General features: G+C 45.7%; 1 protein-coding gene across 1 annotated transcript; it reads right to left on the minus strand.

The window, feature by feature from the left end:
• Positions 1-19,255: 19,255 nt before the first annotated feature.
• Positions 19,256-91,915, minus strand: ZMYM2 (zinc finger MYM-type containing 2). The gene is made up of 23 exons (XM_073662406.1): positions 91,770-91,915; positions 68,106-68,938; positions 62,518-62,797; positions 59,632-59,794; positions 56,828-57,040; positions 45,242-45,437; positions 44,609-44,721; positions 40,945-41,055; positions 40,324-40,474; positions 38,884-39,056; positions 38,580-38,745; positions 36,302-36,336; positions 36,078-36,207; positions 35,548-35,669; positions 31,698-32,193; positions 31,498-31,611; positions 29,435-29,529; positions 28,517-28,655; positions 27,769-27,920; positions 22,702-22,816; positions 22,363-22,614; positions 20,673-20,793; positions 19,256-20,140 (listed from the first exon to the last, which is right to left on the minus strand). Exons 2-23 carry the CDS (start codon positions 68,860-68,862, stop codon positions 19,951-19,953), a joined length of 4,284 nt encoding a protein of 1,427 aa, XP_073518507.1. The 5' UTR covers positions 68,863-68,938; positions 91,770-91,915; the 3' UTR covers positions 19,256-19,950.
• Positions 91,916-144,179: the final 52,264 nt, after the last annotated feature.

Genomic DNA, 144,179 nt, shown 5'->3' on the forward strand with positions numbered 1-144,179 from the left:
GAGTGAAAACAGACAGGAACATTGTTTACTGTGACTGAGTATCCAGTTACCTTCAGTTCCCTTCAGGTTCAATTCAGGTCTAATTCAGAACTGTATACTTCTGCAATACACTTCTATGCTATGCTGGCAGATGACGTCTTGCAGATGTCCAGCTCACAAATATATTTGCTACAAAGTGCATGCAGCTGTTAAACAGCGCGGAGTTGCCTCTGCCCATCTTTATCAGATAATTAACACTGGGTCAGATGCAGGATATTTAAGCCAGAGTAAACAAGGAGGTCGTAAATAAGGGTGGGGGTAGAACAGTTGACGCGCCCCCTGGGCCGCACGTGTGTGGGGATACCCGGAACCGGACCTGTTGCGGATGCTGGGGGTTGTAGTCCTCGTGTGGCGGGGACCCGGTCCCGTGGCTCAGGGTGGTCAACTCAAATGGTGGTCTATATGCTGAATGTCCGACTATGCCACCCGTGGATTGCGGTCAGAATGAACCGCCGCTGCAGGGCAGACCGCTGAGGCTGGTGAAGGGAGTGCAGCAGGGGATAGTATAACTCCCCACGGGAGGAGAGTAGCCTCAGGGCAGCAAGTGTGGATGTTGGGGGTGATGGTGCGCGGGAGCAGCAGTAACGACACAGAGTCCTGTAATGCAGTCCAGGGTATTTACTCACAGTTCTTTATCCACGTTACTACAGTTGATCATAACGTCCTACGTCGCACTGTGCTCACCAGGTGAGGGGCTCGGCCTACTCCCAGATAACTTTGGAGCGTTTCACAGGACCCCCGTTGTGTGTCTTTTCTCTGGCCTGTCTTACCCCACCGCTTCTGTCCGACTGCCTTGGGCCTTCTCTGGTAAACCTTGGCGCCAGTTTCCCTGACCCTATATGGTGCCTTCCTAGTGGGTGTAGCGAGGGGCTGCGCCACGTGAAATGTCACAGCCTCCGGTTTCTAGCTGAGGGTAGTTCCCCGCCTCCACTAGTTTCGGGGACCGGTCTCCCCCTTTGGCCTGACCCTTCTACGCAGGTAGATTCGGGCGTGCGGTGGCGACTCGCCGGTCCACACCCCTGGGGTCCCTTCGTTCCTTGTTCCTGGAGCCTCCTCCGCTCCTCTTCCTTCCTTCTTCCTCCTTCTTCCAGGCTCTGGCCGCCCTCTCGGCCTGCCTGCGGAGCAGAGCTCGTGCAGAGCCTCTGCTCCCAGCTACTGAGCTGACTGACTTCCCACTGACTTCTCTCCGAACTAAGATGGTGCCCACCTTTTATACCTCCCTCTAGGTGCACCCAAGAACTGCCCTCTCCCTCCTATGCACTACAGGGTTCCCCCTTCCTCGGTGTTCCCTCCCCCCACTCTAGCCAGGGACAGGGACTGTCGTGCTCTGCTTGGAGCATATCGGTCGCCCTGTCCCCCGGAAATGTGGTGTACTGCATGCAGGTGTCGGGGTCCTGATCCACACTCCATCCTTACCTGGAAGTGAGATATCGCACGTCTGGCTGAGATGCAATACCTCTGTTGCAACCGAGGCCTCGGGGTGCTACACAGTGAGTAGGTGAAATGCATACCAGAGACTAATGCCAGCAAACTAAGGGAGAATTCACAGCATAGGAAAAGTTGGGTTGCATACCAGAGACTAATGGCAGCAAACTAAGAGAGAAATCACAGCATAGGAAAAGTTGGGTTGCATACCAGAGACTAATGCCAGCAAACTAATGGAGAAATCACAGCATATGAAAAGTTGGGTTGCATACCAGAGACTAATGCCAGCAAACTAAGGGGGAAATCACAGCATATGAAAAGTTGGGTTGCATACCAGAGACTAATGCCAGCAAACTAAGGGGGAACTCACAGCATATGAAAAGTTGGGTTGCATACCAGAGACTAATGCCAGCAAACTAAGGGAGAAATCACAGCATAGGAAAAGTTGGGTTGCATACCAGAGACTAATGCCAGCAAACTAAGGGAGAAATCACAGCATAGGAAAAGTTGGGTTGCATACCAGAGACTAATTCCAGCAAACTAAGGGAGAAATCACAGCATAGGAAAAGTTGAGGAAAAGTTGGGTTGCATACCTATTGGAGAAATAGTTGGTTCCATAGGTTTCTAACCTTTGTACAGCTCCAAAAAATATGGAGCAGGGTGCCCGGTTGACCACAGTTTCTCCAACACATAGGAGAGCAGTTGTTACCAAAGTGAGTAAGTCTAGATGGCTAGCCGTGATTTTGAAGAAGGACTCATGTAGTAGCATGGAAATGTTAGAGGAGTAGGTGGACTCCAGGGAGTTCTCCCATTATTCCGGGGTAAATTATAGTTTTAACTCTGTTTCCCATTTGAACATATTGGGAGTCTTGGAGAAAGTGGTGTCGTTATTGAAGGTGTTATAATGATATCTCATGCTCCAAAAAATTTTGTGGTTAGTGTTGTTGATTAGAGTGCATACTTCTTCAGAAAATAGAGCTTTGTAGGGAAGGATATGTTTGACGGTATCCTTTAGTGTAATATAGTGCAAAAAGTCTGTAGCTGAGAGGCAATATTTAATTTTTAAGTCTTTAACCCCTTTACCCCCGAGGGTGGTTTGCACGTTAATGACCAGGCCAATTTTTACAATTCTGACCACTGTCACTTTATGAGGTAATTACTCTGGAACGCTTCAACGGATCCCCCTGATTCTGAGATTGTTTTTTCGTGACATATTGTACTTCATGATAGTGGTAAAATTTCTTCAATATCACTTGTGTTTATTTGTGAAAAAATGGAAATTTGACGAAAATTTTTAAAATTTTGCAATTTTCAAAATTTGAATTTTTATGCCCTTAAATCAGAGAGATATGTCACACAAAATAGTTAATAAATAACATTTCCCACATGTTTACTTTACATCAGCACAATTTTGGAACCAAAATTTTTTTTGTTAGGGAGCTATAAGGGTTAAAATTGACCAGCGATTTCTCATTTTTCCAACAAAATTTACAAAACCATTTTTTTAGGGACCACATCACATTTGAAGTCATTTTGAGAGGTCTTTATGACAGAAAATACCCAAAAGTGACACCATTCTAAAAACCCCTCAAGGTGCTCAAAACCACATTCAAGAACTTTATTAACCCTTCAGGTGCTTCACAGGAATTTTTGGAATGTGGAAGAAAAAAATGAACATTTAACTTTTTTCACAAAAATGTTACTTTAGACCCAATTTTTTTTATTTTCGCAGGGGTAACAAGAAAAAATGGACACCAAAATTTGTTGTGCTATTTCCCCTGGGCACGCAGATACCCCATATGTGGGGAAAAAACACTGTTTGGGCGCATGGCAGGGCTCGGAAGTGAAGGAGCGCCATTTAACTTTTTGATTGTAAAATTTGCTTGAATAATTAGTGGACGCCATGTCGCGTTTGGAGAGCCTCTGTGTGCCTAAACATTGGAGCTCCCCCACAAGTGACCCCATTTTGGAAACTAGACCCCCCAAGGCACCTATCTAGATGCATAGTGAGCACTTGGAACCCCCAGGTGCTTCACAAATTGATTCGTAAAAATGAAAAAGTGGAAAAAAAAACACTGTGTAGTGTTTGTCAGGTTGTCATACGTCAGAAATTAATTCAATAGTCCATGGAAGTATGGTACCTTTTGAAGCAGTCTTTCATGCAGAGGCCAGGTTTGTCGGGGCAGGTGTCACATTGGTAAATGGTGTCCTTGCGTATTCCCCTTCGGTAACACACTCGGCACTTCTTTTGTGACTTACCTTTTTTTCCGCTGTGAGGGATCTGCCCCGGGAAATGCTGGCCCGGTACAATTCGAGGTCCTTCAGTTCCAGAAGTAGTGGGGCCCGCTCTGCCACCACTGCCAAATATCAGGACCTTGATAACTGTCTCCTGGAAGTGAAGGTACAACGTAGAAGTCTGGCCTGCACATTTTGACAGAAGGAAAGCGTTGTGCATTGCCATTTGAACAATGAGCACGGCCAGCTTCTTATACCATACCTTGGCCTTTCTCAAAGCACTGTATGGCTGGAGGACTTGATAGGAGAGATCAACTCCCCCCATGTACTTGTTGTACCCCACTACACAGTCTGGTTTGGCGACCTGTGTAGTGGAACCTCTTACAGTGCTGAGGGTGCTGCCATGTATGGTGGTCAAGAGAAGGACATCCCTCTTGTCCTTGTACTTGACCACCAACAGGTGGTCGCTACATTGTGCTCTGCTCTCACCCCTTCTGAGCAGCTGCCCAATTAGCATCTTTGGGAGGCCTTTCTGATTTTTGCGGACAGTACCGCAAGCTGCGGTATGTCGAGCAGAGAGGGACTTGAAGAGCGGGATACTTGTATAAAAGTTATCCACGTACAGGTGATAACCTTTATCCAGCAGTGGGTGCACCAAGTCCCACACAATTTTCCCACTCACTCCCAGAACAGGGGGGCATTCAGGGGGTTCAATCCGGGAGTCCTTCCCTTCATAAACCCTAAACTTGTGAGTGTACCCTGAGGTACTCTCACAAAGTTTATATAGCTTGATCCCATACCTGGACCTTTTACTGGGCAGGTACTGCCGGAATCCAAGCCGCCCCTTAAAAGAAATTAAGGACTCATCCACGCAGATGTTCCTTTGGGGCACGTACACTTCACCAAACTTGTTGTTGAAGTGCTCGATGACTGGCCGAACTTTGAAAAGACGATCAAAGTTCGGGTCATTGCGTGCAGGACACCTTGCATTATCTTGGTAATGCAAGAACTTGCGGATGGCCTCAAAACGTCTCCGGGTCATGACCATTCGGAACACTGGAGTGTTATACAAAATGTCAACACTCCAGTATTGCCGAACCTCTGGTTTTTTCAGGATCCCCATATGAAGGACCAGGCCCCAAAACTTCATCATTTCTTCTGCGTCTACAGGAGACCAGTTAGAAAATGATGAAGAGGGGTTTTGTTCCAAAAATTGATGAGCATACAAATTAGTTTGGCCCACCATGAGGTTTACAAAATCCTCAGAGAAAAAGACTTTGAAAAAGTCTATTTCTGTGAGGCCGGTGGTGTCAAACTTGATTCCTGATTCCGCCACGAAATCAGGAATCAGTGGCTCAAAATTTTCGGGGGGCGAGGTCCATATGGGGTCAGTAGTGGGGGGCGCTGGAACATCTTCTCTCCTGCGACGACTGCGGGGCGGTCCAGCAGCAACTGAGGAGGAAGAGGAGGACGATGAGGCGTCGGAAAAGTAAAGAAATGTGGGATCCTTGCCCTCGCTGTCAGTCTCCGTGTCAGAGGCAACAATAGCGTATGCCTCCTCCGCTGAATAGCGAGTTTGGGATGAGCCGGACATTTTTTTTTTCTCGTACATGTGGTGCGTGTGTGTCAGTACTTTATTTAGAGTGTGTGTGTGTCAGTGTGCTTGGTGTGAACTTTTTTTTCTGAAAAAAAAAAGAGAAAACAAGGAACTACCGTAGGTGGTGCAAACAGCGAGCACGAGTGCGGATCGGTGAACTATGTCACCAATCAACTCTCGGCAGCTGCTGGGTGTGTGCGCGGATGTGGTGCAAAGGTGGGGGGGGGAGAATTGACAGGGACAAGAAAAAGTCCTGTAAAGCAGCGAGCACGGACGTTGATCAGTGACGTAGACACGCATGTAGGACGCACAAAAAAAAAAAAAAAACTGGGGGGGGGAGGATTGGGGGTAAAAGGAGGGGGGGAGAGGAGGAGGGGGGAGAGGGGTGGATGAGGGGAGAACAGAGATGGACTTACCAAAGTCTTCTCTGTTCTTCTTTCAGCAGGATCAGCAGCAGGTTCTGGAAGAGGCTCTGGAGCAGGATCCGCAGCAGCAGGATAAGGAGCTGGAGACCCAGGACCCTGGAGACAGCAGCAGGACGCCGAAGCTGGAGACCCAGCAACCTGGAGACAGCAGCAGGATGCCGGAGCAGGAGATCCAGGACCCTGGAGACTGCAGAAGGATGCCGGAGCAGCAGCAGCCACTGGAGCAGGTAGGAGAAAGGTCTGTTACGTCTGTCACATGTGCTCAGTGTGAACTTGCTTTCATCTGTGAAGAGCACAGGGCACCAGTGGCAATTTTGCCAATCCTGATGTTCTGTGGCAAATGCCAAGCGTCCTGCTCAGTGTTGGGCTGTGAGCACAACCCCCATCTGTGGACGTCGGGCCCTCATACCATCCTCATTGAGTCGGTTTCTAACCGTTTGTGCATTTGTGGCCTGTTGGAAGTCATTTTGCAGGGCTCTGGCAGTACTCCTCCTGTTCCTCCTTGCACAAAGTTGGAGGTAGTGGTCCTGCTGCTGGGTTGTTGCTGTAACATACCTGGTGACGGGCTTGCATGGTGCACCATCTCTCACTATGCAAGATCGCAAACTTGATCTTCAGTCCAGTCTGCTAGCCTGGCTTCTATTCATGCTGTCTGTTTGTCTCTGTTCTGACTGCTTAAGGCGGCGGCCCGGTTGCTTCCTGTTTTTTGTAGCTGCTGTGGGCACACCCCTAATGCGTCCTCAGCCTATTGCTGTCTGTCACTGGATATTTAAACCAGCTCCACCTTGAAGCTGTTGCCTGAGCAACTCTTATCCTCAGAGGGCTTCTTGCCTCTGATGTGCCAGGTCCTGTTCTGTTTTTCCTGCCTTTCCTCCTTCCTGGAGGCTGTATTCCCAGGCCTGTCTGAACACGCTCCTAGCCTGTTCGTCCCGCCTTCTGGGGGCCGCATACCCAGACCTGTTATCTGTGTCTTCTAGCCTGTTTGTCCGCCATTCTGAGGGCCACATACAGAGACTCGCTCCTGTATCTCGCTGCAGTGTCAGTTCCTGTCTGAACACTCAGTTCCTGTCTGAACACTCTCCTAGCCTGTTACCTGTTTTTCTCTATGTCAGTACCTTCCCTTTTTCCGCAGAGTCTGAACCTGCACCTAACTCCTACTCGTTGTCGCTGTACTTCCGTTTGTGAGTTTAGAGTCCTCTCGCTACTTCATTGCAAGTACCTCGAGTGTATCTGGTTCTGCTTTTCCCTTCCAGTCTGTTCAGTGTGAACAGAGCCCTGTCCTCTCTGCCTTGTTCACCGCTACGGCGTTTCCTGCCTGCTCTGCCTTGCTCGCCGCTATGGCGTTTCCTGCCTGCTCTGCCTTGCTCGCCGCTCCGGCGGTTCCTGCCTGCTCTGCCTTGCTTGCAGCTCCGGCGGTTCCTGCCTGCTCTGCCTTGCTCACCGCTCCGGCGGTTCCTCTCTGCTCTGCCTTGCTCTCCGCTCCGGCGGTTCCTGCCTACTCTGACTTGCTCACCGCTCCGGCGGTTCCTGCCTGCTCTGCCTTGCTCACCGCTTCGGTGGTTCCTCTCTGCTCTGCCTTGCTCTCCGCTCCGGCGGTTCCTGCCTGCTCTGCCTTGCTCGCCGCTCCGGCGGTTCCTGCCTGCTCTGCCTTGCTTGCCGCTCCGGCGGTTCCTGCCTGCTCTGCCTTGCTCACCGCTCCGGCGGTTCCTCTCTGCTCTGCCTTGCTCTCCGCTCCGGCGGTTCCTGCCTGCTCTGCCTTGCTCACCGCTCCGGCGGTTCCTGCCTGCTCTGCCTTGCTCACCGCTCCGGCGGTTCCTGCCTGCTCTGCCTTGCTCACCACTCCGGTGGTTCCTGCCTGCTCTGCCTTGCTCACCGCTCCGGCGGTTCCTGCCTGCACTGCCTTGCTCACCGCTCTGGCGGTTCCTGCCTGCTCTGCCTTGCTCGCCGCTCCGGCGGTTCCTGCCTGCACTGCCTTGCTCACCGCTCCGGCGGTTCCTGCCTGCTCTGCCTTGCTCACCGCTCCGGCGGTTCCTCTCTGCTCTGCTTGCTCTCCGCTCCGGCAGTTCCTGCCTGCTCTGCCTTGCTTACCGCTCCGGCGATTCCTGCCTGCTCTGCCTTGCTCACCGCTCTGGCGGTTCCTGCCTGCTCTGCCTTGTTCACCGCTCCGGCGGTTCCTGCCTGCACTGCCTTGCTCACCACTCCGGCGGTTCCTGCCTGCTCTGCCTTGCTCACCGCTCCAGCGGTTCCTGCCTGCTCTGCGTTGCTCACCGCTCCGGCAGTTTTTCCCTGCTCTGCTTGCTCACCGCTCCGGCGGCACCTCTCTGCTCTGCTTGTCTACCGCATCTGCGGTTCTGTTCCTGAATCCCAGTCTGTACTGGACCCTATCCAGCCTGTGCTCCAACCTGCTAGTACCTTCCCGTCTGCACGCCAGCCGTACTTGTCAGTACCTTCCTGTCTGCATACCAGCCATGCCTGCCAGTATCCTCCTGTCTGCACTCCAGCCGTGCCTGCCAGTGCCCACCAGTCTGCATGCCAGCCGTGCCTGCCAATACCCACCTGTCTGTGTGCCAGCCTAACCTGCCTGTTCCTGTATTCCCCGGTGTGGGTCAACAGCCGTGTCCGGGGTCTGGAGTAGCACCTGGTCCCTCTGCTCGGTTCCTCCCTGGTGCACAGCGTCGTTAGCCGTCGTGCGACCTTGGTCGGATCGGGTTCATACTTAGTTACGCCCCTCCAGGCACTCTCCAGTTCATGGCACAGTGGAATCACTAAATCACGCACACGCCAGTCAGCCCGGGAGTGTGCATAACAGTTGACCTCCTACGGCCCCCTCCACATCTGGTGTACTGACCTGTCTCCTGGTAGCGCCTTCAGCCTCTGGACACTACGCTGACAGACACAGCAAACCTTCTTGTCTCAGCTCGCATTGATGTGCCATCCTGGATGAGCTGCACTACCTGAGCAACTTCTGTGGGTTGTAGAGTCCGTCTCATGCTACCACGAGTGTGAAAGCACAACCAACATTCAAAAGTGACCAAAACATCAGCCAGAAAGCAATGGTACTGAGATGTGGTCTGTGGTCCCCACCTGCAGAACCACTCCTTTATTGAGGGTGTCTTGATAATTGCCAATAATTTCCATCTATTGTCTATTCCATTTGCACAACAGCATGTGAAATTGATTGTCAATCAGTGTTGCTTCCTAAGTGGACAGTTTGATTTCACAGAAGTTTGATTCACTTGGAGTTATATTCTGTTGTTTAAGTGTTCCCTTTATTTTTTTGAGCAGTGTATGTTTAAGAGTTCCTTAAAGTCAGTTTACACAGACCAGCAGCACGATACGCCGCCGATCAGTAAACTTTTACCAATCAACGGTCGTTAAATGTCAGTTTACAAAGGCAGACCAAAGTGAACGACGTGCACTGAGTGTTCTTCACTAGATTGTTCGGTTCGCATAGGCTGCCATGGTTCTTGGCAGTGCGAGTCCTGTTTACACAAGATTATGGACCGTCGAGAACGATTACCATTTGTGCTGCACGAGTAAAACACTTGTTCATCGGGTGATCGGCAGCCTATTTATACGACACGATAATAATGAAACGAGAATTTTTAACACCACTTGTTCATGATTATCTTGTAGAGCAAATGCCCAGTTAAATCAGTCTACTGTGGAGTTCTATCACCTGTGCAATACTAGAGAAATCCTTAAAACATGATCTGTTGGTGGTTCTTGAGGACTGGAGTTGTAGAACACTGTCAGAGAACACAGGAGCACATGGCCAAACAAGTGCTCCTGTGTATGGGAGAGATGGCAGAGATGGTTGTCGGAAGAACTATTGTTCGACGGACAGCGATCTGTGTATCTTTATGCTGCCATGACGGAACATAAAATAGTCAAACAACCTATATGTAGAAGGAACACTAAACCTTGATAAGTGATGAAAATAGAATAGTTGATCCTCCCTATAGTTTTCTAGAAATCCAGAGAACACAGGGGTTAATCTCTTGTTAATCTGTTCCATGTTCACCAGTCTCTTCTACTGCAGACAGGACAGAGGGGGGAGGCTCCTGCTGCAGTCAGTCGCCTAATAGCCAAATATAGTATTATGAGGAAGAGTAACAGCTATTTCTTTAAATATATATTATTTATTGGTATTAATAGTAATAAGACAAAATAAGAGCAAAGGAGACAATCTGCTATTTTTAGTTTTTTTGGGTCTATCTTCAATACAAATGCACAAAACACCTAAACATTTCCCATCACTTCCAGTTATAATCTCATCATTTTCTTGAAACCTGTTTTGTTTTAATGCAATTCTAACTGCGAAATTAACAAATCGACTCTATAAACCCTATCAGAGCAGTCAGGACAAAACCTCCCTTCCTCCTTATTGCACTGTATCTAGCTGTAAAACACCTGACTGCAGCAGGAGCCTCCTCCTCTTCTGTCCTAGCTGCAGTAGGACAAAGTTTTGGTCAAGTCCCAGCCCCTGGATAAGCTTCACCCATCAGTTGTTTCCTAGTAGTAAAGATAACAGAGCAGCATCACAACAGAATTTCTTTCAAGGCTTCTAATAGACTGCATGCACATATCCATTCACTTGGACACATAGAGTTGAATGGATCTATTCACACATCCATGAAATTCATGGATCAGAGTGTGAAAGTTTTCTTCTCTCTTGCAAAAGAACGAATCCTTTGTGGAATTGAGAGCATCTTATTTTCTGGGAGATAAGACATTCGCATTCGGGAGTCGAGATGGACTCCCAGGAAGATGTGTGAAGTACTTGGGACAAGATTGGATTTTTCTTTGTTTACAATCAAACCCAAGCTGGTTAATGTCTGTAGGACAAATTCCAGATGTTGCATCATACCTAGAGGAGATCCTGCCACCAACAGGAAGTCGTCCAAATACGGAATGATGGCAATATCCCTGAGTTGGATATAGGCCACCACCTCTGCCATGATCTTCGTAAAGATTCTGGGAGCAGATGACAGGCCAAAGGGAAGACATCGGAACTGGTAGTGTAGAATCTAACTGCCTGATGGTAGTGCAAACCTCAGATATTGCTGACTTGAGGAATGTATTGGCAGGTGGTAGTATGCATCCCTGAGGTCCAGAGTGCACAATACCGTATTTGCATCTAATAGAGGAATGGCTGATCTTACTGATTCCATGCGGAATTTTTTGTAGCGGACCCATCGGTTTAGGAATTTCAGGTTGATAATTGTACGGAACTCCCCTGACGGTTTCTTTATTGAAAATAGAGAGGAGTAATGGCCCCGATGTTGTTCGTGTTCTGGAGCTGGCACAAAAACCCTCTGATGTAGCAGCTTCTCTATGCCTGCCCTTAGACGGGAAAGAGAGGTAGGGGAACCCTTTGTCAGGCGGAATTTTTGAGGGGGATTTTGAGAAAACTCTATCCTGTAACCCTGCGCTATAGTTGTTAGTATCCAGGGATTTTGAGTGACCCAATGTCAACTGTTTTTGTAAAACTTTAATCACCCCCCTACTCTGACATAGTCATTGTCGTTTTGGACGGGAGCTAGTACTGGGCTGGTATTTCTTATCTTTGTTACCCTTATTAAAACTCCAGCTTGTGGACCCCCCCCTTTTTTCTGAGTGTTATATTTAGGGGAGGGGAAAAATTTGCGAAAGGGCTGCTCCTTCTTTTTCTCCTCAGGGAAGCCCTTCTTTTTATCAGACGCTTTTTCTAGAATATCATCTAATACTGGTTCGAATACTCTTAGAGCCCTGAAAATGGAATGGAGAACAGTTTGTTCTTAGAAGCTGTATCTCCAGACCATGTTTTTAACCAAACAGCTCTACTGGCTGAGTTGGAAAGTGCATTATTTCAGGCCGCAAATCTGACCGATTCCGCCGAAGCGTCGGCCATAAAATTCGTTGCCATTTTTAATAGGGGCAATGATTGAAGGAGAGATTCCCTCGGGGTGCCATCCCGTAGGTGACCCCTCTAGCTCTTCTAGCCAGACTCTTATGGATCTGGCAACAGATGTAGCAGCGACATTAGATTTAATAACTGCCACCGAAGCTTCCCAGGCTTTTTTCAAAAGTTCATCCGCCTTTCTATCCATAGGATTTTTAAGTCCTGACGAGTCCTCAAAGGGGATAGAGGTTTTCTTGACCACCTTAGCCACTGGGACGTTAATTTTAGGAATAGTGTCCTACACATTGGTGTCCTCTGGGTCAAAAGATAGTCGGGCGTGGAAGTCTGGTGGTATAGAGAGTCTCTTCTCCGCATCCTCCCATTCCTCTAGTATCATGTCCTTCACATGAGCATTAACAGGGAAAACCATGGATCTCTGGGTTCTAAGACCACCAAACATCTCATCCCGAATGTTACTGCTCTTCTCCGTTTCCTCTACTTGCATCGTGTTTCAGACTGCTCGTAAGAAGAATATCCATACCATCTGAGTGGAACATATATTTTTTTCATTCCCCGCCCTGAGGTGGACTAATGGTCTCACTGTTGCCAGATGGGTCGATTTCACCCTCAGAAGATGGTGCTATATCTTCTCTGGGTGTTTTGGGTCCCTGGACATCCTGGACTCCTGAACCTGGGGGCTGCAGAGACGTAATAGAAGCCTGAAATTCTTCTTTGATTATACTACGCATATCATTTAATAAAGCTCCGTGCGCCTCCTTTAGCATGGAGGCTCTACATTCAGCACATAGACGTTTTGTATATGAGTCGGGAAGTCTGATGTTACAATCCAGGCACTTCTTGGATTTTACTGTGGCATTTTTCCCTGTATCCTTCTTTTTCTCAGAAGGAGGTGGTAATTGCCCAGAGATATCCTATAAAAAATATGGAGGGCCTGATAAGAGCAAGCTCCATTAACCATATAAAAAAGGTAATGGTACACGTACATGACTGTGGGGCCATCCAGGGAGGGTATCACAGTGAGACATATCTGCCATTTTACTGTCAGGGGTGTCCAAGCTGTAAGCCTGCCTTTGATGCTCCCCAGCCCCCCTTCTTATACCTTACCTGGTCATCCTGTCATTTGCTCCTGCTCCCTGGCGTCTGGTCGAACCGCGATTTGAATTTCCCACGCGACCTCCACCGGAAGTCATCTCTGAACTTCTGGCTTTGACGCTGGGCGGTCTCGAAGCCGGACCCGCCCAGAGCAGAACGCCGAGAACCCCGGCGATGGGGAAGCGGCACCCGGGGGCTCCAGCACACTAGAAGGCGGAGGGACTCCCGACAGGGAGTGTCGGCCCTGGACCCGCTTGGCGGCGGGAAGGAGAGCCGCAGCCCCCCCGATCCCTTGAGGTACATCTAACTTCGCACCAGTGCTCCTGCACCAGCGCTCCTCCTGTACTCCCTGTCCTGTGTAGGGACACGAAAAACACTGAGGAGGTTGGGGGTGGGAGGGCTTTTAACCCCTTGTGCTTCCTGCCCCTACACAGGATATGGGATTACTCCTCCTATGGTGCAGTCATGGGGACATACTGGAAAAAAAATAATCACACCACTCAGATGACATCCAACTGCGGCCCAATTTTTACAGACTGTCAAAAAGAAAAAGGTGAAGAAACGAAGTCACAAGTACCGGAGACACGTACATGTGAAGGGGGCCTAAGGGCAACATTAACTTCCACCAGTGTCACATACCCCAAGCCGTACCAAGTATAGAAGTTCGGCAGCATCAGATTTGAGTAGCAATGGTAAAGAAAGATGGATTTTTGGTACTCACCGTAAAATCTTCCTAAAAATCCATCTTTCTTTATCGCCTCATTGGGGGACACAGGTAACCATGGGACGTCCTAAAGCAGTCCCTAGGGAGGGAACACCGTAATTAGAAACATACTAGGCTGGACAGCAGGCTACTGCCGCTTGTAGAACCTTCCGTCCTAGACTGTCATCGGCTGAGGCATAAGTTTGAACTCTGTAAAACCCTATGAAGGTGTGAAGAGAGGACCAGGTCGCGTTCCTGAAGATTTGGGGTGCAGAGGCCTGGTGCCGAACAGTCCAGGAAGCCCCCATCGCCTGGGTAGAGTGAGCCCTTACTCATGGCGGAGGAGGCTTATCTCTGGCACGAAATGCCTCCAGTATAGCAGAACGGACCCAATGGGCGATGGTAGATTTGGAAGCAGGGAGCCCCTTGCGACGACCCTCAGGGGTGACAAATAAGGAGTCCGAACGCCGAAAAGCGGTCCTTGGAAGGTAGAGTGCAAGGCTGACAAGGTCCAGCTTGTGAAGCTACCTCTCAAGGGGATGAACTGGAACTGGAACTGGGCAGAAAGAGGGTAAGGCGATGTCCTCATTGATTTGGAATGAGGAAACCACCTTAGGTAAGACAGAAGGTACAGGTCTGAGGACCACCTTGTCCTGATGGAGAATGAGAAAAGGAGAACAAAAAGAGAGCCACCAGCTTAGAAACTCTTCTGATAGAAGCAACGGCAACCAGGAAAGCAACCTTCCAGGAAAGTATCGACGACGTGATGTCATGAATCGGTTCGAACGGAGATTGCTGGAGAACGCCTAAGACCAAGTTAAGGTCTCACAGATCCACAGTAGGCGAATAAGGCGGTGCCAGGTGGGCAACTCCTTGGATGAAGGTCTTGACCTGTGGCCAAGAGGCCACGTTTCTCTGAAAAAGAACTGAAAGTGCGGAAATCTGGTCTTAAAGCGTACTAAGAGAATGGCCGGCACCAAGGCCTGACTGCAAAAAAAGCTAGAATGGAAGGAAGCGAGAAGGACGTGGGAGCCCGCTGCTTTTCCTGGCACCAGGGCCGATGATAAATATGAGAACTGGCGGGCTTTCTCGCACTAATCATGGTGTGGTTAACCCGTGGTGAGAAACCTGCTTCCTTCAAAACTGCGGCTTCAACGGCCATGTCATTAAACTCCGAGACCGAAAATTCTGATGGAAGAGAGGCCCCTGTGAGAGTAGATCTGGCTCGTCTGGGAGTCTCCAGGGAGAGTCGGGCGAGTAGGTTGACTAACTCTGCGTACCATGGCCGTCTGGGGCCACTAGAATTATGGGTTCTCTCTGCCTTGATCTTCTTGACGACTCGATGGAAGAGGTGGAAAAGGGTAAGGTAGTTGAAACTGAGACCATGACATGACCAGAGTGTCCTGCTCGATCGCTAGAGGATCGCGGGACATGGCTACAAAGTCGGGAACTTTGTGATTCAGTCGAGACGCCATCAGGCGGACGTTGAGAGTGCCCCATCTCTGACAGATCTGATGGAACACCGAGGTTGAGGGACCATTCTCCCGAGGCGAGGCCCTGGCGACTGAGAAAGTTGGCGGCCCAGTTGTCCACCTCGGGGAATGTGTACCGCTGAGATAGCTGGAACACTCCTCTCGGCCCACACTAGGAGTCTTGAAATCTCCTACATGACAGACTTGCTGCGCGTACTGTCTTGGTGGTTTATATACGCCACGGCCGTGGCATTTTCAGATTGGATGCAAACTGGAGACCCCATGAGGAGGTCCTACCAGTGAGTCAAAGAGAGGTAGATTGCCCTGATCTCCAGGAGATCGATCGGTAGGGAGGCTTCCCTAGAGTTCCAGCGACCCTGTACCGTGTGAAGGAAGACAGCCCCCCAGCCGAAAAGGCTGGCATCAGTTGTGACTACCAGCCACTGGAGAGGAAGGATCTCACGTGGCAAATTGTGGATGACAGAATCCACCATGCCAGAGACTGCCTCACGCGGGGTGGGGGGTGGAATGATGAGTTGATCCAGAAACTAGATCCCCTTGTCCCAAGCAGACAGGAGGGTCAAGCTGGAGAGGACAGGTATGGAACTGGGCAAAAGGCACTGCTTCCATGGCGGCGATCATCTTCTCCAAGACGCTCATGGAGAGGCGAAGGGAGTGAGAAGAATTCCTTAGAAGGAGAATCCGACGGAGAGAGGAAATCTTTTCGTCCAGGAGGAAGACCTTGGCGTGGGCTGTGTCGAACAACATGCTCAGGAAGGTCAGACGTTGAGATGGAATTCGTGAAGACTTGGCTACATTGACAATCCAGCCCAGCTGGGCAAGAATGTCCAGAGTGATCTGAAGGTTTTGGCGACAGTCCCTGAGAGAGGAGCCCTTGATCAGCAGATCGTCCAGATAGGGGATAACTACAATCCCCCTAGAGCGCAAGATGGCCATGAAAGTGGCCATCACCTTCGTGAAGACCCTTGGCTCTGAAGCAAGGCCGAACGGAAGGGCTGTGAATTGGTAATGGTTCCCCTGAACTGAAAAAAAAAATGAACCTCTGATGTGACACGCAAATCGGAATGTGTAGGTATGTATCCTGAATGTCCACCGAGCAGAGGAACTCCTCGGCTTCCATTGCGGCAATCACTGAGCGGAGGGACTCCTTTCTGAAGTGACGGATGCGCACCTGACGGTTCAAGAGTTTGAGGTCCAAGATGGGACGGATAGAGCCGTCCTTTTTTGAAAAGATGAAAAGCTTGGAATAGAAACCAGAAAAGCGTTCGTGAGAGGGAACAGGTATTATAACTCCTGACTGAAGAAGAGAGGAAATGGCCTGAAAGAAACAGGGGATGTGGTCTGGGAGCTTTGGGAGGTGGGACATGAAAAAACATCTTTCTAGGGGAGAAGAAAATTCGATCTTGTAGCCGGAAGTCACCATCTCTGACCCAGGAGTTGGCGACCACTGGTAGTCATGCGTCCCGGAAGAGAAGACGTCCGCCCACCCTGGGAGCGGTCCCAGGTGTGGGTGGTCCGTCATGCTGAAGAGAATCTGTTGGAACGATAATGTGATCTGGAAGAGCGACTCTTTGCACGCCAGTTATGGGTGGGCTTGAATGATGGTTTACGCCTGTCGCGCTGCGATCCTGTTGGAGAGAGGAGCCCGGGGAAGTGAATTGGCAAAAGGGACGAAATTGAAGCGAGCATCTCCTTGTAAAGGGTCACTTAGGATTGGTAAGGGAGGTGCTTTTGCCCCCTCTGGCATCAGAAATGATTTGGTCTAGTTTAGAGTCAAAGAGTCTAGAGGATGTTGATGAGGGACTTCTTGGAGGCGTTCCAAGCCTTAAGCCAGAGAGGATTCTGCGTATAGTAATAATGTTGCTCGTGACGCGGCCTGAGCAGACGGCAGCGTCTAGGGACGAGGTTAGTAAGTATTTTCCTGCATGGGCAATCTGATCTGCCAGGTCAGCAAGTTCCTCCGGGGGAGCAGAGGATAAGATGCCCTGCCGGAGGAGCTTAATCCAGGCGGAAACAGACTTTGCCACCCACATGGAAGCAAATGCTGGACAGAAGGAGGCGCCGGCGGCCTCAAAAGCTGATTTAGGAAGAGCCTCAACCTGCCTATCAGTAGTACCTTTGAGGGAGGAGCCGTCAGGGAGAGACAAGACCATCTTTGCAGAAAGACGAGAAACGGGAGGATCCATGGCTGGGGATTCCGTCCACTTACTCACCAGATCCTGGTTAAATGGGATACAGAATATCCAACTGCTTCTTCCCCAAAAAGCGTTTTTTTCCAGATGCTCCCAGTGCTTCAAAAAAATACCATCAAATTCTTTATGATTTGAAAACGTCCGAGCAGGACGTTTAATCCTCCTAAAGGAGACAGAGTGATCCTGGGAAGGGCCCTCGTTGTCCTTGATGTTAAGGGTTTGATTGACGACCAAAATGAGGTTGTCAACCATGTCCTGGATCTTTGAAGTCTGATCCGTATCCAAGTCCGACTCCGAATCTGACCTGGACCCCAGGGCCACCTCGGGAGAGGAGGCGTGGGATACGGAGGGCATACTGGAGGATGTTGACTGTACCGGAGAGATGGACGAGGAGCTTGCGTGAGCCCGCTTCTTGAAACGAACTCTAGATCTGCCCTTCTGAGGTGCCTGCGAATCATCCAGAGGAACGTTCGGAGCACTGGTGGCGGTATATAAGTTAGGCAAGCGTTCCAGGACCTGAGATACCTTGGTGAGGTCGGATACTGAGACATGGCAACAGCCCACTCTGGGGGGAGTGCTCTCATCCTGGGCGGCGGGGATCTCCTGTGATGCCAGCATGGTAGGAGGGCTGCAAGTAGGGCAGAAGGCCAACGATTGACCTGTGGGCCACTTCGTTTTGCAGAGGGCACAGGCGTAGTGAATGATGGAGGGGGAGGGACGTGAGTTTTTTCCCCTGGTTTTTGGCATATATAAAAGCCTGGGGCTACTGCTGAGAAGGGTGCCTAGGCCTGGAGAATACTGCTGATGAGAGAGCCTAGGGAAGTGCTTATGGTAGAGAAGGAGGGAGAGCGCAGCATGGACAGAGCCGGTCGTGGATGTCAGCTTGGAGAAGGAGGTGCTGGTCCTTGAGGAGCAGTGCAGAGCCGCACAGAGCTGTGTTAGGTGTTTTTCCTGGGGAGCGGTGCAGAGCTGAGACACATGCAGGCTGACAGGGAGATGCATAGAGATCAGGCACGTTGAGGAGAGGGCGTGCATAGCTGATGTGAAACAAGGCTTCCGATAGGATATGAGGGAAAAGGGGGCGTGTCACACACCACACGCTGATTGGCCAGTTAGTTGGTGGGGGTGTGGTTAGCGCGGCCAGTAAGATACACGCACACTGATTGGACGCTGTGGGCCGGCGGGAGGCGAAGCAAACCGCAGCAGAAGCAGTTTGCTGCACCCTAGCACAGGGGGGGCTGAGCTGAGCCAGAGGAGGAAGAATGAGCTGAAATGGCATCCTGTTTACCGGCGTCGAGACTGCCGCCGCGACCCCACTGCCGGAAGCTGTGGAGAAGAGAGGGACAGTACCTTGTTGTAAGTCCCAACAGCTTCTTCTCCACTTCCTGAGGGTGACAGGAAGGGGGGATCCTGGTGAACTCCTCCTTCCCGCACCGTCAGGTCCTAAACGGTGCAGAAGACCGTGTCACCCCTGAAAGAAGGGGGAAGGTCAGTTCAGAAGTGACCACCATCTTCCTCCCAGGAAGCTCCGATGGGGAATTGGACAGGGTACCTGAAAAGAAAAAAGAACTGATTTGGGATCAGATCCATGTCCGCCTCCTACAGACACTAAGCTTAAACTGATGAGCTTTGGGCCTGTTGGTGGGTGTATACTGCGGAGGAGGAGCCAATTCTTTTTTTTGCCTAGTGTCAGCCTCCTAGCGACAGCAGCATAGACCCATGGTTACCTGCCCCCCCCAATGAAGCGACAAAAACATCCGCTTTCCAATGAGAAAGACATGCGATTGCCTCAACAAAGCAGTCATAAAACAAATGTGAAGCTTAACTAGCTTCAACTCTTGAAAGGCACCGAATCCGCACAAGATTATTGCCCTGACACCTTCACTTTCAGATTCAGTCTACCCTATGGTTTTCAACACAACTCTAGTAACTGACAAAGCTTCAATGATGCATCAATAATTTTTGTTTTAAGTAGGTATTTCCAGAAGGTCACTTTAATGTTTTAATGATAATGAAATAAAAAAAAAAAAAACTCAAAAAGAACACAAAATAAATTCGTCCCCCAGAGAGTAATTTTACTTTTTCAGCTACTCAAATCTAGACAGTAATTTTTTTATGTGGCAATATAAGAGTCACAAAAAGAAAAAAAAACAAGGATATATTTTAATTGGAAGGGACTAAAATAATAATAAAAAAATAGGAAGAAATGAACCAAAATTAACCAAAAAGGTTCACTTTACAGTACACAAATATTGACATTTTCAAAATGGTCTAATTTTTGGTACAGACAAAAAATTATTTTTTTCTACATAAGCCAATAGGATTCTTATTATTATCTCCCAACTCAAAATAAAAACAGTTCCTATTACTTTACAGTTGCATTTTAAAATCTGAGAAGGCATGATCTAAATCTCGGTAATTCCTACTGATATTCGCAAACTTAAGAATTTGGGTAAAACCTTCTCTTTACAGAAAGGTTTTCAAAAACCACAGAATTGTGCAATATGGAGATAAAGCAAATACACATGGCACATTCTCATCCAGATTTTCATGTAAAAAGTTACAAACATCCCTAATTCAAATAAATAATAAAAAAAAAAATATGAGTTGAATGTGTTGTGTTTTAGGCTTCCTAAAATTCACTACAAGGAAAAAAAATGGCAAAATGTCACACAAAATATTTACACTGTAATACCCGGGCTGGGTACAACGCTACAAAACTCATAAAATACATGTGGAGTAAACGTGAAATGTTTTTGTTTTTTTTCTTTTTACTCTTCGTTCTGCTAGTCACGCCAGCAGCTCGACTGTGTAACGTGACTTCCATTCCGCATCTTGCAAGATTTAGTCTGTGTCTTCATCCAGTTCATAACTGTTTTTGTCATAAATATCCTTTACTAGTAAAACCCGTATTAGCATGTTTTCCAAAGTGTTGCGATCCAGGGAATTTGATGTGAACCATAGAAAGGAATCAGAAGAGGAGCTTTCAGGAGTCAAATAAAACACATCCATTCTCTGGCTGAGATTTTCTGGGCTGGAAAAGAGGCAGAAACAAGGATCTTTAAATAATTAAAGGTAGAGAGAAAGAAAAAAAAAACACATAAAACTGATAAATGTGAAACTAATGAAAATATTCAGGGCAACATAAAATTGGACCATCGAAGGACCATCTAAGGGCCATCTATCGACCAACTAAGGGACATCTAACGACCATCTAAGGCCAGCCATCAACCACATAATTCTTTAGATATTTTTGAAAAAAGTTTTGATTAAGGGGATGCTCTAGCCTAAATTATTCGCTGGAGAGGTGATGCCAAGTCTGTGGGGTTTTGATTGCAGGGACCTTCAATGCTTGCTAGAATGGGAGTCTGTCAAAGCCATGTGAGTGAAGCTAGTACAAGTTTGAGTGGAGCAGCAGGGAGCTTGCTCAACCATCACTCCTTGAAGACAAATGTTTTTAGTCTGGAATACCCCTATCAGCAGTTTTAATAAATATATTGCTTTGTACAACAGCTTATTTAGCACAGCTGCAGAATGTTCAAACAAACAGAGTATTCCTGCCTTGCCTTTTAGATAGATAGTATTCAAAAATTTTCACTGGGCAACGCGATGGGTCAGCTGTGTTTTCAATCTGTTCCAAAATAGTCTCATCATCCTCATGTTTTCTTTTCCCAGGTACAACTTTATCTATAAGAGAAGCAGAATATGCTGAATAATAGGCACAAGAGGAGGACATTAAAGAGGAACGACCTGTCACCTGGTCAAAAGTGGACAGATTTTGCTTTTATCTTCATAGTTGCTACAGTTTTTTTGTTAGTTTTTTACTCAACCATGCAGTTCTATAGATGTACGACATTTTATTAAGTGCTAATTTTTATGGTCTTCATCAAGGGGGCAATGTTGATTTCTCGAGGTAAATATGCATTTTATTGTCCTTTAACTTGAATAAGATTAAGAAAATATGAAGTTAAAAAAAAAAAAAGGCATGTGCGTTTTTAGCGCACTTTCGTAGCGGAACCGCACTAAAACACATGCAGTTCACACCTGATTTCATCAATAAAGTTTTACGAAAACCAAATTGATCAGACATTTCCAAAACAGATGTAAAACATGACATACCCAAGAGAGAAAAACCGCAGCTGAAAAACACAAAAACGCATGAAAAAAGCAAAAACAATGAAAAAGCGCAACTAACTTAATTTAGTCAATTGGTGCAGAAATGTTGCAGACTATGCATCAAATACCCATTGTGGGGACTTATCCTTTACCAAAGGGGCATGGCTTACAGGTTAATACCATAAAAATAAGCACTGAATAAATATTATCATATCTCTGGAACCGTATGGTGAATTTAACAAAAAAAATAACAAAACACTGCATACTCAGATGAGCAGTGGGAATAAAAGAAGAGCAAAAACTGCCCACTTATGAACTGCGACAGATCCACTTTTTGTGGCGGTTGCTTAAACTACATGGATGCATTTTGCCTGACATTTCTTGTTATTACTGCCTCCTCAGCTAAGATGCATCAACAACTCACTGGTAAGGCCAGCCTCACAGTTTGGGAAGCCGAAGCAGTGGTGTGTGTGTGTGTGTATGGGGTGAGGTATAAAAAGGAGCCTGAATAAGGGGCAAAAAAGGAGCCTAGAAAAATGATGGGTTGCGGGAGACGCTGAAAAATTAGTCTTGAAGGGTGAGAAAGTGGTAAAAAAAGACAGAAGCCTGGAAAGATGGGGGAAGGGTCGAACAAGGAGCCGGAAAGGGACACGGGGGGACAGCCTTGAAAAGTGTGTGTGTTGTTGGGGGGGGGGGGGGGAGAGAAGAGTTGAAAAGAAGACTGGAAGAGTATAGGAGTCGAAAAGAAGACTGGAAGGGTATGGAGGGGTCAAAAAGGAGCTTTGAAGGGTTTGAGAGGTCAAAAAGGAGCCAGGAAGGGTGAGAGGGGGTGTCGAGAAAGCGGCCTAAACTTTTACATCCTTTTTCATGCAAACCTAATATGTGAAATTAAAGTCCACATTACGCCCGGACCTCTTGCATTTCTACAGAACTGGACTTCATTATTAGTCCTATTTGGTTGAACCAAAGAAAAAGCAGGTATTAAAGCCTTTAATACAGAGAACAAAATGTGACTGTATTACTGCTGCGTGGATGAGGTTTTGCAATTTGTAGTACTACATGGCTATTAAATTAATTGGAAAACAGGTGGTGGACAGCAGGTAATTTTACTAATCAGTTTCATCAAACCCACCCGCTTACCTTCACTGTCGCTCTCAAATAATGAGGATTCCTGATACTGGAGACAAGCCTTCTTCTCTTGCGTAAGGGGATTTCCTTTCCACTGTTTTAAGACGCTACCAAAAGAAAGTCTTAAATGCTGATCAACTGTCCTCAAATTAAAATATTTAGTATTAAAGTAGAATAAGGTAAAAAGCAGGGACATGGGAGATTGGGTTCCCAGCTGATTTGCTTGCCACAAGTAAAGTTCCTCAACGCGTGAAAATATGGAACCTGCGGAAAAGTAGTAACACATCAGGATACGCATCAAAACCCCGATACTGCCTGGCATAGTTATGTCGCACTCGCTGAATCGCTTACCATCTGGTAAAATACTGGGTTGCCAACTTCTAAGAATATCATTGAGCCCCTGTCCAAACGGCTCGTAATCTTGATCGTGAAATATATTTTCCGTCTTCTGGCTAACAGACAAGAACTGAGGAAAAAACAACCTATTACATCCTTATTCCACTCACCAGTGACTAACCAGAGCTTTACAAATTATGCTGCATGCCAAACTTTTACTAAATTCCTCCATATTTTCCATAGGAGCGTGTGCACACAAGTGTGTGTGTGTGTGTGTGTGTGTGTGTGTGTGTGTGTGTGTGTGTGTGTGTGTGTGTGTGTAGAGCAGCCCTAACAGGCCAATGCTTCATACTAGTCCTAGTATTCAGCTGGAAAGGACACGGGAAGGAGGAGCTTAGTGAGCAGCAATCAGCGGCTTCAACCCCTTGGCAACCATATAATGGAAATATACATTATACAGGCACAGTATTTGTATGGAGTGGGTACAGGACCAGAATACGCACCATGACTGAAAGGTGTTGGCTGTGTTGTACAGCCCGCATGTATCAGTGACAGCAGCGACCAGCTTTGATTGATTATGTTTAACCATTTAGATACTGCTATCGATCACTTAAATGGCTGGGTTGCCTTGTGCTTGGCTCCCATTGCACCACCCATAATGATAGCAGGGGGCCAGTGGGTTTCCATAGCAGAAATCTTTGGTATTTTGTCTCCACTATAGTACCTTGTTGTTGCCTGAGGCTGGGCTTCACAGAAAGTCAATTTCACTGTATACAGCAATGCAATATTACTGACGTACATGGAGCAAAATTAATACTATACAGGGTGGTCCAAAAGTAGGTGGCCAGAAAATAATAACATTTACTTTGATTGATATATAAAATTATATTTACTAACAGAAGCATAACAGTGACAAATTTTATTATGAACAATAATACAAAAGCCCTTAAATTTTATCAACGCAGGTGCTCAAACTGTTTTCCATTACAATTTGCACAGCTTTGAAGTCGCCTCTTACGCTTCGACAAACTTTTTTGCACAAGTCTCTTTGGGTATTAATTTCTTGAAATGCATCTCTTATGTAATTTTTCAAATCACTGACACTTTTTGGTTTTCGACTATAAACTTTGTCCTTGAGTACTCCCCAAAAGAAAAAACCCATTGGGGTCAAGTCTGGTGAACGTGCCAGCCAATCAAGTGGGCCTCTTCGGCCAATCCATTTATTAGGAAATGTTTCATCAAGATACTGGCGGACTACTCTTGAATAATGTGGAGGGGCGCCATCTTTTTGGAAATAAAGGTCATTTGAATTAGGCTGTAACTGGGGAACAACTTGATTCATTAGAATTTCGAGATACTTATCTCCTGTGACTGTTCCATCAAAAACTATTGGTCCTAAAACACCAAAACTTGAAATTCCACCCCAAACATTGACACCAGGCTCATTTAGTTGTTGCTCTAATGTTAAATGCATGTTCTCATTATACCAGTAAATACAATTATGTCTGTTAATATGGCCGGATAATGTGAAAGAAGCTTCATCACTCCACATAATGTTATCTAAAATTACTGGATTTTCTTCAATTTCGTTAAGCATAATTTCACTAAATTGCAGCCGCCTGTCTGGATCATCCTCCAATAAACCATGAATTAGACGTGGACGATAAGCTTTCCACCCAATAGATTTCAGGATTCGCATGATAGAAGCTCGTGAAATTCCCAATTCCAAAGAGGCTCTTCTGGTGACTTTTTTGGACTCTGAACAAATGTTTCAGCAACAAGTTGTTTATTATCTTCTGTACAGACTGTTTTGCGTCGACCAGTTTTTGGAGCATTAAGGATGGAGCCAGTGGCATTGAATTTGTCATGAATGCGGTAAATGGTTTGTCTCTTTGGGGCTTGAGTACCAAATGTTTCAACCCAATTTGCTCTAATGGTTTCAGCATTTTGAGATTTCCAATACTCTGATAAAATCCATTTTCTTTGATCTGTATTTAAATTATTTGCCATTATGTGTTATCTGAATTATCTGAAAAGAAAACAGATTTGGGGGAGATCTATCTGTGAAAACTAGATCTGTGAAACTGGCTCAGTTGCCCTTAGCAACCAATCAGATTCCACCTTTCATTTTCCAAAGAGTCTGTGAGGAATGAAAAGTGGACTCTGATTGGATTGGTTGCTAAGGGCAACTGAGCCAGTTTCACTTTACACCATGTTTGATAAATCTCCCCCTTCATAACTTTATTGCACTTTCTGTCCACCTACTTTTGAACCACCCTGTATAAAGTTTAAATTGCCCTTTCCCCAGTTATAGAATTTTTTTTTTAAAAAAAAGCAAAAAAAAAACCCACTGAATTGCCGTCTTCAGTTGATGCTATTCCCCCAAAAACGCAATAAAAAGGGAATAGAAATGTTGCATTTATCCCCAAAATCGTATGAATAAATACACTAGCACGGACCGCCAAAGTACACTGCTCAAAAAAATAAAGGGAACACTTAAACTGAATATAACTCCAAGTAAATCAAACTTCTGTGAAATCAAACTGTCCACTTAGGAAGCAACACTGATTGACAATCAATTTCACATGCTGTTGTGCAAATGGAGTAGACAATAGATGGAAATTATTGGCAAGACACCCTCAATAAAGGAGTGGTTTTGCAGGTGGGGACCACAGACCACATCTCAGTACCAATGCTTTCTGGCTGATGTTTTGGTCACTTTTGAATGTTGGTTGTGCTTTCACACTCGTGGTAGCATGAGACGGACTCTACAACCGACAGAAGTTGCTCAGGTAGCGCAGCTCATCCAGGATGGCTCATCAATGCGAGCTGTGGCAAGAAGGTTTGCTGTGTCTGTCAGCGTAGTGTCCAGAGGCTGGAGGCGCTACCAGGAGACAGGCCAGTACACCAGGAGACGTGGAGGAGGCCGTAGGAGGGCAATAACCCAGCAGCAGGACCACTACCTCCACCTTTGTGCAAGGAGGAACAGGAGGAGAACTGCCAGAGCCCTGCAAAATGACCTCCAGCAGGCCACAAATGTGCATGTGTCTGCACAAACGGTTAGAAACCGACTCCATGAGGGTGGTATGAGGGCCCGACGTCCACAGATGGGGGTTGGCCTCACAGCCCAACACCATGCAGGACACTTTGCATTTGCCACAGAACACAAGGATTGGCAAAGTCGCCACTGGTGCCCTGTGCTCTTCACAGATGAAAGCAGGTTCACACTGAGCACATGTGACAGACATGACAGAGTCTGGAGACGCCGTGGAGAGCGATCTGCTGCCTGCAACATCCTTCAGCATGACCGGTTTGGCAGTGGGTCAGTAATGGTGTGGGGTGGCATTTCTTTGGAGGGCCACACAGCACTCCATGTGCTCGCCAGAGGTAGCCTGGCTGCCATTAGGAACAGAGATGAGATCCTCCGATCCCTTGTGAGACCATATGCTGGTGCGGTTGGCCCTGGGTTCCTACTAATGCAGGACAATGCCAGACCTCATGTGGCTGGAGTGTGTCAGCAGTTCCTGCAAGATGAAGGCATTGAAGCTATGGACTGGCTCGCCCGTTCCTCAGACCTGAATCCGATTGAGCACATCTGGGACATCATGTCTCGCTCCATCCACCAACGTCACGTTGCACCACAGACTGTCCAGGAGTTGGTGGATGCTTTAGTCCAGGTCTGGGAGGAGATCCCACAGGAGACCATCCGCAGCCTCATCAGGATCATGTCCAGGCGTTGTAGGGAGGTCATACAGGCACGTGGAGGCCACACACAATACTGAGCCTCATTTTGACTTGTTTTAAGGACATTACATCAAAGTTGGATCAGCCTGTAGTGTGTTTTTCCACTTTAATTTTGGGGGTGACTCCAAATCCAGGCCTCCATTGGTTAATAAATTTGATTTCCATTGATGATTTTTGTGTGATTTTGTTGTCAGCACATTCAACTTTGTACAGAACAAAGTATTCAATGAGAATATTTCATTCATTCAGATCTAGGGTGTGTTATTTGAGTGTTCCCTTTATTTTTTTGAGCAGTGTATTGAGTGTCTCAGGAAGTGTAAGCAGAACAATTAATTTTTATTTTAAACAAAGCTTTGAATTTTTTTAACCACTAAAATATATGTATTAAACATACGATAAATAAACCCAACTTATAAGATGTAATTGCATTGACGAAAAGAATCATAGAAACAGGTCATTTTTACCACACAGTAAACACAAAACTCGACAAACAATGGCGGAACTGTGGGTTTTTAATGTTTTACTTTTTACCTCACTTAGATATAGTTTTTTTCTCCATTATTTAGTATATTGTATAGCTAAATGAATGGTATCCATCAAAACTACTAACCCGCAAAACACAACTTCTCATAAGGTTATGTCAGCAGAAATATAAAAGTTATCGCTCTTAAAAGAGGGAAGGAAAAAAACAAAAAGCACAAGAACAGAAGTGTTGCCTAATTATAGAGGGGCTTAAGCAATTCTAGATCAATGCGTGGCTGAGAGCTACGGACATATAAGCCAATCCTTATAATGTCCCCTGAATAGGTCCTTTTCAGCTGGATGACAGACTCCGACAGTACTTCTCGGACCTGAATAACCTGAGCTTTTAGGATCCACCGAACGAGTGCGACGAGAGCTGGAATTTGGCCGCAGATAATCTGATCTTTCTCTGCTCATGCTGCCAATACACAGTAGATAACAGATGACCAAATTCACCATTTTCAGGGGGACTGGCAACCATCGAGAGTTAATGATGGGGTCTCAACTCTTCGTAATGGCAAATGTGAGAGGAAAAAAAGGGTCTAACATGTGCGAGTTCAACATGCCTTATCCTTTTGTTCTGTCAGCGGCAATTGGCAGTGTCTTTCTCTTTAGCGAGACACAAGCACACTTGACAGCTTAGCCATGTGTATATGAGGAGGTGAGGAGGAAAAATTGTTCATCCAATCTTTTTATTTTAAAGGGTATGGACCTGCTTAAAACAGGAACTACTGATAACTCTGTGGCAAATATTTATATTTAAGAGTCAGACTAAAACCTCAGTGTGCAAATATATCTTATGGTTACCCTACTGACCTCCTGGATGCCAAGACACAGATAATAAATGCTGTCTGGGGCATAGCCATCTCCATTTGGTCTTCGCACTTCCTTAATAAAACATGAAAGCCAATAACTGAGCGCACTTGGCGGGTGCAATAGTAGGTCTTCTTTTAACCTCACGGATTTATCTGGTAGGAAAGAAACAAAGACAAGGATTGGTTACTGACAAAATGAAAGTTTGAAATTGAAAGTCACAGTGTTTCTGCATATGAAATTACTACAGACGAGAGAATAAATTCGGAGGACCTTGTGTCCAGCAGCCATGGCAGCACTATATGGCCCCTGGGCGGGAAGCCCTGAGGGTTACCTCCTACATAGCCAGAATCCAAGGCTCCTCTCTTGACTAGCCGGGTCTGACGCGGCGTCATGTTTGCACCACTCCAGGCCTACCAATCAATAGAGGAGGCCGTCTGGGAAGTAGAGGGTTTGCAGGGCTCCCTTCCCGACTAAAGTGCTATAGTTTCGACCATAATAGAAAATATGGAGTGGGAGGCAATGTTCATGGAGCTTTAAAGGACAATGTCACAACAGTTAGACAGCTAAAGTACAATATTGTTCCCCTGTGGCTCTTTTCATCCATTTGGATCATCCTATAGTCCAATGGTAATTAATGCCCCGAGCTGTAGACCTGCAAGAAGTTGGGAGGTCCAACCACAGTAATGAGGATGTTAACATTTTATGACTTTCTGTGCTAAACTAGTGGGGAGGATGAGGGTGTACTTACATTCTGTGAGCTCATCTGCAGCTATCCGTGCTTTTACCCAATGCTTCCAAGCATTGATGGCATAGGAATACTTCAGTGGAAATAAAGACTCTGAGTTTTCACTATCTGACTGGTCAGAAACTGCTTTCCTCTTTGCCCCCTTTAATGAGAAGTGTGATTTTGTATTATTTTAAATAAGAAAAAAAAAAAAGGTCATAGAAGAGAAATTAATACTCATGTTAAAAAGTTTTCTTGCTCTTAACAGACTAAGCGAGTTGGTAAAAAGGAGGAAATGTTATCCAATTTATGGAAAATGAAAGCGAATGAGTGACCTGAAAATGGCTTATTGTTCACATCAGGTTTTCATAGAAAAATGTATTTAAAAAAAAAAAAAATTGTTTGATTTTTTTTAATGGAAAAAATACACTTATCTGAAATCTTGCAATTTTCCCTCTGATCACTAAGCCAAATCCCCTGTCCAGTAGACTATTTAGAAGTCTCATTATCATCACAGACAGGATTACAATGACAGGTAACAAATTTACTGTATACATCATGGGATCCACAATTCATAATAGGCGATATCACAGCTCTCCTTCTCCCTCTTCCTTCACAATAACATTTTACTTAGTCAATTAAGCTTGATACACAATTCAATGCAAGTAATAAGGATTTGAGTCAGTCCACAGCATCTTATGTCCCCGAGGCTGTACTGAAACTGGACATACAAGTCCAGATTAAAGCCTAATAACCCATGCGGAAAATTGCAAGATTTAACTTTTTTATTTGGTCCTTTATTTTTCTTAATACTTTGTAATATGAGAAAAACATAAAAGTAAAAAATATACATTTTGGATAAAAGCAACAGTTCAACAATTTCTTTAAGAGAAATATAAATATCAAACTTTTAGGTCATCACCTCATTTTGTATGACATTACCTTTTTCAATGGTTTAGGTTTGGGCTGATCGTCATACTCCTCTTCAAATACAGGAGGCAAAAGAAACTCGCTTTCTGTATCAAATTCCTCAGCAGCTTAAAAAAGATAGAAATAATTTAGAGATACACCTAATGTAGAAGTTGTGATTAAAAATGAAATTTCGATACTGTCTTTTTATATTTACAGCTATATAGCTGCAAAAAATTCCTATCCATTAAGTTAGACTGAGGGACAGATGGGATAGAAAAAAGGATGTGGGGTAAAGGAACAGCTGCCCTATAAGACCAAATCTTTCCTTCCTGACCCCAAGTGTCGATCGGCAGGATCAACGTTCAGAACTCGTGTAGATAAATATTTATTTTCTTCCAGAAAAGCATTGGTACCTTTTCCTAAACCATTAACGGTTCCCACTGTGACCGGCTCCTGAGGCAGACTATTCCACAGATTAACAGTTCTCATCGTTAAGAAGGCCTGTCTCCTCTGGAAATTCAAAGGGGTATTCCCAACCCCAATATGTAGTAGGTGTAATAATAGTAATATTGGAAATGTAGTATATCCATGGTAAGGACCACTTACAACTAACTGTCACCATAAGAGTGGTCGTAACCATGGAACCATAGGCTACTGCAATGCCCTGCACATGGGGTAAGTGGCATAGCGAATCAGAAGAACTATACTACATTTCTAACTGGAGGCATTTGCTAATATTATCATTATTACACTTGCTACATATTGGGATAGGATTTTGGAGGTGGGAATACCCCCTTAATGTTTTTTTTTCCTTCAAATGAGGAAGTGCCCCCGGTGTTATAGGAAAAAGCTTAACTATACTTTTTGTTTGGGCCGCTTATGTACTTGTACAAGTTTATCATATCCTCTGTTTCTTCTCAAAACTGAAGAAATATAATTAAGATGCTCCATGTCCCTTATCAGCTTTGTGGTTCTTTGTACCTTTTTTATCTCTATGCCAGTGTTCCCCAACAGGTCAAGTTTTCAGGATTTTCTTAGTATTGTACAGGTAATGCAATTATCACCTGGGCAATACTAAAGTAATCCAGAAAACATGACCTGTTGGTGGCTCTTGAGGACCAGAATTGAAGAACACTGCTCTAGGGCCTCTTTACTATGAACTTGTGCCTAGAACTGAACTGTATATTACAGATGAGGTGGCACCATGCTCTTAAAGTGGTAGTATTACGTCACTGTCCCGTGAGTCTATGCCTCTTTTCCTACATGACAATATCCTGCTAGCCTTATAAGCCGCTGATATGGCCCTACTTGCTGTTGGTCTATCATCTACAAGTACACCCAGATCCTTTTCTACAAGTGACTCTCCTAGTTTTACTCCCCCTGGAATATGCAATACTGTCCAGAAGTTTTTGGCTGGTACAGAAAAAAAAAATGCTGCCTTGTAAGAATGCTTCCAAAAATGTGTTAACAGTTCATTTTTATTCTGCTTTATTAATGTAAAAATCTATATAATATATTTCAGTTGAATATGCATTATTCTCAATGTAAAATGTATATTTCTTAATAAACTAATTAAAAAAAAAATGTGTTAACAGTTCACTTTTATTAATGAACCTAATGCAAAGTGGATGAAAAAAAAAAATACAAAAGTCAAAATCAAAGTATCAATGCAGAGGTGAAAGCATCTTAACCGGAATCGGACGGTCTCTTCTAACTTTTTTTGCTGATTTTTCAATAAAAGATTAAAATTGACCTTTCCAGGTGCTGCAGACATTCATCACGTTGCATCCATGCTGCATCTGGGCACAGGGTCCAGTGTGCACCAACAGAGCAGACAACGCACCAACAGAGCAGACAGGTGGATAAATGGATAAATGTAAAGTTATCTACCAGGTGGATGCCCAAACACTCACTCAGTCTGTCTGTCAGCCTGTAACTTATGAACATCATCTGTAGAGCGCACTATACCATGTAGCTTTGTGTAGGAAAACACAAAACATTTCAAACAGTTCAACAGACATGGATATTAGGACTGAGTACACTGAAATCATTACGACCTGTAGTATATAAGTAAAGATCAAATTGCACCTTACCCCTTGGAAAGTCTATTTCAAGATCAAGTTCTGGCTCATATGGAAAATCTGACAGGCCCGCTGGACTCTCTGCGGTGCAGTTTGTAGAAACATTTGTATTGAGGCTATCTTCATCTAAATAATAAAAAAAATTATGAATAAATTAAAAAATATACTACATAAAAATTCACTATTCATGCAAAAAATGGTCCACATCGTACCTGTGCCACATTCTAGCTTATCTTCACCAATTGTTGTTTCCAGCACATCAGATTCAATAGACAGTAATGGGCTGTCAATCAATAGAAAATCCTCTTTATCGATCTCCTCTTTCCCATCTTCCTTTACTACTGCTATTTCTTCTTCTTTTACTTCATCGTCTTCTATTAATTCTTTTTCTTCATCCTCTTCTATTAATTCTTCTTTTTCTTCGTCTTCTTCTTTCAATGAATCCGTCTCCAGTTTTTCTTCATCTTCAATTAGATTGTGCCGGACTTCTTCTTTTAATACTTCACAGTCCAGTCGGTGTTCATCCTTCATCTTCTTGTCCTCGGAAACATCTTCTATCAGTGATATGGAGTCATCTGTTTCTTCCCCTTTAATGTCTTCTGACTTTAAATCATCTTCTACCTTTAACTTTACGTCTTCACAGCAAAGCTCTTCATGTAGTTCCTTTATTTTGTCCAAATCAGCTGGCACCAGAACTGGGACTGGGACCTGTCAAACAGTAGTAGTTTTTTTTTAATAAATCAGAAGAGACTTTTTTGATATGCGAGATAGGCCTCATCCACATTCATATAAAAATTATATATATATATATATATATATATATATATACATATACAGTACAGACCAGAAGCTTGGCACACATTCTCATTTAAAGATTTTTCAGTATTTTCATGACTTTGAAAATTGTACATTCACACTGAAGGCATCAAAACTATGAATTAACACATGTGGAATTATATACTTAACAAAAAAGTGTGAAACAACTGAAAATATGTCTTATATTCTAGGTTCTTCATAGTAGCCACCTTTTGCTTTGATGACTGCTTTGCACACTCTTGGCATTCTCTTGATGAGCTTCAAGAGGTAGTCACCGGAAATGGTTTTCACTTCACAGGTGTGCCCTGTCAGGTTTAATAAGTGGGATTTCTTGCCTTATAAAAGGGGTTGGGACCATCAATTGTGCTGTGCAGAAGTCTGGTGGATACACAGCTGATAGTCCTACTGAATAGACTGTTAGAATTTGTATTATGGCAAGAAAAAAGCAGCTAAGTAAAGAAAAACGAGTGGCCATCATTACTTTAAGAAATGAAGGTCAGTCAGTCCGAAAAATTGGGAAAACTTTGAAAGTGTCCCCAAGTGCAGTTGCAAAAACCATCAAGCGCTACAAAGAAACTGGCTCACATGAGGACCGCCCCAGGAAAGGAAGACCAAGAGTCACCTCTGCTTCTGAGGATAAGTTTATCCGAGTCAGCAGCCTCAGAAATCGCAGGTTAACAGCAGGTAAGATTAGAGACCAAGTCAATGCCACACAGAGTTCTAGCAGCAGACACATCTCTACAACAACTGTTAAGAGGAGACTTTGTGCAGCAGGCCTTCATGGTAAAATAGCTGCTAGGAAACCACTGCTAAGGACAGGCAACAAGCAGAAGAGACTTGTTTGGGCTAAAGAACACAAGGAATGGACATTAGATCAGTGGATATCTGTGCTTTGGTCTGAGGAGTCCAAATTTGAGATCTTTGGTTCCAACCACTGTGTCTTTGTGCGACGCAGAAAAGGTGAACGGGTGGACTATACATGCCTGGTTCCCACCGTGAAGCATGGAGGAGGAGGTGTGATGGTGTGGGGGTGCTTTGCTGGTGACACTGTTGGGGATTTATTAAAAATTGAAGGCATACTGAACCAGTATGGCTACCACAGCATCTTGCAGCGGCATGCTATTCCATCTGGTTTGCGTTTAGTTGGACCATCATTTATTTTTCAACAGGACAATGACCCCAAACACATCTCCAGGCTGTGTAAGGGCTATTTGACCAAGAAGGAGAGTGATGGGGTGCTACGCCAGATGACCTGGCCTCCACAGTCACCAGACCTGAACCCAATCGAGATGGTTTGGTGTGAGCTGGACTGCAGAGTGAAGGCAAGAGGGCCAACAAGTGCTAAGCATCTCTGGGAACTCCTTCAAGATTGTTGGAAGACCATTTCCGGTGGCAACTTTGAAGAACCTAGAATATAAGACATATTTTCAGTTATTTCACACTTTTTTGTTAAGTATATAATTCCACATGTGTTAATTCATAGTTTTGATGCCTTCAGTATGAATGTACAATTTTCATAGTCAAGAAAATACAGCAAAATCTTTAAATGAGGTGTGTCCAAACTTTTGGTCTGTACTGTATATATATATTTGATTTATGAATTATTTGATATATGAATATAGAGATGTGTGTGTGTGTATCATAATATATATATATATATATATATATATTTATTGTACACTGCTCAAAAAAATAAGGGGAACACTTAAACAACAGAATATAACTCCAAGTAAATAAACTTCTGTGAAATCAAACTGTCCACTTAGGAAGCAACACTGATTGACAATCAATTTCACATGCTGTTGTGCAAATGGTATAGACAATAGATGGAAATTATTGGCAATTATCAAGACACCCTCAATAAAGGAGTTGTTCTGCAGGTGGGGACCACAGACCATATCTCAGTACCAATGCTTTCTGGCTGATGTTTTGGTCGTGCTTTCACACTCGTGGTAGCATGAGACGGACTCTACAACCCACAGAAGTTGCTCAGGTAGCGCAGCTCATCCAGGATGGCACATCAATGTGAGCTGTGGCAAGAAGGTTTGCTGTGTCTGTCAGCGTAGTGTCCAGAGGCTGGAAGCGCTACCAGGAGACAGGCCAGTACACCAGGAGAAGTGGAGGGGGCCGTAGGAGGGCAACAACCCAGCAGCAGGACCGCTACCTCCGCCTTTGTTCAAGGAGGAACAGGAGGAGCACTGCCAGAGCCCTGCAAAATGACCTCCAGCAAATGTGCATGTGTCTGCACAAATTGTTAGAAACTGACTCCATGAGGGTGGTAGGAGGGCCTGACGTCCACAGATGGGGGTTGTGCTCACAGCCCAACACCGTGCAGGACGCTTGGCATTTGCCACAGAACACCAGGATTGGCAAAGTCGCCACCGGTGCCCTGTGCTCTTCACAGTTGAAAGCAGGTTCACACTGAGCACATGTGACAGACGTGACAGAGTCTGGAGACGCCGTGGAGAGCGATCTGCTGTCTGCAACATCCTTCAGCATGACCGGTTTGGCAGTGGGTCAGTAATGGTGTGGGGTGGCATTTCTTTGGAGGGCCGCACAGCCCTCCATGGGCTCGACAGAGGTAGCCCGACTGCCATTAGGTATCGAGATGAGATCCTCAGACCCCTTGTAAGACCATATTCTGGTGCGGTTGGCCCTGGGTTCCTCCTAATGCAGGACAATGCCAGACCTCATGTGACTGGAGTGTGTCAGCCGTTCCTGCAAGATTGAGCACATCTGGGACATCATGTCTCGCTCCATCCACCAACGTCACGTTGCACCACAGACTGTCCAGGAGTTGGCGGATGCTTTAGTCCAGGTCTGGGAGGAGATCCCACAGGAGACCATCCGCAACCTCATCAGGAGCATGCCCAGGCGTTGTAGGGAGGTCATACAGGCACGTGGAGGCCACACACAATACTGAGCCTCATTTTGACTTGTTTTAAAGACATTACATCAAAGTTGGATCAGCCTGTAGTGTTTTTTTCCACTTTAATTTTGGGGGTGATTCCAAATCCAGGCCTCCATTGGTTAATAAATTTGATTTCCATTGATGATTTTTTGATTTTTGTGTGATTTTGTTGTCAGCACATTCAACTTTGTACAGAACAAAGTATTCAATGAGAATATTTCATTCATTCAGATCTAGGATGTGTTATTTGAGCGTTCCCTTTATTTTTTTGAGAGGTGTGTATAATATATATATATATATGCCATTTGTGAACTATTCTGAATCCTTTAACTTACTGGAAAAGGTAATGGAGCTGGGGCCGGTACTTTTTGACTGTAGAGATTCATAGGCACCGGGATATATACAGGGACAGGAATAGGCACTGGAACATACTTAGTATTTGAATCTAATTCTTCCTCTAAAAAAAAAAAAAAAAAGGAACAAAAGAAATACCTTTAATATGTTCTTCACGCTACACAAGAAGTCTTCAAAAAGAAGTACTAAACACGGGGAAAATATAAACTTCAAGGAAGAAACGTCGCTAGTGTGCAGCAAGCATGGCATAGAGCATGCAAGAAGATGTGTGCCCTAGGCACACTTAGCTAGAAATACAGTACCTCACAAAGCCACCAAACAGCAGCACACTATGCCAACCAGCGTCTTAAGGGTCTGCACACACAGTAGAGGCAAGTGCATGGCCAACACTAGCCAGGTATTATCCCTAACTGCGGTTAGCGAAATTATATAACATGTTGAAACGCTATCTACTTAGCTGTAAAGTGATCACCTTGTGTATACAACCATCCTTATTATGTAATTACAATACCTGTCTGGCAAGACTTGGCCTGCATATGAGGCTTACAGTAGGTGGCCTTCGTCATGGACAATGGCTTGCACAGCACAGCCTTGTTCTTCATGTCTTTAGGTGCTGCAGGCGAGCAGGAAGAATTTGGACCCTGAAACAGAAAAATAGTTTTGATTATACTATAAAATGTAATATGTGGACCAAGGGCCTCCTACAAAATCTACACACAAAAAAGTTGGGTATACCGTAGCTCTTGGTCGTGAAGCTTGTGAACCTTGATCTGTAAAGAAACATAAAATAGTCAGAAATACCAGAAAGTTAGATATATCTAGATCTCTTTCTCAATGTATATATCTAGATTGTTCTCTCTCAATACATATATCTAGATCTCGCTCTCTATACATTATATATAGATATATCTAAATTAGAAAAACCAAAAAACAAAAAGCAGCACCAGCATAATAACAGGGTGCCAAACCTCCTCAAGTATATACCAATCTTTCAATATAATCCAAAAAATAATGGAGGCAGCACACCATATAAGGTTAAAAAATAAGTGCTATTTAATAGCCCATATGGCGACGTTTCCGTTCAAAAGTGTGAACCTTTTTCAGCTCACATACCCCAGTTCTTAATACCGTGTATTGTCCCTCTCTAACATCAATGACAGCTTGAAGTCTTTTGTGGTAGTTGTGGATGAGGTTCTTTATTTCCTCAGATGGTAAAGCTGCCTATTCATTCTTCTTGGCAAAAAGCCTCCAGTTCCTGTAAATTCCTGGGCTGTCTAGCATGAACTGCGCACTTGAGATCTCCTCAGAGTGGCTCAATGATATTGAGGTCAGGAGACTGAGATGGCCACTCCAGAACCTTCACTTTGTTCTGCTGTAGCCAATGACAGATCGACTTGGCCTTGTGTTTTGGATCGTTGTCATGATGGAACGTCCAAGTACGTCCCATGCGCAGCTTCCAGGCTGATGAGTGCAAATTTGCCTCCGGTGTTTGCTGATAATGTGCGGCATTCATCTTTCCTTCAACTTTTACCAACCTTCCTGTGCCTTTGTAGCTCACACATCCCCAAAACATCAGTGATCCACCTCCGTGCTTTACTTTAGGAATGGTGTTCCTTTCATCATAGGCCTCGTTGACCTCTCTCCAAATGTAACGTTTATGGTTGTGGAGAAAGTTCAGTTTTGGTCTCGTCACTCCAAATGACCTTGTTCCAGAAGTTTTGAGGCTTGTCTCTGTGCTGTTTGGCGTATTGTAGGCGAGATACTTTGTGGCATTTGCACAGTAATGGCTTTCTTCTGGCGACTCGACCATACAGCCCATTTTTCTTCAAGTGCCTCCTTATTGTGCATCTTGAATCAGCCACACCGCTAGTTTTCAGAGAGTCCTGAATTTCAGCTGATGTTATTTGTGGGTTTTTCTTTGCATCCCGAACAATTTTACTGGCAGTTGTGGCCGAAATCTTTGTTGGTCTACCTGACCGTGTTTTTGGTTTTTACACAGCCCCTGATTTTCCATTTGTTAATCACAGTTTGAACGCTGCTGACTGGCATTATCAATTCCTTCCGTTGACAATTCTTTTGCTTTCCCCATGACTCACAATCCAGAAACGTTAGTGGCTGGATGAAGGATGCAAGAGTCTGTCTGGATTCCAGAAACTCACTCAGCTTTTATGCACACACACTGATTACAAGCAAACAGGTCACAGGTGAGGATGCTACCTTTAGTAGCCATTCAAACCCATTTGTGTCAAATTCTGTGCATGTTATCAGGCCAAAATCACCAGGGTATGTGAACTTTTGATCAGCGTCATTTGGATGTTTTTTGGTTGTCATTAAGATTTAAAAAGAGAAAACACAGTAGTTTGACAATAAATGGCTTCACCCAACCAATAACCATGCGTGGAGAAAAAGTTTTTTTGTTATCATTCATATTCTCTGAAACAAAGCCAAGAAAGGAAACATTCTGTCGGGGTATGTAAACTTTTGAGCACAACTGTACATTTACAACATTTATGCAGACTAGTATATATAATTACAGCATTTATGCAGACTAGTCTCACCAAGCTTCTCTCAAAAGAGAATGGAGTCTAGTTGACATGTGACCACGAATATGCAAATTGCATACATGCTGCATATGACTGCTCACCTGCAACTGCACATTGTCGTGACTCGACTGTCTGCAGTCACAAAGTGACGCCAGACTTTCCTTCTAAATCCGGACAACTCGTTAAATTTTACAGGAGATGCCTCAGGAAACGAATGAACGCCCTCCAGTGAAAGCACGCCACATTGAAGTACTGGATCAGTTTTAGATGATGTGAAACCAGCAATTACCTTTACGGCATTCATTCGATCACAATTTTCAGCAATATTAGAAGTTGACCAAATCACTATTGAGACAAATTGTAGCAATGTACCTAAGAGAAATCTGTCATCTACAAGACAGTTTATCTACCTGACCACCAATGTCACAACTGTAGACCTGGACCAAGCCATATATAAGGCAGAAACCTACCAAGATACATGTTCTCCGGGCCCTTCTGAGTGGTCATGTTGGGCTCGTTCTGCTGGCTGTAGAAGCGCAGTAAGCAGTGCTGGTCACAGAAGTTCTTTATGGTTCCTCGCCACTGGACTTTCTCCTTGAGTGTCCCTTGAGTTCTACAGCAGTCACATCTCGCTGCCTGAAATATAGAAACAGATCATTTCATTCATCTGCTGGAAATCCAGGAAAAAAAAAATTGTGAAAAATATTTGCAGTTATTTTTATTACATTAGGTAAGCTTCCCCCATTAGGGATCACCCCACTTAGCTCCTGTTACCTTGTAATACCAATCTTGAAACTTTTTACTGCAATCCTCAGTGCAGAAATCTCGTATTTTGCCATCAAACTCTTTTGTTGCTCCTCTTCTGCACATCTGAAAGCAGTAGTTGCAGGTGACGCATTTTAGCCCCAGACGCTTTGCAAAATCCTGTTTGTATAGTAGCTTACAACCTGCGAAGGAGCGACATCTTAATACACACGATTACACTCACCACTGCTCTTAAAAACCAATCATCTTACAAAAAGACAAAAAGAGCTTATTGGAATTTAAATTTTACTTTGAACAGCACAGAAGAAAAGGGGAAGAGAGAACTATTTGGGATAGAAGAAGCTGCAACTTGTTTGTATAGAAATGCACCGAAGTCTCTAAGCCAGGGATGTCAAACTCAATCACACAGAGGGCCAGAATGAAAAACTGGGACAAAGTCGTGGGCCAACCAGTATATAGTATTATGGGCCCCACATAGTCCTGAGTACAGTATTATGGGCCCCACATAGACCTCCGTACAGTATTATGAGCCCCACATAGACCTCCGTACAGAATAATGGGCCCCACATAGTCCTCCATACAGAATAATGGGCCCCACATAGTCCTCCATACAGAATAATGGGCCCCACATAGTCCTCCATACAGAATAATGGGCCCCACATAGTCCTCCATACAGAATAATGGGCCCCACATAGTCCTCCATACAGAATAATGGGCCCCACATAGTCCTCCATACAGAATAATGGGCCCCACATAGTCCTCCATACAGAATAATGGGCCCCACATAGTCCTCCATACAGAATAATGGGCCCCACATAGTCCTCCATACAGAATAATGGGCCCCACATAGTCCTCCATACAGAATAATGGGCCCCACATAGTCCTCCATACAGAATAATGGGCCCCACATAGTCCTCCATACAGAATAATGGCCCCCACATAGTCCTCCGTACAGAATAATGGCCCCCCATAGTCCTCCAAACAGAATAATGGTCTCACATAGGGGTGGTGGTTCTAGTGTCGTGGGCCAAATAAACCACCCAGAGGGCCAGATTTCAGGGCTGTGGCGTCGGTAAGCCAAACCTCGGACTCCCTCATACATGGCTCATGTTTAAGTGATAAATTTACTGTAGCACAGATTCATCTCAGCTAAAAGTCTAGACCCTTAGATCAGGAATAGGACAGACATTTATAGGACATTTCATAACTTTCCCAAATTCTTAGGAAAAAATATTCCCCACAAACTGCATTGAACTACTGTACCCAATTTATTATATATTTTAGGAGTTGGAGTCGGTCCATTTTATACCGACTCCACCAAAATTGACACCGACTCCACAACTCCGACTTCCTGACAGATTTGACGCATGAGTTTGAAATGGAAGCTCTAAACAAAAGTACAGAATCCGATTGTCATTTTCTCATTACAACTTAATAGCAGAAACAAACCTTCACTGCAGAACGGCTTCTTCACGCCGGAGAATTTCATGGTGTCGTGCAAGGTTTTCTCTTCCTGACAGTATTCACAGAAGGTAACGATGCAGTGCAGCTTTTTATAGTCCTCACAGCAGATCGTACTGCAGAACTGGTTAACTTTTTTCTGCAAAAAAAATACAACACATTTGACAACACTGTAACATGTAGACAAAATACAATCAACTACTACTACCTGCCAACAACACTGAAGAATCCTGACAGTGTGTGGTGCACGCACTGAGAATTCAGAAGTCTGCAGTCATAGAGGGCCTTCAGACTTGGCACCAGACCGTGCATGATGAGGGGGCCTTGTGCAAGAATCATATATGGGTCCTTTGCAGACATATAGATTATCACAATATACCCGTTTGTGTATCTGTGACAGCAGCTATGTGTTGCTTCGGAGTCAGCCGTGGCCCAGTGTGGCTGCACAGGTTGCACCAATGTTATGTCCGCTGTTGCATTCAGCAGAACTAAATAAGCCAGATAAAATAAGGAGAACTTTATATATCTTCTAAGAACAAAATCCTGTTACTACATTGCACACAAGGAACAGCTTGTGACTAAATGATCTACATGCTATGGGTTACTTACCTCCCAATCCAGTGTTACTGGTTTAGAGGAAAACACATTTTTACAGTAATTGCATTTCAACTGAATGTCACTGACATGCTGGCCATTAGTAGAAGACTGCATGGTGAGAGTCTAAAAAATATAAAGTTAAAAAATATGTATTAGTTTTACACAAAATGTGGTTTCTCTTAGAGGAGTAATCTGGTCTCCCAATGATTATACAGAACGCAACGCCAGCATGTGCTCATAAGACACTGCTGCAAAGGTGGCGCATGTCTGCGGAAGTCTGCTCTGGCAAAAGGAACAAGAAGATCCAAAGATGTGTTTATTCCAGTGCTCAGGATTTATGCCGGCTGCTCGTCATTACTGTGCTGTCACCTATTAGGCTTGTAGGTAATTTCCCCTATAACAGCGCACTCTGCTGGTGAATATGTAGATTGCAATATAGCGAGTCTTGGCCCACGCGTGTATACACACATGCTCAACGCGGCCCAAGTGTCTACACATACGCTCGTCACGGCCCACGTGCACACACATACGCTTATTATCACAGCCCACGTGCATATACCTATGCTAATCACAACCCATATGCACACACAAGCTTGTCACGGCCCACGTGCATATACGTATGCTCATCATGACCCATGTGCACACACATACGCTTGTCATGGCCCACGTGCATATACGTATGCTCATCACGACCCATGTGCACACACATACAGTACAGACCAAAAGTTTGGACACACCTCATTTAAAGATTTTTCTTTATTTTCTTGACTATGAAAATTGTACATTCACACTGAAGGCATCAAAAGTATGAATTAACACATGTGGAATTATATAGTTAACAAAAAAGTGTGAAACAACTGAAAATATGTCTTATATTCTAGGTTCTTCAAAGTAGCCACCTTTTGCTTTGATGACTGCTTTGCACACTCTTGGCATTCTCTTGATGAGCTACAAGAGGTAGTCACCGGAAATGGTTTTCACTTCACAGGTGTGCCCTGTCAGGTTTAATAAGTGGGATTTCTTGCCTTATAAATGGAGTTGGGACCATCAGTTGTGTAGTGCAGAAGTCTGGTGGATACACAGCTGATAGTCCTACTGAATAGACTGTTAGAATTTGTATTATGGTAAGAAAAAAGCAGCTAAGTAAAGAAAAACGAGTGGCCATCATTACTTTAAGAAATGAAGATCAGTCAGTCTGAAAAATTGGGCAAACTTTGAAAGTATCCTCAAGTGCAGTTGCAAAAACCATCAAGAGCTACAAATAAACTGGCTCACATGAGAACTGCCCAGGAAAGGAAGACCAAGAGTCACCTATGCTTCTAAGGATAAGTTTATCCGAGTCACCAGCCTCAGAAATCGCAGGTTAACAGCAGCTCAGATTAGAGACCAGGTCAATGCCACACAGAGTTCTAGCAGCAGACACATCTCTTCAACAACTGTTAAGAGGAGACTTTGTGCAGCAGGCCTTCATGGTAAAATAGCTGCTAGGAAACCACTGCTAAGGACAGGCAACAAGCAGAAGAGACTTGTTTGGGCTAAAGAATACAAGGAATGGACATTAGACCAGTGGAAATCTGTGCTTTGGTCTGATGAGTCCAAATTTGAGATCTTTGCTTCCAACCACCGTGTCTTTGTGCGACGCAGAAAAGGTGAACGGGTGGACTATACATGCCTGGTTCCCACCGTGAAGCATGGAGGAGGAGGTGTGATGGTGTGGGGGTGCTTTGCTGGTGACACTGTTGGGGATTTATTAAAAATTGAAGGCATACTGAACCAGCATGGCTACCACAGCATCTTGCAGCGACATGATATTCCATCCGGTTTGCGTTTAGTTGGACCATCATTTATTTTTCAACAGGACAATGACCCCAAACACACCTCCAGGCTGTGTAAGGGCTATTTGACCAAGAGGGGGAGTGATGGGGTGCTACGCCAGATGACCTGGCCTCCACAGTCACCAGACCTGAACCCAATCGAGATGGTTTGGGGTGAGCTGGACCGCAGAGTGAAGGCAAAAGGGCCAACAAGTGCTAAGCATCTCTGGGAACTCCTTCAAGATTGTTGGAAGACCATTTCCGGTGACTACCTCTTGAAGCTTATCAAGAGAATGCCAAGAGTGTGCAAAGCAGTCATCAAAGCAAAAGGTGGCTACTTTGAAGAACCTAGAATATAAGACATATTTTCAGTTGTTTCACACTTTTTTGTTAAGTATATAATTCCACATGTGTTAATTCATAGTTTTGATGCCTTCAGTGTGAATGTACAATTTTCATAATCAAGAAAATACAGAAAAATCTTTAAATGAGGTGTGTCCAAACTTTTGGTCTGTACTGTATGTTTGTCACGGCCCACGTGCATATACCTATGCTCGTCACTACCCATGTGCACACACATACGCTCGTCACGGCCCAAGTGTATACACATGCTTGTCACAACCCACGTGCATATAACTACGCTCATCACGACCCATAGATATGTGCTTTAACTAATTACTTCAATGTGTAGTATATTATAATATTAATAGAACTGCTTTAAGGCAGCAGTGCCATCATACAGATCTGAAGCACTAACAGAAGAAATAGTGATGTGCTGGAAATTTTTATCAGTGGGGGTATGTGGGACGGGACCCAGAGTGAACGCAGATATAAAGGGCAGAAGCACAAGGCTGAGAGCGGAGCCCCTTCAGTTATTAGCTCTCCTTAAAGACATAAGTAAAGCAGTGTGTGATCTACAGAGATTACATGAGTCTGCACCGCACTCTGCTCCAAGTGACACAGAACAAGCGGATGACAGCGAAGGATCATGGTGCTCAGCTGAGTGTCTGCCCTTCGTTTCATCAAACTGCCGGGGGTTTCAGGACCCAAACCTGCACCAGCCAAAGCTTCAAAGATAGTGGTCTACCCATATCCTTGGGTCTGAAAAGAGTGGTTTTATTTTTGTGTTCTTTAAAGAGAACATGTCAGCTGATTCCTGTTCCCCCAAACCAGGGGCAGCATGAATCCGAGCCTGGCTGCGTGTTTACAATCGGGCGCATTTTTCTGTGAAACGCTCTGGTGTTTCAGAGGATGTGTAGAAAGGAGATCTGGCAGGGAATTATAGCTGTAGACAAGTTTAGTCTGGTGTCGTCCCAGGCCGGCTTCTTCCAGAGCTGCTCCAGGTGATTGACAGGGCTTTTGCTACGGGAAGAGACCTTTCAATCACAATCACCTACAATGGTGCTGGGAGAACCCAGCCGGGGGCAGCGGCAGACTGGTCAGCTTTCTCCCTATAGTCCCCAGCTGGATCTTCAAACTATATTTTCTCTGAAATGCTAGAGTGTTTCAGTGCAAAATAGCCGGTCACAAATTCATGTTGGCCGTGGTTTTGGGGAGGGGGGGGCCATGTATTAGCAGACAGCTTCCCTTTAGTCTGCTGCTCATTTTGCCACGTTTGTTTTATTTATATATATATAAAAAAAAAAAAAAACACACCTCAAACATATGAATAAAGAACTAAATAATAGAATTACCAACATAATTTTTTCATGTCTTGCCCATAAAAGTGGTCACAAGATGGTTTCAAACTTATTACCAGTCTGTTCTAATATTGTATTGAAGCCGACTGCAAATAGGTCCATGCCGCAAACATGAAAACACTAAATCACAAACTATGTAAAAAAGAAAATACGTAGACAAACCTGGAACTTAGCTACACATCCAGAGCTACAGAAGTTGTACAGTTTTCCATCAGGCATTGTGGCTTGATACTGAGGTAAGGAGTTTCTTTTACAAAAATGACAGATTATTCCGGCTAAAAATTGACAAAAACAAAAATGCACAAATTAAATTTTTCTTTTTAATAACTTTAGGTTTCAAATACAAAAAAACAGGGTCATTGCATTAAAATATATGGGTATGTGCACATGCTCAGTATTTGCAGCAGAAAAATATTCTGCAAACAATGGAGTGTTTGCAGGAAAAAACACTAAAATAGGAGTGCTTTTAAGAAGGTTTTCCCCATTCATCTGGGTGAAAAAAGCTGAAACAATCGACATGCTGTAGATATGAAAAAGCTTCCAATCTGCAAGGAAAAAATAAGTGGCGTATGTATGATGAGAGTTCAGAAATCTCATTCACTTTGATGGTACTGTAAAACGTTGAGTTTTTATTCTCAGAGAAAACGAGGCTAAAAAGCAATGTGTGAACAAACCCTAAAGAAGGAAAAAACACTAATATAAGTGCGGCATGGCCAGCTAAACACGAACATAGAAAAAAAACTGATGGAAAGCGACTTTATTCCCTCTTGCATCAGTTCAGTATCACAAACTTACTGTGAGTAGGAATGATGCTCTGAACCGGTGGGGGCGGCGGAGGAGGCGGGGGCTTTGCATATTTTGCTTTGTGGGAATTCATACACGTTGTTGAGCAGTACGGCTCCATGTGTCCGTTCGATCCGATGCACTGAGTCATGTCGAAAATTCTGCATTGAGCTTTGCACCCGGTGCAGCTGGTTAGTTTTCCATGTTTCTAAATAATAATAAAAAAAAAAAAAAAAAAAAAAGACAAAGTCATAAGTCAGTAGCCAAAAATTACATAAAGTTTTTCATTTACAGGGCAACTCCTTAACTTTTATTACAGCCATGCTATGAGCCTCTACTGTCTACATGGGTCCAAAAGAAGGGGGCAGCATCTTAAGCTGGAAGGAAGAGACTTATAGAAAGATTAATATAATTACTAGGAAAAAGAGGTAAAGAAATAGGCAAAACTAAGTCATCAAGTGAGAGGGTGCGGTCTTAAGAATACTAAGACTAGAAGCCCCCCATACCCATTACGATACTGATTATGTAGTTTCCGGGACAAGCAAAAGAGGAATACGGGGAGCAGGAGAATGGGATTTTATGTAAAATTGTTTGTTTTCAGCCCGTGACTCGACTCCTGTGATCGGCCTGATCGGATTGTTAGATCAATTAGCTTTCTTATAAGACACATACCTTTCACATTCTTCTCTAGCAAAAGTGTTGCCGGCCATAGTGACTTCTACATAAAACCTATTGTAGATGGAAAACTCTTATGTAATAGTTTGGGAAAAAAATATTTCTTAGGCCAAGTGCACACTGCTTTGTGTTTGAGCCGTTCCCAGCACATACTTTAATGTTTCCATTGCCAGACAGACACTATGTTACTGTATAGGAAAGGTCCGTATGTATGGTGGTCGGATGCCTATGTAGACTGGTCACCGACAGGTGTATACCGCCTGAGTATATATGCCCAACAGAGGCCGCACACACAGGGTGCGCACCTATACTTCGAAAAACATAAACCCTACTAATGAAAAATGTACAATCTGTTTTTCTGTATTTTTCTCTCTTTCAAAATGGGATAATAGCCAGAAAAACTAAAAAATAGTAAGGAGAAAACAGCACAATATGGTTCTATCCGAGATGTTAAATACTTATGCTAACCTGATTTAGTTGTGTATACACATTAACATGACTTATAAATCCAGCTGCTGCAGGTCTAACGGGTCATCACATCAAGAAATCACAGATAAGGAGGATTCGTGGGTAATGTATCCCACATAATAGATCCAAGTCTAGACAAAATATTTGCGGTTTTTCTTTATTCAGTTGACGCGTTTCGAAGTACTACAGACTTCTTCACCAGGACAAAACCAGCATGGTTTTTCGAACTTTAAAACGCGTCGACTGAAGAAAGAAAAAAAAAAAACGCAAGTCTGGACTTTGATCTGCTATATGGGATACCAGCAGCACAGATTATCCACAAGTCCTCCTCATCTGTGAATGGCCAGATTTGCATGCTAGGGACAAAACCTAAAATGTATCACCCATAAACTGCAGATTAAAAAATGACTACACCAATGACTAGCACTGCTTATCCATAGGGGTGCAGAGTATTATCTAGTGTTCATGTCCGAAAAAATGCCAAAAAGATAAATCGCTAGCTAGTAACCTAAACCTCTGGTTATTGATGCCGAGAACATCGATTTATTATGGCTCTTGTGGACATGACTACAGTAGATCTTTTTTCTGGTTATGGAGACCAGCAGATCATTGAGGCGGGTGTTTCTTTCCCCTTCACTGGTGCTGATATTACAAGACCCCTCCAAGGAAAAAGGAATAAAAAAAAAAAAAAAGAAGAAGTTTGCAGTCCTCTAGAGCCGGGGGAATCTTTGGATAAAGCCGCCTTAGTAAAAGGGACTTTCTACAATACATATGCTTTATCCTGTTGGTTGTGACCAGTGATGAGCGAGCATGCTCGAGTGCTTACCGAGTATCTTCGGCGTGCTCGTATATTATGTTTGAGTCTCTGCATCTGCATCATTTATTGCCGTTAGCCTCAACACATGCAGCGATTGCCTGTTTGTTAGGGAATCCTCCCATGTGTTGTGGCTGTATAACAGCCATAAATCATGCAGATGCAGGGACTGGAGCATAATATACGAGCACGCCAAAGCTACTCAATAAGCACATGAGGTTAAAGTGTTAAACGAGCAGGTTCGCTCATCACTAGTTGTGACTAAGGCAGGGTTGTTTCTCTGAGCGGCAAGGCAGATTATTTAGTTTTTCATTGAATACTGATGTAAGTAATGAGGGTTTTGTGACTATATACTATATTGCACTATTACTAGGTACACCATAATGCAGATATTTCCTTTGCTATTAATAAAGTGCAGGGCATATAAGAAGGGTATGAAGCCTGAAACAAGAGGAACATGTATGAAATGATGCAGAGAAGTATAATGGGGTAATAGAGGGGAGATGAGAAACGTCACATTGTGGAGGCTCGGTCTAAAGGACTGTGTCCATACAGGACAACTAGACTATGAGCAATTAAGGCATTCATTCTAATACATGGCTTCTTTTAGTCATCAGGAATTGCTAATTCCTCTCTTAGTCATGAATTGCGTGCTGTAAAATGAAGGGAGACGACAGACAAAAACACGTTCTGCAATCTACTTGATCAGGTTTTCTTTAGGGGAAGGATGACAACGATTAACTATAAAATCACGGCATTGTTGTAACTTGCTGGGACTTCAAGACTTTCTTATAAAGACAGTCACAAGCCTAAGTCACAAAGTCCCCATAAGCTGTGGCAATGCAGCAATCTTACTACAAATCATTGGTGTCACAGTGGAGCGCTAGCTGGCTAAAACGAATGAACGCAAACCAGTCTCTCGAGGCTCATAAATCAGCAAATCATGTCAAAATGTACATTGTAAGGCGCCTACAATGTCACGCCAGGCGTGCTGCAGCGATTGTACGTGAGTGCTGCTGCACAACAGTCGCTCCCCAAACATCTCACAGCCCAAGTGTAGGACCACCCAGCCGGAGACCAGCGCTGAACTTACCTGATGACTCTGCAATGTTTTCACAAAACGTCTAAACACTTGGGACTTTTTCAGCTTCACAAATAAATCGGTACCGACCAGTGGGCTGGAAATATGCTTTATATATGGCTGCGCAGCAACAAGATTTTTTATTTATTTTATTTTTTTTATGCATTTATGATTTTTTAAAGATATTTGCAACACTGGGGTTCCACACATGCACCTAATGATATGTTACCGGTTCAAGATACAAGGACTATCCGCAGTATAATAGCGGAGAGACCCATAATTTGTCTGTGAATATGGCATTAATCAGACATTACCTGGTTCTGGAAGCTTAGTTTTTTTCCCCCTCATTTGAAGAGATCCCTTTAACTGTGTGCAGATCTCCTGATTTCATAACAAAACTAAATTTGATTACACACGAGTTCTTTTTGCAGCTCTAAATCCTGCACTGGTAAATAAATATATAATTTTTTTTTGCCAAGTGCAATCACAAATAGAGATTACACTTTGCATTAAAGGTATAAAAATTAGCTTAGGTGTCTGCTGCATACTGCCTGTAAATGGGTTGTCCAGGTTTGGCACAAAAGCCTGCAGTTAATTTATACACGATGCTGACAGGATTCGCGGTGCACCTCTAGTTGGAATGTGGCCGGGAGCATGCACAGTGCATACTTGGTCACATGGCTGCCAGCTCCCGCTGCTGGGAATGTGGCCGGGAGCATGCATAGCGCATACTTGGTCACATGGCTGCCTGCTCCCGCTGCTGGAGAGTCCTGACATTGTGCGTAGTGAGGATTTACAAGTCTGCCGTCACACAGAATGACTGCAGAGATTCGTGCCAAACCTGGGCAACCCCTTTAACATGTTTAAGATCTAGGAAAATGCATAAATATACAGTTGGCTACAAAGCTCCTCCTAGTGGTGGCGGCAGGTTATTATTATTATTTTTTTTTTTTTGTTATCTGCAGGAGATTAGACCCTCTATCAGAAAAACAATGCTTCAGCAGCTATAAAATCAAAATTAAACCTGTTTGGAAAAAAGTTAAAAAATAAATAAATAAATAAAATGTATTCAAGGGTATTTTTGATAAATAAAAACATCCTTTCAAGAATTTTAAACTAGGTTGTTCACTACAACAGTCCTCTTTATACTCACCTCCTGGATAGGCACCGTTCCAATGCAATAATGATGGCGTTGTGGTGTGATTTATGTCACATAAGCGCTGCAGCCTTTCAGAGGCCGCCGATTAGCTGCAGCCTTCTGAGTTCCAGCAGCTGCAGACATCGCTGGAACGGCACCAGTCCAGGAGGAGACTACAGCATTTAAGAAGGGGGTTTGCCCATCAGTGGACTCTTAATTAGATATGTCTTCATTTAAAGGAACAGAAAATTTAAGGAGCCGGGTAGTCCATTGTTCAGCTCAATAAGAAAATCTGTGTCTGACTGAGAGACAGAGAGGAGGTAGATAAAAGCTAAGAAGTCTAACTATAGCAGATACATCTCAATTTGTACTTTAATGATGGGGTCCAAAGTACTAATAGTTGGGGTTCCAGCAAAACTAGCACAAGGCTGCTTCATAAAGCTATAAGTAGCTTATAAAATGGATTACTGCACATCCAGTGTAATCTTAAAAGGTCCTTAAAAAAAAGAAATAAAATAAAAATTTACACTGAATCTAATCTATTTTAAAAGCTGCAACTACTTTCATGACACTGTGACTATGTAGGGCCGTCCCCACAGTAATAGGCTATGACCATTCATGAAACAGGGGTGTCTTTATGTAACTAAATATGAGCCAAAATAAACTACAGCAACACTTTTTAAACAAACAGTTTTTTAATAAAAACAGAACAGAGATTAACAGACATTTACAATGCTATATTTGCTTGCCAACAATATAAAGGCATCCCTGAACACCCAACATTATATAGTATTTTAACTGCTAAAAGAGGTTTTACACAGTTTAAAACATTTTAGTAAAATATTAATAGTTTGAATCTATGAAATCAGCAACCATGGGAAAGAGGTCAGGTTTAGCGGGGGCTATAAACAGCAGCTGTAGTAACAGAACGGCAAGCTACAAAAAAGGTATAGGCTTTTTATCATTTCTACTACTTCTAGATTTTGTTTACCAAGATCCCTGGAAATTTGAAAAATGCCAACTGTATACTATGCCCCTGATTTACCTAAAAAGTTATAAAGAAAGTTATTTTGAACAATTCACAAAACTTCAAAATATTAAAATCTGCATAAAAGGCTGAAACAGTAAGTGTTGCACTGTATTGTATTGCGTTCTGTTTTCTTGCTTCATATCGAACGTTAATCCTACATTCACCTCTGCGCTCGTATTGGTTAGGTTTTCTGCTCCTGTGCTGGGACATAAAACCATAACAGCACGGTAGTGGTAACCTGACTACTTTAAAAGACCCGCTAACTTTAATAGGGTCCAATGGGTTTTGTAAGCGCTTTAGATAAAGATGTGAGCAGAGTCTTACCAGAGAGCAGTGCTTTTCGGGAAGCTCAGTATATATATTCCAAAACAATTGTTAGAGCTATTGTTTGTTTTTTTCCCCTATTAATGTACTTGCTGTACAACAAAGTCTCAAAGTGTAATTGTCATTCTAATTTATATTTCATAAATCAATAGTACATATAAAAATGAACAACTTTGTAATATATCTTATCAGAGAAATCTGCTTCTTTCTCTGCCATGACGGAGTTTTCATTTTCAAAATTCTCAATTCACGGGTAAAATCTGTATTCAATGAAGACAGATTGTTACATTACTGAGATAGAATCTCATCAGTACCAACTGCCATCTCCTATGTAAAGGGGAGGAGCAAGAGGCAGAACACCTTCCTCCTCCCGTCTACATAGAATCTTATCAGTAGCAGCTGCCATCTCCCATGTAAAGGGGAGCAGCAAGAGGCAGAACACCTTCCTCCTCCCGTCTACATAGAATCTTATCAGTAGCAGCTGCCATCTCCCATGTAAAGGGGAGGAGCAAGAGGCAGAACACCTTCCTCCTCCCGTCTACATAGAATCTTATCAGTAGCAGCTGCCATCTCCCATGTAAAGGGGAGGAGCAAGAGGCAGAACACCTTCCTCCTCCCGTCTACATAGAATCTTATCAGTAGCAGCTGCCATCTCCCATGTAAAGGGGAGGAGCAAGAGGCAGAACACCTTCCTCCTCCCGTCTACATAGAATCTTATCAGTAGCAGCTGTCATCTCCTATGTAAAGGGGAGGAGCAAGAGGCAGAACACCTTCCTCCTCCCGTCTACAAAGAATCTCATCAGTAGCAGCTGCCATCTCCCATGTAAAGGGGAGGAGCAAGAGGCAGAACACCTTCCTCCTCCCGTCTACATAGAATCTTATCAGTAGCAGCTGCCATCTCCCATCTCAGTAATGTAACAATCTGTCTTCACTGAATTTACAGATTTTACTGTGAACTGACAATTTTGAAAATGAAAGCAGGCAGAGAAAGCAGATTTCTCTGATAAGATATATTACAAAGTTGCTCATTTTCATGTGTGCTATTGATCTATGAAATAAAAATTAAAGCGCCGATTCACAAGTGACGTACCATTCCTATGGACTGTATGCACACCCCAAGTTTAATGGGTACATGACAGCTAATATATGTATCAGACATTGGCTTTATTTGTGTGTATAAAAGGTGAGACTTGTTACTTAAAGAGGTATTCCCATCTCCAAGATTCTATCCCAATATGTAGTAGGTATAATAATAATAGCAAATATCTCCAGTTAGAAATGTAGTAGTTTTTCTGATTCACTATGTCTTTCCTCATATGCAGGCTTTTCAGGCCCTTAGGTATCCATGGTTATGACAACTAGCTGTCACTGTATCAGTGGTCATAACCATGGCTGCACTTGAGGAAAGCAACATAGCGAATCAGAAGAACTATGCTGCATTTCTAATTGGAGGTATCCGCTAATATTATTTTTACACCAATACATATTGGGGTAGGATCTTGGAGATGGGAATACCCATTCAAGTGCAGCGGGTGGGGAGAATCTGCCAGGGACCCGCCTGCCTGACTAGTCTTCCTGGCAGATTCTAATCTATTTTTTCCTCTGAAATGCCTCAGGGTTTAAGAGTCAAACATACCCACAGCCAGTGCCGGATACATGCTACCGCTGGATCGGGCCGCATGTATCAGCTCTCAGGCCTCCTTTGAAGCCTCTGACATCCAAAGCAGATATTGTCACTTGGTGTCACTAAGCTGTGATCAGGTAATGTAGGAAGAAAACATGAAATATCAAAATCTCTTCAAAAACAGTAAAGCAAACAATATGAAACTATCTCAATGTAAGAATGTTAAGTCTGGAATAGTGTTTAGGTTACAATTTTTTTTAACAAAGGATTAAAATGATATATAGGCTTGTGGGAAAATATTCTGCATAACTTGTATTTTATTATGAAACCTAGTGTGTTTATGCATAGGAGTCCAGTGGGCGGTCCTACTCCGTGACTGACAGTCTTCCCTGTATAGTTTTCACTTCCTAAGACCACCCACTGGACTCATCCATATAAACAGCAGGAATTTCAAAGAAAATACGAGTCCTGTGGGTGGTCCTACTCAGTGACTCACAGCTGTCTGCATACAAAGCCATACAGGAAAGAGTCAAATCACTGAGAAGGATCGCCCACTGGACTCCTATGCATACAAACAGCAGGGATTTCAATAAATAAAATGCAAGTTATACTGAAACACTTCCCACAAAAATATTACTCTTGATCGGCTCCTCTTGCTCCATCCTGCCTGCGGATCAGAAATCACAACATGACAGGTTCCTTGTGAGAGAAATCTACTTGGTGCTTTACATAGTACCTGCAATTCTCCTTGAGGTAAAACTGGTCAAAATGAAGGCAAATATTTTCAGAAGTGCTGTGTGTATAAATTTAAAGAGCAGCCATGGAATGGACTTTTCACGTCATTATAATGAGTGTTCCAATTTCTTGTCGCTCTTTTTTTTGAGCACTCATGGGAAAATAAATTCACAAACATTGTCTCCCTTCACACAATGAGAAATCATTGAAACATGAAAAGTTTCATAGGTGTTATCAGGCATTCAGCAACAAGTCTGCAGTCACTCTTGGCTGCAGACTTGTAAAACCTCATATCGTTCACACTGTCAGGATTCTCCGGTGCCAGCGGGCGCGTGCCCACAAGTATGTGATTTGCATATATGCAGTGACGTGCCGACTAGATGGGCCCAGCCTCATTCACTGCAAGTGTATTGAGAGAAGCCTGAAACAGTCTAGTCGGCATGTGGCCAGAAGTATGAAAGTCGCATACCTGGAGTCACATTACAGCTCGCTCCCGGCGCCAGACAATCCTGACCGCGCGCAATGTGTATGATGTGAGGGTTCACAAGTCTGCAGTCACATAGTGTAACAGCATACCTGTAGCCTAAGGCCGGACAACCCCTTTAAGGTTTGTGTGTCAACACTGTATAACCAGGGCCTGGCTGCAGGGGTCATAGATACATCAACCCATGCTGCTGATTTTCTGGGCTGATAAGTCTGCAATCACTAACTGCTGAATTGTGTAATGAACACAATGTCACGATTTCCCTGCATTCACAACACACGTGGGCAGTCACGTGACTACTTATATGCGATTTCTATACTTTGCAGTCACATACTGACTAGATTGTCATCCAGGTCTCTCTATGTTCTATTGAGAGAGGAGCGCAGGAGTAACCAGCCGGTACGAGACCGTGAGGTATGCAAATCGCACATGTATAGTAGAGTCACGTAACTGCCCACTAATACTGTGAATGCAGGGGAATCATGACAGTGTGAGCATTTCACTAAATGAAATCCTGCGTAAAGAAACGGGTATGAAGTGGTTGATTCCAATCTTTCAAAATATAGAACTACAAAAATCGAAGAACATAAATATTAAAAGAAACAAGTATTTGTCTAAACAGAGTACAGAAAATATTCACCAAATACCTTGAAGATAAAGAGGAGGTTATCCTAATATTAGCATTTCTGCCATGTTTTCTTGCCTCCTTATTACAATTAAAAGACCTAATTTAGTGGATGCGGGTAGGGGGGCATTACATGAAAGGAAAGCTATCTGGAACCACTAAAGAAAATAAAATAGCTTGCTTCTTAGTGGAGTTACCAGTGCAGGAATTATTGCCTTGATGCCTACAGCTGTTCTGTGCCCCACGAGTCCTAGCTCGGCTGACATAGGGTCCCTGTATGGATGCAAGTCGCCATTCACACCACTGTAGCCACATCTATGCCCATATTTAAGTCAGTCATGTAAATAGAGATTTGGATCCACACAATAAAGGCCCCATACACATTGGAAAAAAATGAGCCGATGAGCGACAGCTCAAAAGACCGAAATACAGCTCAGGCTGCGCCGGCCAATACTGGACGTACTCGGCCGATCATCAGATGAAAAAACTGATGACTGAACTGTGACTGTTCATTTCACCAAACATTTGTTTTGGTCAAAATCGGACATTTTGGTCAAATTATCAAATGTGTACGGGCAGCACCATGAGCTAGGACAATGCAAGACATCGGAGCAGAAAAGATCTGTAGTTCTTTTCCCTTAAACTATATCTATGATAATGGTAATTATAAAAATATATGTATGATTACACAAATAGAACATACAAACCAGAAAAACTTATCCTATAAAACAAACCACTATTTTAGGTCTACATCCTGCAAAACTCTATCTCATAAGAAATATGGATTCAGCAAGACCACAAGGATCCTAAATTATATACTTTAAAGGGAACTAGTCATGGAAGTCATGCTGCCCGAACCACACGGGGGAGGCATCAGTCTGGGCTGGTGCCGCCATGTAACTGATTCTATGTTGCGTTTCAAAGGAAACATATTTTAAAAAGTAAATCCGCACAATGGGTCCGAGCTGACTAGTACGAGGCAAGTCTCCGGTGGATTCTCCCCGCCTGATCTGATGGACAGGTCTCTCCACATGTATGCACACACACATTGGTAGAATTGTCAGTCTATGGGAAGAAGCCATCGAGGACTGTCCTAGGACTTAGCAAGGCTGCCCGACACTGTGTCCTGGCTGACAAGTACATTTCGCCTGTAACATCGCAGCAGTATGGCTGCAATAGCATAGGCAGTGTTTGATACATGCCGCAGCCAGTGTCCGATTTATGTAGGACATGGTACAGGCAAGTATGAATCAGATAACTAGATCCCTTTAGATATTAACAAAGAAAATAAAATAAAGCCATCGTTCTAACCTGAACACACACTGAATATAGTATATGATAGTTTCAACTAAAACTATAGATAAAGCATCTTTATTAGTATGCAACCTAAATTAAAATTTTAATATTACATTTGTACACAAATCTGAATGACCATAGACTTGGAAGACAGTAGTTGGCACACAATCTCTCTCTACCAGGTTGATTTGCAATGACAACTGCCATCCATGATGGACAGCCATTCATTTCCAAGGCCACCATGTCATGCCAAGTTTTCCCCGCAGCAGCCGCTGGAAGGAGACATGGATGGCTGGAAGAGACACTTATGGTCGAACCCGACCACCCAGAAGTGGAAAGCCTGGGGGTTACAGAGACCGGACCAGGTGACTGCCAGGCTGGCTTTGGTTTGAAGCAGGAGTAGTCCTCATGAGACAAGAGCGTCAGCTCTCAAAACCAGTACAATATTTGTGATGAGGAAAAAAACGGAAAAAACAAGGAGGAATGACCAGAAAAAAAATCCAACCTATCGCACTATTAAAACCCTGTTTAGTGAGCTGTGCTGCAATACCAAGCATACCACTACTACTTTTAAAATATTATGAACTCTAATGCAAAAAAAAAGAACATTAAGTAAATGTCATCCTTTCATCCACACACACAAATGCAATTCTCATTTTCTTTTAAAAGGTTAAAGCTTACAAATGTAGTTTAGGACTCGAGGGGTCAGAGAAGAACTAAAAACGAATGCATTGGAAACACTGAATTGCTCCCCTGTCTACTGACCAGGCCTAACTGTAACATGCAACAAAGGGTAGCACTGCAAAAACTAAAAGAAAAGATTTCCAATCAACAAGATGCAGATTTCCAATGAATACTCATGAGAGAATTACAAAATGTGATTTTGCCGAAAACATCGAAATAGGAAAAAAAAAGGCATTGGTAAAAGACAAAGATGGTAGGTCATTGCCTCTATGTCCCATAAATATTGATGGTAAAAGTCAAATTTACAAGCAGGGTTAACAAATGAAGAGTAGGCATTGTCAATAGAAAAGGTTTTAGTAGTAACTCTTCTTGCAAGCATCTTTTTTTTTGTTTTTTTACAGACCTGAGAGTCCATATCACACTGGGGCTGGTGAACGGGCAACACCAGGTCCCGCGTGTTTGGAAAACAGTTAATGCAGGTTCCCACTCATTGTTTCACATGTTCAGTGTCAAAAAGGCGCCTGGTACAAATTGCATAGCAGTGTGTGCAGACTATCACAATGGAGAACTGTCTTTCCTTTCTAGAAGTACATGTTGGGAACACTTGAAAAGTAGTTTACCAGCTTAAATTCATTGAGGCAGGCTGGACTGCAGAACCTCTTCCATTGGCCGTCGACCATGAGTACATTGTCTCCAGCTCCTTTGCTTGGCAGGTATTCACCGCAATGCTCACAGCAATTCATGATCAAGCCGTTGGCCATCCTGTAGCGGTTGAAGCAATGGTCGCTGCACAGCTTGTGTGTCATGTTTTTAAAGCTAACTTCATGACGAATCTGGAAACACACAACCAGAAAAACATAGTTAAGAGGCGCACAAAAGCACAACACCAACCTAGCCATGCTGCCTTATGTCAAAGGGTACTCAGATATTAAGAAATGTTGGCATAACCCCTCATTTTATGACTGGGGGGGTCCAATCACTGACACCCCTGGAGATCCTGAGAATGAAGGGGCAAAGGAGACGATTAATATCTTCACCCAACAGTGCGGTAAATTCACTGGCGGACACAGACAGAAGAGGCCCCTGTGTATATGGGCCCTTTACAGTCCAGTAGCTCATTATAATGCATAATTCCATATATTTTGGAGGTGGAAACGGGCTCGCTTACCTCTTGGGCCCCTGTGCGACTGCACAGGTTGCACCAATGGTGTTTTCGCCCCTGGGTAAATTGCAGTCGGTGCCAATTACAAAAACGTTAAAAGGTTTCAAAACATTAAAGAATCACTGTTTTATTGATACCTGCATATCTCCCTAAAAATGCAATTAAAGGGAATCTGCCACCAGGTTATTACTATATAATCTGAGAGCATCGTAACGAAGGGGCAGAGATCCTGATTCCACTGATGTCACTTTCTGGACTGCATGCTGTCATTTTGAAACAGTTTTCTCTGCTGCAGACATAGCAGTGCTCAGAATGTGGAGCTCTGTATAACCCCGCCCACACCACTGATTGGCAGATTGCTGTCAGTGTACAAAGAAAGCTTCCAATCAGTGGTGGAGGCGGGGTTATACAGAGCAGTCGACTAGGAGGCACACAACACCTAGCCCTGTAGTGATCATCTCCCACTTCTAAAATATTGATTTTATTGAAACACCAACAAACAGCCCAGTTAATGATACATCGCTGGAATCAGTCTCTGCCCCTACATCCTGCTGCTCTCAGAATACATAGCAAAAACCTGCTGACAGATTCCCTTTAAATATGATTCAAAACCTTGTTGGTACTCCAATATTGTATAGCTAAAAACTTCAATTCCTCACCATGGGAAAAAAAAAAAAAAAGTATACAAATTTGGCATCACTGCAATGGTACTAACCTGATGACTCGCATTGATGCGCTTGGAATTTTTCCCCTCATTTCCAGCGTATTGTATGATAAAAATGAATGAGGTCATTAAATACTACAATTCATACCGCAAAAAAATAAAAATCCTCAAATGGCTATGTAGATCGAAAAAAAAAAAAAGTTAAGACTTACCCTACAAGCTAGTGAATATAGATCTGCAATAGCTAAAAAGGGATCATTCAATTTAAAGGGTCACTGCTAAAATTGTAAGTTACACCCTTATAGAAGAGAGAAGCACTTTTTCTCCAGCTATACAATAGACAAAGAATAGATCAGAGTTTGAACGCGTGCCGAGCACCTTTGATGAAGACGGGGCTCTGCAGAGGCTGGTTCCCAAGCTTCAGTCTCAGGCTCAGTAAGTTATCCCATAAAGTATGGATAAAGGACTTACGATTTGAGGAATAACCCTTTAAGAAGTAGACTTTGGCGGACTAGTTGATCACCTTTTTTAATAGGATTATTCATGTTCTGAACATTTAAAGGGAAACCAGCCATGAACAATGTTCTAGCTTTTGTACGGGTCTGATTAGGAAAGGCAATTTGTGGGAGAGCAAGATGTAGAACAAAAGTCACTAAAATCACCATCATTGTGATGGTGCTCACCAGTCGCAGTTAAAGGAGTCACTCGATCCAAATCGATAAGTCTGCAGTCACCCTGAGTGACTGCAGACTTATGAATCCCCCCGGCGCATGCAACGTGAGCTGCGGGGATTTGCCAGTTTCTAAGCCAGAGTCGTTATACATACTCCTGGTCAGGATTTGTCTAGTGGGTGTGGTCTTACTCCATAAACTTTTAAGGAGCAAGACCGCGCCCTCTAGTCAGCCACACCCACTGCACGGACGCGTGACCAGACGAGGCGCGGCCTCGCTCTATACAAATGTATGGAGCAAGGCCACACCCACTAAACGGGCCCTGGCCGGGACTATGTACAACGCATATGTAACCGCCGGTCCCGGATCAGAAACCGGCGAATCCCCGCAGCACAGTGCGTGCACTGGGGGGATTCAAAAGTCGGTAGTCATACAGAGTGACCGCAGACTTATCGATTTGTCCAGACAACCCCTTTAAAAGAAAGTACTGAAAATGCAACTCAAATTAGGGAAGGTTATCGTGTAAAAAACGCACATATTTTCAAGAACTTTCAGAGTATTTAAGATTTTTAAGAGGTTGCCCATCCCTCTCCTCCTGACTGCTAAAATGCCCCAGGTAAAATAAGGAGATTAAAAAAAAGCACACTTAACTTTCCTGGACTGGCAATAATCCAGCAATGTTGGTGTTGTCTCCTCTGGCGGTAACAGTGTTATGTCACCATGACTGCCGCAGCCAATTAACTGCCACTGATTGGCTGTGGACGTCCGCTCTGACGGAATACTGATCGTTAGGTCACGTGACCACAAGGAGAGACAGCGCAGACATCAGCCCATGAGGCGAGTAGGGTGGGGGGGCAATTTAGCAGTTAAGAAGGGGTTATCCAGTAATGGACAACCCCTTTTAAAAGAAATAAAAGAACGATGTACCTCAGTTAGTTTGCCGCAGATCGTGCACCTGGACTTGTTTTGATTTTTGGCAGAGTTCTGCTTGTCCTCGTATAATGACAGACAGTAGGTACTGCAGAATTCCTGGAAGGATTCACTTGAATCTACTTGGGCAACAATTGTACCTTTCATTGTTGTTATATCTCTGAAATAAAAAGATAAAGACATCTCAACAAGCAGACGACACGACACGTTCAAGTGGATCTAAAGTTTTCAAGGTACAAAAGTTATCAGAAAAATATTTCATGGTAAAAAATTAAACAATCCCTCAATGAAGTTATTGGAAAACATGTCTTGCTTCACAGCATTTACCCCTGGAGGATTTTTTTTTTTTTTACTTTGTGGAAGAATGTATCGGGGCTCAGGATCGGCCTGAAGGGCATGTCACAAATGCTATGGCCGGTATCCCGCTCACAGCATTGATAGCGGCAGCGATAAGCATCCCGTACTGCTATTCTCCATTATCCAGATTCTTCCCGTCAGTAAAGACGACAGTTCCGGTACTAAGAGTAAGGGAATAATGCAGTTTCCTTAAGCATACAGTTTAGGTTTCATTCATTATTACGAGGATTTAAAATGTAAGGTCAGGATTGGAAAAGTCAGTGCTTAGCAAACTTAATATTGCCTGGCAGATTAGGGATGTCATAGCAAAAAATATTTTTTTTTTTGGGTGTTATGACTATATATAAAATCTTGCAATTGACACACTGGTCACTAGGCCGAATATTAGACTCCTAGTTCCTGTTGACATAAGCAGCAGTGACCTAACTGATCCTACCAGATAATATTGAAACACTTAAAAGGCGTTATTCCACTATTCGGACAACCCCTTCTCAATCTCATTGTTTGCCCCCATTAAAATAAAAACACATATACTCACCTGCGTTGACTGTGCCTGCTCTACCGATGCTTGTGTGACGCTATGTCACGTGAGCCCTGCGCCCAATCAGCATTGGAGTCGTTGTTCCCACAGTCGGATGAATCGAACATCAAAAAGAAGTCAGGGCTGTGGCTGCTCTGACTTCCTCTTAAATGTTCAATTAGTCCGAAGGCTGAGAGAGTGACATCAGCACTGATTGGGTGCAGGGCTCACGGGACAATGTCACGTAAGCACGAGTACTAACACAGCTGGAATGGGGTAGGCACCGGAGGTGAGTACAAGTGTTTTTATTTTAATGGGGGAAAACAGATTGAGAAGGGGTTGTCCTAGTAGTGGGCAACCCCTTTAATTTGGGCAAATGTCACTGTGAAGGGAGGGAGAGGAGGAGAGCTCCGATATCACCTATTGAGAATGCTGGATCCTGTGATATCTACTGTATAGAGTTGTTCCTTTTCATCGTGTGAGGATATTGCTGAAAAGTCACACGTTTTGTTTTTTACTACCATGCCTGGTCGTGCTGCTGCCCAAACACTGCGCTCTCTGGTGCTAATAGACTAGCAGTGGATGAGCGCAGGTAGCACTACAGCACTCCAGCCTGCTTCAGAGCTTTGCCTGCAAGCGCGCGCTCCTCGCCTATGAAAGCGATCACCTCTGATACAATGCGGTGGCCGGCAAACTAGGCAACAAGTAGTACACTATAAACTTTAAAGTCTCTCTGTTCTTGAAAACTGGGGATTTTTAACAAGAGGTAAAACTGCAAAGTTGCTTATTTTTACAAAAAAGTTTGACATTTTACACATTAAAAGATGTTGAAAAGACCTCTGAACATAAATTTGATTTAACCCCTTAGACTGGAACTTGAAATCTGACCAGTGTCACTTTATGTGGTAATAACTGTGGAATGCTTCAACATATCCCATTGATTTTGAGACAGTTTTTTTGTGACACATGATACTTTATAATAATGGTAAATTTAGGTTATGTTTTGCATTTATTTATAAAAATATCAGAAATTTGACAAAAAATGTTTTAAAAATTCCAATTTTCAAACTTTGAATGACTATCCCTTTAATCCAGATAGTCAGACCACACAAAACATTAATAAAAAACATTTCCCTCATGCCTGCTTTACATCAGCACCATTTTAAAATGCTGTTTAATTTTGTTAGCATTTTAGAAGGTTTAAAAATGTAGCAGTAATTTTTCATTTTTCAAGGAAATTTACAAAAATTATTTTTATAGGGACCTGTTCAGTTTTGAAGTGATTTTGGGGGTCCTATATGTTGGAAACCACCCAAAAGTCATACCATTTTAAAAACTGCACCCCTCAACGTATTTAAAATTGCTTTCAGGTAGTTCATTAATCCTTCTGGTTCTTTTCAGTAAGTAATGGAAAGTGTCATGACAAGAATGAAAAAGTTTATTTTTACCACCTAAATTTTGATAACCTCTTAACAGGTCGTAATAGCCGGCAGACTCTAAGGCCGTTATTTGGCCGTTGCCTGCCATGGCAAAAATCAGGACACACAATCAAGATCTCAGGCTGCCGATGAGGTTAAAGATTCTGCAGTCACTATTGACAGCAGAATCTAAGGGGTTAAACGTTCATGGTCGGTGCCAACACTGATCATGGCTGATGCAGCAAGTGGTCAGCTATAATATACAGGTGACAGCTACAGGATTGTCACCCGTCGGGGAAAGCTAGTCTTTTATATCGCAGGTCAGTAAAAAGACGTCTATTGTTCACTAAGGGGTTAAATAATAGATTATTTTCTAATGACAAGTTCCCTTTAATTAACGTCCTCTAATATATTTAAAGAGGCCGGACAATGCTCTTCTTCCTGCTCTAATTGGTTTGAAGCAATCACATGTCTGCTCTACAACATGGTGGGAGGTTTTTTGTTTTTTTTTTATTCTAAGTGGCCAAAAAAATCCCTGTTCTGTGCTGTCTCACTTTCCTCTACAATGTTTATACCACAGCGGCTTACTTTTTGCACATAGTGCAGAGCTTCTTTGGAGCTGGTTTCTGTGAATAGGATGACAAGCAAGTAGTGGAACAAAACAAATGAGTGGATCCTTTCCGCTGATATGCAGTCTGCCCTTTCTGAAGCGGCTTCTTGCAGTTTGCACAAGTGACTTTAACAGCTTTTGAGGGCTGCTGTGATGAAGGAGATTGCAAGACTTGTTTCGGAAGGGAGGCCACTGCCATGGTATCCACGCCAGGCTGCTGATTCCGAGGAAATGATGCAGATTGCGATATCCAGGCATCTAAAAAGAAATTAAAAAAAATACTAGGGTGTTTTCTATATGCACAGATTTAAGCATGTAAGTCATGACCACATTTCCCCATGTTCTATAGTTACGACGTGACCCGGAGAAACGAGATGGAAGCATGCTGGACTGCCCCACAAACCACCGCTGTGCAGTGTTAAAGAGGTTGTCCACTACTTTAGCATAGATGACCTATCCTTAGGATAGGTCATCAATATCTGATCAGTTGGGGTCCGACACACGGCACACCTGCCGATCAGCTGTTATCGGTGTCAGCGGCCGGAAGTGCTCACTTGCTGAGCTGGCCATCTTCTGATAGTGGCAGAGGCTTGGTACTACACATAAGCCTCCTATTCAAATCAAACGACGGCGGATGTGCAGTACCGGATGACTACCGCTCCAGTGAGTACTTCCGGTCGGCGGCCACCGACACCAGTAATAGATGATCAGCGGGGGTGCCAGGTGTCAAACCCCTACTGATCAGACATTGAAAGACCTGGACAAACTCTTTAAGCTACGTCTACACTATACAATGTGCGGTGATAAATTGCCTCAGACTAATAACATGTTTGCTGGTTGGCAGTCATTTAAAGGGAATGTGACAGCTTCCCTATGTCTATATCTCACTCTGTATATGGCTTTCAAAAAGAAGCTTTTCTTTTATTTTCAATTTACCATAATTTCCTTAAAATAATTTAATTTGGCCAGGGATATGCAAGTCAGTGGGCAGTTTTAATCACCCAGACTAATCATGTCATCACGCACATGTGGGCATGAGTAACATGATTTGCACCACCAGCTGTTTGAAAATCTCTGCTTTACTCAATGCAAAGTAAGCCGAATATACGCAACACGGCTTCATTGGTGCATGTCCAGGGAGGCAACGTTGACGCAGTTACCGACTGTTCTGCAAATTTCGCGGCTGGCTGTGTCACCGGTCAACGTTCACCTGTTTTGCCTTAAGGTCTGTTTCCAAAGAACATCCACCAATCAGCAGTCGATTAATAACCTGTTTACACAGGCAGAGCAAAGCAAGTGATGCGCCCTGAGAGACCTAGAATAGATCCATCAGCGCATATAGGCTGCCATGGTTCCCAAGGTCCCGTTTCCACAGGACGATGTGCTGCCAAGAACGATGACCTTTTCTGCCGTACAAAAGGTAATTTCACCTGATGAACAAGTGTTTTACTCATTCATTGGATGATTGGCATCCTGTTCACACAGCATTCTTAAACAGTACCGATCACCAAAAATCTAGTTTCGCTAAAAGATATAACAAGTATGTGTTTACTTATTTTAGAATGCTTATTTAAGTCAAGTGTGTCTAAAAACCTTTGTTTTAAATACTATTTTTCAATGGAAGCGCGCTGCCATCTTGTGGATGGCACGGCTTCTCACTGATCCCTTTGCATCACGCATGCTTCTAATGCGCGAAGAACAGGCAGGGAGGCCGGAAGAGCGCTGCTCCCAGGTCCATAATGCTAATTCTGCCTGTCTGCAGCTTCACTATCTTATCATTGTCTCTCTGGTCTGTGGGCTGATTGGAGTGAAACTGCTGCAATCAGAGCAAAGACAAGTGTGACAGTGATGGACAGAGAAGCTGCAGAGGACAGGGACAGCTGTAATGTACTCATCGCTGGGGAAGGGCAGAGGAGCGTTGGTGATCGGTCTTCTAATAAAGTGCAGCAATGTCCCCGCGTGTCGCGTATGATAACACTTCCTGGCCTCTCTCCTCAATAAACAGTGAGATCTCACGATGGGTCACTTCCGTACTGCGGAGCGACAGAGCGCCGCTACGTATGTCAGGAAATGGCAGGGATTATATCCGTTAGTCGGATTAGCATATGCATATGCATTCCAACATTCCATAGTAATAAAAGCTTTTTTCTTAATTTTTTTAATAAAATAAAAAACTAAATTATAAATGTTAATATATTACTGATAAAAAAAAAAAACAACAAAGCAGAGGAAATTTTTTTTGTGATTAATAAATCTCAGTGTAAATGCACCTTTAGGTTGTGTGCACATGTTCACTATTTGCAGCAGATCTTTCTGCACCATAAATCAGAGTAGCGAGAACAAACATTGAGTACATATGCATGGCTTATTTTATTTTTTTACATATACATCATACTTGAAGGGGTGGGGGGTTATTCATTTGAATGGTTGAAAAACACTGGAAAAAAAATTGACATGTCACAGAATTGGTTAAAAAAAAAAGCATTGACTGTTAGAATCTGCAAGGAACAAATAAGCAGCGTGGGCATGAGATTTCAGAAATCTCATTCACTTTGCTGGAAATGTAACTGCAGCGGTTTTTACCCTTAAAAACATGTCAACAAGCCCTTTAAGTTGTCCACTATTTAGACAACTCCTTGTCATAGCCCACGCTTGGCCCCGATAAAATTTAAAAAAAGCTTATACTCGCCTCGTGTGCTGGCTCTGCTCCTGCGGTGTTGGCACTCGCTCTCCCCGGGGCTCTCGTGCAGAGTTGTGACACCTGGTGCTCGGCGCCCAATCAGTGCTGGAGTCACCGGCCCCACCTTTGGACGAATTGAACATGAAGAAGTCAGATGAGCCACGCCCAGGACTTCCTCTTCATGTTCAATTTGATAAAAAGGAGGGGACAGTGACGCCAGCGCTGATTGGGCAATGGGCTCACGTGTCACAACAACTGAACGAGAGCCCAGGACCGCGAGTGCCAACACCACTGGAACGGCACCAGCACGGGAGGGAGTATAGGCCTTTTTTTTATTTCATCAGGGACAAACATTTAAATCAAGAAGGGGTTGTCCTTTAAATACTTTCGATCAAAACTACAGAAAAAAAATTACCTCTAAAATATAACTTTTAATCAAAATAGTCTAAAAAAAACTCCCATAAACAATAAGCATGTTTATTATAATTAAAACATCTATGAGGGTATATATAGGTGCCTGACCGGTCAGGATAAAGGGGAGCAGGGGACCTATTACACCCTGGTAATACCTATCTTGTCCCTAACTGTCAGCGGAGGTTGACACCCTAAAATTCACGATATGGCACCCCGCTCCTATTACACACCTACTTTAAAGTGCAGCACAGGTAGTGAAATAAACAATAACCAATGAACCTGGTTGTCTGCCCATATCAACTATGTGTACTAACAGGCAACTGCCCACATTAAATAACACTAACCCAATAATTTCAAATGAATGTCCAAGAAGGAATAACCAATTCTTAACAAATTATTCAAAAACCCCTAAAATGAGGTGATTAAAGGATATGAGCTGACAAAATACTGTCCCAATCCTAACACCCAGGATACACATTGATGATGTGTCTCTTATCGAGATGGTACTTAGCTTAACTAGATGAGAAACCAGAAAATCCATGAAGCGGTGTCCATATCTCCTATCGTCCGCATTGGTGAAACGCGCGTCGGGTGCTTGGTGCGTGAGCTTGCTATATAATTTTGGTACTAATAACCTGTGATATTTACAAATAATTTTTACTAGTGAATTTTCTTGAGGGAAATACCTACCTTTATGGTACACATTCATGCATCTATAACTGTCTACTTGTTGAGCTTTTACACACTTACACTGGCATATTTATGCGCTTTATGATTGTTTAGCATCACAAATTTATATTGGGATAATCTAACTTAAAAGAGACATGCAGATAATTTCATTGATCGAACCTCCCTTATTTGTAACCATCTACAAATGCACAGTTATACATGCAGATCTATTATCTTTCCTATACATATATTGAGATATGCATTAATGCACCTTTTTTAATCTTTAAGACATGCACTGGTGCACGTTTTGCAATATATGTATTATATGGACATCTTACTAAAACTCTTCAGGGGGTTTCCCCACAATAGCTCACCCACCAATTCTTCAGTCTGTCTGTATTTTTTGTTTATTTGGGTACATTGTTTTAATCATAGTCTAAATAAAGTCTTGATTTTTTTAACCATGTATTTGTTTAGGATTTGCGTTTCCAGCACAAAGTTTTTCTCTTTTTGGTTGTTTACAATAGGAAAACAAAATGGAGTTTATTAGAATAAATCTACACTCCATTTTGGTTTCCTATCGTGTATCGTATCTCTGGCGAGTGCGGCTTTACACCCACCTTATTTTCCAACAATTGTGTAATAGTAACATGCACATAAGGCTAATACATCAGGCTTCAAAATTATATTTATACTTTTAGGTGAAAAGGCTACAATAAGTGATAATTATTAACATTGATCAAAAAACCTCCAACCAGACAGATCAACTTTTATATAGCTGTCTGCCATAGGATGGCAGGTGTCTCACTCTTTGGAGGGGTCTCAAAAAGTCAGCAATGTCCATCAGAAAATGGTGCAACTCTTCAGAAACAGTAACTATTAAACATTTTCTCTCAAAGTTCAGCTGTTTGTGTAGAAGCCCTGTCCTTACATATTAAACAAAATGCTCATTTTTTAACTATTCCTGGACTGCTCAAACTATGAATGATTGGGCAGACCACATAAACATGGCTTCACATCAGGTTTACCTTCGTACAAAGCGCTGAACCAATGCTTGTAAATATAGATTAGGAAGCAGTAGAACTGACAGTGCTTCCTTCTCTGGACCCAGTCAGCATGTGATCTCTGGCTGTAGGGAGGAGCAGGCGCTGCTGTGTTCTAGGAGACCCAGTCAGCTCTGCTATGCAGGCAGGGCTGTAATTCCCCAATAAGGGCATGTGCACTCGGCCTCTTTTAGAAGCCATCGCACCCGCTGTTTTCCCGTCGCTGGCGGTTTTTGCCATTGTTCCTGTGGCATCTAGACTTACAAAGTATTCCCATTTTTTGTTTAAATTTCCCTGTTATCAGGGAAAAAAAGGAACATAAAAATGACAAAAAATTAAGCCCCATGTATTCTGAAAAAAATGGAGCAAAAATTCTATAAATATCTGAAGAATTTATTTATTTTTTAATGCCAATGAAAGAACATGCATGTTAAAACCCAAAACAGTGACACAGCCAAGTAAGGGTGCTCGGTTATCTCCTGCAGTCCAGTAGAAAAGAGCACATGCTTCACCGCAGCGCCATTCAAACGGGAGACAAAATTCACCTCCTCTGGTGATCAGTCAAGGACGCAGGGGTGGATCACAGACCACCTAGAAGTTATCAACTTATCTGAGGATAGATGACACTTTCCAGATAAGAAACTTGAATTTACACAGTGAAGAGCAGACGACTAGCCTTGCTCCTATCTTTTACTAAAGGATTTTTACTCGACGACCCAAAATACATATTACTAAATGTTATTTATCCTGTAACACTAACCAGAAGTATGATGTGTTGCAGATTCCCCATTCTGAAAGACATCACCACCAACATTAATTCTTCCTGGATTATAAGGTCCCGATGAAGACTTGGTCTGTGAGGTATGTGAAGGTGGAAAATTCGATACATGGCCACCAAAATTAGACTGCAATCCATTGGGCACATCTCCCATACCAGGATTCTGCAGTGACGTGACATGTGTGATCATCAGGTTCATATCTCTACTCTCTGAAGTCTGATGGTGTCCATCACTTGCAGAGTTGTTCCCAGAATCTAAAGTGGTGACATTAGCGATCTGTATTTCAGAGTCTGGCTCAGTAGTAATACCAGAACTCATTAAACCAGCACTTGGTTTGTTTCTTGAGAAGTGGGATGAAGATGGGTAATCAACGTTAACCGATCTGTTGGAGTCCATAAGTCTGCGACTAGTAAAAGTGGAAGCATTTTTGTCATGGACACGGCTTGGCTCAGGTTCTTCCTCATCATCAATGATGATTGTCTCACTTATTATTCCCTTGCTAGTATCTAAATCTTTGCTGGAAGAAGAGTGTGATTTCAAGTCTGCCCTGTGGTTTTCTTTTGTAGAAGAAAACCCTGCGCTTCTCGGAGCCGCAGGTGGTACATTCTGAGGCACCTGCACGGGTTCAATGAAGACTACGTCATCGTCGTCATCAACTATAACAGATGTGGTCTGGAAGGTTTTAGAGGAAGTTGGGCCACCAAAAGCATGGCCCACATTTTTTAGTCCTGTAGCCATTGCATGAGATGGAGAACCAGAAGTTTGTGTCAATTTTCAGCCCCTTTTAAAAGGACACACGTACATTCCACGTAACCTGCGAGAAACAAGGGAATTGTTAGAAAATATTTTGACTGAAAGTAACAAATCATTAAAAGCCTTACTGAATACATTGGCGCACAGGTAAGAAGAGGGATTCATACTGAACAAAAGTTCATATTCTTGGGATAATAATAAGTTCCACAATCGGATGTGTTTAAATAAAATGTTCCTGTGCTGAGATAATCTTATAAATGTGCCCTGCTGTGTGCTGTGTAATGGCTGTGTCTGACCGTACAGGAACATGGTCTGATCATACCACATCTCCTGGGCAGGGGAGGAAGCAAAAGAGTATACAGACATTACAGCAAGGGATCACAAATTATTCTCTTTATAGTAAAATATTGTTTAAAAACAGACAAATGTTTTACTTTATAAAAAGAATCAGCTACGACCCAATTCTGTAATGTCTGTATACTCTTTTCCTGTGGTATGATCAGACCATGTTCCTGCACGGTCAGACACAGCCATTACACAGTTCACAGCAGGGGCACATTTATAAGATTATCTCAGCACAGGGACATTTTATATAAACACATTCAATTGTGGGAATTATTATTTCAAGATCTATTGATTAAAATTAACTTTTGTTTGCAGGAAAATCTGTTTAATTGTGTTTCCATAATGTAGATTTGGTATCATTTTTAAAATACACTTTATAAAAAAAAACACAACATATATTGATTAAAGACACCCCCCTTTAAACAGAAGCTTGCCGTTTTGGTAAACTTTTTTTTTTGTTGCATTACATTTTTAATAAAGGAACAGATGAGCAAACCAGGTCCGTCAGAGTGAGAGCCACTCCTCTCCATTATGGCTAATATGGGGTTACTGAGCTGCGGACATTCATCTGCTCCAATGCTCCTCTACACGAGGACAGATATTAGAGTCAGATAATACTGTTGGATATGGGACTTCATGAAATTGTGTTCTCCCAATGAAAAGATAAGTGATAATATGTGGAGACAAACATGCAACCGTTTTTACATGTGGTACCACAATAAAATAACAAACTAAAAAGGTCTAGATATAAAAGTTTGCAGTCACAGACTGTAGAATCGTGACAGTGTGCGATGCACACACTGTCACGATTCCCCAGTATTCCAGGTGCGATTTGCATACTTCTGGTGTTGTGCAGACTAGAAGTCTTCAGTTCCTCTCAATAGAGGAGAATCCAGAGAAGATGGATGGGTATAGTTGACACATGACCACTAGGATGTCAATTGCTCCTACCAGGAATACGAGGGAATGGCGGCAGCATGTGGACCACAATGTCATGATTCAGCAGTCACATACTATAGACCAATGTTTCCCCAAACTCCAGTCTTCACAGGTCATGTTTTCAGAATTTCCATAGTGTTGCACAGACGAGAGAATTCCTGATGCCTTGATGATACTTCCATCACCTGTGCAATACTAAGGAAATACTAAAAACATTACCTGTGGGGGAGGGGAGGAATGGAGATTGGGAAACACTGCTGTACAGTGTCTGCAGACTTTTGTTCTCAACCCTTTTAACAGTCTAACAGGAATATATGAGGCACTTCATTCTGTTTTATTACTGTGAACTTACATGGACAGAAACACAATAATAAAAATGCCCTCTTAAAATAGTGTCCCAGTAATTGTTTTTATACAGTGCAGCATAGGCCATAATAAGGAATAATGTAAAGCTTTTGTCTCTGCCTGGTGTATACCGGTTTTATTTGCCATTTTTGAGTTACAGCAGAGTCTCACTGTGATGCAGCTGCCTTCTGCTTGTGATGGTCTTTCCCTGTCAGCTCCTAGCTCTGTGAAGTTACATCTCACTGAAATACAGCAGAGGTTCTGCACACCGCACAGATACAGGTATTCTGAGTCTCTTAAGTTTTTTGTTATAGCTCTGGTGATAATCATTGTATGGACTTGAGTACAATCACTGCTCTAATCACGGAGGAAATAAGACTTTCAGCAGCATGGGGAACAAACAGAGGTACAAGGAAAGTCAAGAGAGGTTTGAGCGCTACCAGGACGGATTAATAAAAAGAGGACACAGACAAGCAGTCTACACAGGAGAGTGTGTACTGAGCCGACTGTCACAGAGATCACGTGACAAAACGATCAATAAATAGGAAACTACTGTATTTTTCGGACTATGACACACTTTTTTTCCTCCTAAATGTTGGAGAAAAGTGGTGGGTGCGTCTTATAGTCCGAATACTATATACATGGGTGTGCGTGGTGGTGGGTGTGGGGGAGTGGTAGCGGGGGATCAGGTGGGCACAGGAGGCAGCAGCCGCCTGCTCCAGACTACACTGTGCCCGCTACTAAAGAAAATGAATATTCCCTGCTCCCCACGCCCATGGGCGTGGAAAGAAATGACTATTCATTTCTCTTAATAGCCGCACAGTGGAGCCGCAGCGCGGCTCCAGCTGCCGCTCTGCGGTCTGTGTGCCCGATATTAAAGCTCATGAATATTCCCTACAACCACTCCCATGGGTTGTAGTGAATATTCAGGGTCTTTAATAGCAGGCACACTGACCACAGAGCGACAGCAGGAGCCGCGCTGCGGTACAGTGTGCGCGCTACTGAACAAACTGAATGGTCACTGCTCCCCACGCAGAGTCCCAGCGTGGGGAGCAGTGACTATTCCAGCACAGCATCTCACACTGTGTGAGGGCACATGGCAGGGACACCATGCGCACCCTGCCATGCACGGCTCACAGTGAGAGTGTCGGCAGCAGAGCGGGACTGCGCTGGCGGAGAGAAGAGGTGAGTATGAGTGTTTATTTTTTTTGTTGTTGTGGGCAGCGTAATGGGGGCTCAAGGGGTGCCATGCATACCAGGATGGGGGGCTCAAGGGGTGCAATGCATACCAGGATGGGGGGCTCAAGGGGTGCCATGTATACCAGGATGGGGGATCAAGGGGTGCCATGCATACCAGGAAGGGGGATCAAGGGGTGCCATGCATACCAGGAAGGGGGATCAAGGGGTGCTATGCATACCAGGAAGGGGGATCAGGGGGTGTCATACCAGGATGGGATGGGGGCCACGTATACCAGGAAGGAAGGGCCATATATACCAGGATGGAGGATATTAACATAATTGGGGGACATTACCCCAATACCAGTGTCAGCAGCAGACCCCCTCCACCATAACATTAACACATTTTTTGCTTACATTTTTTTCCCTATTTTCTTCCTCTAAAACCTAGGTGCGTCTTATAGTCCAAAAAATACGATAAACACTGCTGGAACATTGCTGTTCATGTAATAATGCCAGCTCTCAGCAAACAAATAATAAATTGCTCGAGTGCTTATTTAACTGCAATAAATTGTAAAGCTGGCCACACACCCAAGGCTTTATTCAAACAGGGTTTTTTTAACAGTATTTGTAAGCAAAAAAACAGGAGAATCTCCAAAACATAGAACTTGTATGAATCTTTCAATTATGTTTTTTTCTCATTTGTGGCTCACACTAAGCTCAGACACTTTTTTTTACGAGTTCTATGTTTTTCACAAATAAAACCCATACCTACCTTGTGTAGCCAGGTACATGTCTGATATTGATCACAGTGTTAAATAGAAAATGCAAACGCAAATCTATGGGTGCGTGAAAAAAAGAAAAATCAGATGCGATCCGAGCACTGTGCTTTTTTTTTTTTTATTATTTTTTTTAACCGAAAAAATTTGATAACCTTCTGATGAAAATCAGATGAAAACGCTGCACAAAATCAAGGACCATTATGCTTGTGAATGGAAAAAAAAAGAAGATAGACATCTGCCTGAGCCCTAAAACGGATACTGATCATACACTGGTGTGTAGACTAAAAATTGCATCAGGACAAGTCCTCCCATTAATCCTGTGTATTACTGTCAGAGTCGGAGTTGGTATAAAATTGGCCGACTTCAACTCCTAAAATATATAATAAATTGGGTACAGTAGTTCAATGCAGTTTGTGGGGAATATTTTTTCATAAGAATTTGGGAAAGTTATGAAATGTCCTATAAATGTCTGTCCTATTCCTGATCTAAGGGTCTAGACTTTTAGCTGAGATTAATCTGTGCTGCAGTTTATGTACATGATAAGTAGTGAAACTCCTCCTCTACAGGTAAGGGGGGGGGGGAACACACACAGGGAAGGAATGCCTGCACTCATCTCAGAACTGCTGGAGTGAACAGGAAAGCAGGATTAAGAACAAAAAAGAACAGGTTCTTGCTATTATAACGGATAATGCTTCAAACATAATAAGTACAATTAAACTGATGAATGAGAATAATGAAGGTGAACAGCAGGTAGAAGAACATTTCAGATTTAGTATGTTGGAGATGGAAGGCCACAGTTCTTTTACCATAACGGAGGAACAAGCAGGTATTACTACAGAAGAACAGCAAAATGATTCTTTACAATTAGATGATCTTGTTGAAGCAGCTTCACACCTCTTTCCTATTCATCACATGAACTGTGTTGTGCACATGCTGCAGCTGGCAATAAGAGATAGTCTGCAAGAGGGACATGCTGCAACTCTGATCAGCAAAGTGAGGAAATTGGGTATTGCTGCCAGAACCCCTAAAATGGATTCCATCTTGAAGAGACGTGCTAGAAAAGGGGCAATTGTGGAATTACAACATTTTTCACTTGCTCTCAAAGTAGAAGAGTTCAATCGTTCATCAAAACTGACTGTGCACGAGGCAATTCATTTATACCCTGAAATTGTTAGAGATGTTGCCCATGTGGTTACTGCTTTGCCACCAACCCAAGTTAGTGTAGAGAGGTTGTTCTCTAGCCTTAAAATAATTTGGTCAGATTTGAGGTCATCTATGAAGGAGGATTTGATGGAGGCGATACTATTTCTCAGATTCATAGACTGCACAAATGTTATTCAGTAAGTTTTTGTTGAAAACTGCTTTTTTTCCACTTACTGCATAGTATATAATAAATTGTAAATATGCAAAAGTTTTTTTATTCTAAAGTTGTATTCTAATAAATATATTTTATCTAAATAGCTTGATTATTGTATCATAATAATGATTAAAAGCCTGATGTTACCATTTTACCACAGTAAATTTATCACCTAAACTTAAACAAAAGCCATGTATGAGGGAGTCGGTGTCATGGAAATTGAGGAGTCGGAGGTTTGGCTTACTGACTCCACAGCTCTGGTTACTGTAGCGTCAGTGTTTATAAGCACTGAGCGCCATCTTCCCACCACTGCTCCGCTTCAGTCATGTGATGGCGATCTAGACTCGCCGAATCACATGGTGCGCTGACTCAGAAGTGTTTTCTACAATTATAAAACGCTTCTGCCTCACACAGACCCCAGAGTGTGATCTGCATAGTCTGAACTGCCCTCACTCGACTTAGAAGAGGAAGGGAGCAACACTGGATAGCGGAGAAGACAGCGATTGGCGAGTATATTAACACATCGATACAGGTTAAAGGGTTTGTCAGGTCTTAAGCTACAAGTCTGCAGGCCCTCTACGTGACTGCAGACTCGTGAATCCTGAGGCGTGTAGCCTAAGGGCAGACAACCCCTTTAAGGGGGAAAATAAATTAACGGGAGGACTTCTTCAATGCGTACGTGGGACAGAGGCGTCCTGACATTTTCCCAATGGCAGATGTCTTGGGGATTGAAAGGCAAAGATTGATCAGATTGATTATTTTGTTCTCAGGGGGAAAAAGCTTTTGCTAGAGATGCCTGGCAGCAAGCCCATTACCCTCCCAATATAAGTTATATAAACTTACCATTACGTAAATGTCAGACTAAAAAAAAAAACTGTCATGGACATATTTTCAGCTGGATTGCACAATGATCTGATGTGTATTATAAACTACCAAATGCCCGTACCTCCCCCTCCACCACCATGACAGATTCCCAGAGAGAAAAGGATATAATGCAAAGTGTGACTGAGAATCAACCACATTGCTTACAGGACTTGTCTGGATATAGCTGCTCATCAATATCAGATCAGTAGGAGCCACTAGTCAACAGTTATTGGCTCCACCAGCTGATTTTCAGGACCCGGCAACAGGCACTACATGATCGAGACTGTGCTGCTCAGCTCCATTCAGTGTTTACAGCCACACCAGGCGTCGGGCCGCTACCGCCAATCTTATTTTGATGATGTACCCTATTTTAATCCCTTCGCAACATCTGAGTCGGTCTCAGCGGTCCCACTAAATAAATAGCCAATTTTCTGTCTATTTCTTCCCTGCATGTTACATCTGCTGCATATACTCAATTTCTCCTTGTAATTTACCACGTGGTATTGGCGGCCTCCTTGTCAGGGCTGTGGAGTTGGATTCGGTATAAAATGGACCGACTCCTAAAATTGGGTACAGTAATTCAATGCAGTTTGTGGGGAATATTTTTTCATAAGAATTTGGGGAAGTTATGAAATGTCCTATAAATGTCTGTCCTATTCCTGATCTAAGGGTCTAGACTTTTAGCTGAGATGAATCTGTGCTACAGTAAATTTATCACTTAAACATGAGCCATGTATGAGGGAGTCGGAGTCATGGAAATTGAGGTAGTCGGAGTCAAAGTCGGAGGTTTGGCTTACCGACTCCACAGCCCTGCTCCTTGTCAGATCACTATACAGCCTGAATGTAAGGAACAGAGCAGGGAAGTGACTGACCATGTACGGTCACCCCTAATGTTACACCAAGATTTCAGCCACAGAGGAAACAGTATGGGACACTACTGGAGATGGCAGTGACGGGGCCCTCACCAACCCCCGGCTGGTTCACGGTGAGAGAGCACTCTGCTCATAGGTAATGGCCACCCATTTACTCGTCAGCCTTTAAGAGAATGGAATTTACAATGTTTATTATATTGAATTGATTTTTGCTGTATAGATGACATAATGGACATACTGTGTGACTTCATTAAAGAAAGAAAAATAAATAATCACAAATTTTGGTAGTACAGTAGCCGTATTTACCAGCCTTGATTTTCTGGAATGGAAAGGACATTTAACTAATGTTTCAATAGGGTTTTTTTGGTTTTGTTTTGCTTTTTGCAAATGGGATCAGGGCCTCCTGATGTCACCTTGTGGGATGAGCGGTTGTGTACAAAACAGTCATTCTGCTCCATTGTTCCCACAGGACATAAAAAAAAAAAAAAAACCTGCCAATGGTTTAAGGATTTTACTCCCTTCATCAAAAATAAACATGCCTGCTTGTCAGAGCCACATACGCATGGTTAAAGCCCCCGTCTCACATAGCGAGATCGCTGCTGTGTCACGGTTTTGGTGACGCAACAGCGACCTCACCAGCGATGTCGCTATGTGTGACACTTTGCAGCGATCAGGCCCCTGCTGAGAGGTCGCTGATCGCTGCATAGTGTCCTGGACCATTTTTTGGTCGTTGCCCTCCCGCTGGTCAGCACACATCGCTGTGTGTGACCAGCGGGAGCAGCGATCAGGCTGGTAACTATGGTAAACATCGGGTTACTAGGGGCACACGCGCACCTAGTAACCAGTTGTTTATCATGGTTACGAGCCTGCTAAAGTGAGCGGTAACCTCCCGCTCACTGTAGCAGAGTGGTAACCATGATAAACAACAGGTTACTAGGTGCGCGTGTGCCCCTAGTAACCCGATGTTTACCATAGTTACCAGCCTGCTCCTGCTTCAGTGTCAGTGTCGCTAAGTGTGACGGGGCCTTAAGGCAAATTTCAGCATTAGCCGAGTAGTTAAAATCAATTAGTAAAGCTGCAAAAAGACTCAGTTGTAGGCCGAGCCTAATGGTGGAGCAGGCAGCCATCTCACTAATGGCATTTTAGACTGAAGCCGCCTCTGTATTTCGCAGTCTCTCTGTACTTTACCCCATTCATCCTTCCCCAATTCTGCCCAGTCCCCATGCTAAAAAACAGGATGCCGACTCACTCTACTCCTGGTTCAGTGTTGGGGTATGTTCACACGTGGCGTTTTTGAGGCATATTTTAGGCAGCATATGTGGAGCAGCATGTTAATTCTTTCAGCACTTTTAAAAACATATGGGTGAAAATGCATAGAGCAAAAATGCAACGTGTGAACATACCTGTAAGGTCCTTTTACATTGGGCCAAAGTATCGGCCTAAAGGCCCCGTCACACATAACGAGATCGCTAGCGAGATCTTTGATGCGTCACGGTTTTCGTGACGCAATAGCGATCTCGCTAGTGATGTCGTTATGTCTGACAGGTAGCAAAGATCAGGCCCCTGCTGTGAGATCGCTGATCGTTACAAAGCTTCCTGGACCATTCCTGGGTTGTTGCGCTCCTGCTGGGCAGTGTGCATCGCTGTATTTGACACCTTATCAACGACCTCGTTAGCAATTCAGAACTGAGACACGTAGGCATGCATAAATTGGACTTTTCTGCGCCCCTCGTCCCCGATTGGTGGTCGCTATTGCGTCCTTGTTTTTCGGATCCCACCAGCGTTCTCCGGCTGTGACTCCACTTTGAAGAAATCAGACATCTTTAGCGAGGTAGGTATTGTTTGGGGTCTCAAATTGGTTTCCATTTTTAATTCATTTATAGGACATCAACCAATTATCTGCTATCACTGCTCTTCAGGAAGGGAGGGCTAGGCTTCTATCTGTATGTATGTATGTATGTATGTATGTATGTATGTATGTATGTATGTATGTATGTATGTATGTATGTATGTATGTATGTATGTATGTATATATATATATATATATATATATATATATATATATATATATATATATATATATATATATGCTTTTGCATGGGCAGATATTTTAGGGGTCTCGTGCACACACACCCACACAGCACGTTTTCTGACACGCTGTCCTGGCCAACCGCTTCAGAGTTTTTCACACGCCAATTAACATGAAGCTTAAATCAATAGACTCTGTTGTTTTGGCCTGTTGCACGCTTCATAACTTTCTTCGTCGATGTGATGCAATTACGTACTGTCCGCCTGGCTTCGTGGACTCTGTGGACCTAGCCAATGGGGAAGTGCAGCTCGGTGAATAGGATGCGGTGAATCCGCATGGTTCAATGAACAGATGCGGACTCACCTGCGTGCAGCACTTTGGACGCAGCATAAAGTATACTGGGTTCAAAGCGGTGCCAATACCGACTGTGTGCACATACTCTTATTCAAACGGATCCCGCTCCGAAAACTGCCTGAAGCTCCAACTATACGCTTAAAATAACGAACATACGCATCTCTATGTAAAAAATGACTTGCTGTACATACATTCAGGCTTTTTAGTGTTTTAAGTGCTTAAAGTTCAAGTGATTTAAGTTTCCTAAGAAGTCAAACGGTTAAAATAAGTGACCCGACCATTCTTCAGCGGTTTTCTGCTCTTAAGATGCTCTATACTTTACAATACAAGTCAATGGGAAGGATCAAGGGAGTCTTATTGAGCTTTTACCAGCAGATTTGCTTTAAAATGAACCAGTAGTTTCTTTATTGTTGAATGAAGTGAAAAAGACGCAACAAAAATGCTGGAAAAAGTGTTAAAAAAAAAAAAAAACGCCAGCGGTCAAAAGTGTTGATAAAGCACTGAAGAAACAACAAGACAAGAAGGGAAAGAAAAAAGAAAAAAAAAAACACGCATTTCCTGAAGAATCTACTTCTTAAACTCGCCAGATTGGCTCACCTGAAAAAAACATTGTGTGCACATACCTCCTAGTATGTCCAGGAACTGTCCCTATTCTCATGCTTTGTAATGGATCATTCACACTCAGTGGTTGGGTTCCTCGTAATCAGCATTCTGTCAGCATTATATGTGCGGTAACTTCTATCTCCTCAGTTCCCAGCATGCATTGCACCTGCTACTGACAAATGACTTTCCTATCCTAAACTGAAAGCATGCCTGCATACAGTATAACAGCGAGGAGCAGGGACAGAGACAAAGACCAAGCCCTACTTCCTGTAACCGTCTCTGTCTTTGCTGCTCATATCCAGAATACGGTACATTAGACACCACACAATAGAGAGAAAGTTTCACCTATTAGTCGCCATTTTGGGTTTAGTTTTCAGCCGTAAAACGATTTTTAAAAGAACGTAATTTACAGATTGTCTATCACTATCTCACAAGATAGCAAGTCTTCTGAAATTACTGGGGACATTTAAAGAAATCTTTGTCAAACACGAGTTTAAAGATTACTTTAATATTGGCTGCTTTAAACTAATCTAGATTAATCAGGGGACAGGAGATGGAATATAAGAGGTTGAATACTGTTGCAAAGCACAAAATAGTAATGCCTCAGTCTAGTTTTCCTATCCTTAGTGCTGCCGAATGCATGTTGGCCATACCATTATATAAAAACACATGTGGTCTAAGAGCGGGCTGAGCAAGCCTGGTTTCCATGGCGACTAGCGAAATCAGCCCTTGCAACTAAGTCTCCCTCTGAGCCCTATGTGCATTCAGCAGCTGGGCGCTTCCAGTCACTGATAAATGGAAGAAGCATCAGCCTCCATCTGCTCTGGCAGGGGCAGTCACCCAGCGCTCCTGCCAGGTAGGAGAGACTGTTAGATAATGATGGCATTATGCCTCCCTCCTCTGGTAAACAGTGTGTGACTAATACAAGTAAGCCTTCTGCCAGTAGAGGGCACATCACAATAGTGAGTAGGAAGGGAAAGGCACTTCAGTAATGAAGGAGGGGAAGGGGTTGGGACAAGGCACTTCAGTAATGAAGGAGGGGAGAAGACACTGCCATCACCACTATTTTGGGTCATGACATTGTGGGGCCTACTTAATCAGAAAAGCCACAGAAGTAGTAAGGAGTTTGCAGTGCTCTGGTCCGGCTCCCACAAGTACTGAAGCGGCCAGTGTATCAGGGGTCCTGCGAATCGTTTTGCTCATCTACAGCTGTGCAGGAGACATTTTCATCACAGCCTCCGAGAATTTGTTCAAGACAACCACCCTAAGATTCATTAATTTACACACAGTGCATAAATTAGTAACCACTATTTACAAATAAAATACTGCGCACAGAACTAATTAATAGCACTGCATGAGGACGGTGCAATTACCCTCATGTGGAGCGCACACACCGCAGGTTGCTGACCAGACTCCTGGAGCTTTACATATGTGCCTAGTCCTGGCCGCATTTCTGGCAGAAATTTGCAATTGGCAGCAGGACACGGAGCCAAACGGATCCGGCAGAAGCAAATGTACAATGCCCTGAGCTCTGTAGAAAGTGCTTACGCCATCACATGGTTGCCTCAGCAGCAGGAGAGCCCACCGCGGCGCAGGAGAGCCCGTCGTGACATAGCTCTTCTTGCCACCATTTGCAAATGTTGCCAGGAAGTGCAGTTAGGAGCGAGTGACATTTAGATCTGTAAAAATAAAATAAAACTGGCCATACAGGGATAGCCGAGTGCTTGTTGGACTGTCAGCCATCTCTTCCGACTCCCTTAAATATTTTGCTCAGCCAAGTTTTTATGCATTTTCAAAGGAGAGTTCGGAGAAAGCCGCTGCCGAACACCTCTGGCAGGTACTTATCTCCAGAAAAACAAAAGGGATGGGGGTTAATATGCAAACTGAGCCGTCAACGCTGTAGAAATGGAACAGATAATGCACTCACCAACAGTGTTGCTTGATAATAGTTCTGTTTATTCGGGATTACACATGCAGAGTGGTGGTGCAGGTTCTGGGGTGGGAGGACAACCGCCGTTTCGCGCTGGTCCTGCGCTTCCAGGGGTCCTCTACCATTCGTAGTGGACCCGTTGAAGCGCAGGACCAGCGCGTAACGGCAGTTGTCCTCCCACCCCCGCACCCCAGAACCTGCACCACCACTCTGCATGTGTAATGCCAAATAAACAGAGCTATTATCAAGCAACACTGTTGGTGAGTGCATTATCTGTTCCATTTCTACAGCTTTGACGGCTCAGGTTTTACTATATATGGAATTTGCACCACCTGGTTCGCATGCACACGGCTAGTGCCCTGTCTACGTGGTTTTTAGGCTAACACTCTTTCATATGTAGAGTGTAGCGACTAGTGCTCGACATTTGAAGGCTGCACATTGTGACTGGTACCTCACTATTTCTCTTTATATGCTGGACAGGAATATGCAAACTGCCCGACCCTCATATCAGCAGACATCTAGAGAGAGCTGGGAGGCCATGATGCACATTAGACTGCCAGCCGATCACCCAGAAGTCGGTGAGTTTGGCTGTCTTTAGCCCAATATGTATGGAGCCTTAAATTCGAATCAGATTTGGAGTTTTGTTTAAAAATTATAATGAAAATGTGGCCAAAATCACTGCTACCGGGTTATGTTAATCGGACTTAAATCTGCTAAACAGCTATTGGCCAAAAGATCGGTCGGTTATTTCTCCCATGCATAGGAGTGCAGAGCTCGGCCAAGAGTTTGCCTTCTCTATCAGAGTCGCCATCAACCTCTTCTCCAGAGGTGGTGAAATTCACCAGCCTGGATCCGTCTCTCGCCAACTTAGTCTGTCAGGGCCCACCATACACATTAGATGGATAATACCACCAAAACTGGCAGGATCAGCCAACTTATCTCATGTACTTGACGACCACTGCAGAGCACTCTCACCGGTTACATTTGCCCATAGCTGAAAACAGATGATCGGTGTAGGTACCACCCCCCACTGATCTGACATTGATTACCTATTGTAAGGATCCATTTATTCCTACCTCTACGGTTACTTAACCATTTGTCAGGTTGGGATTTGCTTGTGTGACGTGGGCCCCACTGTTCTCTACCATCTATCCATCTGCAGCAGCCGGCAGAGTACATGCTTACTCCATGCTGTTAGGCTCTGTTCACATCTTATTCAGACTGCGTCACCGATTCTATCACGATAGGAGGAGGAGGAAACATAACTGCAGCTAGCTCTATTTTACTTTCAAAACGATGACAACATTCAACACCCACAAGATAAAACAGTGGGTTCATTCCAGCACCTCTCGTTCTTGCTGTATGACAAAACTAGAGCCTTAGAGTGAAGGCATAATTGAAAAATAACCTATGGTTTAAATGAGGTATTTGTGTTACATTTGTATGTTTTAGGTAATGTCATCACAATTCTTATTTAAATTAAAAAAAAAAAAAGAAGTCTTACAATTTCACCCTGGCCACTAGGACTTTTATTAGACAAACTTCCTATTGTTTCAGGAAGCGTTACTCACATGTACGAGCGCACAACATGTAAGTCACAATGGTCGGATCATAATCCTATCTTTTGTATCGAAGCATCTAATGAGCGTGTGAAAAGGTCACTGTAACCAGGGGGAGCTGTGACATGTCCTACTGTGATTGGTGGATACTGTGTTATCAACTGTGTACAGATGTGTTACCAGTCTTTGTAATCCTGCCTCTGATGATAGGAAGCCAGCTGAAAGCTCATCCTGCAAAGCCAGGAAGTATGAGACTAAAAGAGCCCCAGTGGTCAGAGTGGAAATTGCAAGTTTACTAATTGTTTTTTTTATTTTCAAAAAACCACGTGACATTTAAAAATAAATAAATGCACGTAACATAACCTGGTTTAAACAATAGCTCATTTTCTGACAACTTCCTTTTAGGCTATGTGCCCACGATGCAGAAATGCTCCGGATTTTTCCTGAGCGTTTCTGCATCTCCCTGGCAGAAAAAACGCATGCGGATTGTACATGCGGATGTGAAGCGTTCTTCACATGCATTTCCGCATGCGGGTTGTCAAGCTAGTCGGAATGTGCCTGGGAGAACAAATATTGCATACTTGTGGTCACATGACTGCCCGCTTTCGTCGGCCGCACCAGAGAATCCTGACAGCGCGCACTGAGGATTTAGAAGTCTGCAGTCACACAGAGTGACTGCCTACTTTCATTACAAACCTGAACAACCACTTCAATGTAAGTCTATGAGATCCGGAAGGCCATAACTTCGGTCATGTGGTGTGGAACACGACAAGAGCGGCGCAGGAACAGCAGAAGACGGCGGCAGGTAAGTATTTTACTTCACACAAGGAACATACACTAGTGATACCACTCCGGTGATAAAATAAACACCTCAGAGTGGTCCTTTAAAGTGAGTCAGATCACCACGAAATGCAAAATTAACTCATTAGACAGTAATGTAGAGCAGTGTTCCCCAACTCCAATCCTGATGGCCCACCAACAGATCATGTTTTCAGGATTTCCTGTGCAGGTGATGGAATTATCACCTGTGCAATAAGTAGGAAATCCTGAAAACATGCACTGTTGGTGGGCCTTGAGGACTGGAGTTGGGGAACCCTGATGTAGAGGACCTAAGACCCTATAAAAATCATATTAGCCGTATATATTTCACTGTTGTAACTAGTTTAAAACCACTTTATGTTTCATATACAAATGAGGGGGCTTTCCTGCAACCTCCCTCAATTTGCAGACCAAGCAGTTCCTTGATTGACAGCGCTCACTGGGCCAGGGCGAGCGCTGCCCGAACCCCAACCGCAGTACTGCGCAAGCACACCAACTACACAGGAGTCAGCGGCACACATACAGAATGGTGTAGCACCGCCTTTCATCATTGAATCCTGTCATGGCACATTTGCATCCTGAATTTCAGGGGAACCCGTCCCCCTGTACTGTGTGCTGCGTGCCGCTGACTTCTGCATAGTCCGTGTGCATGCGCACCACCGCAGTTAGGATTCAGGCAGCGCTCGCTCTGACCAAGTGAGAGCTATCAGAGTCTGGGAACTGCTCAGTATGCAAATTGAAGGGGTGTAATGGTACACCAAGGTGTTAGTCATGCCAAGAGCGCACCTAAGCCCCCTCATTTAAAGTGTTTTCAAATTAATCACAACAGAGAAATGTATACGGCTAATATGATTTTAATATGGGCCAAGTCTCATACATAATTGTTTAATTACTTATTTCGGGGGTGACAGACTCACGTTAAGCCCCCCATTCACAATAGATAGCTGTTAAACGATTGTTTGCCAGACAGCAATCGCCGCTGACTCCCCCTAAAACGTACTTTCCTGTGTTCTCAGATATCAAATGTATCGGCAGTCTGAAATTGTACATGTCAAATCCATCTCTCCCCCGACATCATCTGTCAATAAAGAGTTGGGAGGCTCCAATACACATTAGGCCATCAGTGGATACAGCTGACATCAGCAGGTCCGAATGACAGTAATCTAATGTGTATAGGGGCCTTTATATCTTTTTATGCACAAAAGCAGTAGAAAAAATGTAGAATAGTCACAGCAATTCCTTCATTGTTTCCTTTTCTGCACATGTTGTCTCATTTACAACTGAACCTAAGAAATAATTAATTTTCTATGCCCCGAGAAGATCAGCCATGCGCTCCCTCCTCTCCACTGTCCACTGTGTGGCTGCAAAGCAAGTGGCTGCAGCAAAATCCTACCCCCTCCCTCTGCACTGTCTGCATTAGGACGAAGGATTGCCAAGCACCTCCTCCATGGCAAATGGGTGGGCTTTACTTGCCACTAGCAGAAAATGCAACCCCCAGTCGTGATCATACAGAAAACACTGCAGACTAACAGTGAGGACTATATTTCTTCTTTAATGCTGGGCTCAGTGCTTCATTAATCACACTATATGCAGTGAGCTCAGGTGAAGCCTTTCTCGGTGCTAGCAGGCGTCCGGCATGGTATGTCTTACATATCTGTCTATGCAGTAGGGCCCCAGGCTACAAAAATCACATCATTGCCTCTATGATTAATTTAGTCACAATCCGGAGCCCACTTCTGAGGTTTTTATTTTTGCAGGCTGACTGGGTTGGTGGTCTCTATCATAGTTCTGGCAGAGCTACCATGTACTGTCACAGCACAGCACATAACGCGGCAGAAAACTAGGCGACATGAAGATCAGCTGGTTTTTCAAGTCGACTAAAGCTAATGCAAGAATGCATTATTAATGGTCGCCTATTGGCAGCGCTGTCATTAACAACTAAAATTGCTTTGAGCTGCAGTAAATTTGGTTTTCGGCCACAAATAGTGGCTCCAGCCACGATTCAGTAATACGACCCATGCAGAATTTATCATTCAGATAACCGTTGTTAATGGGATATTTCCAAAAATGCATAGTAGATGTTGTTTCCACTAATGGGGCCAGTAATGATCTTGAGAACGGCGCCCCCATGATGCGCTGCTTTCTGAAGAGGTGGTCAGAATTGCCATACACAAATGTAAACTGACCATTTTCCACTGACTGCGGTACGTCAGGCCCATTCTTGAGGTAGATGCAGGTTGCATTGGTGGGATCAACATCTATGGATGGCATAAATATACTAGATGGGAATACCCCTTTAAAGTCTGGCTAAATTTTCATTGCTTAGAGTAGTCGCCTCAAAAGCTGGGACAAAGTGCATCAATGTAGGAGGGCAGATAAGCTCAGACATACTTTGCATGTCAGCTCCACAGCAGGGAGAGTACTGGGCATCTCCAGGGTCACAAATGCATGAAATTTTAATATCAGTCAGTGAAATAGTGATTTGAATAGGAGGTGGATGTGTAGTACCCATCCGCAGCCACTATCAGAAGATGGAGCAGCTCCACAATTGAGCATTTCCGGCCGGCAACCGCCGGCACCGATAACAGCTGGCTGGAGGGGATGCTGGGTGTCGGACCCCGACTGATCAGACATTGATGAAAGATCCCAAGGATAGGCTATCAGTGATAAAGTAGTGGACAACTTCTTTAATCAAGGGACAGTAGGAGGCCTTAGAACAAGGTTTATTGTGGTGGCACATATTTAAGTCCCTTAGGCCACTGCCGTTATTGCTGTAGTAGCCATAAAGCATCCAAGACCCAATCTAAGGGGGTTTTCCGGTTTAGGAAAATCCCGGTCCTATGGTTGCCGTTTTTTTGTTTTGTTTTTTTTTTTTAAAACAAAATACTCCCAATGTCTTTTATTGTCTGCAGCGATGATGTCACAGAAAGCACTGCAGCCAATCAGTGATCTCAGCAGCTCTAACCAAGTTGACGACACAAGTCAGCTGAGCTCACCGATTGGCGGCAGTGTCGTCGTCATGATATAACTGCAGCAAACAATAACGTACACTAGGAGAAGCAAAAGACTCAGTACTAAACCTGGGGAGGGATGAAGAAAAAAAAACTGAATGGGGGAGACCTGGAGGCTTTTCCCGAAACCGGAAAACCTTAATAAGAAAATTTTCCCTCTGCAAATTTTTGTCTCATTCCTTTCCATATGTTAAAGAAAGCCATCACACCGGGGAACCTTCCTGCCTTTCTATTAGTTTGAGTGGAGAGTGTTTGTCAGGCAATCCCCACATGTTCTGACAGACGCAAAACGCACGGGGACTCCAACATGTCACTCGAGCACCCGCGATATTCGGTGCAAACCCGAGCACTTGCACTCATCCCTATTCATCATTATTGCATTGTTAGTAGCTTGTCTATTACATCAGCTATTTAGTCTATTGAGCCTTCAGTATTCTCTTGTCTTAGTCCTGTGAGGGCCCATTATTCTGTACGGAGGACTATGTGGTGGCCATTATTCTGTACGGAGGCCTATGTGGTGGCCATTATTCTGTATGGAGTATTATGTGGGGCCATTATTCTGTACGGAGGACTATGTGGTGGCCATTATTCTGTACGGAGGCCTATGTGGTGGCCATTATTCTGTATGGAGTATTATGTGGGGCCATTATTCTGTACGGAGGACTATGTGGTGGCCATTATTCTGTACGGAGGCCTATGTGGTGGCCATTATTCTGTACGGAGGCCTATGTGGTGGCCATTATTCTGTACGGAGGCCTATGTTGGGCCATTATTCTGTACGGAGGTCTACGTGGTGGCCAATATTCTGTACGGAGGACTATGTGGGGCCCATTATTTTGTACGGAGGACTATGTGGGGCCCTATTATTCCGTATGAAGGATTTTGTGAGGCCCATTATACACTATACTGGTAGGCCCGTGACTTTGTCCAAGATTTTCATTTTGGCCCTCTGAGTTTCACATCCCTGTCTTAGGGTGACCAATCAAAAACCGCCAACTCAGCTCCGATGATGTAAAGCTAATTAATACTTTTATAAAAGATCTCTGTGTAAGGTATAGTCTTATGATTTCTTAGCATATTGACATGTCTACGTTTTTTCAGATATGCCTCGTTCTTGCATTAACAAAAGTAGACAGTTTTTGCTACATATGCGGAGAAGTCACAAAGGCGAAACTTGACTACCATGATAAGGAAAGCCTACAACCTGTATTTTGGCAGAATAGAAGGAGATCAGGACAAGAGTTGGGCTCTAGACATATGCTGCAATAGATGTGCATCACATCTTACCCAGTGGTTGCATGGGAAGAGGCAATCTATGCCTTTTGCAGTCCCAATGATCTGGAGAGAACCAACCGATCACACTACTACTTGCTATTTCTGCATGGTGTCCATCCCATTAGGAAGAGTTTCAAGGAAGAAGAAGTGGACTTTACAGTATCCAAACACTCCATCTGCAATACACCCAGTACCATATACAGAAGAACTGCTGGTTCCAAAACAACTGAAACATTTTCAGTCGAGTCAAGTGAGGAAGAAGAGGGCGCTTGGTGTCAAAGCATCTTCCTCTCAGGACCCAGACTTTCTCAGTAACCTCAACTGAACCACACCTTATAACACAAAGTGAACTGAACCATCTTATTAGAGATTTTTTGGATCTGCCTAAGAGTAAGGCTATGTGCCCACGATGCAGAAATGCTCCGGATTTTTCCTGAGCGTTTCTGCATCTCCCTGGCAGAAAAAAACGCATGCGGATTGTACATGCGTTTTTCCTGCCAGGGACATGCGGATGTGAAGGGTTCTTCACATGCATTTTCGCATGCGGTTTGTCAAGCGCTTTCCAAGCGATTTTAGCATCACTTGGAAAGTGCTTGACAACTTGGTCACACTATATAAATCCATGCAACCGGCATAGATTTATATAGTGTGACCGAAAGAATGGCAAAAAATAAATATATACTTACCTTCTGATGGCCCCCAATGTCTTTATCCGATGCGTCCAGGCTTGCCGGCAGCTCACGGTAGACTAAAGGACCATCGCAAGCTGCTGGCAAGCCAGGATGCATCACTGTGGAGACCGGGGGCCATCAGAAGGTAGGTATAAATTTATAATTTTTATTTTATTATTTTTTTTACAGGTACTATAGTACCCGAGTCTGGAGGAGAGTCTCCTCTTCTCCAAACCCGGGTACCATCCGCACATTGAAACGCATGGAATCCGCATGTACAGATCCAGTGATGCGGATTACATGCGTTCCAATGCAAGTCAATGGCGGCGAAAACGCCAGATTTGAATTCAGGAGGTCAAAATCATTAAGAAAACGCTCATTTCATTACTGAACCCGACAACTTTAGAAAATATGTAGAACAGTGTTCCAGTTATTGAAATCCATGCACAGGCCAGGTGTAGAGAGTACAATGAGTAGAAACACAGGCCTGGCTGCTTTTATGGTCTTCTCTCACCCCATTCTGCTACTGCTTCTAATCATGTCACGCTGCTAATGCTTTTAAATATCTGAGAAATTTTACACCGATTTTTAGGTTATTGTCTATGAGGGTTTATATTTAGTGATCTCGCAGTAAGAAAAATGCATATATATCTGCAAACAGGGTGGTAGAGTCTGAATAAAATGGACCGACTCTTAAAATATATAATAAATTGGGTACAGTAGTACAATGCAGGATGTGCTGTAAATGTTTTCTTAAGAATTTGGGAAAGTTATGAAATGTCCTATAAATGTCTGTTCTGTTTCTGGTCAAAGGGTCTAGACTTCTAGCTGAGATGAATCTGTGCTGCACTTTATGTACACGCTCAGTAGTGAGGCAGGACTGTGGAATTAGGACCCATACAAGTCTATGGGCGCGCCTGAAACATCGGACTGCACTAGGTCGAATGTCATCCGAGTGCAGTCCGATTACTGCGTACGCTGGCAATGGAAGACACAAATTACTTTCTCCATCTCTGCCGCACCTTTGCTGCGAATCACTCATGCAAGAGGATCGGAGCAAAATGCACTGACACTTGGATAAATCTCTGACAGAGTTTGAGCCGAGTGTCATTTGCATTATCAGCCCGATTCTCTCGCACAAGAGAAAATAAGCGCGCGTGACCTCGGCCTTAGGCTGCGTTCATATATAGCGATTTTACTTGCCACAAGTGAAAAAAAAACGCATGTGCAGCATTTGGATGCAGAATAAGGGGCCATTTGGACCAGTGGTTCCCAAACTCCAGTCCTCACAGCCCCCACGAGTCATGTTCTCAGTATTTTCTTAGTATTGCACAGGTGATGAAAGTATCATCAAGACATCAGGAATTCTCTCATCTGTGCAATACTATGGAAATCCTGAGAACATGACTTGTGGGGGCAGTGAGGGCTGGAGTTTGGGAAACACTGATTTAGACGAACCAATAATTGGAATAAGCATTTGTTAGAACACTAATAATCACCTTGTGTGAACATGGCGGCAATTACCAGGCAAACGAGCAAAACTCTAATTTGTAAGATAATTGGATCGTTCGTGCAGACATTAATACAATCACCATCGGCAGAACAGTGTCTTATAAATGGTTGGTGACCCGCCGATAACAATAAGTGCACAGTTACAATTCTTAGAAAACAATTTTGAGAAACTGCAGTTTCCCTCACAAACAGACCAGAACTGATATCCATACAACGGCTGCCTATGGAGGGTCATGTGACCAGACCATCAACCTCCTCCAATGTAAGAGCAGCTTTACGAGAGGTTTTACAATTAGACGAGTTTGATTGACTGGTCTGGTCACATGACCCTCCATAGGCAGCCACTGAATGACCAGTCTGAGGAAAGCTGCACTAACAAGAGAAAGGGACGGCAACCTCTTTAAATGATAAGTCGGAAGTCATTTTACAGCTACGAGCAAGTGTGAATGGGCCTTAAAGGGACTGTCAGGACAGAATGACTGTTCAAACCAAACCACCTTCCCACCTGCTTGTTTTCCCTCTATCTCTACCCCTTATATGATCGACAGCTCTGGCTTCATAGAGCCAAAGAAGGGTGGAGATAGATGGAAAACAAGCAGGTGGGACAGTGTATATAAATGATCGGCCCCCACCATGAAGCACTGAGCGCCTGTGCTTGGTTTGAACAGTCATCCTGGACTGACAGTCCTTTTAAAGTGAACCTGCCAGCTGATACATGCTGCCCACGGATTGTGCAGCATGTATCGGGCACGGGCTGTGATATCTCAGCCAGGTATGTTTGATTTTGCAACGTTAATGCATTTGATAAAAACTAGTTAAAAGCAGCCAGGGACTGAGACCGCGAGTTAGACTAGTCAGAAAGGTGGGTCCTTGATGACTTCTCTCTGCCTGCTGCCCTGGATTGACAGGGTGTATGGGCAGAGACTATCAGTCACTGGCAGTGGGAAGCCACCTGGGACCCACATATCCGAACAGTCTACAGCACACCGAACAGTCTACAGCACACCGAACAGTCTACAGCACACCGAACAGTCTACAGCACACCGAACAGTCTACAGCACACCTCGGTCCTCTGGGTCGGCCGGTATGGATCAGCTGACAGGTTCTCTTTAATTTATTATTTGCGGCTTTCCTGAATTTCACTTTTTTGTGCTACTGTACCACACACACAGCACCTTAGTGGAGTACAAAATCTTTTTTTTCTCTGATATTGAAACATAACATTTATAGAAAGGAATATCTAACTCTAAAGTAGCAAAAGAGAGAAAAAAAATGTATCTTTGAATTTACTAATTTGGCACAAAGACAATTTTTTTTTAATAAAACCTATAAATTGGGGCCATAATGTGCCATGCCACAAAATTTATATCCAAATCTATCAAACATCACAAGCAAGGCCTCATACACTAAACTAAAGTGTTTGTTTCTGTGCAATCCAAAAGGGTTAAACAAGTAAGCTGCAGCTCAGCACTCAGTCAGGTTGATAGGCCGCGGCTTGCACAGTGATATCGTGCCCTGTTCACACTGCAGCGCAGGCCCAGCAGCAGCCCTGGGCTGAGATAACATCAGGCCATAAAGGAGGAGGAGCAGATCCTGCGTTCTTGCCCCTCGCGTTGCATTGTGCGCAGCATTCTGCTGGGAGCCACCTGGCGGCCGGAGGCGGTAGTGCAGCTGTGCTCCGTGCAGCGCCGCCCCCTCCCGGCCATCAGGTTCCAATCGCCGCACTCACAGCAGACGAGGATTTCCTCACACAATACCACGGGCAGCAACTGTGAAGTGCGGCCTAGTGAGCGGAGGCAGCACGACTGCGGCCTCATTGTACGCGGCCGGGGAGGGGGGATACACACATACAGTATATACACGTCTGCTGCCTGTATACCGCTCACACACGTCTGCTGCCTGTATACCCCTCACACACACACACACGTCTGCTGCCTGTATACCCCTCACACACACACACGTCTGCTGCCTGTATACCCCTCACACACACACACGTCTGCTGCCTGTATACCCCTCACACACACACACGTCTGCTGCCTGTATACCCCTCACACACGACGCTCGCCACCGACCCTTCTCCCCGCCGGCCTTTGTATGAGGGGATTGCTGCCCTGAGGGGATTTTTCCGCCCCGGCGCTGTCTCTCCCGTCCGCCATTAGCACAATCCCGGCAGCACCGGCACACCCGAGGTGACCCGAGCAGGGTACCCGCCTCAGGGCGACACAATGCCGCCCGCCGGGCACCGCGGTGACAGCAAGGGGAGCAGCGCCATTACCGGGCACAGAACGGCCCCGCCGTACACAACACGGGGGGCAAATATCACATCCCCTCCGCCAGGTGGCGTATGAGAGCGCCTCCACATGTGAGAGGGGTAAAGAAGAGCGCGGCCACAGACCGTACACGTCCGCCCACCCTCTTATCCCGCCCCGCCAGCGCTCTGCTCACTTACCGGTAGCGGGAGATGAGAATAGGCCCCCGGCCGCAGCGATCCTTCCCCCCGTAACCCAACTCTCCCCGTCCAGTCCCGGAGCATAAGGGGGGCGGAGTCACAGAGTGGAGAAGGCGCGGCCTGAGCCAGCGACAGTCCCCGCCTCCTTAACCGCTCTGATTGGATGAAGCCGTTCAGGAGGGCGGATCGGATTGGCAGAGGCAGACGTCAATCACTGAAATGTTTTCCCGCCTCCCTCTCTCTAGTGTTCGGCTGGAGGGCGGGGCCTCGATAAACTTGATGAAGGCGAAGCACCGCCCATGCGTTGCAGTTAGTCTATGAAGGTGGGGGAGGGGAGAGGCGAATGTGCAGTCGGAGCAGTTAGGGGGAGGAGCTTACTCTGGGGGTGGGCGTGTCCCGGAGCTATGCTGCAAGCTGCGCTGTGTGAGGAGAGAGGCTGCTCCGTGTCGCCAGAGCCTCGCACACCCTTTCAGTGCCGGCGCGCAGCATTTCTTCGTTTTTTTTTACGCAAGTGAGAGAACGTGTACAAGCGGGAAACAGTCAGTAATTCCCGGAGTGACGGGATGATGTAAACATGGCGGCCACGGTGTGGTGGCTTCTTCCTGCGTGTACACACCGTGTACGTGCGCTGCTCGGCGCCTGCAGTGGCGCACACAGCTCTCCCCTCCCCCAGCCGCCACGCTTCACCTCACAGCTCGGATACGCACTGCTCGGCAGCACAGCCCTCGCTCCCTGCTGGGTCCCCCTCCCCCACACGGATGACCCAGTCCTAGGCTGCCGGCCACCATTTTGTCACTAGGCAGGCGCACGGAGACGTGACGGACGTGATGCATGTAAATGAGCCGAGGTGTGAGCGGCTGAGGGGGCGCTGTGCTCAGGGCTGGCGCGGATTCCTGTCAGCAGCACACGTTATGGCTGAGGAGCCTCAGAGCCGCGCAGCTCCACACACCGAGCACAGCGCGGCCGCCATGACAGGAGCAAAATGGCGGCCGACGGCTCCTCACAACCACAGCGCGCAGCGTCGGCTGACGATCGCTGGAAAATCGTCAGGGAAAAAAAATAGTTTTCTGCTGGATAGTGTAGACGAGTGCAGACGGGATGAGGGACTCAGATCAGAGTACTCTGATATCACTGTGTGGTGATGGAAATGGCTGAAACCTAGGGCCCCACAGGGACAAGGGGCGCAGCTTTGAGGCTTCAGTGTCACATTTTACACTATATATACATGTATAGCACAATGGAATATGGCGCCGAGGTCAGCTCCATTAGCGACAGGCGTCACTAGGGATGAGCGCAGCTGTGAATGTTCAAGTTTCAGCAAACTTTAGTCCAAAGTCCAGTCGGTTCAGGTACCAGAACTGTATCCGAACCCCATAGAAGCCAATGGGGATCTGAACTTTGGTGCTGTAAGACGGTCATAGTAACGGCTAGGGGGCTGCAGAAGTCTGTCTTTTTTTCCCTTTTTCTCTCTTTTTTTCTTCCATTCTCTCCTCTCTCGTTCGTTTGCTCTCTTTCTCTGTTTTTCTCTTTCATTTTTTTCTTTCCTCTTTTTCTCCTTTTTTTTGATCGTTTGCTCTCTCTTTCGCTGTTTTTCTTTTGTTTTTTCTTTCCTCTTGTTCTCCTTTTTTTGATCTTTTTCTCTCGCACGCTCTTTTTCTCCTTTTTTTGATCTTTTTCTCTCGCACACTCTTTTTCTCTCTCTCGCATTCTCTTTTTCTCTCGCATTCTCTTTTTCTCTCTCTCGCACGCTCTTTTTCTCTCTCTCCTCAGCATCCTCAAACGGATTTCCGCGCAAAGTCCATATTCAATGTCCGGTACGAACCCCAAACTTAGTTTTGCTTACCTTTAGTCATGACCTTGAGGTGTGTAACTGTCATTTTTACTTCATAAATCAATAGTGCCCATGAAAATAAGCAACTTTGTAATATATCTTATCAGAGAAATCTGCTTTTATCACTCTTAATTCACAAGTAAAATCAGAGTTTCACATTACTGAGATAGATGACAGTTGGTGCACATAAATTTCTATGGATGGTGGGAGGAGCTAGAGGCCGACAGACATTCTGCTGCAAGTTCTCTTGATGAAACAACAGTTCGGTTTCTCCATAGAACTTTATGAGCACCAACTGTCCTCTCCTATCCCTTTGGCAAAGTGTATTTACTGAAGATGGAGTTTACTTGTGAATTGCGAATGAAAGAAGCTGATGTAATAGATCTTATAAAAAACAAAGTTGCTTATTTTTATATGTACTACCAATTTCTAGGGGAAAAAGTGTAAAATGATGATTACTCTTTAACCCCTTCATTCCATATCTTGTTTTTACCTTCATGACCAGGCCAAATTTTACAATTCTGATCACTCACTTTATGAGGTAATAACTCTGGAACGTTTCAACAGATCCCACTGATTCTGAGATTGTTTTTTCCTTGACACATTGTAATTCGCAAATTTTGAGCTTTCAATTTTTATGCCCTCGAAACTAGTAGTCATGTCGCACATAATAATTCATAAATAACATTTACATCATGTCTACTTTGTCAGCATCATTTTTTTTAAAACTTTATTTCTGGAATATATAGAGAGATAAACAATACACAATCATAAGGCACTAACCGTGCCAAGATATCTGCAGCCAAACAGTTACTGAGAGATGGAAATATCATTAAGGACCACTTCACTTTTGAAGTGACTTTGAGCGTCCTATGTGTCAGAACCCCCCCCCCCCCCCAAACAAGTCCCCATTGTAAAAATGGCACCCCCACAGTATTCGAAAGCACATTCGGGAAGTTTGTTAACTCTTCAGGTGCTTAACAGGAATAAAAGCAAAGTGGAAGAAAATAATGAATAATCACTGTTTTCACTAAAATGTTGCTTTAGCTCCAAATTTTTCATTTTCACAAGGGTAACAAGAGAAAATGAACCATCCAATTTGTTGCACAATTTCTCCTAGGTACACAGATACCCCATATGTGGGGGAAAACTACTGTTTGGGCACACAACAGGGCTCAGAAAGGAAGGAGCGCCATTTGACTTTTCTAGTGCACATTTGGCTGGAACAAACTACGGACGCCATGTCGTGATTGCAGAGCCTCCAAGGTGCCAAAAAGCAGAAACCCACCCCAAGTGACCCCATTTTGGAAACTACGCTCCTCATGGAATTTATCTAGCGGTGTGGTGAGCACCTTGAACACGCAGGGGCGTCACAGGATTTTAAAAAAATGGACCGTAGAAATAAAAAAAAATAATCCACAAAAATGTTGGTTTAGTCCCAAAGTATTCATTTTCACAAAGGTAGCAGGAGAAAATGGACCACCCAGTTTGTTGTACAATTTCTCCTGAGTATACCAATAGCCCGTATGTGGGGAAAAACTACTGTTTTGCTAAACTGAAGGGGAGGAGCACCACTTGACTTTTGGAGCATAATTTTTGCTAGAATAAATTGCAGATACCATATCACGTTAGGAGAGCCCTTGAAATGCCATAACAGCAGACCCCTCCTCCCACAAGTGACCCCATGTTGAAAACTAAACCTCTTGAGGAATTCTTCAAGTGGTATAGTGAGCATATTCAATCAACAGATGATTCACAGAATTGTGCAACATTAGGCTGTGGAAATGAAAAATTAAAATTTTGTTTTAGCCCCAATTTTTTAATTTTCAGAAGGGCTAATGGGACAAAATGGACCACATAATTTGCTATGCAATTTCTCCTGAGTGCACCAATACCCTACATGTAATCAGGAAATACTTTCTGGGCACAGTGCAAAGCTCAGAAGGGAAAGAGCACCATATTGGAGTGCAGATTTTGTTGGAATGGTTTGCAATTGCCATGTTGAATTGGCAGAGCCCCTGAGGTGCCAGAGCAGCTGACCCCCGCCATAAGCGACCTCATTTTACAAACTACACCCCTCAGTGAATACATCTAGGGGTGCAGTGACCATATTGATTTTATGTGTTATGTGTTTCACAGAATTTTATGCTATTTGGCGATGAAGAAAGAATAAATTACATTTTTATCACTAAAATGTTGTTTTAGCCCCAGATTTTTCATATTCAAAAGGGAAAATAGGTAAGGATGGCACCATTATTTGTTACACAATTTCTCCTGAATGTGGCAGTATCCCATATGTGACTGTACAGTACTGTGTGACCACATGGCAGGACTTTGGAGGGAAGGAGCACTATTTGACTTTTGGTGTCCATTTTCAGAGCCCCTAAGTGCAAGAACAGCAGAAACCCTCCTCAAGTGACCTCTTATTGAAATTTACACCCCTCTGGTAATTCATCTAGGTGTAGTAACGATATTGACTCCATGGATAATTTCCAGAAACAAGTATGCAGTGGAAGTTGAAGAGTAAAAATGCAAATCTGCGAGTGAAGTGATGTGTTGTGGTGCTCCCATAAATTAAGTGGGCTCTCCTCGATATTGTAATTCCCACCATGTGGGCACTAACTGCTTTTTAGGCACACAGGCTCAGAAGGGAGGAGGGCATTTGGAAGAACAGTTGTCACTGGATTTCTTTTGGGGGGGCGAGGAGTCATATCACTTTTCCAGAGCCTTTGTGCTACCCAGGAATGTGTAAACCCCCTATATTTCTGTTGACAGATTATGGACCTGAGTGGGGACTTGTTTTTGTAAGTTGAGTTGAAGCTTTTATTGGTAGCATTTTCGGGTACAGAACATTATAGATCAGTTCACATTCATCTTTTGCTTTACTATAAGCTCTTACATCAGTGTTTTCAGCTAAACCCCATTCACTATAATGAGGCAGCAGAGTTACTTTGGACTTCATCCGGCCTCTGGTCAGGTGTGTCCGTGTTTTCAGAGCACTCTGCACTTTTGTACATATTGAATTGAATACAAAAAACATGTCAACTAAATACCCTGTTTTTTATCACCTTTTTCTAGCACTCGCTGTTTACTGTTACTTTTTTACAACAGAGTATTTTTATACGTTTGTTTTACTGTGTCCTTGTGTGTTTCAGTCTTTTGGTGTGAACACTGTCCTACAGACTTGTTCACTGTGTGCATGGCCCATGTGTTTGTATTCAATTCAATTTGTTTCTTGCTTTTGCCAGATTAGGGAGGTCTCCACCCCTCCCTTGTGGGCCATGCACATAAAATGCCGTCCTCTGCAGCGTGTCCACATGGACATTACCTGTTAGATCTGCTCATATAGGTACTATACACATGATCAGTTTTTAAATACATCAGATAGGGACTGCTCTGATCTAGGTTACCTTGACGTTAGTAGAGCGGCTTAGTATACATTTTTTGCAAAAAACGTGTCAACTAAATATCCTGTTTTTTATCACCTTTTTACTAGCACTTGCTGTTTACTGTTACTTTTTTACAACAGAGTATTTTTATATGTTTGTTTTACTGTGTCTTTGTGTGTTTCAGACTTTTGTACATATGTAAAAATATTCAGACGGATCAGAGGCTGGACGGAGTGCAAAATGATTCTATCTGCCTCCTTGTAGGGAAACTTCCGTTGGGAGTTTGTCTGACTCGCGTATTTCAGACATTTATATATAAACCCTGGTTTAAGCGCTCAGCGTAGAGTGCAGGATAAATGTGCGCTGAGCATTTACTGCGATCTTTGGGAGGCAGAATGAACAAATCAACAGCAGTTCAAGAACTGTTTTTATTTTTTTATGCCGTTCACCTTACGATATAGGTGGTTAGATGACTTTATTCTTCATGTCACTACGATCACAGTGATATCAGATTTATATTGTAACATCCCTGGCGGCATGCTTGCATAGTGCACCTTCTCCCACTATGCAAGATGACAATCTTACCTTTCAGTCCAGCTTGCAAATCTTGCTCCTGTTCATATTGTGTGCATGCCTCTGTTCTGACTGCTTAGGGCGGCGGTCCGGTTACAACCTGATTCTTGTAGCTGCTGTGGGCACACCCCTAATGCGACCCCAGCCTATTGCTGTGGGTCACTGGATATTTAAACCTCCTTCTCCCAGAAGAAGGTGCCTGAGCAACTCTTACCTTCAGAGGGCACCTTGCCTCTGATGTGCCAGGTCCCGTTCTGTTTCCTGCCTGTCCGCCAACCTGGGGGCTGTATTCCCAGGCCTGTCTGAACTATCTCTTAGCCTGTTTGTCCGCCTCTCTGGGGGCTGTATACCTGCTTTGCTCACCGCTCCGGCGGTTCCTCCTGCTCTGCCTTGCTCACCGCTCCGGCGGTTCCTCTCTGCCCTGCCTTGCTCACTGCTCCGGCGGTTCCTCTCTGCTCTGCCTTGTCCACCTTTCCGGCGGTTTCGCCCTGCTCGCCGCTCCGGCGGTATCTCTCTGCTCTGCTTTGCTCACCGCTCCGGCGGTTCCTCCTGCTCTGCCTTACCGCTCCGGCAGTTCCTCCTGCTCCGCTTTTCTCACCGCTCCGGCGGTTTCGCCCTTCTCTGCCTTGCTCACCGCTCCGGCGGTATATCTCTGCTCTGCTTTGCTCACCGCTCCGGCGGTTCCTCCTGCTCTGCCTTGCTCACCGCTCCGGCGGTTTCGCCCTGCTCTGCCTTGCTCGCCGCTCCGGCGGTATCTCTCTGCTCTGCTTTACCCACCGCTCCGGCGGTTCCTCTCTGCTCTGCTTGTCTACCGCATCTGCGGTTCTGTTCCTGAATCCCAGTCTGTACTGGACCCTATCCAGCCTGCGCTCCAACCTGCTAGTGCCTCCCTGTCGGCACTCCAGCCGTGCTTGCCAGTACCCCCCTGTCTACATACCAGCCGTGCTTTCCAGTATCCTCCTGTCTGCACTCCAGCCGTGCCTGCCAATACCCACCTGTGTGCCAGCCTAACCTGCCTGTTCCTGTATTCCCCGGTGTGGGTCAACAGCCGTGTCCGAGGTCTAACCTGGAGTAGCACCTGGTCCCTCTATCTGGTTCCTCCTTGGTGCACGGAGTCGATTGAGCCGCCGTGCGACCTTGGTCGGATCGGGTTGATACTTAGTTACGCCCCTCCAGGCACTCCTCGGTTCATGGTACAGTGGGATCACTAATCACGCACACGCCAGTCAGTCCGGGCGTGTGCATAACATATATAATCTTTTTAGGTTGTGCTACCCTTTTTTCATCATCCTATTTTGACATCTATCATTTTTCTGCCAAGTCATGTAACAGCTTGTTTTTTGCGGAATGAGTTGAAGTTTTTATTGGTACCATTTTTCGGCACAAAACATTTTTTGATCACTTTCTATTCCAATTTTTTTAACGCAAAAAAAAAATAATTTAGTAATTGGTTTGTTTTTTTAAAAAAAATTATGCCCTTCACCGTGTGGTAAAAGTGATAAGATAGCTTTATTCTTCGGCTCAGTATGATTACAGTGATACCAGATTTATATTAGGTTTTTTATGTTTTGTTGCTTTTATACTGTAAAAACAATGTTGTAAAAAAAAAGAAACTGTTTTTGTGTGGCCTTATTCTGTCTGTACTGGAATGGAGTTGGAGGCTTGCTTTTTGGGGAACAAGATGATTTCACGTATACCATTACTTTTTACATACGATTTTTTGATCACGTTTTATTCTACATTTTGTTTGGCTGAATGATGAAAAAACATAGTTTTTGATAAGTTTTTCATTTTAAATTATTGTGTTCACTGAAGGAGTTATATAGTGTGACTTTTTATACATAAGGTTGTACTGGACGCAGTGATGCCAAATGTTACGCTCGTGCCCGGACTGACTGGCGTGAGCGTGGTTAGTGATCCCACTGGACCATGAACCGAGGACTGCCTGGAGGGGCGTGACTAAGTATCAACCCGGTCCGACCAAGGTCACACGGCGGCTCAGTCGACTCCGTGAACCAGGGAGGAACCGAGCAGAGGGACCAGGTGCTACTCCAGGTCAGACCCCGGTCACAGCTGTTGACCCACACTGGGGAATGCAGGAACAGGCAGGTTAGACTGGCATATAGACAGGTGGGCACTCGCAGGCACAGCTGGTATGCAGACAGGGGTATTGGCAGGCACGGCTGGTATGCAGACAGGTGGGCACTGGCAGGCACGGCTGGCATGCAGACAGGTGGGCACTGGCAGGCACGGCTGGCATGCAGACAGGCGGGTACTGGCAGGTAGGAACACAGGCAGGATAGGGACCAGTACAGACTGGGATACAGGAACGGAGTCGCAGGTGTGGTAGACAAGCAGAGCAAAACCCGCAGGTGTGGTATACAAGCAGAGAAAAACCCGCAGGTGCGGTAGACAAGCAGAGCAAAGCAAAACCCACAGGTGTGGTAAACAAGCAGATCAGAGCGAAACCGCAGGTGCGGTGAACAAGCAGAGCAAAACCCGCAGGTGCGGTGAATAAGCAGAGCAGAGTAAAACCCGCAGGTGCGGTAGACAAGCAAAGCAGAGCAAAACCCGCAGATGCGGTAGACAAGCAGAGCAGAGCAAAACCCGCAGGTGCGGTAGACAAGCAGAGCAAAACCCGCAGGAGCGATAGACAAGCAGAGCAGAGCAAAACCCGCAGGTGTGGTAGACAAGCAGAGCAAAACCCGCAGGTGCGGTAGACAAGCAGAGCAGAGCAACACCCTCAGGTGCGGTAGACAAGCAGAGCAAAACCCTCAGGTGCGGTAGACAAGCAGACCAGAGCAAAACCCGCAGGTGCAGTAGACAAGCAGAGCAGAGCAAAACCCGCAGGTGTGGTAGACAAGCAGAGCAGAGCAAAACTCGCAGATGCTGTAAACAAGCAGAGCAGAGCAAAACCCGCAGGTACGGTGAACAAGCAGACCAGAGCAAAACCCGCAGGTGCTGTAAACAAGCAGAGCAGAGCAAAACCCGCAGCTGCGGTGAACAAGCAGAGCAGAGCAAAACCCGTAGGTGCAGTAGACAAGCAGAGCAGAGCAAAACCCGCAGGTGCGGTAGACAAGCAGAGCAAAACCCGCAGGTGCGGTAGACAAGCAGAGCAGAGCAAAACCCGCAGGTACTTTAGACAAGCAGAGCAGAGCAAAACCCGCAGGTGCAGTAGACAAGCAGAGCAAAACCCGCAGGTGCGGTAGACAAGCAGAGCAAAACCCGCAGGTGCGGTAGACAAGCAGAGCAAAACCTGCAGGTGTGGTACACAAGCAGAGCAGAGCAAAACCCGCAGGTGCGGTAAACAAGCAGAGCAGAGCAAAACCCGCAGGTGTGGTGAACAAGCAGAGCAGAGCAAAACACGCATGTGCGGTAAACAAGCAGAGCAGAGCAAAACCCGCAGGTGTGGTGAACAAGCAGAGCAAATCCCGCAGGTGTGGTAAACAAGCAGATCAGAGCGAAACTTCAGGTGCGGTGAACAAGCGGAGCAGAGCAAAACCCGCAGGTGCGGTAGACAAGCAGAGCAGAGCAAAACCCGCATGTGCGGTAGACAAGCAGAGCAGAGCAAAACCCGCAGGTGCGGTGGACAAGCAGAGCAGAGCAAAACCCGCAGGTGCGGTAGACAGAGCAGAGCAAAACCCACAGGTGCGATAGACAAGCAGAGCAGAGAAAAACCCGCAGGTGCGGTAGACAAGCAGAGCAAAACCCTCAGGTGCGGTAGACTAGCAGAGCAGAGCAAAACCCTCAGGTGCGGTAGACAAGCAGAGCAGAGCAAAACCCGCAGGTGCGGTAGACAAGCAGAGCAGAGCAAAACCCGCAGGTGCGGTAGACAAGCAGAGCAGAGCAAAACCCACAGGTGCGGTAGACAAGCAGAGCAAAACCCGCAGATGCGGTAGACAAGCAGAGCAAAACCCGCAGGTGCGGTGAGCAAGCAGAGCAAAACCTGCAGGTGTGGTGAACAAGCAGAGCAGAGCAAAACCTGCAGGTGCGGTGAACAAGCAGAGTAGAGCAAAACCGCAGGTGAGATGAACAAGTGGAGCAAAACCGCAGGTGCGGTGAACAAGCAGAGCAGAGCAAAACCCGCAGGTGCGGTAGACAAGCAGAGCAGAGCAAAGCCCTCAGGTGCGGTAGACAAGCAGAGCAGACCAAAACCCGCAGGTGCGGTAGACAAGCAGAGCAGAGCAAAACCCCCAGGTGCGGTAGACAAGCAGAGCAAAACCCACAGGTGCAGTAGACAAGCAGAGCAGAGCAAAACCTGCAGGTGCGGTAGACAAGCAGAGCAAAACCCGCAGGTGCGGTAGACAAGCAGAGCAAAACTCGCAGGTGCGGTGAACAAGCAGAGCAGAGCAAAACCCGCAGGTGTGGTGAACAAGCAGAGCAGAGCAAAACCGCAGGTGCGGTGAAAAAGCGGAGCAAAACCGCAGGTGCGGTGAACGAGCAGAGCAAAACCCACAGATGCGGTGAACAAGCAGAGCAGAGCAAAACCGCAGGTGCGGTAAACAAGCAGAGCAGAGCAAAAACGCAGGTGCGGTGAACAAGCAGAGCAGAGCGAAACCGCAGGTGCGATGAACAAGCAGAGCAGCGCAAAACCGCAGATGAGGTGAACAAGCAGAGCAGAGCAAAACCGCAGGTGCGGTGAACAAGCAGAACCAGATACACACAAGGTACTTACAATGAAATATCGAGTGTACACAAAACTCACAAACAGAAGTTCAGAGACAACGAGTTGGAGTTAGGTGCAGGTTCAGACACTGCAGGAAAAGGGAAGGTTCGGACATAGAGACAAACAGGTAACGGGCTAGGACACAGTTCAGACAGGAACTGAAACAGGAACAAGATACAGGAACGAGCCTGGGAAATCAGCCCCCAGGGTGGCAGAGACAGACTAGAAGTCACAAATACAGGTAACAGGCTTGAGTATACAGCCCCCAGGGGCGGAACAGACAAGATACAGGACAGGACCTGGCAACTCAGTTGCAAGGAACACACTGAAGAAAAAGTGTTGCTCAGGCACCCCCTACTGGGTGGAGGGGGTTTAAGTATCCAGTGACTCACAGCAATAGGCTGGGGAGGCATTAGGAGTGCGCACACAGTAACTATAAGAATCAGGCAGTAACCACGCCGCCACCCTAAGCAATCAGACAAGAGACACAGCAGGTACTGGAGCAAAGTGTGCAGCCTGGATTGATAGGTAAGATGGCGGTCTTGCATGGTGGGAGGTGGTAAGCCATGCCAGCACGCCGCCAGGGATGTTACAGTACCCCCCCTTTACGCCCCCTCTTCTTCAAGCCAGCAAGGATTTTCTGCAGGGAATTTGGAGGCTGATCCTTCTCTTTAAGAAGATTACCTCTTCTGTCCACTAGAGGGAAAGAAACTGGTCTCACCATCTTGGTGACTAGGATGCTTCCTTCCATCGAGCCATCCTCTGCAACAGGTGAAGTGAGTGAAGTACCAGGAACAGGACACAAGAAAGTCTCTCCATTTGTTAATATCGGGTAGCACCTCAAAGAATTCATGGGACAACTGGAAATCCTCCACTGGGTTGGAGGGGTGCAGAGACTCGGGGGTAACCACTGCCTTGATGTACACTTTGCCAAGCTTACTGGATGAAGTGGGCGAAGTACCAGGTACAGGGTGCAGAAAAGTCTATTTCCATTTGTTATCAGGTAGCACCCCGGAGGATTCAGGAGGCAACTGGAGGTCCTCCGCCTGGTTGGAGGGGTGCAGAGACTTAGAGGTAGCCACCGCCTTGATGGACTTATTGCCAGATTTGTTAGAGATGGAGGATCCTTGCTTAGGTACCATCTTCAGTCTGGTTTCTGAGATGACACGTCTGCGAGGCGGGGCGGTACCTAAAGCCAGATCATTGGTACAATCGTCGAGACTGTGTGGGGACAATGCCTCCGCTTCCCTTCCTTCTGAGACTTCAGCGCACAGCGAGTCAGCGACTAGCCTATCTGGTGAAGAAGACACTGCTGACTGTCCTGAAGATATGGGGACTGGACACCCCTTGTACCTCAGCAGTCCCCCAGGAAACACCATGCAGGATCTCCAGACCTGAGCGGGCACTAGATCTCTCGGCTCTTGGCGACCTGTGGGTAAACCAGACAGCACCTGGAATGTGAACTTCTTCATGTGTAATGCTCCAATCTGGAGCTTAATTTGTACAGACATATTTTGACTGTTTCTAAGTAGGGCTTGTCCTTCTGCTGACAATGCCCAAACCGGATTCTGGAGTTGTCGGCCGGGAATCAGACACCGACTCTTCAAGGCTTTACGCCCGAAACTTCCGGTTAATCAGAGGCCTTCACTTGCCACGGAGACAGTCACGGTCATCTGTGGAGAGGAAACAGTAACGCCAAGAGCAGCCTCTCCTACAGGCCTAATGTCTTGGGGTTCTCCAACCTTCGCTGGACAGAGACCGTCAGGGTGTCCCAAACAACCGCAGCGGGACCGCAATCCGATTTTGTGACTGAGTTCCGGCCTCTGCTTTGCCTGACGAACATGGTCATCCTTCATGGATTCTGTGCGGGTAGCAACCTCAACAGGCTGGGGAACAGGAGGTCTTTGGGAGGACAGAACCTGGCGTGACGGTTTACCTCTACACCTTGCACGTCTGGACTGCCTCTTGAGGTTGGGAAGAGAAGTATTCTGTGGAGCATTATCCTCCTGTGTGGATTCTGTATGGGCAGCAGTCTCTTCAGGCTGGAGAGCTGGTGTGCTACCTACACGCATCACCCATCGGGACTGCTCCAGGATATTGGGAAGGGAAGCTTTAGCAGAAGCCTCAGGGTTAGGGTCATGGAAGACCATTAGAAAGGCCACCAGGAAGGCCTGCAGGTCAGAGACGATAGGATCCCATGCTTCCCATAGGGGGGTGATCCAATTCAAGGCATCACCCTCTAAGTAGGACATCATAAATGCTACTTTAACCCGATCAGTGGGAAAATAGCATAGAATTTGAAATGCAACATACATTGCTCCACAAACACAAGGCATTGTTTTGGATCCCCGTAGTAACGTGGTGGATCCGCAGGAACGAGTGCTGATAGCTCCATTTGGGCTAGTGAGTAAATCGCTTGGACCTCAGCTTGAGAAAAAATTTTTCCTTGGTGTACGTATTCGCCAGACAAGAATTCAAATGTCTCAGAGAGCGAAGGGCCGTGCAGCTCAACGGGGACCATGGCCTGAGCAAACTGTTACACTCACACCCAGACTGACTGGCGTGAGCGTGGTTAGTGATCCCACTGGACCATGAACCGAGGAGTGCCTGGAGGGGCGTGACTAAGTATCAACCCGGTCTGACCAAGGTCGCACGGCGGCTCAGTCGACTCCGTGAACCAGGGAGGAACCGAGCAGAGGGACCAGGTGCTACTCCAGGTCAGACCCCGGTCACAGCTGTTGACCCACACTGGGGAATGCAGGAACAGGCAGGTTAGACTGGATATAGACAGGTGGGTGCTCGCAGGCATGGCTGGTATGCAGACAGGGGTATTGGCAGGCACGGCTGGTATGCAGACAGGTGGGCACTGGCAGGCATGGCTGGCATGCAGACAGGTGGGCACTGGCAGGCACGGCTGGCATGCAGACAGGCGGGTACTGGCAGGTAGGAACGCAGGCAGGATAGGGACCAGTACAGACTGGGATACAGGAACGGAGTCGCAGGTGTGGTAGACAAGCAGAGCAGAGCAAAACCCGCAGGTGCGGTATACAAGCAGAGCAAAACCCGCAGGTGCGGTAGACAAGCAGAGCAGAGCAAAACCCGCAGGTGCAGTAGACAAGCAGAGCAGAGCAAAACCCGCAGGTGCGGTAGACAAGCAGAGCAGAGCAAAACCGCAGGTGCGGTGAACAAGCAGAGCAGAGCAAAACCACAGGTGCGGTGAACAAGCAGAGCAGAGCAAAACCGCTGGTGCGGTGAGCAAGCAGAACCAGATACACACAAGGTAGTTACAATTAAGTAGCGAGTGTACACAAAACTCACAAACAGAAGTTCAGAGACAACAAGTAGGAGTTAGGTGAAGGCTCAGACTCTGCAGGAATAGGGAAGGTTCGGACATAGAGACAAACAGGTAACGGGCTAGGACACAGTTCAGACAGGAACTGAACCAGGAACAAGATACAGGAACGAGCCTGGGAACTCAGCCCCCAGGGTGGTGGAGTCAGACTAGAAGTCACAGATACAGGTAACAGGCCTGGGTATACTGCCCCCAGGGGCGGAACAGACAAGATACAGGACAGGACCTGGCAACTCAGTTGCAAGGAACACACTGAAGAAAAAGTGTTGCTCAGGCACCCCCTACTGGGTGGAGGGGGTTTAAGTATCCAGTGACTCACAGCAATAGGCTGGGAAGGCATTAGGAGTGCGCACACAGTAATTATAAGAATCAGGCAGTAACCGCGCCGCCGCCCTAAGCAATCAGACAAGAGACACAGCAGGTACTGGAGCAAAGTGTGCAGCCTGGATTGATAGGTAAGATGGCAGTCTTGCATGGTGGGAGGTGGTAAGCCATGCCAGCACGCCGCCAGGGATGTTACACCAAATATGTGTACTTTTTTTATTTATTTTTTGTTTTTACATAAATATACATAAACAAGTGTATTTATTGGCGTGATCTATTTTGTTCTTTGTTTTTTTGGGTTTTTTTTGTTTGTTTTTTACATATTTTTATAAAAAGCTAAGATAAAAGCAAAATGATCAAATACCCTAAAGTAAATAAATAAATAGTAATTGTGCATATAAATAGCATAGGGTACTTAGTAAACACCATTTTTGCTCGACCCTTATTCACATTTACATCATTTGACATATGGTAAGGTTTTAATACTAGAGTTTATGATGACCGTTCCAAATAGGGTCACCTTGACGCGGTGGGATGGCTTTTACGTTTTTTGATCAAAATTATGTTAACTAAGTACCCTATGTTAGTTTCATGTACTATAGCTATTTATTTATTTACTGCAGGGTATTTGCTCATTTTGTTTTTATCTTAGGTTTTGTCTGTTTAGTGGCCAGTGTGAACATGCGCCTACATGTTGCATGCATACCAACTTATATTCCAGTTCATCTCTTTATGTTTATACAGTGGGTACGGAAATTATTCAGACCCCTTTACATTTTTCACTCTTTGATTCATCGCAGCCATTTGGTAAATTCTAAAAAGTTAATTTTTTTTCTCATTAAAGTACACTCTGCACCCCATCTTGACTGAAAAAAAAACAGACATGTAGAAATCTTTGCAAATTTATTAAAAAATAAAAACTGAAATATCACATGGTCTTAAGTATTCAGACCCATTGCTCAGTATTGAGTAGAAGCACCCTTTTGAGGTAATACAGCCATGAGTCTTCTTGGGAATGATGCAACAAGTTTTTCACACCTGGATTTGGGGATCCTCTGCCATTCTTCCTTGCAGATTGTTACGGATCCGGGTGGTGTAACCTCTGTGCTGCGGTGCAAGGAGGGACCAGAGGGGCGTGACTAAGTACCTACTCGGCCTGACCAAGGTCGCACGGCGGCTCAATCGACTCCATGAACCAGGGAGGGACCGAGCAAGGTGACCAGGTGCCACTCTGGGGCCGTCCTTGTATGAGAGCAGGTGACTCCCATGGGTCAGATGGCAGGAACTGACACACGGAGGGAGGGAGCGCGCGCGCCCTAAGCACAGTGCCCGGGAAGCTGCGTGCAGCAGCAGAGGAGCCGGAAGACGCCGGACCAGGACCACGGCGGTAAGGAGGACGGAGTCTCTGCCTGGCAGGGGGCAGAGACGCCAATGCTACCGTACCCCCCCCCCTTTACGGCCTGGATGTTCTCCCTGGGTTCCCAAGACCTCTCCTACGGGCCAAACTCCTTCCAATCTACCAGAAAAAAGATCATTCCTCTTACCCTTTTGCAGGCCAAAATGTTCTCTACCTCATAGACGTCCTCAGCGGAGACCGGAGCTGGGGTGGTACCTGGATTGTCAGAAAAAGAATTAAGAACAACTGGTTTGAGGATTGATACGTGGAAGGAGTTGGGAATCCGTAAGGTGGCCGGGAGCTTTAGCTTGTAAGCCACGGAATTGATTTGGTTGAGAGCCTCAAACGGACCAATGAACCGCGGACCCAACTTATACGATGGTATTTTGAGACGAACGTTTGGAGGAGAGCCAGACCCTGTCTCCCGGACGGAATTGAGGCAGATCCAGACGTCTCTTATCAGCATGTTTCTTCATCCGCTCGGAGGACTGAAGAAGTGTGGATCTAGTGTCTTCCCAAATAGTAGAAAATTCGCTGACCAGGTACTCTGCGGCAGGAATGTCCACTGAAGCGGAGACGGAAAACGGAATCCAGGGGTGTTGATCGTAGACCACGAAGAACGGAGATTTGAAAGAAGACTCGCTCTCATGGTTGTTGTACCGTCGGCGTTCCTGCCTCCTGCTAGGCAGGGACGCTGTTCCCCTTACCTCTCCACTCCGTGCCCGGCTGTCACGGGTGTGTCGCCACGAAGATCGTCACGATTACACAGCCTGACTTCTCGCAGCTGAGTTTTTGGTGCTTTGTGTTTTTCGGCAGTGAGGGAGTTAACTCTCTCTCTCTCTGTGCTAGACGAGGTCCAGCCTCGCCCAGCTGCAATCAATGCTGCTGTAGTGGGACTCCTTCAAATGCCTGCCGGTCTGTTGGGGAAGTGTCGGTGAAAGCATTTCATGCAGACTAACAGAGCAGATCGTGGTATTTGGAGTTTCAGAGCTAAGTGTATTTGGAGTGTTTTTTCCCTTCCTCGCTTTATCATTTATCTCCTTTCCCGTTGGTGTTCCCTCTGTTGTAGTTGTGTAGTTTTTGTATGCAAGGTGGTTTTGGTTTTACCCTTGTACTGTCTCGTTCGTCTAAGTACTGAGTGTGGGCATATTATTACCTGTCCCCTTTTGTTGTGATCAGGGGTCCTTCTCAGGACTAGATTACTTAGGTGCAGGGATCCTCAGGAGGTAGGGGTTACGTTGGCGGCCTGGACCTCTGTACCTTTAACAGTACCTCCAGGTAGAGGGATTAGTCAGGGCCCCAGCTTAGGGTCAGCTTAGGCCCCCTACCTCCAGTACACAGAGACAGCGTGACATTTTCACCGACCACTTAGATTTTCTCCAGCTACCATGGATCCAGTAGCCGGTCTAGCTCGGCAGTTGCAGAGTTTGTCCATGGAGCTGGCGGACGTTAGGTCCAAGGTTTTGTATCCTCAGGAGCAAGCCGGACCAGAACCTAAAGTAGCTCTACCTGACAGGTTCACTGGGGGGCGGGACAAGTTTTTTGTTTTCCGGGAGGCATGCAAGTTGTACTTTCGGCTGCGGCCTCGGTCATCGGGGAGTGAAGAACAAAGGGTGGGAATTGTCATCTCGCTCCTACAAGGGGACCCACAATCTTGGGCGTTCTCTCTTCCCCCGGGCTCCCCGGCTCTCCAGTCAGTGGATAGGTTTTTTGCTGCTCTGGGTCTTGTATATGATGACCCGGATCGGATCTCCCTTGCTGAATCTAAGTTACGTAGGATCCAGCAGGGAGATCGTCCGGCGGAGGAATTCTGTTCGGAGTTCCGTAGGTGGGCCACTGACACCCAGTGGAATGACCCGGCTCTTAGGAGCCAGTTTTGTCAAGGTTTATCCGACAAATTACAGGATGTGTTGGCACAGTATGACTCTCCCGCGTCACTGGAAGCCGCTATGGCCCTTGCTATTCGCATTGACAGACGGCTTCGGGAGAGGTGCGGGATAACTCCACCCCCTGTGATGACTCCACCTCCTACAAGGTCCCCTCATATGGTGGTTCCCCTGGTCAGTCCAGAGGAGCCTATGCAATTAGGAGGGACATCATTTCGGGGGAGGGGACCGGTGGTGCGCCATAAGACAGGAAGGTGTTTCTTCTGCGGGAGAAAGGGACATTTTATTGGGGGGTGTCCATTCCGTCCCTTGCAGAGTGAAGAGTCGTCGGAAAACTGTTGATCCCAGGTTGTGTGGTGGACGGCAATCTGGGAGTAGGTATTTCGTCCCTAGGTTCGTCTCAGTTTCTCGTACCGGCGGAGGTGGTGGTGGGTACGAGAACTGAGAAGATATCTGTTCTTCTGGATAGTGGGGCCGGGGCTAATCTGGTGGACGCTCGGTTTGCCCGGGTTCAAGGTATGCGATTGAGTGAGTTGGCTAAACCCATCCCCATATTCTCGATCGATGCCAGGCCTCTCGGTCAGGGAAGTTTTTTGCAAGCTGTACATAACGTAAAACTTCAAGTGGGGGCGATACATAAAGAACTGTTGTCTTGCTACGTGTTGGAGGGTCTTCCCACTCCTATAGTGTTGGGCCTTCCTTGGTTAACTAAGCATAACCCGGTTATTAATTGGCAATCCAGAGAGATAAGCCAATGGAGTAAATTCTGTAATAAAAACTGCATGAATACGGTCATCGGTGCGGTTACTCCTAGGGTCTTACCTCCATTTCTGGCGGACTTTGAGGATGTATTCTCGGAGAAAGGGTGTCAGGAACTACCTCCTCATCGCGAGTATGACTGTTCTGTAAAACTGCTCCCTGAGGCCAAGTTACCTAAAGCTAGGTTGTATAACCTTTCTGGTCCTGAGAGGCAGGCCATGAAGGATTATATTTCAGAAAGTCTGGCTAAGGGGCATATTAGACCTTCATCTTCACCGGTGGCCGCAGGGTTCTTCTTTGTTAAGAAGAAAGATGGAGGCCTACGCCCTTGCCTGGATTTCCGTGAACTTAATCGGATTACGGTCCGAGATCCGTATCCGCTCCCACTTATTCCCGATCTCTTTAATCAGATCGTGGGCGCCAAATGGTTCTCTAAGTTGGATCTCAGGGGGGCGTACAATCTGATTAGGATGAAGGAGGGGGATGAGTGGAAGACGGCGTTTAACACTCCGGAGGGGCATTATGAGAACCTTGTCATGCCATTCGGTCTGACTAATGCCCCGGCGGTGTTCCAACACTTTGTTAATGACATTTTTCGCCGCCTGGTGGGACAGTTTGTTGTCATATATCTGGATGATATCTTAATTTACTCGCCGAATCTGGTGTCTCATCAGGAGCACGTTAGGCAGGTGTTACAGATCTTGCGGGATAATAAACTGTATGCCAAATGGGAAAAGTGTGTGTTCGCCGTACAGGAACTCCAGTTTTTAGGCTTCCTGGTTTCAGCGTCCGGTTTTCGTATGGACCCTGGGAAAGTGCGGGCAGTTCTTGAGTGGGATCGGCCAGAGAATCTTAAGGCACTACAACGTTTCCTGGGGTTTGCTAATTATTACCGGAAGTTCATTCGTAATTTCTCGTCCATGGTTAAGCCTCTCACAGACATGACTAAAAAGGGGACGGATTTTTCTAGGTGGTCTGACAAGGCTTGTCAAGCATTCTCCTCCTTGAAAAAATGTTTTGCCTCGGCACCCATACTCATTCAACCTGATGCGTCACAGCCATTCATTGTAGAGGTAGACGCTTCCGAGGTAGGGGTGGGAGCAGTATTGTCACAAGGTTCGTCCCCTGGTAAGTGGCAACCGTGCGCCTTTTTCTCTAAAAAATTGTCGTCCGCTGAGAGGAATTACGATGTCGGCAATAGGGAACTCTTGGCCATTAAGTTAGCTTTTGAGGAGTGGCGCCATTTTTTAGAGGGGGCAGTCCATCCAGTCACCGTCATCACCGATCACAAGAACCTGCTATATCTGGAGTCCGCGAAACGTCTGAATCCCAGACAAGCTAGGTGGTCATTGTTTTTTACCAGGTTTAATTTAGTCGTTACATATCGTCCTGGGTCAAAACATGTAAAGGCGGATGCCTTATCTCGTAGTTTCCCTGGGGCCGGGAATACGGACGACCCGATTCCTATCCTTCAGGAGGGGGTGGTGGTTTCGGCAGTATGCTCTGAGCTGGAGGAGGAGGTATTGGAGGTTCAGGGGGACGCCCCTGTTGGACCTCCGGGGAGACTGTTTGTTCCAGATCAGTTGCGACAAAAGGTGATCGAGGCACACCATAACTCAGTTTTTGCAGGACACCCGGGGAGTAAAGCAACTGTGGATCTCCTCTCGCGTCGGTTTTGGTGGACTAACTTACATAAGGAGGTGGTAACTTTTGTCGCGTCCTGTGGGGTTTGTGCGCGCTCTAAGACCTCACATACCCGTCCATCTGGGGCCCTCTTACCTTTGAAGATCCCGGAGCGTCCTTGGACTCATCTGTCTATGGACTTTATTACGGACCTCCCTCCGTCTTCGGGTAAAACGGTCATACTCGTTGTAGTGGACAGGTTCAGCAAGATGGCACATTTTATCGCTCTTCCTGCTCTTCCTAATGCTAAAACTCTTGCGCAGGTGTTCATTGGGGAGATTGTGAGGCTTCACGGGGTACCCTCCGAGGTGGTGTCAGATCGGGGGTCTCAGTTTGTGTCCAAATTCTGGAAGGCGTTTTGTACACGGCGGGGGATGCATTTATCGTTCTCATCGGCTTTTCATCCTCAGACCAATGGTCAGACGGAACGTATGAACCAGAGCTTGGAGACATATCTCCGGTGTTTTGTGTCAGAGAACCAGGAGGACTGGGCTTCTTTCTTACCTCTGGCAGAGTTTGCTCTTAATAATAGGCGAGTCCACTGGTAAGTCCCCGTTTTTTGGGGCATATGGTTTTCACCCCCAGTTTTGTACTTTCAGTAGGGGGGGTGTTAGAACCTTGCTGTTAGGTTTTTTTTCCTTTGCTGGTCACATGACCTTGTTGGCCTATTTAATCCTGCTCCGCCCTTCTGGCTTTGCTGGACTTCATTGTATATCTACTTTCTAGCTAGCCTGTGCTCTGTATCTAGCTCTGTTAGTTTGCTTGGTCTACGGACCTCTATGTTCTATCTATTTTGTTTGTTCGTCTGTCTGCTACTATTTCTGTTAGGAGGTGTCCCATATTCCTCCCAGTCCTTAGTACTTGTAGGGATTCCCTCCCCACATCTATAGGTCTCCGTACAGACTAGATTAGGACTTTAACATAACAGTAAGTCCAGCCTGCAAATTCTCTAAGGAAAGATTTTTTTTTTTTTTTTTTTTTTTTCCATCATGGTGTCGGTTCAGGATTTGGCTAAACACCTGCAGGCACTCTCTCTGGAAGTGGCCGAGCTCCGTCAGCACGTGAGTAACTGTCCTGGAGCATATTTCTTGGAGCCTAAGGTATGTTTGCCGGATTTATTTTTTGGTGAACATCGAGAATTTTTTTCATTTAAAAATGCTTGCTTATTGTATTTTCGTTTGAGACCCAAGTCCTCTGGGGATGAATCCCAGCGCGTAGGGTTCATAATGTCACTTTTGCGCAAAGAGCCTCAGGAGTGGGCCTTTTCTTTGCAACCTAGTGATACATGCTTCAGATCAGTGGATAGTTTTTTTTCTGCTTTAGGATTATTATATGATGATCCTGACCGTGTGGCATCAGCTGAGACTGAGTTGAGACGTTTAAAACAAGGATCAGGTAATGTGGAAAAATATTGTACTCATTTTCGTCGTTGGTCCACTCAAACAGGGTGGAACGATTCTGCTCTGAAAAGTCTATTTCTTGCTGGGCTCAGTGAAAGGGTTAAAGACCTGCTAATTGCTTATCCTACACCTGAGGATTTGCAACAGGCTATGCAATTAGCTATACGGGTGGATAGAAGACTGCGTGCTAGGGTTAATGAGAGCAAATCCTCTGCTATGTCAGTTTCTGGTTATGATAATGTGTGTACTAACAGTGGTGAACCGATGGAGATTGGATCGGTGGCACCTCGCTCTCAAGAAAAAGACCGTCGTTTTTCGGAAGGCTTGTGTTTCTATTGCGGAAAATCTGGTCATTTGATTAAAGGCTGTGAGCTTCGTATGAAGAAAGAAAAAAAAATGGTCAGTCACGCCCGTATTGCCTGTTTAAATTCCAAGGGTATATTTTTAGCTGCTTCCACGATTGCTCAGGAAAAATTAATGGAATTTCGGGTGTTTGTTGATTGCGGGTCTACACTGAATGTAATTGATGGGGGATTCGTGGAAAAACTCAATTTAAAACCTGAACCTTTATCATTCCCCATTGCTGTGGTTTCTGTGGATGGCTCCCCTTTGAAGAATATTACTCTCAAGGTCAGTGAATTTCCTCTCACTATTAATGGTGTTCACCATGAGAAATTGGATTTGGTAGTGTTGAATAACTTGCCTTCTCCAGTAATATTGGGTTTGCCCTGGTTAAAATTTCACAATCCTGTACTGGATTGGTCTACCAGTGAAATTAAATCCTGGAGCCATAAATGTTATGACAAGTGTTGTAACGGGCGTATTGCAGCTTTGGATAGGGGAGAATTGCCTGTTCCTATTCAGGATTTTTGGAGAGTTTTTTCTGAGAAAGAATCGCAGGTTTTGCCTCCCCATAGAGACTATGATTGTTCTATTGAATTTGTCCCTGGAGCGATTCTTCCTAAAAGTCGTTTATTTAACCTTACTATTCCTGAGAGGAAGGCTTTGGAGGAATACATACAGACAAGTTTGGCCGCCGGTCACATTAGGCCCTCTAAGTCTCCTGTGGCGGTTGGATTTTTTTTTGTAAAAAAAAAGGACGGCGGTTTACGTCCTTGTCTGGATTTTCATGAGATTAACAAAATTACGGTACGCAATCCTTACCCACTGCCATTGATTCCTGATCTGTTTAACCAGTTATTGGGGGCCAAGTGGTTCTCTAAAATTGACCTTAAGGGGGCATACAATCTGTTGCGCATGAAGGAGGGTGATGAATGGAAGACTGCTTTTAACACTCCTGTGGGTCATTTTGAGAATCTGGTTATGCCTTTTGGTCTTACTAATGCTCCTGCATTTTTTCAGAATCTGATTAATGACATCCTTAGACCTTTGATCGGTAAAAATGTGGTTGTGTATTTGGATGACATTTTGATTTATTCGCCAGATCTGGAGTCTCATTGGCGGAGCGTGCGTGAGGTATTACAGTTATTAATGGACAATTCGCTTTTTGCTAAGCTGGAGAAATGTGAGTTCGCTGTACAGAGAATTAGTTTTTTGGGCTACATTATCTCCAGCAAAGGTTTTGAGATGGATCCGGTTAAGGTTCAGGCTGTGCAGGAATGGCCTAGGCCTATTGGTTTGAAATCGATACAGAGGTTTTTGGGTTTCGCCAATTACTATAGAAAATTCATAAAAAAATTTTCTAGTATTGTCAAACCTCTGACTGATCTCACCAGGAAAGGTGCTGATGCGGTTCAGTGGTCTTCTGAGGCCATTGAAGCTTTTGTGTATCTCAAGGAGAGGTTCACCTCTGCTCCCATCCTTATGCAGCCTGATGTTACTAGGCCGTTTTTGGTTGAGGTTGATGCTTCCTCTGTGGGGGTTGGCGCAGTATTGTCTCAGGATAACGGGGATGGATTACATCCCTGTGCCTTTTTTTCAAAAAAATTTTCGGAGACTGAATTGAATTACGATATTGGTAATCGGGAATTATTGGCTATTAAACTCGCATTTGAACACTGGCGCCACTTCTTGGAAGGTGCGGAATTTCCCGTTCAGGTTCTTACGGATCATAAAAATCTGATATATCTTGATGCTGCCAAGCGCCTGAATGCCCGTCAGGCTAGGTGGGCACTGTTTTTCTCGCGGTTTAATTTCTCCGTTACTTACATCCCTGGTACTAAGAATGTTAAGGCGGATGCCTTGTCTCGCAGTTTTTCTCCCATAGTCGGTGCTGAGAAAGAGGAAAACATTTTACAAGAAGGTGTTGTGATAGCTGCTTTAGACTCCGTTTTGGAAGATGAGATTCTTAAAGCTCAGGAGAATGCCCCATCTAACACTCCTCATGGGAGGTTGTTTGTGCCTGGGACCTTTAGGAGAGATTTGTTTGTTGAGTGTCACGAATCTCGGTTGGCAGGTCATCCCGGAATCTCTGAGACCAAGAGACTGGTGGGTCGCAGTTTTTGGTGGCCTGGATGGCAGAAGGAAGTCATTAAGTGGGTGCGCCAATGTACTATATGTGCTAGATCTAAGTCCTCACATACTCCTGCTGCGGGGTTACTTTGTCCTTTGGAGGTCCCCAGTGCTCCTTGGACACATTTGGCTATGGACTTTATAACAGACCTTCCCCCCTCTGAGGGTTTTACTGTCATCTGGGTGGTCGTGGACCGTTTTAGCAAGATGTGTCACTTGGTTCCCTTCGTCAAACTGCCCTGCGCTAAAACTCTCGCTAAGGCCTTTGTCAAGGAAATTGTCAGACTTCATGGCGTTCCTACTGACATTGTTTCTGATAGGGGTCCTCAGTTCGTGGCTCGTTTTTCGCGTGCCTTTTGTGACAGGTTGGGAATTCATTTGTCGTTTTCGTCCGGATATCATCCTGAATCTAATGGCCAGACAGAAAGGAAAAACCAGGATGTTGAGCAGTTCTTGCGTTGTTTTGTGGCAGACAATCAAGAGGGGTGGTCTGAGTTTCTGCCACTTGCCGAATTTGCTCTGAACAATCATACATCTTCTTCTGCTGGTTGTTCGCCTTTTTTTTGTTGTTCTGGGAGACATCCGTCGTTTGGGTCGTTCTCCAAGTTGGGATCTGCCGTGCCTGAGGAGGAGAATTTTTCCGGTGATTTGGAAAGAGTTTGGACGGATGTGCGTGGTAATCTTCAGGAGGCCAACAGAAAATCTAAAGACTACTTTGATAGGAAACGACAGGAGGTTTTGTTCGCTGTTGGTGACATGGTTTGGTTGTCCTCTAAGAATCTGCAGTTGAGGATTCCTTCTAAGAAATTGGGTCCCAAGTTTGTAGGGCCCTTTAAGGTGCTTCAGGTTGTCAACCAATCTGCTGTTAGGTTGGAGGTTCCTACCTCCTGGAGAATTAATCCGGTCTTTCATGTCTCTCTGTTAAAAAAAGCTGTTGTGTCGGATGGTGACGCCTCTGCCTCTGTTCCTCCGGTGGTGGAGGACGGGGAATATGAAATTTCTCGCATCCTTGACTCTAGACGGTATAGAGGTAGTTTGCAGTATCTTGTGGCCTGGAAAGGTTTCGGACCCGAGGATAACTCTTGGGTGAGGTCAGATGATGTTTCCGCGTCCAGACTTATCAGAGCGTTTCACAGGAGATTTCCTGATAAGCCTGGTCCTAGGGGATCCGGAGGATCCTCTTAGAAGGGGGGGTACTGTTAGAACCTTGCTGTTAGTTTTTTTTTCCTTTGCTGGTCACATGACCTTGTTGGCCTATTTAATCCTGCTCCGCCCTTCTGGCTTTGCTGGACTTCATTGTATATCTACTTTCTAGCTAGCCTGTGCTCTGTATCTAGCTCTGTTAGTTTGCTTGGTCTACGGACCTCTATGTTCTATCTATTTTGTTTGTTCGTCTGTCTGCTACTATTTCTGTTAGGAGGTGTCCCATATTCCTCCCAGTCCTTAGTACTTGTAGGGATTCCCTCCCCACATCTATAGGTCTCCGTACAGACTAGATTAGGACTTTAGCAGGTCTGATCGCAGGATCAGGTTCCCTGTTACATCGTAGGGATTCAGCTGAGTCCTATAGTAGGGACAGATCTCCTCTCTTTCCTTAGCTTTGGTAGCAGAACATAACAGGGGGCTCTTCGGGGGTTCCTGAGGAGGAACGATTTTCCTCATCACTCGCTTCAGTATGGAGAGGGGTGCTGAAGAATCTGAATACTATGGGGAACCGATACAAACGTATGGCTGATAGGTCCGGACCAGACACTCTCCTCCTAAGTGTGAACGATCGGGTATGGTTGTCTACCAGGAATATAAAACTTAAGGTTCCCTCCTGGAAACTGGGTCCCAGGTTCATCGGGCCGTACAGGATCAGTTCTATAATTAATCCGGTGGCATTCCGTCTTGACCTCCCCCCTACGTTTAAAATTCACAACGTGTTCCACAGATCGTTGCTTAAGAGGTATGTGGCGCCGGTGGTACCGTCACCTTTACCTCCCCCTCCAGTGGTGGTCAATGGTAACTTGGAGTTCCAGGTATCGAGGGTCATCGATTCACGCTTTAATCGCCGGTCCCTTCAGTACCTGGTTCATTGGAAGGGGTATGGTCCTGAGGAGAGGATGTGGGTTCCTGCATCGGATATTAATGCAGACCGATTAGTTCGGGCCTTCCACACGACTCACCCGGATAAACCTGGCCCTGAGGGTCCGGAGGCCCCTCGTAGAAGGGGGGGTACTGTCACGGGTGTGTCGCCACGAAGATCGTCACGATTACACAGCCTGACTTCTCGCAGCTGAGTTTTTGGTGCTTTGTGTTTTTCGGCAGTGAGGGAGTTAACTCTCTCTCTTTCTGTGCTAGGCGAGGTCCAGCCTCGCCCAGCTGCAATCAATGCTGCTGTAGTGGGACTCCTTCAAATGCCTGCCGGTCTGTTGGGGAAGTGTCGGTGAAAGCATTTCATGCAGACTAACAGAGCGGATCGTGGTATTTGGAGTTTCAGAGCTAAGTGTATTTGGAGTGTTTTTTCCCTTCCTCGCTTTATCATTTATCTCCTTTCCCGTTGGTGTTCCCTCTGTTGTAGTTGTGTAGTTTTTGTATGCAAGGTGGTTTTGGTTTTACCCTTGTACTGTCTCGTTCGTCTAAGTACTGAGTGTGGGCATATTATTACCTGTCCCCTTTTGTTGTGATCAGGGGTCCTTCTCAGGACTAGATTACTTAGGTGCAGGGATCCTCAGGAGGTAAGGGTTACGCTGGCGGCCTGGACCTCTGTACCTTTAACAGTACCTCCAGGTAGAGGGATTAGTCAGGGCCCCAGCTTAGGGTCAGCTTAGGCCCCCTACCTCCAGTACACAGAGACAGCGTGACACCGGCGTCCTCCTCCCGTTCTGCTGGCAGCGTGCGCTGCTTCCTGGCCACTGTGCTTAGGGCGCGCGCGCCCGCGCGCTCCCCCTCTCTTAAAGGGGCCGCGTGCGCCGTCCTAAGGAGTCCCCGGCCAATGGCCGGAGGACCTCACCATATATAAGGCACCTCCTCCAAAATGGAGGTGCCCGAGCAATGTTGTTGCAAAGCCTTCACTCTGCTTCAGCCCTCAGGTCCCGTTACCAGTTACCTGCCAGTCACCTGCCAGATTCCTGCTTGATAGCTGCCTGATATCCGTTTACCTGCTTGCAAGCCTGCGGTCCGACGGTCTGCCTTCCGACACCTGTCAGTCTGTCTATGGACCAGCCTGCCCGCTCACCTGGGAGCGCTCACCTGCTACCTGCCTGCTAGCCTACCTGGAGGCTCCGCTGTCACTTGCCGTGACCACCTGCCTGTCCAGAGACTCTTGCCTGCTCACCTGGGAGCGCTCACCTGCTACCTGCCTGCTAGCCTACCTGGAGGCTCTGCCGTCACTTGCCGTGACCACCTGCCTGTCCAGAGACTCTTGCCTGCTCACCTGGGAGCGCTCACCTGCTACCTGTCTGCTAGCCTACCTGGAGGCTCTGCCGTCACTTGCCGTGACCACCTGCCCGTCCAGAGACTCTAGCCCGCTCACCTGGGAGCGCTCACCTGCTACCTGCCTGCTAGCCTACCTGGAGGCTCTGCTGTCACTTGCCGTGACCACCTGCCTGTCCAAAGACTCTGGCCCGCTCACCTGGGAGCGCTCACCAGCCACCTGCCTGCTGTCCTTCTACCCAGAGACTGTCCCTGTCACTTGCCGTGAGTACCCGTCCTTCTACTCAGAGACTGTCCCTGTCACTTGCCGTGACTACCTGCCCTTCTACCCTGAGACTGTCCCTGTCACTTGCCGTGACTACCTGCCCTTCTACCCAGAGACTGTCCCTGTCACTTGCCGTGACTACCTACCCGTCTTCCCCGGGAGCCACCCGCTTCCTTACAAGGACCGCCCCCTTGTATAGTTGCTCAGAGGTTCCACCTCCCAGACCCGTTACAGTTTGCTCGGGCCATGGAACCCGGTGGCACCCAAGCTCCCTCGCTCTCGGACCTATGTCATGAACTGTCCCGTCAGAGGTCCCAACAGGAGTCCATCCTGAGTCATCTGCGGAATGTCAACTCTCGCCTGGACACTCTGACTGCTCCACCAGCAACCACCGCTAGTGTCATGACTCGCAGCCCGTCAGCGCCGCTGCCCACCAATACCATGGCATCCTGCCCCGGACCCCCGGCTTTCTGCACCTCCTCGCTTCGGAGGCGACCCCGCTCAAGCTCGGGGCTTCATAAACCAGTGCACCCTGCACTTTGAACTCCTGTCCCACCAGTTTATCTCCGACCGGGCCAAAGTAGCCTTCATCATGTCCCATCTCACGGGGGAGGCACTGGCTTGGCTAAATCCTCTATGGGAGAGAGGAGACCCCCTGGTGTCCAACCTGCCAGCCTTTCTCACGGCTTTCCGGAAAGTCTTCGACGAACCCGGACGGAAGACCTCATCCGCATCATCTCTGCTATGCCTCCATCAAGGAAATCTCACCGTGGGCCAATATGCCATACGGTTCCGTACCCTTGCTTCGGAGCTGGCCTGGGATAACGACGCCCTGGTGTCTGTCTTTTGGGAGGGTCTGTCCGGCCGTATTAAAGATGAACTTGCCGGTCGGGACATACCTACCACTCTCGACGACTTAATAACTCTTGCCACCCGGATTGACATCCGGTTCCAGGAACGCGCCAAAGAGGTCACCCGTGAGAGGAGGTTTTCACGTTTAGCCCCTACCTTTCAGAAACCTGTCCCTTCTCCCGCTACTCCCCAGGCGCACTCACCCGAGCCTATGCAGGTCGACCAGACCAAGATGGTCAAAACCCATCAAGAGTTACGCCGTGCCGAGGGGAGCTGCTTCTACTGTGGCAGTAAGGAGCACCGGATCCGTTACTGCCCGGAGAGGTCGGGAAACGCCTGTGTCTAGGATCGCTCAGAGAGGTCGTCCTAGACAAGAGTAAACCCTCTCCATCTCTGTTGCTGTCGGTCTCTATCATCTGCGGGGAGAACCGTTATTTTGAACTAGCCCAACTTGACTCTGAAGCTGCCGGAAATCTCATTTCTCAGTCTCTGGTAGAGAAATACCGCATTCCCACCAAACCTCTAGCTGTACCCTTATCTGTCGCTGCCGTGGATGGGGGCCTCTTACCACATCCCATCCAACTCATCACCGAATCCATGACCCTGCAGGTGGGAATGCTGCACTCTGAGAGCATCTTCTTTCATGTTCTGCCTGGACTCTCTCACGCCCTATTGCTAGGCCTAACTTGGCTTCAGAAACATGCACCCGTGCTTGATTGGCAGACCGGAGAAGTCCTTCGCTGGGGACAGGACTGCCATAACACTTGTTTAGTTCGCGTCCATCCTGTCCGTCCTTCTCCTACTCCAGCCAATCTACCTGGTCTTCCGGCTCCTTATTGGTCGTATGCGGACGTCTTTAATAAAAAGGAGGCAGAGACATTACCCCCTCATAGACCATACGACTGCCCAATCGACCTGATGCCCGGCGCTACTCCTTCCCGTGGGCGCATTTACCCTTTGTCCGCTGCTGAGACCCGATCCATGTCAGAATATATTGAGGAGAATCTGGCCCGGGGATTCATCCGGAAATCTACTTCCCCGGCGGGAGCAGGCTTCTTCTTCGTCAAAAAGAAGAATGGCTCACTCCGTCCCTGTATAGACTATAGAGGCCTTAACCAGATCACGGTGAAGAATAAATACCCCCTTCCGCTCATTCCGGAATTATTTGACCGTCTGAGGGGGGCTAGAATCTTCACCAAGCTGGACCTCCGTGGGGCGTATAGCCTGGTCCGTATCCGTCAGGGGGATGAATGGAAGACGGCATTCAACACCCGGGACGGCCACTATGAATACCTGGTAATGCCCTTCGGTCTCTGTAACGCTCCCGCCGTCTTTCAAGAGTTGGTCAATGACATCTTCCGGGACCTTCTCTACTCCTGTGTAGTGGTGTACCTGAACGACATCTTGGTCTTCTCTCCGGATCTCCCCACTCACCGGAGGGATGTTCGTCAGGTTCTGCTCAGGCTCAGGCAGAACCACCTCTACGCTAAATATGAGAAGTGCCTCTTTGAGCAGACCTCGCTTCCGTTTTTGGGCTACATAATTTCTCAGACCGGCCTACGAATGGATCCTGAGAAACTGTCTGCCATCGAGAAGTGGCCTCGACCAGAGGGGTTGAAGGCTATTCAGCGGTTCCTGGGCTTCGCCAACTACTACCGCCTCTTCATACCGCACTTCTCTTCCTGGACTGCCCCACTCTCTGCGCTCACCCATAAGGGCACTAATCCCAGAGAATGGCCGCCCGAAGCTGTGGAAGCCTTTCTTTCCTTAAAACAGGCTTTCTTTTCCGCCCCGGTGCTGCATCGCCCGGCCGGCAACAAGCAATTCTTCCTGGAAGTTGACGCCTCCTCCTCTGGAGCCGGAGCGATACTTACCCAAAAATCGTCTTCCGGGAGAATGGTAACTTGCGGCTTCTTCTCCAAACTCTTCTCCTCTTCCGAGCGCAACTATTCTATAAGAGACCGAGAATTATTGGCCATTAAGCTGGCATTGGAGGAGTGGCGTTACCTGCTCGAGGGGGCTCTTCACCCGGTAATAATTTACACGGACCACAAGAACTTGGCTTACCTCCAGAGTGCCCAGAGACTTAAACCGCGCCAAGCCCGGTGGTCCTTGTTTTTTGCTTGCTTTGATTTTGTTCTTCATTTTCGCCCGGCTGACAAAAACATCAAAGCTGACGCCTTGTCCCGATCCTTCCTGGTGTCTGATCTTGAGGAGGAACCTAAACACATCATCGATCCCGCCAGAGTAATGTAGGTGGCCCCCGTGAGTCTAAATCGTCTCCCTCCCGGTAAGACGTTCGTAACGGTACCTGATCGGGAGAAGATCCTACACTGGGGTCACTTGTCTAAGCTTGCTGGCCATGCCGGTCAGAAAAAGACCCTCCAGCTTATCACCCGGCACTACTGGTGGCCTACCCTGCACAAGGACGTAATAGACTTTGTTTCTGCCTGTGTGTCCTGCGCCCGCAACAAGGTTCCGAGACACCTGCCAGCCGGTCGCCTCCTTCCTCTTCCAGTACCTGCTGCTCCCTGGCAGCATATAGCTATGGACTTCATAACAGATCTCCCTGTCTCTGCCGGTTGTACGGTCATTTGGGTGGTCGCTGACCGCTTTTCCAAAATGGCTCATTTCATTCCCCTGCCAGGCCTCCCGTCTGCACCCGAGCTGGCTAAAGACTTTATCTGCCACATCTTCCGTCTCCATGGCCTGCCCCTCCACATCGTGTCGGATCGTGGGGTTCAGTTCACCTCACGCTTCTGGAGAGCCACATGTAAGCTGCTAGACGTCATCCTGGACTTCTCCTCCGCATACCACCCACAGTCCAATGGTCAAGTGGAGCGGATCAATCAGATCCTAGCCAGTTACCTCCGGCACTTCGTTAATGCCCACCATTCAGACTGGGTGGATCTCCTGCCATGGGCCGAATTCTCTTACAATAATCACAAGAGCGAATCTTCCTCCAGATCCCCGTTTTTTGTAGTCTTCGGTCAGCATCCTCAGATCCCATTTCCCGTCTCCACCTTGGTGGACAATCCGGCTGCGGAATCTCTCGTTAGCGAATTTTCCTCCATTTGGGAGAGTACCCGATCCGCACTCCTTCAGTCGTCCGAGCGGATGAAAAAATACGCTGACAAAAAACGCCTGGATCCTCCACAATTCCGTCCTGGAGATAAAGTCTGGCTCTCGTCCAAGTATGTCCGGCTCAAGATTCCTTCCTACAAGTTAGGGCCTCGGTTCATCGGCCCACTAGAAGTTATCAAACAAATCAACCCAGTGGCCTATAAATTGAAACTCCCGACCAACTTACGGATCCCTAACTCCTTCCATGTATCTCTCCTCAAACCCGTGGTACTTAACTCTTTTTCCAAGTCTACAGGTACGCCTCCTGCTCCGGTTTCCGCTGAAAACGAGTTTGAGGTAGAAAACATTCTGGCCACCAAAAGGGTAAGAGGAAAAAACTTTTTTCTGGTAGATTGGAAGGGGTTTGGTCCTGAGGAGAGAACGTGGGAGCCCCGGGAGAACATCCATGCCCCTCTCATCCTTGATAAATTTCTGTCTGGCCTAAAAAAGAGGGGGCCTAAAGGGGGGGGTACTGTAGCGTCGGCGTCCCTGCCTCCTGCTAGGCAGGGACGCTGTTCCCCTCACCTCTCCACTCCGTGCCCGGCGTCCTCCTCCTGTTCTGCTGGCAGCGTGCGCTGCTTCCCGGTCACTGTGCTTAGGGCGCGCGCGCCCGCGCGCTCCCCCTCTCTTAAAGGGGCCGCGCGCGCCGTCCTAAGGAGTCCCCGGCCAATGGCCGGAGGACCTCACCATATGTAAGGCACCTCCTCCAAAATGGAGGTGCCCGAGCAATGTTGTTGCAAAGCCTTCACTCTGCTTCAGCCCTCAGGTCCCGTTACCAGTTACCTGCCAGTCACCTGCCAGATTCCTGCTTGATACCTGCCTGATATCCGTTTACCTGCTTGCAAGCCTGCGGTCCGACGGTCTGCCTTCCGACACCTGTCAGTCTGTCTATGGACCAGCCTGCCCGCTCACCTGGGAGCGCTCACCTGCTACCTGCCTGCTAGCCTACCTGGAGGCTCCGCTGTCACTTGCCGTGACCACCTGCCTGTCCAGAGACTCTTGCCTGCTCACCTGGGAGCGCTCACCTGCTACCTGCCTGCTAGCCTACCTGGAGGCTCTGCCGTCACTTGCCGTGACCACCTGCCCGTCCAGAGACTCTAGCCCGCTCACCTGGGAGCGCTCACCTGTTACCTGCCTGCTAGCCTACCTGGAGGCTCTGCCGTCACTTGCCGTGACCACCTGCCTGTCCAAAGACTCTCGCCCACTCACCTGGGAGCGCTCACCAGCCACCTGCCTGCTGTCCTTCTACCCAGAGACTGTCCCTGTCACTTGCCGTGAGTACCCGTCCTTCTACTCAGAGACTGTCCCTGTCACTTGCCGTGACTACCTGCCCTTCTACCCTGAGACTGTCCCTGTCACTTGCCGTGACTACCTGCCCTTCTACCCAGAGACTGTCCCTGTCACTTGCCGTGACTACCTGCCCGTCTTCCCCGGGAGCCACCCGCTTCCTTACAAGGACCGCCCCCTTGTATAGTTGCTCAGAGGTTCCACCTTCCAGACCCGTTACAGTTGTTATAGGAGAACTCCGCCCATGGTAGGAGTTTAACCCAATCGTTATGGTGAGCATTGACGAAGTGCTGGAGAAAGCTGGTAAGGACCTGGTTGATACGTTCCACTTGACCATTGGACTGAGGATGCTAAGCAGAGGAGGAATCCAAGGAGACGCCCAGCAGCTTGCACGTAGCTCTCCAGAAGTGCGAAGTGAACTGGACCCCGCGATCAGACACAATGTGGAGGGGTAGGCTGTGGAGACGAAAGATGTGATGGATAAAGTCCTTAGCCAGCACAGATGCAGTCGGGAGACCGGGCAGAGGGATGAAGTGGGCCATTTTAGAAAAGCGGTCAGCGACCACCCAAATGACAGTACAACCAGCAGAAACAGTGAGATCCGTAATAAAGTCCATAGCAATGTGTTGCCACGGAGCGGAAGGTACGGGAAGAGGAAGGAGATGGCCGGCTGGAAAATGCCTGGGAATCTTGTTACGGGCACAGGATGAACAAGCCGTGATGAAATCCGCAACATCCTTGCGTAGGGAAGGCCACCAGTAATGCCGGGCGATGAGCAGGAAGGTCTTCCTCTGGCCAGCATGGCCGGCTAGTTTAGATGAATGGCCCCAGAGAAGAACCTTCTTACGATCCGGAACTGCTACAAAGGTCTTACCGGGTGGAAGATGAGAAAGGTCAAACGGAGCCACAGTCATTACTTTGGAGGAATCAATGATATGCAGAGGCTCCTCCTCTTGGTCGGAAGACAGGAATGAGCGGGATAGAGTGTCGGCTTTATGTTCTTGTCCACTGGGCGGTAATGTAGAGTAAAGCAGAATCTGGCAAAGAACAGGGACCACCGGGCCTGACGCGGATTGAGTCTTTGGGCGTTTTGTAAATAGGCTAGGTTTTTGTGGTCAGTGTACAGTAGATGACCACCGGGTGAAGAGCCCCTTCCAGCAGGTAGCGCCACTCCTCTAGCTCCAATTTGATGGCAAGCAGCTCACGATCTCCTATGGAGTAGTTGCGCTCGGACGAGGAGAAGAGCTTGGAGAAGAAGCCACAGGTTACCATTCTCCCGGACGGGGATTTCTGGGTGAGCACCGCTCCTGCTCCGGAGGAGGAAGCATCAACCTCCAGGAAGAACTGCTTGTTGCAATCCGGAAAGTGTAGCACAGGGGCGGAGGAGAAGGCTCGTTTTAGAGAGACGAAGGCCTCCTCCGCTTCAGAAGTCTATTCCTTGGGATTTGCCCCCTTACGGGTGAGGGCGGAGTCGGAAATGGTCCGGGAGGAGAAATGAGGGAAGAATAGGCGGTAATAATTTGCGAAGCCCAGGAATCGCTGAATCGCCTTCAACCCCTCCAGTCAGGGCCACTTTAAAGACGGCTGAAACCTTCTCAGGATCCATTCGAAGACCAGTCTCGGAGATAACATATCCCAGGAACGGAAGGGAACTCAGCTCGAAGAGACATTTCTCAAATTTTGCGTAGGGGCAATTCTGCCGGAGCCTTAGCACAACCTGACGAACATTCCTCCGGTGTGTGGGCAGATCCAGAGAGAATACCAAGATATCGTCCAGGTACACCACCACACAAGAATGCAGGAGATCAATGAAGATGTCTTTAACCAGCTCCTGGAAGATGACTGGGGCTTTACAGAAACCAAAAGGCATCACGCGATATTCATAGTGGCCGTCCCGGGTGTTGAATGCCGTCTTCCACTCGTCTCCCTGGCGGATCCGGACCAAATTGTACGCCATACGAAGATCGAGCTTGGTGAAGATCTTCGCGCCTTCAAGGTGGTCGAACAGCTCCAAGATGAGAGGCAGGGGGTAATTATTATTGATGGTGATCTGGTTAAGACCCCTGTAGTCGATAAATGGATGTAGCGAGCCGTCTTTCTTCTTAACGAAGAAGAATCCTGCTCCAGCCGGGGAGGTAGATTTTTTTGATGAATCCCCTAGCAAGATTCTTTTCTATGTACTCAAACATGGCCCGGGTCTCAGCCAGCGACAGGGAGTAGACACACCCACGGGAAGGTGAAGCGCTGGATACCAGGTCGATTGGGCAATCATACGGCCTATGAGGTGGTAGTGTCTCAGCTTCCTTTTTGTCAAAGACGTCCGCATAGGACCAGTAGGTTGCCGACAGACCAGGTAGATTGGCCGGAGTAGACGGGGGTCGAGCTGGACGAACCGGAACCAGGCAGGACTCATGGCAATCCTGCCCCCAACGGAGCACCTCACCAGATCGCCAATTCAGGACGGGTTCATGTCTCTGTAACCAGGGCAGACCAAGCAAGAGGGAGTGAGAGAGACCGGACAGCACATGAAAGGAGATCCTCTCAGAGTGCAGCAAGATGGTCTCCGGAAGAAGTCTCCCATCCACAGAAGCGACTGCCAGTAGTTCAGCCAGACATATGGTAGGAATCTGATACCGCTCCACAAGGGCCAGAAAAATGAGATTCCCAGCGGCTCCGGAATCCAGGTGGCCGGTCTCAAAGAAGCGGGTCTCACCACTGGAAATAAAAACAGATAAGAGTCAAGGACGCAGAGGATTTACTCTTGCCTAGGACGACCTCTCCGAGAGGTCCGAGACACTGGAGTTTCCCGGCTTCACCAGGCAGGAACGGATCAGTTGCTCCTTACTGCCACAGTAGAAGCAACTCCCTTCGGCTCGGCGCGTCTCCTGGCAAGACTTGACCATCTTGGTTTGGTCAATTTGCATAGGTTCAGGCGAGCATGCCCGGGGAGTTGCTGGTTGGGAGGCAGACTTTTGGAATACTGGAGTGAGGCACGGAAATCTTCTCTCGGGTAGTCTCCTTAGCTCGTTCCAAAAAACAGATGTTAATCCAGGTAGCTAGTGACACCAGGTCGTCCAGGGTGGAAGAGATGTCACGACCTACTAGCTCGTCCTTGATCCGTCCAGAAAGACACTCCCAGAAGATGGACTCCAGGCCTTCGTTGTTCCAGGCAAGCTCAGATGCGAGGGTACGGAACTGTATGGCATACTGGCCCACGGTGAGATTCCCTTGGCAGAGACGGAGTAGTGACGAGGCAGTAGAAGTCTTTCGTCCGGGCTCATCAAAGACCTTCCGGAAGGCAGTGAGGAAAGCCGGAAGATCGGACACCAGGGGATCCCCTCTTTCCCACAGAGGGTTAAGCCATGCCAAGGCCTCCCCGGTGAGGTGAGACATGATGAACGCCACCTTGGCCCGGTCGGAGGGGAACTGATGTGCCAGGAGTTCAAAGTGCAGTGTTCACTGGTTCAGGAAGCCCCGACATAAGACTGGGTCACCACCAAAACGTGGGGGCGCAGAGAGCCGGGGTCCAGAGCCAGGTGTCATAGTGTCTGTGGGTTGAGGAGCCGCCGGAGCTGGAGACGGACACAAACGGGGTGGACGGCGTGTCCAGGTGGGAGTTGACAGTCCGCAGGTAGGAAAAGATAGGTTCCTGTTGGGATCTCTGACAAGAGACCTCCTGGTACAAGTCAGAGAGCGAAGGAGCCTGGGTGCCACCGGGTTCCATGGCCCGTGCAAACTGTTATAGATCCGGGTGGTGGAACCTCTGTGCTGCAATGCAAGGAGGGACCAGAGGGGCATGACTAAGTACCTACTTGGCCTGACCAAGGTCACACGGCGGCTCAATCGACTCCGTGAACCAGGGAGGGACCGAGCAGGGTGACCAGGTGCCACTCTGGGACCGTCCTTGTATGAGAGCAGGTGACTCCCACAGGTCAGATGGCAGGAACTGACCGGTACAGCGGATGAGCATGGCAGGCCGGTTGACAGGTGGTCCGGGTAGACGAGCAGGCAGATTCAGCTGATAGCCAGACGGGTGTTTCGGGTAGGCAGGCTGGCGTGCACAACGGGTAACTGGCAGGTGCTTCCAGGTAAGCAGGCTGGCGGGCACGGCAGGTAACAGGCAGGTGCTTCCAGGTAAGCAGGCGGACTGAGCCCATAGACAGACTGGCGGACTGGACTGTAGACAGACTGTCGAGCTGGATAGTAGTCAGACTGGCGAGCTGGACTGAAGATCAGACTGGTGGACAGGACTGACTTGCAGAGGGACCTGAGGGCTGAAGCAACAGTAAGAAACACAGAGCAACAACTTTGCACGGGCACCTCCATATTGGAGGAGGTGCTTTAAATAGGGATAGTTTTTAGGACGGCGCGTGCGGCCCCTTTAAGAGGGAGGGAGCACCCGTGCCCTAAGCACAGTGCCCAGGAAGCAGCGTGCAGCAGCAGAGGAGCTGGAGGACGCCAGACCAGGAGCGCGGCGGTAAGGAGGACGGCGTCGCTGCCTGGCAGGGGGCAGAGACGCCAATACTACACAGATCCTCTCCAATTCCGTCAGGTTGGATGGTGAACGTTGGTGGACAGCCATTTTCAGGTCTCTCCAGAGATGCTCAATTGGGTTTAGGTCAGGGCTCTGGCTGGGCCAGTCAAGAATGGTCACAGAGTTGTTCCGAAGCCACTCCTTTGTTATTTTAGCTGTGTGCTTAGGGTCATTGTCTTGTTGGAAGGTGAACCATCGGCCAAGTCTGAGGAACAGAGCACTCTGGAAGAGGTTTTCATCCAGGAAATATCTGTACTTGGCCGTATTCATGTTTCCTTCAATTGCAACCAGTCGTCCTGTCCGTGCAGCTGAAAAACACCCCCACAGCATGCTGCCACCACCATGTTTCACTTTTGACATTGTATTGGGCAAGTGATGAACAGTACCTGGTTTTCTCCACACATACCGCTTAGAATTGTTACCAAAAAGTTCTATCTTCGTCTCATCAGACCAGAGAATCTTATTTCTCATAGTCTGGGAGTCCTTCATGTGTTTTTCAGCAAACTCTATGCGGGCTTTCATATGTCTTGCACTGAGGAGAGGCTTCTGTCAGGCCACTCTGCCATAAAGGCCCGACTGGTGGAGGGCTGCAGTAATAGTTGACTTTGTGGAACTTTCTCTCATCTCCCTACTGCATCTGTGGAGCTCAGTCACAGTGATCTTGGGGTTCTTCTTTACCTCACTCACCAAGGCTCTTCTCCCACCATTGCTCAGTTTGGCTGGACGGCCAGGTCTAGGAACACTTCTGGTGGTCCCAAACTTCTTCCACTTAAGGATTATGGAGGCCACTGTGCTCTTTGGAACCTTGAGTAATGCAGTAATTCTTTTGTAACCTTGGCCAGATCTGTGCTTTGCCACAATTCTGTCTCTGAGCTCCTTGGGCAGTTCTTTTGAGCTCATGATTCTCATTTGGTCTGACATGCACTGTGAGCTAGAAAGCGAAACTACCGCACTCCTGGAGTGAGGAAGGTGACCAGGTAGGGTTTCAAGCCCGTAGTAATACCAATAAATAACCTGGCACTCGATTGACTCGTTAATTCTTTTTATGAATTATATTTAATAATTTTATAGTACAACAAGCAGACTTTTCGGTCGCAAAGGACCTTCATCGGTGTACTACAGAAGTGACAAATAAACAAAAATGAGTATCACGTAGATCATTACATATACAAGATACAATAATGGTAAATCGAAATTAAACCAAATTAAACCAAATCGTCATGAAAAACAAATATTGAATATACAACATGGGGAATGGATGGGAAGGAGGAAAAAGGGGTTTGGTAATGGGAGTACAAAAAAAGATGAAACCTACCAGAGTATAGGTGATGGTATGTATGAAGCGAAAGCCAGGTTGGTGCAGTAAACTGTAGGAGAAATGGAAGTGTGAACTTCATAGAAGGTGCCAGAGGGACAAAGTAGGATTGAAGATATAGGAGATATATACCTGTAAGGTGTAGAGGCCAAACACAGCCGTGGATGTGATAGAACACGGTGTCCACCGTTTGTTCAAGGTAGTCTAAGAGAGGATGGGGTGATAGAGGTTTAAGTAGGGGGTGGGTGTTGTATTAACCTGTTGGCCAATCATTGGCAGTGGAATGAATGAGTGCGATAGTTGTCGTGGCGTAGGACCAGAGTATCGGAAGTGGCGTCATAGTGACGTTCGTCAGGTCCTGTGAGAAGATCGACGGTCATGTGACCGGAAGTGACGCGTGTGATGCGTTCCACTGTTTGATCTGTGCGTTCCACCGGATTCTGGAAGCGCTGTGGTGATAGTTTAGATGCAGGAAGTAGGAGGATGGACTCAGATAAAAATTCAGGAGGGATGGGGATCAGGAATGGGAGCGCCATCTAGGTTGGTATCTAAAAAACAAGAAATAAGTATAAATGTGTTGCAAATACAAACAGTCCTAAACAGGCATCATTAAGTCTATAACTATGAGTAATCTACATACATAAAAGTCATCTGACATGAGGAATATTAACAATCTGTGTTATGTTCAGGTAGCTGAACCAGAGAATAACTATAAGTAAATACATAAATAAACAAATGCAGGGTACTCATATGAATAAGCCAAGATCATATTCTTTGTTTAAACCTTTTGGGGACAGGGATTGTAGCTCATGTATCCAGAATGCCTCCCTATATTTAAGTAAGCGAATGGGGTCTCCTCCACGTCTCGGTGGGGCAACTTGTTCTATAACTTGAAATTTGAGCAGCGAGACTGAATGCCCCGCTGACGCAAAATGTGATGGGATGGGTAAGAGGAGATTTTTGCAGCGAATGGTGGACTTATGTTTTGAAATTCTATCTTTAATAGATTGAGTAGTTTCGCCGACATAAATGAGGCTGCAGGGGCATTTGATAATATAGATCACATTGGAAGAATTGCAGGTGAAATAATCTTTGATCTTATATTGTTTCCCTGATTGTGGATGGTAGAGGGTATTTCCTCTGATTATATTGTTACACTGGTAACATTGTAGGCATGGAAATGTCCCCGTTTTGGGTGTAGAAAGGAATCTTTGACAAGGTCTAGCATTAGTGGTGCCGATATCGGCGTGTACAAGTCGATCACGGATGTTAGGAGCCCTTTTGTAGCAGGGTAAAAAAGGGGCATTAAATTCAGGGACTGTTGGGTAAGCTGTTTGGAGTATGTTCCAATGTTGTCTGATTTTTCTGTGTCCGGTGCCTGAATCTCGTCCCCTGATCCGTGTGTATCCAGCTCCAGAACCTCATCCCTTGGTCCGTGTGTGGCCAGCGCCTGAACCTTGTCCCCTGGTCTGTGTGTGGCCATTCCCTGAACCTCACCACTGGTCCATGTGTGGCAAGGGTCCAAACCTCGTCCCGTGGTCCATGTATGACCAGTACCTGAACTTCGTCCACTGATCCGTGTGTGGCCAGTGCCTGAACCTCATACCCTTGTCAGTGTGTGGCCAGTGCTTGAACCTCGTCCCCTAATCCTTGTGCAGCCAGTATCCGAACGTGTACTCCATATATCCGGACTGCTAAAACCAGTCTCCAAATCCAGTACTGTCTGTGACTCCATGTCAATATCCGTCCTGCCTGAGGAGTAGTCTGAAAGGAGCTCGAGTCCAGTCTGTGTCTGTGTACCTGATCCCTGGGGTCAGCAACTGCAATGCCGGGGACTAGGAGTGGTACCTAGCGGTTACCTGCAGCTCATCAGGAGCTCCAGTGAACACCAGGTAGTCACTTAGCTATGCTCCTCCAAGGTAAGCCTGGCCCCGTGGCAGAGTGGGTCCACAAACCATGTGCGCCACCTATGTGCTTGACACATGTATTGCAATGCAATAGAGCTGTCAGTGTGAAACTGACAGAAAGCTTTTTAGACCATTCTTTTGGCCACTAGCTAGCAGACTCGGAGGTCGTTATTTAACTCCAACTGCCATGACCAGAATTGGCTCCCCGTAATTGCGTCGTGGGTGGGGCGACTGGGTGAGAGAGGAAGCACCTCTCACAAATGCCGCAATCACATTGCCCGATCCGCCCTGGGCTGTTACAGCTGTAGCTCGGCTATCACTTAAGTAGAGTTCGCTGTGACGATCACTGTGCACACCACTTAATGAATGAGGTGTCTGTAGACGAGCGAGCACTCCAAATTAACTAGTTGGACTGAGCTGAGCCTGCTCCACCATACAGGGCAGATGCCTCCTGTTTTACAGAACTGTCATTTGCTAAGATTTGTTATTTTGCAGAACGAAAAAAGTAATTTTCCTAACAAATTTATTCAAGACAATGTCGCAAAAATTACTACACCCCAATGAAAGTCTTAGGAACAAAGCTAAAGTTTAGACTACAAAATTCTAATAAACAAGAATTCAACCACAAGTAAGAGAAGTCTAATTATTCATGAAACAGGTGTCCAGCAAACGGCTTTAAAAGGGCATTACTTAACAAGAAAACCCCTTCCCATTTGATGCTGTCAGCAATGGCACCACATAGAAGAGAAAAACGTCACAAGACATGAGAAAGAAAATTATTGCTTTACACAAGAAGTGTGAAGGCTGCAAGATCAGCAAAAATGTACTTACCAGTCAGAATACTGTTGCAAAAGTGATACAAAAATGTAACAATTATGGAACTGCCGCCATCTCACAGAGATGTTCAGGCCAATCATGCAAGTAAACACCTAAACAGGAATGTCTTCTGATGAGAAGGGTTGAAGAAATGTGACATGCAAGTTTACTGCAGTTGGCTAAAGAAGTTGAAAGCCAAATCTAGGCAGGTTTTTCCCACGACACAATATGGCGTACACAGCAGAGGAATGGCATGCATGGCTGTCATCCACAAAGGAAGTCTCTCCTAAAGCCCATGCACAAAAACGCCCGCCTACAATTTACCTGTACCCACACTGAAAATTATGAAGACTACTGGGTCACTATACTCTGGAGTGATTACACCAAGATAAATGTTTTTGGAACTGATGGCTTCAAAACTGTATGGCATCAGAAGAAATTTGCATGGTGCCTACAGTGAAATATTGTAGTGGCAGAGTCCTTATGTGGGGCCACCGCAATAACGGGAATTGTTCCTGAAACCTGGCTTCAAGAGTCACTACATGAAAAAGTGCTGGTTATATTCAATACAGGGATTGGTAGACCATTAGGGGCAGCATATGTTATTGACAGACTAACCAGGCCTTACACCAGGGACTCTTCTGCCCCAAGAGATGTATTGTGTCACCTGCACTATTACAGGTGCATCTCACTAAATTAGAATATCATCAAAAAGTTAATTTATTTCTGTTCTTCAATACAAAAAGTGAAACTCACATATATAGAGTCATTACAAAGAGAGTGATCTATTTCAAGTGTTTATTTCTGTTAATGTTGATGATTATGGCTTACAGCCAATGAAAACACAAATGTCATTAACTCAGTAAATTAGAATAGTTAACAAAAAACACCTGCAAAGGTTTCATACTCGTTTAAAAATGTCCCTTAGTCTGTTTCAGTAGGCTCCACAATCATGGGGAAGACTGCTGACTTGACAGATGTCATTGACACTAAGTAAATGCAAACTAAATTTTGCATTTAAATTGGAAATCAAGGTCCCAGAGTCTGAAGGAAGAGTGGAGAGGCCACAATCCAAGCTGCTTGAGGTCTAGTGTGAAGTTTCCACAATCAGTGATGGTTTGGTGAGCCATGTCATCTGCTGGTGTAGGACCACTGTGTTTTATCAAGACCAAAGTCAGCGCAGTCGTCTACCAGGAAATTTTAGAGCACTTCATGCTTCCCTCTGCCGACAAGCTTTTTGGAGATGGAAATTTCATTCTCCAGCAGGAATTGGCACCTGTCCACACTGCCAAAAGTACCAATACCTGGGTTAAAAACAACAGTATCACTGTGCTTGATTGGCCAGCAAACTCACCTGACCTTAACCCCATAGAGAATCTATGGGGTATTGTCAAGAGGACGATGAGAGACACCAGACCCAACAATGCAGACGAGCTGAAGGCTGCTATCAAAGCAACCTGGGCATGGAGAGCTCCTTTGACCACATGTTTACTTCACAGCAAAACCTTCCAAATGCAAGCACCACGCCTCAAATCAACTCCAGGCCTTTTATCTGCTTAATTGAGAATGACATAACGAAGGGATTGCCCACACCTGTCCATGAAATAGCCTTGGAGTCAATTGTCCAATTACTTTTGGTCCCTTTAAAAGCTGGGTGGCACATGTTAAGGAGCTGAAACTCCTAAACCTTTCATCCAATTTTAATGTGGATACCCTCAAATGAAAGCTGAAAGTCTGAACTTCAACTGCATCTGAATTGTTTTGTTTAAAATTCATTGTGGTAATTGTTACGGATCCGGGTGGTGGAACCTCTGTGCTGCGGTGCAAGGAGGGACCCAGAGGGGCGTAGCTAAGTATCAACTCGGACTGACCCTGGTCGTACGGCGGCTAACGACTCCGTAACCAGGGAGGGACCGAGCAGAGGGACCAGGTGCTACTCTGGGGACGACCTTGTAAGGGAGCAGGTGACTCCCACGGTACAGATGGCAGGGACTGACCGGAATTGCAGATGGGCACAGCTGGCAGGCTGGCGAGCAGAAGCCTCCAGGTAGGCTATCAGGTAGACACGGCAAGTGACGGCAGGAGTCTCTTGGTAGGCTGGCAGGTGTTCACGGCAAGTGATGGCAGGAGCCTCCGGGTAGGCACGGCAGGTAACAAGCGGGTAACAGGCAGGTAACAGGCCAGTGCTCCCAGGTGAGCGGGCCGGCAAGCACGGCAGGTAACAGACAGGTAACAGGCAGGTGCTCCCAGGTGAGCGGGCTGGCAGGCACGGCAGGTAACAGTCAGGCAACAGGCAAGTGCTCCCAGGTGAGCGGGCCGGCAGGTAACAGGCAGGTAACAGGCAAGTGCTCCCAGGTGAGCGGGCTGGCAGGCACGGCAGGTAACAGGCTGGCGGGCAGGACTGGTAGTCAGTCTAGCAGCGGGACCTGAGGGCTGAAGCAGAGGTAAGAAACACTGTGCAACAACTTTTGCTCGGGCACCTCCATTTTGGAGGAGGTGCCTTATATATGGGAGGGCCCTCGGCTATTGGCCGGGGACTCCATAGGACGGCGCGCGCGGCCCCTTTAAGAGGGAGGGAGCGCGCGCCCTAAGCACAGTGCCCGGGGAGCTGCGCGCGCCGGCAGCAGGAAGAGGAGCACTGGAGAACGCAGAGCGGGGAGCGAGGAGGTGAGTGGGATGGCGTCTCTGCCTGGCTGGGGGCAGAGACGCCGATGCTACTGTAATGTCTAGAACCAAAATTAGAAAAATGTTGTCTCTGTCCAAATATATATGGACCTAACTGTAGATTCAGCATCTTTCCACCTGATAAAACTGGATCCTTTCCCTCACTGAATTTGCATGTGGGGTCACTCGACTACTCGATGGAAACTTGACTATGTTATTTGGACTCAAGTGAACTTCGGTTTGTCTATATTGCGATGGTTGTCTCAGATGATGCCCTTAAGCTTGCTGATATTAAATATATATATGAGAGTCGAATGGAATAATTATTATATGTTGTTTTGCAAATTTTTTACTGCCTGTTCTATATAAAAAAGTACTATTATTGCAGATCTGTCTTAAAAAGAAAAGGAGTGGATCCCCATTATGTTTGTTTGACTCACTGGCAGGAGTCTCATGAGAATTAGCTCTCCCTCATGGAGATATTGAGGGAGTGTTTTGTTTGTTGTTTGCTCATGAGCCACTGCGCTTTTCCCTCATGGTATGTGTTAAGGATCCAGGTGGTGGAACCTCTGTGCTTTGATGCAAGGAGGGACCAGAGGGGCGTAACTAAGTGCCTACTCAGACCGACCCAGGTCACACGGCAGCTTAGTCGACTCCGTGAACCAAGGAGGGACCGGGCAGGTGAACCAGGTGCTACTCTGGGACCGACCTTGTGTGAGAGCAGGTGACTCCCACGGGTCAGATGACAGGAGCTGACCGGTACCGCGGATGAGCACGGCAGGTAGGCTGGCGGGTGATCCGGGTAGACAAGCAGGCGGGTACGGCGGATAGCCAGACAGGTACTCCGGGTAAACGAGCAGGCGGGTATGGCAGGTAACTTGGCAGGTGCTCCGGGTAGGCAGGCGGGCACGGTAGGTAATCTGGCAGGTGCTCCGGGTAGGCAGGCGGGCACGGCAGGTAACTGGCAGGTGCTCTGGGTAGGCAGGCACAGCAGGTAACTGGCAGGTGCTCTCCGGGTAGGCAGGCTGGCGGGTACGGCAGGTAACTGGCAGGTGCTCCGGGTAGGCAGGCTGGCGGGCACGGCTGATAGACAGACTGGCGGGCAGGACTGTTAGACAGACTGGAGGGCAAGGAACCTGAGGGCTGAGGAGAGTGTTTGCACACAAACAACAACCTTGCACAGGCACCTCCATTTTGGAGGAGGTGCTTAATATAGGGGCAGTCCTCCGGCCATTGGCCGGGGACTCTTTAGGACGGCGCGCGCAGCCCCTTTAAGAGGGAGGGAGCGCGCCCTAAGCACAGTGCCCGGGAAGCTGGTGCAGTGCACGCCTCAGCAGCAGGAGAACAGGAAGACGCCGGACCGGGACCGCGGCAGTGAGGGGAATGGCGTCTCTGCCCTGCAGGAGGCAGAGACGCCGATGCTACAGTATGCCACATTTCCCATTAAATTCCTTTAGAATTTTCCTTGGCTGGTTCTAAGACCTCGCTTTTGTAAGCTAGTCTTTCTCTCTTGCTCCTTCCTTATCTTCTTGTCTTTATCTCGCTCTTTTTCCTCTTTCAACCTCTCACCTTCTTTACCTCACATTAGTACTCTTCCTTTTTTTGTCTTTTCTTATCCCCCCACATTCTCCTGCTTTTCCCCTGTTTTTTTATCATCACTCACCCTCTACTCTTTAACGCTTTCATCCAGAAGCCTGTTTTCACCTTCTTGATCAGGCCAATTTTTTGAATTCTGACTAGTGTCACTTTATGAGGTAATAATTCTGGAAAGCTCCAACGGATCCCACTGATTCTGAGACTATTTTTTCGGGACATATTGTACTTCATGATATTGGTAACATTTATTTTATTTGACTTACGTTTATATGTGAAAAAAAATCGGAAATTTGGCGAAATTTGTGAAAATTTTTTAATTTTTTAATTTTTATTTTTATGCTCTTAAATCAGAGAGTCATATCACACAAAATAGTTGATAAATAACATTTCCCACATATCTACTTTACATCAGCACAATTTTGAAAACCTAATTTTAAGGGTTAAAATTTGACCCGCGATTTCTCACTTTTAAAACTAAAGTTACAGAACCATTTTTTTTAGGGACCACATTTGAAGTGACATTGAGAGGTCTATATGACAGAAAATACCCAAAAGTGACACCATTCTAAAAACTGCACCCCTCAAGGTGCTAAAAACCACATTCAAGAAGTTTATTAACCCTTTAGGTGTTTCACAGGAATTTTTGCAATGTGGAAGGAAAAAATAAACATTTAACTTTTTTCCACAAAAAGTTTATTTTAGACCAAATTTTTATAAATTTCATAAGAGTAACTGGAGAAAATGGACCCTAAAATATGTTGTGCAATTTCTCCTGAGCACACCGATACCCAATATGTGGAGGAAAACCACTGTTTGGGCACACCGCAGGGCTTGGAATTGAAGGTGCACCATTTGGCTTTTTGAATGCAAAATTTGCTGGAATAATTAGCGGACGCCATGTTGGAGAGCCCCTGATGTGCCTAAACAATGGAAACCCCCAACAAGTGACACCATTTTGGAAACTAGACCCTTCAGGGAACTTATGTAGATGTGTGGTGAGCACCTTGAACCCCCAGGTGTTTCATAAAAGTTTAGAACGTTAAGCCGTGAAAATTAAAAAAAATAATAATAAAAATTTTTAAAAAAAATCAAATTTTTCCCACAAAATTGTTTTTTATTCCCAAATTTTGCATTTTCATAATGGTAACAGGAGAAATTGCACCATGGAATTTGTTGTGCAATTTCTCCTGACTATGCAGATTAACAATATAGTAACATAGTAACATAGTTTGTAAAGCCGAATAAAGACTTGCGTCCATCAAGTTCGACCTGTTAGTTCTGTAATTGCTAAAGTTGATCCAGAGGAGGGCAAAAACCCCAAATGATTTGGCCAATCTTCACCTGAGGAAAAATTCCATCCCGACTCTGAAACCAGCAGTCAGAATAAATCCCTGTATCAACTTACTATTTTATTTTATTTTTAAGTATATGCTGAAATCTGCCTGGTATCTAGAAATGCATCCAGTCCCCGCTTGAACTGGTGTAGTGAATCCGACATTACCGTCTCCTCACTCAGTGAATTCCATATTCTCACTGCTCTTACCGTAAAGAACCCCTTCCTATGCTGGTGCTGAAACCTTTTCTCTTCCAGTCTTAGTGAATGCCCTCTTGTTACCGTAATATTCCTCCTTTTGAACAAATCCCTGGCAAGGTCTCTATACTGTCCCCTAACATATTTGTACACATTTATTATGTCCCCCCTCAACCTTCTCTTTTCCAGGCTGAATAGTCCTAGTTTTGCCAACCTCTCTGGGTATTGCAGTCCCTCCATTCCCTTTATTAATTTTGTTGCCCTCCTTTGTACCTTTTCAAGCTCATTTATATCCTTTCTATATATTGGGGCCCATAACTGAGCACAGTATTCCAAGTGTGTTCTGACCAGTGCTTTGTACAGTGGAAGAACAATGTTCTCATCCTTTGCAGCTATACCTCTTCTGATACATCCCATTACCCTGTTTGCCCTTACAGCAGCGGCCTGACTTTGGGCACTCCAATTTAGTTTGCTATCAATCAAGATGCCCAAGTCCTTCTCCATCTCTGAATTCCCCAATGATTTCCCATTCAGTGAGTACTGGTGACTTCCATTTTTCCTTCCCATATGTATGACCTTACATTTCTCCTCGTTAAACCTCATTTGCCATTTAATGCTCCACCTACCCAGCTTATCCAAATCCCTCTGTAGGTCTGCACTGTCCTCTTTTGTATTAATTGTTTTACATAACTTTGTGTCATCTGCAAATATTGATATTTTACTATTTATCCCGTTGACTATGTCGTTAATAAAGATATTAAATAACATTGGGCCTAGTACAGACCCCTGTGGTACCCCACTAGTGACGCTTACCCAATCTGAGTATATTCCATTTATAACCACCCTCTGCCTTCTATCCTTTAGCCAGTTAGCTACCCACTTGCAGACATTTTCCCCCAGCCCCATCATTCTCATTTTGTATACCAACCTATTATGTGGCACGCTATCGAACGCTTTTGAGAAGTCGAGATACACGACATCCACTGGTTCCCCCTGATCTAATCGAGCGCTAACCTCCTCGTAGATGTCATTCAGGTTTGTTTGGCAGGAGCGATTCCTCATGAATTCATGTTGGTTCGGGATTAAAAGATTATTAGCATCAAGATGCTCCGTAATTGCCTCTTTAATGAAGCTTTCAAAAATTTTGCCCACAACGGACGTCAGACTCACCGGCCGATAGTTTCCGGCGTCACTTTTCGATCCCTTTTTGAATATTGGCACTACATTCGCCTGTCGCCAATCAAGTGGCACAGACCCAGTCTCAACAGAGTCCTTAAATATAAGATATAACGGTCTGTCTATCACATTACTTAGTTCCCTTAGTACCCGTGGGTGTATGCCATCAGGTCCTGGTGATTTGTTTATTTTAATGTTACTGAGGCGTTTCTGTACCCCAGCTTGGGTTAGATTTGTCATACTTAGTGGAGGATTAAGCTTGTCACTTCTCATTTCTCCTGTTAGTTCGATTTCCTTTGTGAAAGTTGTCGAAAAAAAAATAATTTAATAGATTAGCTTTATCCTCATCTTTCTCTATGATTTTGCCTTCCTCACTTTTTATCGGTCCAATATTATCCGATTTAATCCTTTTACTATTTATATACGTAAAGAACAGTTTGGGATTTGATCTACTTTCCCTAGCAATACGTTTCTCTGTTTCCTCCTTCGCTATTTTTATTTGTTTTTTACAGGTTCTCGTTTTTTCCTTGTAACACATTAGTGCCTCCTTACTGTTTTCCTGTTTTAATCTCTTGAATGCCTCTTTTTTGCTATTTAACGCCCCTTTTACGTTCTTGTTCAACCATATTGGTTTCCTCTTATTTCTGGCCCTTTTATTCCCATACGGTATATACCTCTCACACTGAGTATTCAGAATTCTTTTGAAGGTTTCCCATTTACTATTCGTATTCCTTTGATTAAGAACTTTGTCCCAGTCAATAAGTTGAAGGCTTTCTTTCAGCTGATCAAACTTCGCCCTCCTAAAGTTTAATGTTTTTGTTGTTCCCTTATTGATAACCCTACTGAAGGGCATTTTGAAGTCGATAATATTATGGTCGCTATTACCTAGGTGCCCCCCTATCTGTACCTCAGTTATTCTATCAGGCCTATTAGTCAATATTAAGTCCAACACGGCCGTCCCTCTCGTTGGTTCCTGCACTAGTTGGGAGAGATAATTATCCTTAATATTTGTCAAGAACCTCTTTCCTTTTTGAGATCTACAGGTTTCTGTTTCCCAGTCAATATCCGGGTAGTTGAAATCCCCCATTACAATCACTTCATTATGTTTTGCTACTTTGTCTATTTGTCCTAATAGCAGATTCTCATTCTCCTCTGTTATATTTGGTGGCTTATAGCAGACCCCCAGTAATATTTTATTATTATTTTTTGCCCCCTCTATCTCTACCCACATGGACTCGACCCCCTCTTCACCCTCTCCTATATCTTCCCTTAGTCTGGGTTTTAGACATGACTTTACATATAAGCAGACTCCTCCGCCTTTCCCCTGTTTCCGGTCCCTTCTAAATAAACTATAATCTAATAAATTTACCGCCCAGTCGTAGCTATCGTCTAGCCAAGTCTCTGTTATACCTACGATGTCATACCTCTCCTCCGATATAAGCGCCCGCAGCTCATCCGCCTTATTGGTCAGGCTTCTTGCGTTGGTCAGCATGCAAGATAAAACTTTGGGGTTATTTAGCATCCTATTCTTCTCTAACGATCTAACTGTACTATCCCCACCCCCCTCTCCACCCTCATTATATTCACTTCTCCCCTTCCCCCTTGCTTGCCTCACATCCCACCTATTTCCTTGGTTTCCCCCCCCCGTCTCTAGTTTAAAAACTCCTCCAACCTATTAGCCATCTTCTTCCCCAGCACCGCTGCACCCTCCCCATTGAGGTGCAGCCCGTTCCTACGGTAGAGCCTGTAGCCGACCGCGAAGTCGGCCCAGTTCTCCATGAACCCAAACCCTATTGCCTTGCACCAACTATTTAGCCACTTATTCACCTCCCTAACCTCCTGTTGGCGCTCCTGTGTGGCTTGCGGGATTGGTAGTATTTCTGAGAAAACTACCTTGGAGGTCCTTGCCCTAAGCTTCCTACTTAGGTCCCTGAAATCATTTTTAAGGACCCTCCATCTACCACTCACTTTGTCATTGGTGCCGATGTGGACCATGACCGCTGGGTCTTCGCCAGCCCCACCCAGTAACCTGTCAACCCGATCCGCGATGTGCCGGACTCGAGCGCCATGGAGGCAGCACACCGTTCGGCGATCCCGTTCTTTGTGACAGATTGCCCTGTCTGTCCCCCTAATAATAGAGTCACCCACTACCAGAACCTGTCTTGCCTGCCCTACACTTCCCCCCTCCCCCTCATTACTGGAGCATACACTCCCCCGGCGGTCAGAGGATCTGTCGTGCTCCAATAATGCCGGTTCTGAACCAGCCTTCCTATACTTCTTCCCTCTATCCCTCCTAACTGTTATCCAGCTCCCTACCTGTTCAGCCTGCACTTCCCCTCTATGCTCCACCCCCAGTATTGACCCATTGAGTGTCTGCTCGGTGAGCAGCAAACTCCGTTCCATGTTGTCGATGCTCCTCAGTACCACTATCTGAGCACTTAGATCCAGAATTTGGGCTTCCAAGTGCACGATATGCTCACATCTCTCGCAGCAGTATGGATCCTCGAGCGGTTGCTCACGGAATGCATACATTGCGCAAGATGTACACTGCACGGCTCCGGCCAACATGGACGTCATTCTAAATATGGGGATACAGTCAGTATAAATATACAAGTACAAAACACAATTATTTATATATAGGTGTATGGACGGGGATCAATTAGGGATGTGCAAGTGTATCAATTAGATATCGGCGGGGGATCAGTTAAGTATGGACGGGGGATCAATTAAGTATCAAGTATGGACGGGGGAATCAGCTAAGTAGGTCAGGTGGATTAATTAAGTAAAAAGTAAAGTAAAGAAAGAATGAAATACAGTCAGCAATTCAGTCCTAAGTCCTCCCTTCCAAACTCCCTGAATCCAAAGTCACTGAAAAACAAGTCACACACTTACATTCGTTCGCACTTACGCTCCGGACACACGCAGCTCGTTCACACTCGCAAACTAAGATATTTAAAGAGTTTTTTTTTTTTCCTTTTCCAGCAATGTACCCTTCACCTCAATGCACTTCCAAAGGACTTGATGCCCAACCAGCTGCCCCTTATAAACCCTTAATTATGACCCCTTCCCCTTAATTAACCCCTTGTGAGTAAATCTACACCTCAGGATTTTAGTGCAATGTAGTTAACCCTTAAATACACAGGTAGTAAACTAAGAAACTAAAACTGTAGTGGGAAAATAGATTTTAAAAAGCCCAATAAATCTAAACAGGTAGAAAAGCACTCAGCAGGTCACAATGCAGCACTCACCGCAATTCACACAGGTATTTTCTGCAGGATTCCCAATACCTCTTCACTGAAAAACAAGTCACACACTTACTTTCGTTCGCACTTACGCTCCGGACACACGCAGCTCGTTCACACTCGCAAACTAAGAGATTTAAAGAGTTTTTTTTTTTTCCTTTTCCAGCAATGTACCCTTCACCTCAATGCACTTCCAAAGGACTTGATGCCCAACCAGCTGCCACTTATAAACCCTTAATTATGACCCCTTCCCCTTAATTAACCCCTTGTGAGTAAATCTACACCTCGGGATTTTAGTGCAATGTAGTTCACCCTTAAATACACAGGTAGTAAACTAAGAAACTAAAACTGTAGTGAGAAAATAGATTTTAAAAAGCCCAATAAATCTAAACAGGTAGAAAAGCACTCAGCATGTCACAATGCAGCACTCACCGCAATTCACACAGGTATTTTCTGCAGGATTCCCAAATACCTCTTCACTGAAAAACAAGTCACACACTTACTTTCGTTCGCACTTACGCTCCGGACACACGCAGCTCGTTCACACTCGCAAACTAAGAGATTTAAAGAGTTTTTTTTTTTTTTTTTCCTTTTCCAGCAATGTACCCTTCACCTCAATGCACTTCCAAAAGGAGGAAAACTACTCTTTGGGCACATGACAGAGCTTGGAAGGGAAGGAGCGCCATTTGACTTTATGAGTGCAAAATTTGCTGGAATAATTAGCGGACACCATGTCACATTTGGAGAGCCCTTGATGTACCTAAACAATGGAAACCCCCCACAAGTGACACCATTTTGGAAACTAGATCCCTCAGGGAACTTATGTATAGTGATGAGCGAATATGTTCGAAATCCAATTTCCAAACTTAAGTTCAACATGAATATGGCAAATTCGGATTCGTGATCGGAAAGGCGAGCAAAATTTGTTAAATTCGTGAAAATAGGTAACGTTCG

This window comes from Phyllobates terribilis, unplaced genomic scaffold (genome assembly GCF_046119375.1).
Source record: "Phyllobates terribilis strain yellow unplaced genomic scaffold, ASM4611937v1 Scaffold_2__4_contigs__length_985480577, whole genome shotgun sequence".
Taxonomy (NCBI): Eukaryota; Metazoa; Chordata; class Amphibia; order Anura; family Dendrobatidae; genus Phyllobates; species Phyllobates terribilis.

What these genes read in the sequence shown, in the direction of transcription:
- ZMYM2 (XM_073662406.1), bottom strand. Translation starts at nt 68,862, where the DNA reads ATGGCTACAGGACTAAAAAATGTGGGCCATGCTTTTGGTGGCCCAACT. An exon ending in CTTCACGACCAAGAGCTACG is followed by an intron (nt 36,208 to 36,301) that starts GTATACCCAACT and finishes TTTCTGTTTCAG; the next exon opens with GGTCCAAATTCTTCCTGCTC. An exon ending in ACCCAGTATTTTACCAGATG is followed by an intron (nt 22,615 to 22,701) that starts GTAAGCGATTCA and finishes ACTTTTCCGCAG; the next exon opens with GTTCCATATTTTCACGCGTT.